This window comes from Amblyraja radiata, chromosome 27, assembly GCF_010909765.2.
Source record: "Amblyraja radiata isolate CabotCenter1 chromosome 27, sAmbRad1.1.pri, whole genome shotgun sequence".
Lineage (NCBI taxonomy): Eukaryota > Metazoa > Chordata > Chondrichthyes > Rajiformes > Rajidae > Amblyraja > Amblyraja radiata.
In genome coordinates, this window is record NC_045982.1 from 12,498,924 (window position 1) to 12,643,102 (window position 144,179).

Consider the following 144,179-nt stretch of genomic DNA (forward strand, 5'->3'; position numbering starts at 1 on the left):
ATCTTTTGATATAAGAATGGAGAACGGAAATTTGCAATAATAGCACAAATTTAAAAGGGATTCAGGAACTGAGAGATTTGTGGGTGGATGTAGTTCAAATATTTAAAAGTTGAAAGGACATGCCGAGAAGGCTGACAAAAAGGCGCACAGGTTTGCTGTCTATAAACAGAGCTGCAGGCTGCAAAAGCAAATGTTTATAAACAGCTGGAGTTTTGTGGCTGCTTTCAGTGCCACAGGAAGGATAGTGTGGTATTAGGACAGATGCAGAAGAGATTTACTAGCAAAGAAAGGGGACACCAAATAACCTTTCCAAGGTCAATTTGATTTAAACTAAGGGTTTCAAGCTTTCTCACCAGCAGTCCGTTTACCCTAACACAGCCAGGATATACATTATCTAACAAGTTCCTCTCACCACGCCCCAAGTTGGTTGATTTCGATCCCAGCCATTTCTAATTCAACTTTTCACATTCATTTTGTTTTTCCTGATCACACGTCAAGATCCTCTCCTGTTTCCATAACTCCTTCCAACTACCCCCTAACCCCACCCCTCCTGTAGAAACTGAAATCACTCTTCAAAGACCCCAGTTTTCCTCAACTTTCTTGATCTCTTGTTGCATTCCCAGGCTTGACCCGCTCGGATAAATGCACAGCTTCCCTGTGTCCGTGTGGGACATTTATTGCTACCCCATTATGAACACCTACCCCCCCCCCCCCCCACACACACACCTGCTGATGGGTCCCTATACAATTCTCACCCCATGTTGGTAACCATGAAAGCTCAGTTAATGGATCAGTTGTCTCCACACCTCTCCTTGCACTCGTGTACAACCAGTTCCTTCAATCTCACCTCAAGCAAGGGCAGAGAACTGAAATGAAAAGTAAAGAAAATTTGGGGAAATATCAGACACATTTTTTAAATGTTTCCAAAGAGCCAGCATGAGAACAATGGGCCAAATGGCCAGTTTGTTTTGCATGTTTTTATGATTCTGCAATTGAATGGTAAATGAAAATAGCAAAATACTCTGGAGACATCTACAGTATATTATCAAGGAATCCCATGTGCAGTACTATATATAACCTGCTACAAGTTTATTAATGCATTATTTTTTCAAGCTCGGGGAGGCTGAGTTTTACTTTCTTTGGTACATCATCTCTGGGAGGATTCTTTATGGCATCCTTCAAGTACCAGATGTTTTCTGGAAGGTCATCCAAGAAGCAGTATTAATAGTCGATGTTTACTAGCTTAGCTTTCTTGAGCAAGACAGCAGAAAATGTTGTAGAGAAATTATTACTGAAGTACTTCATTTACATTTGAAGTTTTAGTCCAGGGTTTCTCACGCAGTAGATGTTGGGAAGATGAGGCCAATTTGTCCGTTGTAGTAGTTGCGAGACTGCAGATGTTAATGTTGCCTCATACAACTTGCTGCCTCAAAGGACACCAGAACTACACCTGGGACCACTTGACCTTTGGATCACCAGTCTAACTGGGAATGGGAACAATTATAAATCACCCTTTTACCAAAGCAACTAAAAGACATTGTCAGTCTTAACTATTTGCCCGATCAATTATTTTGCAACTTCCTACCAGGAGTCGTGGGGAGGGTGAAGTGGAGAATTCTACCATTGGCTCCCACAAGTGATTTTCACCTCGCTGGAAGCCACATTGCCAGAAATGCTCATGTGTTCAATGCCCATGGCCAAACACTAACTGCTCCCATGTGACCTTTCCTTCGTCTTTCTTATAGCTTAAGTGAAAGCCTTTCGCTGAATCACTTATAGCATTTCTTGAAGCACAGCAGTCCTTCTGGTGAAGCAACTCCCACAATGCTGTCAGATAGGGAGTTGCAGAATTCAGACCTACAAAGAATACTTTACCAAATTATTTTCAATTTTCCCAACTCAGATATTTGCTTGCCTTTTTTTCCCCCCCACTGATTACCTTTGCCAGGGAGAATGGCTTCCAAACTTTTCACTTGAGTTTTGTGCTCACATTTCTACAATCACATCTGAGCTGAGGCGATGTTTACAGAGTCAGAGTTATACAACACAGAAACTGGCCCTTCAGCCCAATGCATCCATGCCGACCAAGGTGATTGATCTGTTTGTTTAAGAAGGAACTGCAGATGCTGGAAAATCGAAGGTAGAGAAAAGTGCTGGAGAAACTCAGCGGGTGCAGCAGCATCTATGGAGCGAAGGAGATTAATCAGTTTGCCTGCATCCCTTTAAACCATCCTTTCCAAGTATTTGTCCAAACGTCTTTTAAATCATGTTATATATCTTTTCAGCACTTTAAATATTTAGATCAACTAAAAAAAACTTCTTATTTCCTGCTATATCTTCTCTCCAAGGTGAATTATTCTGTTTAGATTTCCAGCTTCATGATTTAACATCGAGTCCCTGGCCCATTTCTACATCTGGATTTATTATTAGCAATAACTTAACTAAACAAAGTGTAAACATTGATGATTCTAGGGTAGTAGAGGAAGCTTTGTTACATAAGCAACATACAACTCCGGCACAAAATAGCGAAATTGAAATCAAATTGCAGAAAAATATAGAGATGACAGGACATTATGCATGTTAATAAAGGCTTTAAAAGGCAAAGCAAGCATTAGACTTTATTTTGGAATGGATAGCTTGGAAAACGTATCAAAGTTATACTTCAGACATTCACAGACAGCACAATGGCAAAGCATCAGAGTTGCTGCCTTACAACACCAGAGACCTGGGTTTAATCCTGACAATGGGTGCTGTTTGTACGGAGTTTCAATGTATACAGGGTGATCGCTGGTTGTGGTGGACTAGGTGGCCTGAAGAGCCTGTTTCCGCCCACTGTATCTCTAAAACTAAATTTAAACTATAACTATAACACCAGTAGCCCCCCATCCCCTGCTTTAAATTTGAAGAAGGGCTCTGACCCGAAACGTCACCCATCCTTTTTCTCCAGAGATGATGCCTGACCCGCTAAGTTATTCCAGCAATTTTTGTCAATCTTTGGTATAAACCAGCATCTGCAGTAATTTGTTTCTACCATGTGCTTTCCTCCTTGGACGTGGACACATCTATACACATGCAACAGTGTAATTTTCCATGCAGCGATCATTAAAGGGGTCATTGGGTGAATTGAACACATATGGTTATGAAGATCATCTGTTGCTGAGTAATCTCAGCTAATTTGTGTTTCATTGCCCTGCTTTCTCTGAATCCAGTCCAGAGCTAAATATCAAGGGGTAAAGCTTATCTTTTACATAGTTGCTAACCCATATGGAACCAAACAGTGCCAAGATGTTCTAGCAACCTCTGCCATCTTCACACCGCCTGCCGCAATCAATAACCTCTAAATGCCCAAGACTCCCACCTCATGCCCACACATGATGGGTTACACAGCCCTGGCTCCCATCACCCACCCGATTCCTGGGCACAGACATGAGGTCCACTAAACATGTCAACATCTACCCACCATGCCAACTTTCTTCATCCGATTCCCCAGTCTCCAATCAATACACGTTCCCTCTCACCAATTACTCTCTGGTACACTGATGTGTGACTGGGCGATCCGCACTGCCCTCGGGGGATCAGCCCCTCGACTCGCAATCCTCACCCTCTCTCTACCAGCAACGATTGCCAGCCAACCCTCATCACCATCATTCAGCCTCTCTCTAACATGAGCTACTGAACCCAGGATGGGACCCAGCTGTCTACTTTACATAGCTGATGTCAGACTAGGGGTGTCAGACTAGGTTTGGAGCAGGGGTTGTTCCACGCAGCCAAAGAGGCAGATGTAGATGTAGGCTTCAGTTTAGTTGAATCGGACTTGAATCTGAAGAAGAATCTCGACCCGAAATGTCACCCATCCCTTCTCTCCAGAGCTGCTGTCTGTCCCACTGAGATACTCCAGCACTTTCTGTCTATCTTCGGTTTAAACCAGCATCTGCAGTTACTTCCAGATTTAAAGTGGATATGGTTGAATTTTCTTTCCGTACTGTGGGTGGTTGGAATCTGGTATGCACAACACGACTCTCACAATATTTAAATATCTTGTTGAGCACTTGAATTACCACGACATAGAAGGCTATGGACTGGAAACTGGCATTAGTCTAGAAGGGTACTTGCTGATCAGCACGGACATGGTGGGCTAAAGGGGAGGCTTCTATTCTGTATGATCTATGACTCTAATTGCAGGAAGATTGGAGTACGTAGGGATGTTAAACATGCTGGTCAATCTGGAGCAAGAGTTGTACCAGGATATGATACAATAGGTCACGTACGAGTCTGCAGCAGATGCAAGCTTGGAATTAGCCCAGATTCACAGCTTTCACTGTTGCACAACATATTTTACACAAGGCTTGAATGGCAATAATACTCAGTTCAACCATTGGAAAACAAGTGAATGCGTCTCACTGAATGGAAAGCTTAACAAGGGACAGGAAACATACATCTCAATTGAATTAAATGTCCTGAAATGTGGAGGTGAAACACAGTATCTTGAAACCTTCCCAACATGTCCGTTCTGCAAAGCACCTTCCTGTCAGGCAGGTGCACCGCTCACATTAGAACATTAGTCATTCTTAAAATAGTTGGGTAGTTATCTGGCCTTGATTTCCTTCCTCTCAGTTTATTAACAGAAGCTGGTGATGGCTCATATATAACAGTTCCACAGAAACCGAAGATACGGCACCAAACGAAGGCTGTGCAATCATAGGAACAAATCAATCGATACATTTACTTACCAACCCATAAAAGTTTAACACAAGGAACTCAGTGATATTCATACTTTGAGAATGAAAGAGTTTAGTGAACCAATATCTGATGAAGGGTCTTGATCCAAAACCTGACCCATCCTTTTTCTTCAGAGATGCTGCCTGAACCGCTGAGTTACTCCAGCACTGTCCATCTTTAAGCACTTCAATGAGTATGTGATTCATCAAGGCATAGGTTTTGTGTGCCTTTTTGTGTTGGCGATTCCACCCTTTGCTCAAATCTCATATCAAAAATAACAGTGCTGCTGAGCTTATATATTGATAGATTGAATCAATATCACAATTGATGCCTTCGATTAACCTATTGAATGGAAAAGGCTCTTCACTTTGTTATTATATCAATATTGGAGGATGACATATTTGAAGGTGGTGAAATGTTTGTTTAGAGTAAGCATTAAGACTTGCTTGCACAATATTAACTGCCATCATGGTACTTTAGTGCAAATGTTCAAATCTCTCCAGCTGTGAATGATGGCACGCTGAATACCACTGCATTGTCAATACAAGTAATGAATTGCTTGCCCTGTCAGCACAGGTAATTTGTCGCACTTGGTTAATGAGTTTACCCTCAAGGAATGCTGATGACACTGCTGGAGATGTCAGAGAGCTTACTTACAACAAGGTTGTAGACAGATCCAAAGTTGGCGTTGGACCAACTAGCAGCTCAAAAACCTGAGGAGATGATGGAGAATTATTGACTGGTTGAGCAATGGCTTGCGTTACTAACACCAATAGTTCCACACTTAAAAGGTAAGCTTTTTCCACAGCATACCCAGCTCCCCACTTCACTCCTGGAGAACTAATGTTAGTGCCCTTGACACATAGAATGTAGCCACTTCACAGTAAAATACTGAGGTACAAAAATGTTGCGCAATCAGAATTACAGTGTGGTGATAGAATCTGTACTTCTTGTCCAGTCCATTTAAAGTGGTGACACCAGCAGCTCACATTGTGGGGGGGGGTCTGATGGGCGAGGGGGTAGAGGTCATAAGGAGGAAGGATTGGGTGGGGAGTGGGACCAGATGGGGAAATAGGGGGGGTCGGAAGTTTGGAAAGGGGTAGGTAGTGATCAGTGCAGTAAGAGGCTGAAGTCTTGTGAAATCTACAGGCCTAATGGAGTAGTCAACTGTGAGTTCACTATTCCAAGCCTAGATTTCCTAATATACTGTAGGAATGTACACAGCTTCAGTACAGAACACACACAAACTTGGCTTCAGAAAAGATCTTGCCTACTGGCAAAATGACAAAGAAACATCTAGAACGCTACCAACCTATCTGCACAGCCACTTATTCTGGGATTTGGTCATTTTGAAGGAGGCAAATATAATAACCTGGCAACTTTCTTATGTTTACCAAGTAGAAGAGGATAACAGATTAGGAATCTTAGAAATGATTACAGCTGGATAATAATCACTCAGAATATTAAAGTTTTGTAAAATCAATGATGCAAAAACTAAAACATATTTTGATTCCATATTTAGAATTCCCACACTTTACTTTGACTTGAGAATGTGCAAACCACATGCTGCACTGAATAAATATAGTACGTCTAATACTCATCAACATCCAGGCTGCGGCTCCAGGTTCACCATGAACACTTGCACTACTGTAGTTGCTGCCCAACATTCTACAATTGATGGCAACAGTTACAGCAAAAAGGAGCAAGTTGCTGCTGAGATGTGGTGGAGTGCCCCCTCTCGATTCATGCTCATAGGGTCCAACTTGCATTCCCACAAGTGCATTAGGCCGCACTTGGTTGTGCCACACGACAGGAAGGATGTGATTGTGGAGCCGGAGCAGCAGAGCAGATTCCAGAGGATGCTGCCTGATTGGAGTCCTTCAGTTATGGGAAGAGTTTAAATAGACCAGGTGGCACCAGCAATGGCCGCCTCGCCAACAGTCTGTCTGTCCCTTCCTTTTTTGTGTTTTGATAGTATGTGTTAAGTGTATGTTTTTGTGTCCTTCAGCTTGTTTTTACGTGGGAGGGTTGGGGGAAACTTTTTCTGATCTCTCACCTCGACGGATACGATTTTTTCCTGTATTGTATTTCCGTCCGCATTGTGGCCTAACATCGAGGAGTTGGCGGCCTCTGCTGGAGACCGATTTTGAGAGCTCCACCGTGGTCCCCTGCGGACTAAACATCACGGAGCCCACGCTCCCTTTGCCAGAGATCGACCTCGGAGCTACAACCGTGGGTTCTTGCAGAGCTCGCCGTCTCTGGTTAGAGACCGACTTCGGGAACCAAGCCGCAGGAGCTCCAACTGCCCCAACACGGGGGCTTCAATTGCCCTGAAGCAGGAGCTTCGACTGCCCCCAACGGATGGTTCGACTGCCCCAACAGCGGGAGAATAAAGAGGAAGACGTTTTGGAATTTTTTGCCTTCCTTCACAGCGAGGAATGTGGGGAATCCACTGTGGTGGATGTTTATGTTAACTTTTATGTAGTTGTATGTCTTGTTGCTTTCCTTTTTGTATGGATATATGGTAATTCGCATATCACTGTACCTTAATTAGTACATGCGACAATAAAAGACCTTTGAAACCTTTGTTTTTCGAAGTTTGAGTAGGCAATTCTTATAGTCTCTAGAATTTACATAAAATAACTGATTTTTTAAAAACATATTTTTAACAAGGAAGATGCTGGGTAGATATTATTCCTGGCTGGGAAGTTAAGATGGAGGGTTCAAAGTCTCAGAATAATAGATCAGCCATTCAGGACTGAACTGAGCAAAGGTTTTTAAAGTGTTTCAAGTCTTAAAATTCTCTATCTCTGAGAAATGTGGCTACTCAGTACTTATTTCAGGATAGATATCAAATCTGGATAATGACAGAACCAGCGGGCATAGCTACAGTGCCAGAAGCAGAGTGGAGATAGCTGAACAACCATGATTTTACTTATTGTCAGAATTGGTATGAAAGGCTCAAAGACCTATTCCCTATTTCTTATGAATCATGTTGTATTAATCTCAAGTATCTTATATGCAAGACTGCTCATTCAGAAAAACTGTGTTCAGTGTGTAGTTTTAGTTTTAAGTCTGAGGTGCAGCGCAGAAACACGCCCTTCAGCCCACAAGTCTGTGCCATCCAACAATCCCCGTGCACTAGTACTATCCTACACACTCGAGACAATTTACAATTTTTACCCAAGCCAATTAACCAACAACCCTGTACGTCTTTGGAGTGTGGGAGGAAACTTAAGCACCAGGAGAAAACCCATGTGATCACAGGGAGAATATACAAACCAAAGATCTTATAGCGGATCCGCTATAAGATCTTTGATACAAACTCCATACAGACAGCACCCATAGTGGGGATCGAACCAGTCTCTGATGCTGTAAGGCAGCAACACTATCACTGTGCCACCACGCTGCCCTCTAGAGGTCTATAGCCATACTTTTCACCAAGGAATGTGCTTGAAATTGTTGGAGTCCAATTATTCCAGCCTCTGCTCTGCTGAATGAGTTTCTCAGGGCAAAGTCTTGAACCTGATTACCTTCAGCTGCTATATCTTCAAACTTCCTTCCACAAAGCCACCTGTTGCACAATTTTCAATTAGTTTAGTTTTAGTTTCTAGAGATACAGCATGGAACAGACCCTTGTTGGGCCCACCGAGTCCATGACGACCAACCCGTGCACTACTTCTCACCTATACACAAGGGTCAAGAAGGCACAGCAACAACTGTTCTTCCTGAGGACATTAAAAAAGACTGGTCTGCCCCAACAACTGCTGACAACCTTCTACCACTGCACCACAGAGAGCATATTAACGTATGGCATCTCTGTGTGGTATCTCAGCTGCACGGAGGCGGAGAGGAGAGCTCTTCAGCGCGTCGTCCACAGAGCGCAGAGGATTATTGGGACACAGCTACCAGCCTTGGAGGGCATCTACCACACACGGTGCCTCAGGAAGGCCGTCAGCATCCATAAAGACTCCTCGCACCCTTGTAACGGACTGTTTGAACTACTTCCCTCCGGCAGACGTTACAAGGCCTTCTACGCCCGAACCTCCAGACTCAGAAACAGCTTCATTCCCAGAGCTATAGCGGGTCTGAACTGGCCCTGCTGAGTGCCCCCCACCCCCCCATCCCCCCTGGACTGTCTCCCTCAGATGGTCACGTCGCACAGTTTATTTATTTATATATTTATTTTTTACATCGGTTGGAAGCTGCATACCAAATCTCGTTGCACTGATGTGCAATGACAATAAAAGATATTATTATTATTACGTTTACAGCCTTCCAGAAAATGCAGCCACGGATGGCTTCAAGTCCCAGATAATCTTTGGGCACAAACTCGTAAATGGCAGTGAAATTGATGCCCTGCACGTGATGGCCACTGATTTTCTCCAACAAGAGTCTAAAAACTATCTTTAACATACAATAGCATCACCATTACTGAGACACTACCCCGACACGTTGAACTTCAATTAACTGGACTCGCCAAATCAATTCTGTGACCGCAGGAGAAGATCAGAGGCTGAGCATCCTGGCGCTAGTGACTGAACTCCCGATTCCCCAAAATGTTTCCTTCACTTTTGAGGCACAAATCAAGAATATAATAGAACACTTTCCACTTGCTGTAAGTCCAACAGCACGAGTTTAAGTCCAAAACCTCCTGCTTCACACGTCATCAGCCTAGATATTCACTTCCTCCATCATGGCCATGCACTTACCGTATGTTTTATCATCTACAAAGGCATTCTAATTACTTGCCAAGGTGATTTTGACAACATGTCTGAAATCCCCACTCTCTATCAGGAGAGGACATGCATAGGGATCACATCCACTTGCATATTCCCTCCCAGATATGTATCATCCTGGCAACAATCCCCTGAATATAGACACAAAAAGATGGAGTAACTCAGCGGGACAGGCAGCATCTCTGAAGTGAAAGAATGGGCGATGTCTCGGGTCGAGACCCTTCTTCAGATTAGTTTAGGAGCAAAACTATCCCCATAGGTCCAGTCTCTTGGAACTGCCTACCCAACATCATGGCAATAATTTCACCAGAAAGTCAGCTGTAGTTCAAGGTAGTGGCTCGTCACTAGTATCAAGGAAATGATGAGCAATAAAGACTCAAGTGCCCTCTTAATTTAATATGAATTGATTTAATTTAACTCCCAGTTATTTTCCAAACTTGCCAATGCAAACCTATTGCAGTTCCAGCCATGATTGTTTAGTTTAGTTTAGGGATACAGCATGGAAACAGGCCCTGTGGCCCAGCAAGTCCGCACCGACCAGCGATCACCCGTACACTAGTTCTATCTTGCAAATTACAGAATTTACAGAAGCCAATTAACCTACAGACTTGCGTGCCTTTGGAATGTGGGAGGAAACCAGAGCACCCGGAGAAAACGCTGCATGCAGTCACCGTTCCGTACAGACAGCACCCGTAGTCAGGATCAAACCCAGGTCTCTGGTGCAGTAAGGCAGCAACTCTCTGCTGTGCAGCCCATGATAAGTAATTGTTCTGACATTACCCAAAGAGCATTTTAAGCTACAGTTAATTGTGCAAAATTTATCAAAAATAAACTTGCTACTTCCATTTCAGCGAATTTTCTTTTTGTGTCTTTTATGTTTAATAACTAATTTCAAGTCGACCGCCAAACTGTATAAAAACATTTCAGTTATGCATGAACTAGATTCATGATAGCTGAAATTTCATAAAAACTTAATTACTTGCATTTGTGACATTTGTAACTGGTTAATGTTGATTAAGGTTTTCAAACAACCTTGTTCTTTGCAATATAAACACCCTGCAATATTTTATTACAAACGTGCTTCTGAACATACAACTTCCTCTCTTTTCATGTCTTTAGTCTTTTTAAAGCATTGAGATGATGCCTATTGCCCAATTTACTCTTTTCATTTGATTCCGAAGGGAAAGTGACAGGTAGAATACGTTGCAACTTGTACAGTATACACTGCTGAGGAATACTATATGTCCCTTTGCTTTGTAACACACCAAAAATGATGTATGTGCTACTGAATGCTGACTCACTATGCTTGCAATACATCGTGATATTAATGGCCACTGCAGGGTGAAAAAAAAAACCATGATCAAACCCCACCTCCACATAGGCATCCAACTTAAGCACTAATACTTTATCACTGACCTTACATTAGAATAAATTTAAAAAGCACCCTATTTATAGTCTAAGAAGGAACTGCAGATGCTGGTTTACACCGAAGATAGACACACAATGCTGGATTAACTCAGCGGGTCAGGCAGCATCTCTGGAGAAAAGGAATAGGTGACTTTTCGGGTCGAGACCTGGATGAAGGGTCTCAACCTGAAACATCACCTGTTCCTTTTCTCCAGAGATGCTACCTGACCCACTGAGTTACTCCAGCATTTTGTGTCCACCTATCCACCTATCCTATAGCTAATCCTCCCAGTTGTCCTACTGCTTTAGAGACATCCTGCTTCCCCCACCCTCCCTGTAATTTAGAACGCCTCAGTTGTCTCCTTCCAAGTTCTGAGGAAGTGTTTTCAATCTGAAATATTAACTCTGTTTCTCTTCCCTCTGATGCGGCTTGATGCACTGAGTATTTCCAGCATTTTCTGTTTCTATCTCACACAAGAGAACTCTGGCTTCAACCATGGGAGCCAAAGGACAGTATTCAGCAGGGACCAGAAAAGCACAGGTATTGCAGTCGCCTGCTCCACAAGTGGAATAGGCTAAATGTCCCCACGGCCCTCACCAGGGGAAACATCATCACTCTGCCCATTAAGATCAGTTGCTGAAGACACTTCATTTTACCACAAGGCATCTGAAGAAATTATTGGTTCCATTCACACAAATATCCAAATGCAAGACTTGTCGCACCATCTAAAAGAGAACAAGCCATTCAACTTAAGGGGCATGATCGTCATACCAACTCAGTTGCAAATGTGCTCCGATACACGCACACAGTACATGCAATTTTCCAAACTAAAACAGAAATTAAAATCATGTATCATTACCTCCCAGCAACGGCCAATGTAAAATGCTTTTAGTAAAGTATTGCACTGGTATGTATTTTACCTAGTTCCAATAACTTTATAGAAAGAAATGATAGGATTTACAAATATTGATTTTTGTTGAAGATTAATAAGATAAGTTTCAGCAAAAAAATTAATCCCACCATGCAGTATCATGTTTCAAATAATTAAACCAAGATAAAAGATGGTCAAACCACCCAATACCTGACTGGAATGTTCCCTTGCATTACATAAGCAGCATCACTAGATGGCAACCTTCGCTCTTACAACTACAAGTCAACCATCCATACATAATTGCTGGGGTTCCCAATCCATATTCTCTTGCATAAAAGTTAGCAATTTGATAGTTGTAATTTTGTAAAACGTAACGATTTTGAACACTGTTACTTTATCACACTAGAAGTGGACATTCATACTCAAGCGAAAGTATTAAGACATTCCATATGTAACAAATGGAAATAAAACACTAAGAACTGGACATAAAATTATAGATCACCCTATAATCCCACAAAGCAAGAACTTCCATGCACACCGAGATCTCAAATTTCACTTCAACTAATACTTAGCAATTCAGCAGAGACACAGTGAGAATGTCCTAAACTCAGCAAAGCTTTGAGTAAAAGGTGGTCTCACTGAAAGATGGAAAAGGCTGAATGAGTTGATGATGGAGCAAATAAAAATGCAAGGGCGCAAACAAGGTAGCTTGGAAGGTTGAAATTCCATTCTTAGCAAACGAGGCTCATTCAGGAATATGATAACAGTGGAGCAAGAGCTGTTCTTGAATGTGGTGGTATGTGCTTTCAAACTTTTATATATTTTGCCTGACAGGAGAGGGGAACAGAAGATGACAAGTTCTTGCATGTGTTGCGTGCTTTCCCGAGGCAGTGAAAAGTATAAATGGGATCAATGAAGGGTGGGAGGCTGGTTTGTGTGATGAACTGGGATGTGTCCACAAATCTGGTTCTGTGTCCTTGCAGTCTTGGATAGAGCAGTTATCATACCAAGCCGTGATGCATCTGGATAGGATGCTTTCTGTGTTCTATTTATAGAAAGATATTGGAAACATGGTGAATTTTCTTAATCTTGTCAGGAAGTAGAGACATTAATGTGCACTAATGATGTGTTTGGACCACGTCAAATTATTGCCTTTATTTACACTGAGAAACTTGAAGCTCTCAATCACCTCCACTTATCAAGATTTATGCAGACTGGGGCATGTTCGCCACCCTGCTTCCTGAAGTCGATGACCATCTCCTTTGTTTCGCTGATACTGAGGGAAGAAAGGTGCCGACCCAAAATGTCAACTATCCAAGTTCTCCAGGGATGCTGCCTGGCCCGCCGAGATACTCCAAACACTTTCCGAGAAAAGGGGTTGTTGTCCTGACACTACACTACTAAACTCTCAATTACCTTCCTGTATCCTGCCTCATCATTGTTCAAGATATAGCCCACTGTAAGTGGTATCATCAGCAAATCTTTAAATGGGGTACTATAGTTGCACAGTGCGAATTAGAGGGAACATTGTAAGGGGGAGAGAACACAACCTTGTGGAGGTCATATCGAGCACAAATCATTCAATTTGAAGATCTTGCAATCATCTGTGGTTTCCCATTTAAGAACAGCTGACTTCTTTAGTACACAGGTTTTACACACTGAAGAAGTCTGTGAGTGGTGGCATAATAGTTTAAGTTGGTTAGTCCTTGAATATGGATTATTTCACTGACTTACAGCAGTCATGTCAGATCTCATCCGTTCCCTCAGTCCAGCACTGCAAGACTTTCTGTACTGAATCCTCAAACTTCAGTTTCTGCTTCCAAGCAGACAGCAGAAGCACAGCCAGGTTGCCATATTTCCAAAATGTGCATGGAGGATTGAGTGGTAGGCATCTTTGATGGTCGTGTAGGTGTTTAGGTAGTGAGGGAGTTTGGTCTTCTGGTGAGTTAGATGTATTGACAGTATTTGAGAAGCACACTCGAGGTTAGCTTGGTTGAAGTTCCCGCTCTGATGCATAAGACCTCAAAGTACTTTGTTTCAAGGCTATTGACTGCTGTGTTTAGTTCATTCAATGCAATTCATGTCCGCACGAGGCGGCATGTAAACTGCTGTCAGGATAACAAAATTAATTCCTGCAGCAGGTAGTAGGGATGGCACTTCACCATTAGATATTCCAGGTCCAGGAATTAGGAACGCGCCAGGACTGTCAGTTCCGACAAGAAGGTATTGATTAGACAGCAGACCCCTCCACATGCTATCTTGCTGGAGGATGCCATTCAGATCTGTGAACTGAAGCCCTCAGATTGCACGTCCCAGGTTACACAGCTGTGAGCTTTGTCTCTGTGAAACAGAGCACAGCAGATACCCAAGTCATCACTTTGAAGGAAGCAGAAATAGTAGAGAATGATCTGTTGAACGTGGAGATTGCCATTTTATCCTAGTTCAGTCTCTCTTCCCCTCCAGATTCCATCCCCAGACCAATCTTCCTCTCTCCTTCCCTTTCCGGATTGCATAAGGAACATCTCCTTCACGGGTAACTCTCTTCTTAAGCACTTTACCTTGCAATCTTAGGCAAATCCTTTCATCTCTTCCCTTCTCACCATCCAGGAAACCAGCCTTCTGAAGCAGCAATTCACTTGCACTTCTTACAACCTATTGCATTGCATTGCATTCGATGTTCCCAATATGATCTCCTCCACCTTGGAGAAACCAAATAGATTCCCTATCCCACTGCCACTGACATATCAGCTTGTGGTCTCCTGCATTGTTACAATAAGGCCCAATGCAAGATTGAGGAACAGCACTTCATCTGCAACCTTCTGGATTCAGTGTTGAATTCTTCATCTTCAAGTAACTTCAAGTAAAAAGATTGGACTTTATTGCCTTCCATCACAGTGAGGAATGTGGGGAATCTGCTGTGGTGGATGTTTATGTTAACTTTTATGCAGTTGCGTGTCTTGTTGCTTTTCTTTTTTAGTATGGCTGTATGGTAATTCAAGTTTCACTGTACCTTAATTGGTACAAGTGACAATAAACTAACTTTTGGACCTTTGAACTTCTCTCATTCATCAGCGATATTGCTTCAGGTTGTTTTTCCTCCCCTTGTTTCTTCCTTTGGAAGTCGAGTACTTCCACAGCCTGACCTGTCAGGCATATCGTCCTGTCCTCCAATTTGCCACACATACATTCCTTTGCCTATGTTCATAGGTCTGTATTCTCAGTCCCCATCTACACCCATCCAGACTACCTTGCTTTCATTTTATCTCCACCCTAATAAAGTCAAAGCCCACTCTCCCTGCAGTTCCACGCTTCTTGTCTCTTTCCCAGTTCTGATGAAGGTACTTTGAACCGAAATGTTAACTATCTCTTCCCACACTTGCAGCCTAACATGCTGAGTATTACAAACTTTTGTGGTTTTCATTTCAAATTTATGAAACTGGATATCTAACAGAATATGTAAAATATTTATATTCTGCTTCTTAAATTAGAATGATACAGTGGTTAAGATATACTGACCAAAAAAATGCTTTAAGATTAAAATTGTTATATTCCAAGTTTGAAATTCAAGATAAATGCTTCATATACTGACGCTATCTGAATATGGGTCTAATACCTGGCTTTTAAAGGACATCAAACAGCTTCAATCAAGAATTCAGGCTTCAGATTGCACAGTCCTTACCCAAGAGACAACCAATTACTTACACTCAGTTCAATGCAGAAGTTGTGTGTTAAAAGGAGAAGTTAAGTCACTGTTTTTAGTCAAATAGCATAGCATACTTGTGCAAATCTCTAGGTATGGACAGTATCTGGTCATCTAACCTAAATGTGTATGTCATTTATCTTGCACCAATTGCTGCGAATGTACTCAGATATGAATTTTGCAATTAATGAAACACAGCAGAATCCATCTGCAAGAAAAACATTTATTCCTTGTAAACCCCACAGAAAGAGAATGCAGCCAAGACCAGTTATATAAAGAAGTGCCAAAGTGGCAACAAGTGGAGATGGGGTTGTTGTTAACTTCAACACAAAAAAAAGTCAGTGACAATATTTCATGTTCTGCACAATGCTCAAAGAATCCATGAGACAATTTTCTGCAACATTGTTTATGGTGACAATTATACAAGGTTATTCAAAATTGAAAATGGCAGCCAAAGCCATTCTGATCTGGCTTAAGCTAGTATTCAGTCAAAGAAAAATAATTTAGCAATATTTGCTGGTTGCAACAGAGTCCTGTCCTTAGAAAAACCCTAATTTGTCATTTAAACAGGGTGTCCATTTTGAACCAAGGGGTATACATCAGTCAAGCACAAAAAAAATCTGGAAATTGATAACCCATTTGGAGTCTACTGCAAGCATACAAAGTGCTCTGTAATAGTTCAAAATGCAAAATAAGCATCCAAATTAAGAGAGGGATGTGGGTAGGGAAAGTGACATTTAGACATTAAGAATTACTGCATACATTTGTAGATTTCAAAATCTTAAAATGCAGCAGCAGTGCTACTAGTTTAGCTTACAAAACTATATACTCAGTTTTCCAAGGTTATAAAAGGTAACACATCCATATAGATGGACAAGAACAATGTTAAAAAGTTAGCTCCTGACCAGAACATTTTAATTGGATGCATTTTAAACAATTTTATTTAAACCATTTGTACGTCTTGTGAAGACATGACTGATATTGTTCATGGTTCCATTTGGATTAGGTTGGGACATTATCACAGTATAATCAATACTCAATATTGTAGAACACTGCTTAAAATCTTGAATGCTAATTTTTGGAAAAGTAATTTTTGACATTGTAACTTACCAAGACACTTTCATGGGAACTGCTGAATAGCTACTTCCCACCTATATGATTACGAGTTGGAATTTGAAAACAGCTTGATACATGAAGGTGCCTACCACAATGGAATAGCCTTTGCTGACACTATATGGTTGTACTTTAGAATTATGCAAAATAAATCCATACCATATGGACCATTGGACTACATGACTAGGTATTTCTTTGATAATCAAAAATTAAAAGTGCTTCAGAATTAAATATTATTAAAATCAACTTCTACAGGATTTGAACTGAATTCTAGTCTCACAATACCACATGGTAAGCATCTGCCAAATATTTGCTTGCTCTCAAAAGTGTATTTCATTAAATTGAATAAACATTGGATTGGGAAGGGAATTGCAAAAAGGCAATTGTTTGAGTCTATCATGTCTTTTAGACAAAGACATTTTATTGGACAGTAAAAATTGAAAATCAACTTCAATGCACAAGACCACATGGTCAAAGACTTTAATTTTGGGCTGGGGCAATTGGATGGATGCATGGTGCACTTTTCATCATTTCAGTCCTTTCTTACTTTCATCCATATACAAATATATTCATTTTAAGCACCTATGATGTGCTATTAAATGATAGCAATCATTTCAAAATAAAAACATTGTGAACTTCAGTAACAACTTAAGCAAAAGCCTTTTATGGCATTATTTAAAAACAAATTATGTCTTTGATGACTTGGATGAACTCAAATTAAATGAGATTATGTTCAAGCCTAACATAAAAAATAATTTTAAACAAGGTATTCACTGGTAATTCCATGCCTGTTTCAGAAATTATTTATCTTCCAATAGAAAATGTTTTGCCTTCCTCCATTCCACTCATAACAAATCATATTCTGGCATACTGTTCAGGTAATGACAATGCAGATGCCTCATGAGAAGAAAATTAAGCATTTAAGGTTTGAAGAATTAAAATATATCTCAGCATCAGGTCAGCATGTACATTGGAAATACTTCCTTCAAGATACAATTACATACTATTTGGTCTGTATTTTGCCTTCTGCACCAAGTTGTGTGTAGTACAGTAAATATCTAATAGAAAGTAGAGGCCCGTCTTTAATCCAGTTTTAATTAACACCTGTTCTTAACTGATGAATCATGATTATTTGTGCTATTTCATTCTGCAGATCTAGCACTGTCCAATTTGTAAATTCAACAATCTTCAAATACACACTAATGCTAAGTGGTAAATGAGAGACAATATTCAATAACTCCTCTGCTGACCTGTGCAAAAAAAAACAAAAGAAAATCTGTAATAATACTTAAAATTGAGGCAGTGATGTAAAGTATAAGATAGCTGTGTCAATAACTGAAGGTTTTATAAAGCACAACACATTAATTTCAAATGTGTCAAGTAGTCTTCACTGGAGATAATTGAAAATTTGAGTTAGACCTTTCAACATGACAAAGGAAAAGAATGAGAGCAATATTGAAAATGTGGTTCCTCTGGCTACAAATTTGAAGGCACTATGATTACTACTATTTTGAATCAAACATTAAAAAAAAACATTTCTCTGAATCATGAGGCTAATTGTTTCAAGTTGTTACCCATTAAAACCTAAAATTAATTACAGGTTTGGTCCAATTTGTCCTAGGATGGTTAGGTCCGAAATGGTAACATGTGAAATATTCTGGAATACTTTAAATAATTTCAATAAAACTGAGTTTTGTTATTATGACAATCACAGCAATGTTTGTGCGGTATAAAAGTAATAATCATACTTTTAAGAACAGCAACATAAAGGAAATTTGATAGTACTTTAGCTAATCAGTTACTCACAAATGTATACCTTAATAATCCTCTCATTGATGAAGGAATGGCAACTTTAGAGGGTTTCTTTCAATAAATTTTACAGTAAAACAAATCATGTGACCTTCCCCTCTAGTTTTGGTGGTAAACAACCACCAAGGTCCAATCCAAATTTTAAGACAATTAACTTGGCATTCTGTAGCTTTGTGACAAATAAATTTTGTTCAAATAAATTTATGCCTTTTTATACATATAGAATTATATGGGTAATTTTAGCTTAACCTGTTGTGTAAATAATCAATTAGCCTTTTAAACTGTCCAGTTACACAAGTGAAACAATAGGTTGCTACAAAATGGTAGTAATGCATTTATATCCCATTTACTGAAGCCCTTTTTGGACAAATACTCAGGTTTTCTGTGATGTCTCATACCAAAATGGTCAAATGTGGTATCAAACCTAATCCTGGCATCCAAACCACTCATTTTCCACCAGTCATTTTCAACGACATGGACATTTCTACAATGTCTTGAAAGGAACTAATTCATGAGAAATGGCACTCTAATGATTTTCCTACTGCAATAATACCAGCTTCATTAACATATTGTTAGGATATGAACTACAAGCTTAATCTCAGAAAACTATTATATTTTGTGGGTAAATGCTGGGGAAGGAGAGAAACCATAACTTGCAGATGTAAGTGTTGATGAGTCTCCTCATACAAATAACTTCAGATTTCAATAAATGGTTGAGCATCTTTCTCTGGGCATCTTTAGGCCTATTTTGGATAACTTCCAATTGAAAGCAGGATCTAGAAGTTGGATATAAACAAATTACAACACATCTTAATTAACACATTTGATTTTCTAATTCAATGTCTAATTGGCACTGCATATATCCCTAACACTTGCACTAAGTGCATCCCTTCCCTTTTTGAATTCTGCAGCCTTATTTCATGTGATTAATGTGGAATTAATACACATTTCCAGCATGTAATGAAACTGTTAAAATGCTTACTGTACTTAACGGCACCAGATAAGTTTAGAGCTAGAAGTGCAAGTTAATATTAAACGTGGAGGAGCTGTGGTGACCGATGCACATTATCTTGTAGGAAGTTTACTGAAAGCTCTAAACTTCTACACTCATGTTAGAATTGTTGTAGATTCAATAAATTAAATGGGCCAGTGAAAGAGCTAGTCAGCAACAATGATTCAAAATCAATCTAAAATTTATTGCCGAGTTTCCAACCCTGTCATTATGCATGTGTGGGTTTGCAGATCTGCTTTAATTATTTAAAAAAAAAAAAAAAAATTCTTCAAGAGGAAATCAAATTAAAATGAGAAAAAAAGAAAAAAAAAACTTAGAAGTCACAATGCACTGACCAGACTTTCAAAAACAAACTGCAAAGTTCTGGGAATTTTCTAAAAATTTACAGGAAAAGAAGCAGCCATTGGGCAGTTCTAGTCGACACCATGATGTCATGTTTTGTATTTTTTTTACTACAACTAGTACGTACAGTCACACATTACATTGTCATCTTGACTGCAGAACACTCTTGCATGATGTCACCACATCGATAAAGTTCAGGAAAGGAGGAAGGGAATAGGAAGGACAGGAGAAAGAGGCTCGCAGTCACTTCTTCATGGGCTGATAAACTGAGGCATTGGGATCAAGTCCTGAAGGGCTAGTCTCCACAAATTTGGAGGAATAATGTGGCGTCACAGGGCTCAGAGTGCTGGTTGCTGCTGTGTAGGCAATACTGGGCATTACTGCCATGACTTCTGCAATTTTCTGTTTCAATTCCTTGATCTCTTGATCCTTCTGAATGATTTGCCCTGGAAAAGACAATGTACACATAATTAGTCAGAAAATGAACTCTATGCGCATCTGAACATCTTATATTTTTTCCTGGTAAACAAGACAACGAAACATTGAGATAAAAGGTTCCCAAGAGAATCAAAAATTACAACACATCTTAATTAACAGATTTAATTTTCTAATTCAATGTCTAATTGACACTGCATATATATTGAGAATTCAAGTTAGTGCACTCAGAGGCAACCTTCCACACCTACATACCCTTCTCTAAATAAATTGCATATTTTTATATCAACGGAAAGTTAGGATATATTAAATATTTGAGAGGGACCTCAGGGGCAAACTATTCACGCAAAAGGTAGTCCATACTTGGAACGAGGTGCCCAAGGTGGCACAGCGGTAAAGCTGCTGTCTTACAGCGCCGACAAATCTAGGGAAAATCATTCAAAAGGATCAAAAGACCAACAATCCAATTAACCTACACATCTTTGAAATGTAGGAGGAAACCAGAGTACCCAGAGAAAACCCATGCAGTTACAGGGAGAATGTGACAAACTCAATGGAGACAGCACCCGTAGTAAGGATTGAACCCAGATCTCTGGCAATGTATCGCACAGGGCAGCTTATTCCAAATACGGATTATCTTCTGAGTGAAAAGGTTGCCTGAGTTTCCTCTCAAATTTCTTCCTATAAGCCTGTGCCCTCTGGTTTTAAAATGCACTATCCTGGGAAAAAGATTGAGCATTCACTTTATCCATGCACCTCATGATTTTGTATACTTCAATAAGGTCACCACTCAGCATCCCAGTCTAATGAAAAAAGGTCTAAGCCTATCTAGTCTTTCCCTTTTACTCAAGCTCGCAGCCCCTGTGATATCCTGGTGAATCTCTTCTGCATCTTTTCCAACTAAATGACATCCTTCCTGTAGGAACTACAAACAGTATTCCAAGTGTGGTCTCACCAATGACTTGTGCGATTTTATCGTGATACCTTAACTTTTGTTTTCAATACCCTTCCCACTGACGGCAAACATGCCAATTTCCTTCTTTTCCACCCCGTTCATCAGAATTGCCACTTTCAGGGAACCATGCACATGTACTCCTAGATCTCTGTTCTACAACACTCTTTACCATTTACTGTGCAAGTCCAGCCATGGTTTGACATACCAAGATACCACACCTCACACTTATCAATTCAATCCATTTACCATTCCTTGGCCCACCTTCCCAATTGATCTAGATCCTGTTGCAAACTTAGATACCTTTTTCATTTAATCATCAAACCTTGTCCTATTTCAATGTTATTTCAAGCCTTTGTGGCCAAATCCAATTTTAGGTCTAACTACTATGTTGATTCACAACCGCTCAGCTGAATCAGGCACGAGTATCATAATTATTTTGGATCACAGGATAATTGGTTTATATATAAAATAATTTGATGGTGAACAAAGCATTGGTGGCAAGCTTACATTTTAGCTGCCACCAGCAATCTTAACCATGGTCCAAGTGCCTTTGCTTCACTCAATCCATTCATTAAGCATGCATACTACTAGGATATTGGCTCAACTGCAGAAAGTGAAATAATTCCAGTTGTGCAAATAACAGAATTATTGCAGAGTATTTAGAATTAAACGACACAACCTGCTAACCAGATTCTTACCCTGTGCAATTTCCAGCTGTCGTTTGGCATCGCCTAGTGCAGAGAAGAGATCCAACTTAATCCGAGTTTCAGCACTCAGACTATTCTCTAAGTGCTGTGTTTTATCTTGCATGGCTGAAAGTGCCGACATCAATACTTCTGTGTCTTTTTCATTTTCTTTATATTTACGCAATTCCTTAATCAAAGAAAATGAGCATAAAATGCCATGAAGAATGTACAAATTATATTTTTAGCCTAGAATGTACTATAAATTATTTGGTTTCGTGCAAGTGTACATTTTTGGCTAAATGTGAACATTTGATTACATTTTAATTCCTTCTTTGAAATCAGCAAACAATGCTAATTTTATAAAGCTGCACAGGCAATGGCAGTTCTAATATCTTGACATAAAATCATACATTTAGATGATAACATGATTGTGTGTGTGTGGGGGGGGGGGGGGGAAGATACGGAGGAAGATGTGGAAAATAATTATTTTTACTTTGATTCGTCAAATCAATATAACATTTTATAACCACTGAATAAATTGAGACATAGGAAATTTCAATTTGGATATCTGCAAAAATATTAGTTATATTTCACTTTTCATCGTCCGTCATCAGATATACTTTAAACTGAAAGATTTACCTGTACTTTCATTTCCAGCTCACGGATTTGGTCTTCTTTGACTTTCATGTCCATTGTTAACTTCTTGCACTCTGCTTCCAGGTCTCGAATACGAGTTCTTAAAGTTTCTGTACATTCCCCCCTTAAAAATACAAAATGGCAAATTTATTCCCTGCATAAATATAAATCTTGTATAGGTTAATAAGATGTTGTAAAGGTTAATATTTTACATCTGTAAGATGAGGTTGTAGGTGTTTTCAGGTCCATATATTGTGTTAACAAAGCTTAGAATTTACCCATTATGTTTATGATGGCACAAAAAAAATCTTGTTCATTTTTCATAGTTCTGTACAAAGTTCAAACGATATGTTCAAAAATTAACGTACATTGTTAATGGTAGGTTATTAACAGTTTTCTGTCCCTTTTATGAATAAACAATACAATATTAAATTATTCAGGTTTCAGATACTGCAAGATAAAAGTATTTTCTCAACATGGTGATCCAGATCACATTTGGAGACAACCATTCTCAACTGCACTGGATGACCAATCATCTATATAGTATCTGGAGAGCAGGAGTGCGGAAAGCGGAAAGAAGGGAGTTGGGAAGATGTGGCTTGTGGTGGGATCCCTTTTGAGGTGGCAAAATTGTTGAGAGGATTATGTGCTGTACGCTACGGATATTATGTGCTGTAAGCATCTGGGCATTAGGGCATCACTTCACTTGCATTAATGTCTATTGTATCTATGTCTGTTCTTATATATGGTACTGGTATTATCCATTTGAAGGCTCAACATATTCAGTGATTGGACATTTTAAAGCCCGTCATTTTTTTCTGAATTTACCATTTGACTCTTGTAATATAGGATAGAATCCCAATTTTCAAATATGATAATGCATTTCGCTTTGCATAATGATATAATAACATTTAACCCAGTCTAAAAACTGAATATTGTCACATTGAGCAATAGGTGGCTAGAGTATAGGACTGCAAATTAAATGTGACATTTAAGTCCAAAGATCTGTGTGTTTATTTTCCAATAATTTATCTGCCTTGTGCGAACTGTGGTGTTATTACCTTGTGGCTGCAGCAAGTGCCACAGCTCGAGCTGCAGATGCCTCTTCCAGCTTCTTCCTTTTCTTCTCTTCCATCAGTAGTTTTTCAAGACAAGTCTTTGCCTCTTGTTCTGCTTTGAGTTTCTTCTCTAACTGGCTGATTGTTTGTTTGTCCTTCTGTTTGGCTTGCACTGCAGTATGTAATCTAATGTGCAAAAAAATATCGAGCTCAAACCAAACCAAGTACTAATGGGAGTCCAATCTAATAAATAAGACCATAAGACATAGTAACAGAATTAGGCCATTCAGCCCACAGTGTCAACCCCTCCATTCAATCATGGCTGATCTATTTTTCCCTCTCAACCCCATTCACCTTCTTTTGTCCCATCACCTTTAACGTCCTTTCCCCACATCCTATCTCAAGGATGTCCTAAGTTTGCAATATACAACCAAGTTCATGGTACCGCTGATCAGATTATTTGAAAAAATATAGGTAAAATAATTCGACAAATAAATCACAGAAATATCTTTCATTCCTTACTTGTTCTGTAGTAGCTCATTCTCCTGTCGGAGCTGCCCTACTTCTGAACGGATACCACGCTCCGTGCAAGTCAGGGAGTTGATCTGACTGCGCAATTCTTGTTCACACTGTCTGCTTGCCTGCAAGTCTGCTTTCAGCTTCTTAATGTCCTGTTCCAACCTATCGAAAGTAAATTCATTAGTATAAAACTTCTGCAGTTCTGCTTATGAAGAAAGAATGTGAGATTAATGCTGAACAGGCATCTATCCATGAATGCTGATTCTGCTCATTTGAGTAAGAGTTAAAATAAAATCTAACAGAATCGGTATACATGAAATTGGTTACTTCAGTCCCTGCCTTCCCATATCCAAACCATGCACAGACACTGCCTCTGCTCTGCAGCAGGTTACTCAATTGCACACATTTGAAAACCCAACGGGTCCTTAGCTAAACTCAAGTATTAAGTTCACGTAATGTCTGTCAAAAATTAAGGTAAAAATAGCCTTGATTTTGAAATCAGCAATAAAGAAACAGCATCCGGTTCGGTCCCGTGAGGAAAAATAAAGAGTCACTCAAGAAGAAATGGTCTGGATTGTTGATTTCCTAATTTCCAAAGTCTCTTTAAATGCGGTTTCACCAAGTAACTAGCGAGGCTGATCAGCTATTTCAGAGAGGCCATTAAAAAGCTAAGAAGAATATTTAAATCACTCTGTAGAAAATGAAATAGAGTCGGGAATAAGAAAGATTAAAGGAGAGGTGAGGCTTACATATCATGTAATGATCTTTACAATTATTCTGAAGTATGACATTTTTAAGATGTTCTTTTGTTCTTCTACCTTCAAAAATGTACTTTACAGATCAAAGTATTTGTTCAGTCACAATTAAGACTTTGCAAACCTAGTTACATCCAAGGCTTTAACTTTTTAGGACTTTTTTTTTAAACATTCAGATGAGTGCAGAAATATTTGAAGTTAATATCAGTAATGGTTGCGGTCATCTGCGTAAGTTTTAACAGTGCACCATATAGACCACAGATAGACGGGGTTATGAAAGCAGCTATACTTGCCTTGAAGATCAGGGCATAGAAAATAAAGTTCAGGATGTTATTTTGCAACTTTACAAAACACTGGTTAGATGGCACTTGGAGTTTTGGGTGTTATTTAAGTTGTTTCATCATCGGAAAGATGTGTTGGAGAGAATGCAGAGGAAATTCAATTGGATGAAATCTGGATTAAATGGCTCTACATATGGAGAGAAATTGGATACAAGTAGTTTACAAGTGTGGGAGTTGAGGGGTAATTTGATAGAGAAATATCAAATTATAAGAAGCATAGATACAAGGGTAAATAGTGAAGATCTCTTTTTCCATTGAAGTGATATCAGCATTAAGGGCATGGGTTTAAAGTGAGAGAAAGGGGATTTCAGGGGAAAAATGTTTTAAACAAAGTGAGTGATTAATATCTCAAACGGTGACAGAGAAGATGGTGGAATCAGATATTATCACTATGTTTAATAGACAGTGGGCAGGCACGTGAATAGGCAAGATATAGAAAGACATGGACATAATGCAGGCAAATGGGATAAGTGTGGATGGCCACAAAGGTCAGCATGAATGGTGGCGGGCCAAAGGATTCCATTTCTATACTGAGCAACTCTAGGATTCTACTACATAAGAGAACGGGCATCGCAGGTAGCAATGTCTTGATTTCGATGTATAAATGCACAAGTGGATGCCAAGAGTTGCTGTCAGTTTTGCACAGCACATAGAGCATAGGGAGTTGGCTGCTTAAGGCTCACAAATAATCTTTTCCTCCTTGAAGGTTGCAAATCTTTGAAAATCTCCACTCCCACACCCAAGAATGAAAGAAGCTGCAGAAAGTGGTCAACATTGCTTAGTCTATCGGATGTTGACTTCCCTATCATTGAAGGAATTTACTAGAAGAGCTGCCTCAACAAAGCAGTCAACATTAAAGACCCACACTACGCTCTCATCTCCCTACTACCATTGAGGATGTGGTACAGGAGCCTGAGAACCAGTACCTCCAAGTTCAAGAACAGCATTTTCCTATCAGCTTCTGTACCACACTGCACATCCCTGCCTCAGCAATGAGCTACCAGGAAATTTGTACAAGGTCACACAACATACTTTGGTTTGCACTATTATGTTCTGGTTTACCTAGTATAAGTGATAATTTATCATACCTTTATCGGTTGATTTGGTGCATTTAATGTGCTCATAAAGCTTAAAAATAAAAAATAAATCACTGTTCCATTCCAGGTGCAAATAAAATATTCTTGATGCTAGAGGGCAGTGGATGCTCCAACACTAAATATATTTAAAGTTGAGACAGGCAGACATTTTGCTATAAACAAGACGTATGGGGATCAAACAACAAAGCTTTGAGATTAAAGATCACATCAGCCTGGATCAGGCTTGAGTAGTACGGCCTTTTCCTGCAAGTGTTCATAATCTTCTTAGTGATACTGAGAGGTTCCCATATTATTATAACCATAAATTCAAGGCCAAAATGATGATCCTTGAAAGTTATTTCACTTGTGTTAATGCAACTAATATTATAAGATTAACAAGGACCAGAAATAGACAGGCCTTTGCTTATTTTCCATATAAAAGTTCAGTCTCATTTTTATAGGCTTTGTGCATGTTCTCAAAACAAAGAAACTCAAAGTAATGCACCTACAAGAATGTTGCTGCAACTACACAATACAACTATTAGATCTTCTTTACTACGTTAAAAGGCACCATGTATTTGAGTCGAGCACATCCTCCATCACGTTTTGTGGCAGTGGCAATGTGCTAAATGAGATAAACCGAGAAAAATCTGGATGTTCAAAACTGGACTGTTGCAAGATCACTGTACCTGGCCATAATCTGTAACCTGATGATTTACATTCATGCCAAAAGAAACCTGAATAAATGAGCACTGATAGGAGTGCCAAGGGACCATGGATTGCCAATCGTTCAACACAGGATTACATGAACAGCAAAAATGCATGTAATTATGCTGCATGAATGATGTAGATCCAACACGAAGGAGATCAGATTAAACCTCTGAAAGTCTTGTCAATGGTGAATGATAACTAATAATTAGTTAACAGGGGCGAGGGTGGGTTGAGGTCCCAAGAGCATCCCCATTCTCAATTATGGCAAGAGTAAACATTGGAATCATTAGAAATCTTGCTCTTCAAACTGAAGTACGGTGGATGATCAATTTTCCTGAAATCTGTACCATCACGACGGCAAGTCAGCCAATTCAATTCATTCTACAACAACAAATAAGCAAGTACCCTCGCCTCTCCACTGCCCACCAGCGAGCTGGAGCCATCGCCTCACCTCAGTTCCAGGCTCAGTACCAGACCCACAGCCTCCACGATGCAGACTCCAACATCACGTGGCCTGACTCTGCTGGGTACTACTGCTCCTCTCCCTCGTACAGGGAACCTCAGTCGTGATGGGTCTTCCCCTTCCACCTCTTTGAACCAGGTTACCCCACCTATACAATAGTCCTCACGCCCCCCCTCCTATCTGAACACCCACCATCCACCCCACCAGATCTCGTCTCAGCCTTTGTCCACTCCCCGGCCCTCCGCTGACACCACCCCCACCCTTGTCGTGTCTTCACCATCCCCCCTGACCTCCCCCTTTGATACGGAACCGTCTGTCCTCAGCAGAGGCCTCACCTTTGTTCCCCTCCGCCCCCACCTCAACGAGTTCCGGGTCCGCCACGATGTAGAGCTTTTCTATGGGAAGGAGTCTTCACCACCCAGTGATGACCCTTTCTCCAGCCTCCACCAGTCCCCCTCCTCTTGGTCTCCCCAGAACAGCCTTCTACCCTCTCTAGACCTATTTATTTCTAACTGCCGGCGTGACATCAACCGTCTCAACTTTTCCACTCCCCTAACCTACTCTAAACTCACCCCCTCTGAACGTACAGCCCTCCGCTCACTCTGCAGCAACCCTGACATTATAATCAAACACGACGACAAGTGAAGTGCCGTGGTAGTCTAGCACGCTGACCTCTACCGGGCTGAGGCCAGGCGACAACTCTCAGACACCTCCGCCTACTTATCGTTGAACCATGATCCCACAGATGAGCACCAGGCCTTAATCTCAAACACCATTACTGATTTCATCACTTCTGGCTGTCTTCCTTCTACAGCCTCCAACCTTATCGTTTTCCAGCCCCGCACAGCCCGTTTTTACCTTCTCCCCAAAATCCACAAACACAACTTCCCTGGCAGACCCATTGTTTTTGCCTGCTCCTGGGTGATCTAGGAGCAGGCAGGTCCTCACCCTTAACTGCTCCTTTAACTCCTCCCACTTCCTCCGAGTCCAAGGCATAGCTATGGGCACCCGCAGACTCCAACAACTATCTCGGCTACACTTCTTCCCACCCTGCTTCCTGCAAAGACTTTATTCCCTACTTCCAATTCCTCCGTCTACGCCGCATCTACACCCAAGATGGTGTTCCACACTAGAACATCCAAGATGTCCTCATTCTTTAGGGAACGAGGGTTCCCCTCTCCCATCATAGACTAGCCCCACACTCTTGTCACCTCAGTACCCTGCAGCTCTGCCCTTGTCCCCCCTCCCCCAAGTCACAACAGAGACAGAGTCCCCCTAGTCCTTACCTTCCACACCATCAGCCATCGCATACAACATATAATCCTCCGAAATGTCTACCACCATCAATGGGAACCCACCACTAGCGGCATTTTCTCATCTCCACCCCTTTCCGCCTTCCGCAGAGACTTTCCTCCGCAACTCCCTGGTTATCTCATCCCTACCGATCCAAACCACCCCCTCCCCAGGTACCTTCCCCTGCAACCGCAGAAGATGCAACACCTGTCACTATATCTCCTTCCTCGACTCTGTCCAGTGACCCAGACAGTCCTTTCAAGTTAGGCAGAGGTTTACTTGCACTGCCTCCAACCTCATCTATTGTATCCATTGTTCAAGATGTGGACTCTTATACATCGGCGAGACCAAACGCAGACTGGGCGATTGTTTCACGGGAACACCTTCGCTCAGCAAATGTGAACCAACCTTATCTCCCGGTTGCTGGATACTTTAATTCTACTTTCCATTCCTACACAGACCTTTCTGTCCTCGGTCTCCTCCATTGTCAGAGTGAGGCTAAACGCAAATTGGAGGGACAGCATCTCATATTTTGCTTGGGCATCTTACAGCCCAGTGGTATGAATATTGATTTCTGACTTTAGGTAGCCCCGGAATTCTCTCTATCCCTCCCCCACCCAAGTTGCATTAGCTTCTCATTTTCACCCTACATACAGCTTACAGCCCGTTTCCTTTATCATCGTTACGCAAGATGGCAGCCTCGTCAACAGTTTTTGTCGTTTTTTGTTATTTTTAGTGAGTTTTAAAAGTTTGTGTTAATGCTCCCTGGTTTGTTTTACATGGGGGGGGTGGGAGAGGGATTCTGGGGAAACTTTTTTTTTTCAATCTCTTACCTTGCCGGAGATGCGATTGTTTTCCGGATCGTACCTCTGGTCCCTCTGCGAACTAACATCATGGAGCTGGAGGCCTTGCTCGGGACTGACTTTGAGTCCCACTGCGGGCCCGTGGACTTACCATCGGAGCCGATCCCTTGCCTGCGGATTTTAACATTGCGGAGTTCGCAGTCTCGGGTAGAGACTGTCGGGAACGTCCAACGACGCAGAAGTTTCTACTAGCCCCGACCCGGGGTCCAATCGTCCGGCGCGGGGAGCTGACAATCTCCCCCCCCCCCCCCCGATTCAGATAGCCCTTGTTTTCTCTCTCCTTCCCCTTCCTAGTTATCCCACTAGTCTTACTATCTCCGCCTACATTATCTTTGTCCCGCCCCCTCCCCTGACATCAGTCTGAAGAAGGGTCTCAACCCGAAACGTCGCCCATTCCTTCTGTCCATAGATGCTGCCTCACCTGCTGAGTTACTCCAGCATTTTGCGTCTACCCCCCACCCCCCCCACCCGATGCAGGAGCTTGATCACCCCAATGCAGAGGGGCCGACCGTCAGTTACGGGAGCCAAGATCACCCCGTCAACGGGAAGCTCGAGGCCCCTGACCGCGGGAGAACAAAGGGAAGAGATTGAACTTTTTTTATCACCTTCCATCACAATGTGGAGAAGTCACTGTGGTGGATGTTTATGTCAAAATGTATTGTGTGTCTTGTAGCTTTTTATTGGTATGACTATGGCAAATCAAATTCATCGTATGTTGCAAAACATACTTGGCTAATAAAGTATGATTATGATGATCTCTCATTTATTGTTCTTGATCTCTCCACATCACCGTCTATATCTCTCCTTTCCCTTATCCCTAACCAGTCTGAAGAAGGGCCTCTACCTGAAACGTCACCCATTCCTTCTCTCCAATGATGCTGCCTGTTCTGCTGAGTTACTCCAGCTTTTGGTGTCTATCTTCGGTTTAAACCAGCATCTGCAATTCCTTCTTACACAAATAGATAAATACATTGGATACAGCAGACCAACATTAGCGTTCGAGAATGTACCACGTCTATGACCAGGTTGTATTAGTACAGTAAGATTACCATCAAGACAACAAGAGAAAAATGCTTGGGTTTGTTCAGTTCATAACAAGTAGGATCAATCCAAATTCAATACTAATTGTCCAAATCTAATCACCCAATTAGATGTTCTCAATCATCAGCAAGGTGCCATCAGAACATTGGGAGTCACTACTTTCAATTTGTTCAACTTGTTCAATTTAGATTTTGCCAGGTCCAATTCACTCCAGACCTTATTACAACCATGGTCCAAATGTGAATTCTCTTGAATTCTAGAGAATGGGAACAACTAGGTGACCATCTTTGATGGCAGGTAACATTTGACAAAGTGTGGCATTGCAGAGCCCGAGCAAAACAAATGTCAATCAACATTATCAGGAAAACAGTTCAATGGTTGGAATCATGTCTTTAAAAAGAAAAAAAGATTGCTGGAAATTAATCATCCCTGCCCCAGGACATTGCTGCAGATGTTTCTCAGAGCAACGCCCTGGCCCAAACCATATTCAGCTACTTTACCAATAACTTTCTATCATATGATCAGAGGTGGGGATGTTTGCTGATGATTGCGCAACCCCTCAAAGACTAGTCCATGCATGCATCCAGCACACCAGACCAAGAACGCAATCTGGCAAAGGCTTATCAATGGAAAGTAATATTTGCTCCATGAAAGTGCCAGCAAGAGTATCTCAAGAAGAGAGTCAAACTACCTCCTCTTCACACACAATGCCACTATCATTGTTGACATCAGGGTTTGTTTCAAGTCGTTCCATCATCTTGACTTGGAAATAAATGATCATCTCTTCATTTCATGATCTAAATGCTTGACCTCTCTATTATTTGTGGGGGTATTTCCATCAGTGGGACTATTGCAGCCAAGAAGGTGGTTCTCCATCACCACCTCAATGTTGGCATTACTAATATACTGGTATCCTGAAAAATGAAGAACACTGAACAGAAGAACATTTTCAGAAATGACAATGTGGTCATTTCCTAGTTATCAGCCATATTCTTCATTGTATTATACATTGTAAATGAAAACCAGAGGGTTTTAAAAAAAATTATCCTGAGAAATGCATCAAGAACAGAAAATTCTTAGCCAAGAATTATTCCCAAGGATTATTTTCATTTACTAAGATCCTAAATGAGGCCTTTTATAGAGTGTTGTACATACACGTGGGTGCGCACATACACGAGGAATATTGAAGCTAAACCTTGCCTTTTACATAAAGGTGATCCTTCTTTCTCATTGGCAGGATTGCACTAGGGTAAAAGCAACTCTCAAGCATACACATTGTAATAAAATGCTCAAATCCATCATAAGCAACCTGTAACTGGCAGGCAAGATTTCAAGTCCAATTATATTGACACCCAAATCTTGAATGATACGTCAGTATGGTGACTCACTCACATCCAATTTCATCAGGAAAACTAATGTCTGGGTTGCCTCAAAGAAACGTTGAAGTGCGAGATCCCTGTTGCTATTAAAACCATCAGGTTGCAGCTCACCTACACCAGACACTATTTAAGCTGATTTTTGGGAATCCGATCTGGAGCTCTAATTGAACAGAGTAAAAAAAAATTTAAATACTGATTTTTCACATTAAATAATGTAATCGCCTTTGCTCCTTAGCATACACAGCTAGATTAAAATCAGTAGGAAAGAACTGCAGATGTTGGTTTAAATCGAAGGTAGACAAAATGCTGGAGTGACTCAGTGGGACAGGCTGCATCTCTGGAGACAAGGAATGGGTGACGTTTCGGGTCGAGACCCTTCTTCTTCAAACTGATGTCAGGGAAGTGGGCGGGAGAGAGAGATAGAATATGGTCGGAGACAGTAAGACTGGTGGGAGAACTGGGATGGGGAGGGAATGGAGAGGGGGAAAGCAAGGGCTACTTGAAAGGCTGCCCGCTGAGATGCAAGCTACCCAAGCGAAATATGAGGTGCGGTTCCTCCAATTTGCTCTGGGCCTCACTCTGACAATGGAGGAGGCCCAGGCCAGAACGGTCAGATATAGAATGGGAGGGGGAGTTAAAGTGCTGAGCAACCGGGAGATCAGGTAGGTTAAGGCGGACTGAGCAGAGGTGTTCAACGAAATGATCGCTGAGCCTGCGCTTTGTCTTCCCGATATGCAGGAGTTGATACCTGGAACAGCGGATATAGTAGATGAGGTTGGAGGAGCTGCAGGTGAACCTCTGCCTCGTGAAAAGACTGGCGGGGGTCCTTGGATGGAGTAGCGGGGGGAGGTAAAGAGGCAGGTGTTGCATTTCCTGCGGTTGCTGGGGAAAGTACCTCGGGAGGGGGTGGTTTGGGTGGGAAGGGACGAGTTGACCAGGGAGTTGCGGAGGGAACGGTCTCTGCGGAAAGCAGAGACGGGTGGAGATGGGAAGATGTCGCCAGTAGTGGGGATCCTGTTGTAGGTGGCGTAAATGTTGGGAGGATTATATGCTGTATACGATGGCTGATGGGGTGGAAGGTGAGAACAAAGGGGACTCTGCCCTTGTTACGAATGGGGGAGGGGGAGCAAGAGTGGAGCTGCGTGATATCAAGGAAGCCCTAGTGAGAGCCTCATCTATAATGGAAGAGGGGAACACCTGTTCTCAAAAGAATGAGGACATCTCCGATGACCTGGTATGGAAAACCTCATCCTGGGCGCAGATGGAAGAATTGGGAGTAAGGGGATAGAGTCTTTAGAGGAAGCAGGGTGGGAAGAAATGTAGTCTAGATAGCTAAGATTAAAATCAGATTGTTCTGACAAAAATTAGCCAAAGTACCTCAACAAAATGCAGACTAGATAGTTTGCAACACTATTCTACGATAAAGTACTGCAGCCATGTCATTAATAAGAGAATGGAAAGCTTTTTTCTTATTATAACAAATTGAAGCAAAACTGTTGAGTATGGTGAGGAACATGCAGAGCTAAAGTTTGAGGCTGACAGTATCCATGTAAATATAGCAGTTCTACAACAGGAGCATGAAAAGATAATTGCAGAGAAGCACTTTGCAAATTGTGCCTACTACAATGAATGCATGTGCAACAGATTGTTCAGCCAAGGTATTCACTGTTTTATTAAACACTGTTTGTTGGAAATGTCTAATATTAACAGTCAATAGGAATCAACGAATACCTCTTCTGCTTATTGGTGAAACCTTGTCCTTGTAGAATATGCCCTCAAGAAATTTCTCAAACACTATTTTGACCCAATACATTTTATCCTTGACACATGACGCTTCAGTAATGTATTGTTAGCAACAATAGAAGGTGGTACAAAAGACTTGAGATGAATGTTGTCAGAAAATTAGGAGCAAGAAGATAGGTTAAGGAAAATCTTGCCATAGGAAAAAACAGATGCACAGAAAGGTTTAGGAAGAGAATGTCAGGTTTAGGTGAAAGGAGCAAAGTTTAAAGATGTGTGGGGCAAGTTTTTTTTTTTACAGAGGGTGGCAAGTGTCTAAAAAGTGTTGCCAGGGACGACGGTGGAGGCAGGCATGATAGTGGCGTTTACAAGACTTTTAGAGAGGCAGATGGATACGCAGGGAAAGGAGGGATATGGATCATGTACAGGCAGATTCGTTTATCTAAGCATCATGTTTGGCACAGACATCGTGTGCCTTGGGCCTGTTCCTGTGCTGTACTTTTCCATGTTCTATCTTCTAGATAAGGAACAATTGAAGTTTGGGATGAAATCAATTTTAGGAGACTAGAACGCCATAAAAATACTCGTCTACATAAAGGGTAACAAAAGGTATTCGTGAGAGTTTCAAAACATTACTGCTGGATCCAAATCCTGGGATTCCTTACGAAAAGCACTGTGGTAGTAAATGAACAGAAGCAGTTGAAGACAGTGGTTCCCCAACATTTTATTTTGCTCTCCAGGGCAATTATCTACAATGAATATTTGTCTCGCCAGCAACACTCGTATCCCATATTTGCCTCAAAGAAATAAGTTGAAGCAGGGGTAGAATCGGGCAAATTTTAGGTGATGTAACAAGACTATCCTAGTGAAGTAAATATCTGAAGCTGATCTTGGCATGGTAGCAAAGCTGTTAACAGTCCGATTCATCCTTGAGCAGGCAGTGAAAGGAACGGAGTTGGATTCGTGAATAGAGTTTGTGCAAGCAACTGAAGACAAAGACTTTAGTCTCCCCAATACATTAATTTGTTCATAGATGTATTGGACAAATGGTCTGGCAATTTAGAGAGAATAGCTTAGGGAAGTGCTAATGTGACAGAGCTTTATGTGTAAACATGTATGGAAACTAATATCCAGTTTTCATATGGAAAACTAGCATGCAGATGGAACCAAAGATAGATTTCCTGGGATAGAAACGGTGATGGATCTGTTTCTGGAAGAGAAGTCATCGATAATACTCTTACTACTTGTTGGACTGACAAGAATGGAACGAGGCAAGCATGTCCTTTTGTTTTGGACAGCAGCAGAAGAGTGTTGGAAGAAAAGTGTGTGATGAACAATGCACATCACAAGACTGGACAGGTTTATGAAGTGAGCAAGAGAGTATTATCACAGTTACATCAAAACTATAAATGACATACAATAAGAGTTTATCAAAAGTGTACCAGGGACCAAATCACAATTTCAGACAGAATTTGGGACAGACAAGCACGAATTAAGGAGGCAACAGCACATTCAGATGGAAGATGGAAGAGGGATGGAGAAGTGAAAATATTCAGATTTCAAGGTGCAAATGTCTGAGAAATGGACGGGGAAAATAAATCCCAAACAGGATATTTATAAACTTTGGCTAACCTGGACATCAGAAAGGAAAAATTTGTGGTTAGTTCTGTGGTTATAGAACAAAATTTAGTCTCATGGACATGTTCACTATGAAAGAAGATCAGAATAGATTAAACACTTGAGAAAATTACAGATCCCAGGTAATGAGAATGTTTGGGCCAGTGCTCTACGGGGAAGAAATGATGCAAAAAACATCCAGGCTTCTTTGTCAATATGAATGCTGTAAGTTTCATATATATGTTGCTGAAGGTAAAATATGAGAAAAAGGGAGAGAAGTTCAAACAAATTGTTAATGATTACACATCACTTTTCACATCTCAAGTATACAACATTTGTCTGCACAGGCAGTGAGTGTTACACATGAACACATTCAACAAATATGTTCGACAGGATAAGGTTACACTAGTGTTCAAATATGTTAGTATTGCATTTCCAAAATCTCTCAACTTCCAAACCTTGCACTTCACTCCTGACATTGAACACAATAAAACAGAATGAAGAAATATTGGTTCTGAAAATCAATGGTAAAAGAAACTTGCTTTTCAAATTGGTGTTGAATTTTTACATTCCATATGTGTCTTTATACAATACTGGAGAGATTTTGAGGAACAAGATTATTCAGTTTTTTACACCAATACACTGTTCTTAACAAAAATCTACCCATCATGTGAAACCAAAGATAAAAACTTTTTTCATAGTAGACAAATTTTCATCGTTTTACCACCAATTTGGACACCAAAAATATATTAAAAACTTTGCCACATTTAGTCAGATTATTTAATTCATAAATAAACTTCATATGGCCCCTCATACATATACAGTTTGATAATGATCTAGGGAAATATGTTCATCAATACCAGGAGAAAAATACAGTAACATGTCTGGTATTCCGCCTCGCAAAGATCCCGGAACGGTCGTTGTGCTTGGTGTCCATTGTCACAAAGACCGTAAGATAAACCATGGAGGCTCCAAACCTCTAATGCTTTTCAAAAACCCAACAAGGTATCCTCTGGTAGTAGCGATTTTTGGGCGAGTTAATTTTTTTCTCTCTTATTTTTCAATTTAATATACCAAAAACATTGTGTAGTCGAAAACGCAACAAACGTTTATGATATACTTTCCGACTTTTTAAAATCAATTATAAAAAAATGTTGGACATAAATTGGTCATCAAAACTAAGAAACTGAGCCAATCTTCAATTTGGTAGCACACTGTCACTTGCTTACCCTTCGTAAGGACCAAGTCGCTAACTTCATTCCTTCGTGTCAACTTCCAGAAGCTCCATAACGACCGTTACAGAGACATTTTACTTACTAAAAAATCATCCCAAATCAAACCTTCTGACGAATCAACAGCCATCGATATAGCTCAATTCCATAAGGTAACGTACCGTTTAGATCACATTGGTGAAAATGTTTGGTTTTTGTTAATGTAACGTTCGTTTTCTGGGACACCAAACCTTTAAGTGTCCACCGCAACGTACGTTTGTGTGTATGCTGTGTAACACAAAATGTATTTGTATATTCTGATGCCATTTTCGGAAACTTGCCATCAATATGCTATCTTTTCTTATATTTTTTGTTGATTCTATGTTAGTCATGAACCCAATAAAGTGCTTATCAATTCTTTTGAAGGAATTTGAAATTTGACCCCCTTTGTCACATTATTGTGTGCAGTATTGTAAAAAGACACATGTGAAAAGATGTGACATTTGACTAAACTCTTTATACATTTTACCAATTTATATTAGAAATTTATATAATTTTGCAATTATGCGAAGTGAAGGCTCTTGCAATTGTAACTATTTGGCCTTCAACTTTCCAGGATTCCAGGATAACATTACCAAGAGCAAGTACTTCCCATAAAATGTACTGGCATTGGTTATAGTATTGGTTGATTATTGTCACGTGTACTGAAATACAGTACAAAACAGTTTCGCATGTTATCCAGTCAAAACAATACCATGCAGAAATGAAATTAAGCGATACACACATAGCGATAGTGCAAAGAGAAATATAACCAGAATACAGAGAAAAGACAGCTTAAAAAAGAGAAAAAGTGCATGGGCCACAATGAGGTAGGTCAGAAAAGCAAGACCCATAACTAAAGAGAGGTCTAGTCTGCATCTGATAACAGTGGGAAGAAGCTGTTTCCGAATCTGATGTCAACTTTTTGTATCAATGGGAGAGGAGAAAAGAGGGAATAACTACGAGGTGTAAGCAGTCCTTTGTTAATGTGGTTGGAACAGGACAATTTATTGCTGATATTTATGTCCAGGAACTTGAAGCTCTCAACCATCTCCACCTTAGCCTCATTGATGCAAACTGGGCCACGTACACCATCCCTTTTCCTGACGTTCATGACTAGCTTCTTCGGCCTGTTTCCACTGAAGGGTTCTTGCATTTCATGCGATGGTAAGGACTTTTAAATATAATTGACAATGCAGCAATTTTGAAATATAGAAACATCTGTAATGCAGGAAATACAGGTGCCAATTTGCTCAACATTTAGGAATCTGAAGGAGGAATAAAGATTGGCATTATACTGTGAATGATTCATTAAATCATTTTCAAAATAGAGAAATAGAATCTGTTGAGTCAACCCGAGAGTGTAGATGGGGAGCTGACACCTCCGCAAACATAACTTCCCCAGTAACACCCAAATTCAGCAGCTCAAATCTCACCAGAGGGCTTTGGGTCACCGTAGAGCCTCGGTCTCAGAACTACCATCAGAAATGTGGAAGCAGAGATAAGAAAGCACACACTCTCTGTGGTGCAATCCATTATTACACGGATCCGACTATTGTGCCATGCGAACGCCAGCTCCTGAACTAAAATAGTCTCAGCATGATTCAACAAAATGTACAACACTATCATAGTAAGTGCAATATCATTAAGGGGCTGAGCATTGGGAACCAGCTTTAGGGGATTAAACAGCTTAGTTTATTTTCATTAATCTGCAATTTTCTTGCAAGTTATCATCGTTAAAAGTCAATTCTTAAAAATAAAAGGTAACTGCAGGCCACAACAACCCTATTGTCAAGTACCAATGCATTAATCTGAGCAATGTGGAAGTATTGAAAGGAAAAAGAAATTCTGTTTTCATAAGTATGTGCAATGTAGTATTGTACACAGAAAGGCTAAATCCCACAGGCTGCAGATTGATAGCAACAAGCTTTGAAGAAATAAATGAGGAAATCCTGGCTCATATAGATAAAAGAAAAGCATTATATTTTGGCAACTAAAAAAATTGAAGCAGACTTCAACGACTGATGTTTCAATATGGTGGGACGAACAATTTCAGACTTTGTATCATTCCATAAATCTCGAAAATTAGAACTAAACTAGCTATCGACATTACTAAATTATGACGATATGATCAGATCAACAACATATTCTGAATATTGTTCCTTTAATACAGAAATATTGTAAAAAAACAAAGAAAACGTTTTATACTACACAAAAAGGCTAGGATGACCCAAAGGAGCTTTTTAAAGATAGTTTGTTTGATTAATTGATCAAGGTAAATTATCTAGTCTGTAGATGAATGGTAGATAAAATAAATGGTCAAGGAACGCTGAAGCCCTGTACAAGAAGGGACAGAGCCGGCTGTACTTTTTGAGAAGGCTCCGCTCCTTCAACGTCTGCAGAAAGGTGCTGCGGATGTTCTACCAATCGGTGGTAGCCAGTGCCATCTTCTTCACTGTCATGTGCTGGGGCAGCAGGTCGAAGGCTGCGGACGTCAATAGGATTAACAAACTCATCAGGAAGGTTGAGTTGGATTCATTGGGATGTGGTCTTGGAGGGGTGGATGCTCCTCAAACTGCAGAGCATCTTGGACAATACAGCTCACCCCCTCCATGATACACTGGTCAACCTGGGGAGTACCTTCAACAACAGACAGGTTCCACCAAGATGCCGTACAGAACGACACAGGAGACCCTTCTTCCCTATGGCTATTGAACTGTACAACTCCTCCCCCTTCTGTCATAGGGTAGTCAGGCTCACCCCCCCCCCCCCCCCATCCTACTTGATAGATAAATAAAATTCTATCGTATCGAATCTAAGGTGGGGAAGGGGATAATAAAAAAAGAATCTAGATTATCTCTATAACTAATACCACATATTCTACACTGTTTGCCTTCTGCGGTACCAGACGTACTCGTGTATGGTATGATTTGCCCAGATAAAAGAAAAGTTTTTCACTGCATCTCAGCATACATGGTAAACCAATACCAAATTGTTCCTCCAAAGAGCAAAATGTTGCACACATCTATTTTTCCAGTAGCCATGATTAAGCCTTGATTAACTTTGTCTACCATCTTTCATATCCATAAGTATCCCAAAATCTATCTCACTACGAAATACTTCTAAAGATCATGAACTGTAGAGCATGGTCAATAGTTAGTGTTTTGTGACAACCGAGGAAAGGCAGAAGGGCAAATTGCTCTTTTTTGTTTAGCATTATGAATTCATTTACATCCAATAAACAAGATGAACCATCATAATTTCTCATTCACAAAATTAAATATCAAATACATCTTTCTTTCAGTCACAGCTGTTATGATTCCATAAACAGATATCCCAATTATTTGTAAAACCCTACATTTTTGAAAGCAGGCAATCAGATTTAGCAGCAATACAAATAATGTAGAAACATCCAGCATGTGCTATTTTGGATGGTTTCTATCCAATTACTCACAATTATTATTATTATTTTAATTTTCTCTCTCTCTCTCTCTCTCTCTCTCTCTCTCTCTAAACAGCATCAGTTCCAATTCATAAAATGTCTATTCAGTTCTTTCCTTCCACCCGCACCAAGAACTTTTTAATTGTTCTGATTTTGGCAGATTTTATCTTCTTTAACCCCCCCACCAATCATGTCTACAGTCTCTTACATTTGCAATAAAATACCCTTCTGTTTGCCACTTTTATACTTAGAGTGCATTCTGTTCATTTTTAAAGGAATGTTACTTGATCAAAACATTTATAAAAGGCACTAAAAGTCTTAAATTTGCATGGATAAGCAAATGTCATCTAACGCTTAAGGATTTTAAATCCTTACATTTTGTTTATTTGCAGCAGCATACTCTTTGCAATTTCTAATAGACAATAGGTGCAGGAGTAGGCCACTTGTCTCTTCGACCCAGCACCGCCATTCAATGTGATCATGGCTGATCATCCCCTAATCTTCAAGTTTGAAACAATTGCATTTATCCAATCAGTGGCTGGAGACACAATGAAAACAGACCTTTAAGGTGGAAAAAAATAACGCACTATAACAAATTGGAGGGCTTTAAATTTTACACTTGGATTTTATAATTGATCTGAAATAGACAAAACACATCTTAAAAACCACCTGTAGAACCATCACAGCATCTAATTCAGCAACAAATAAACTAGAGCCAATTGCTCTCACATAAAATAGACCTATTTCTTCAAACTTTGGAATGCTACGAGTCTCCTAAAGTAGTAAATCTGATAAATTACTAATCATATAAATTCTAAATTCAAGATGGGTATTAATATTTAAAATAAAGTTGTTCACAGTGCAGAGCAACTTAAATACCTATGGATCAAAACAAATTTATAAGAATGTAGCCATTTCACTAACAGCTACTTTCATTTTTGAAGAAAACGCATCTATTTCACACAGAAGTATATATACACACGGAAGAATTTTTGTCTGTTTTCAGTCAGCATAGTAGGGGGAAACGGTACTGCTCATTTAATGTTACAATTTTAGAACAAAGCAATTGGCAAACAATTTTGTACCAGCAACACGATAAATTTCAACATCATTGAGAATATCAATTTCTTAATAACTAAATCGAAAATGATTATTAGCTCAAAACTTCCTTTTTCTAAAGGAAAGTAGATACGAAAGAAAAGGGAAGTTTGAGCTAATTATCATTTCCTGATTTAGTCAAGGAAAAATAGATATGAAACCCCTACGGATCGTTTTGCCAGAAAAACAGGCACAAAGTCTCCTGGCAGCATCCACGTTCCAAACACTGGCACCTCGTCGGCTACATCAACTTACGATCCCGTGACAAACAAGATGTACTGAAAACCGTTACTGGTGCTGACGAGTGCTGGATAGACCATCGTCTCATCTCGTCCGCCACGAGAATGAAGATTCCGCCCAAAAGGAAACATCAAAACCAGAACACCATCAAGAAATTCAATGTCGACGTCCTTCAAGACACCGACCATGTACAGACGTTTCAACAAAAACTTCAAGAACAACTGCCTCAACAAATCCCACCATCTGTCGAAAAACAGAAATCTATTGAAGAACGTTATCATCACCTACTGCAAGGAAACAATTGGGTTCAAGTAAAAAAACCCCATCAGGATTGGTTCGACGATAATGACAAACAACTCCAACAACTCATTGATGAAAAGAGAAAAGCTTTCATCACCTTACAAACTGGCCGACAGTCGGCTACCAAAACGAAGTGCTGTCAGGAATGCAAGGCTGCAGTCAAGAAGAGCACCCGAAACCTGAAAAACCAATGGTGGAGAAAGCTCAGGAAATCCAACAACTAGCAGACACCAATGACACTCAAGGCTTTTTCAATGCCACCAAAGTCATTTTTGGTCCATCCACTCACAGTCAAGCCCCTCTCAAAAGCAAAGATGGGTCAACCATCCTGAAGAGCAATGCTGACATGAATTCTAGATGGAGGGAGCACTTTGAAGAACTTCTAAATCAAACCGCCTCATTTGACAGGAATGTGATCAACAACATTCCAAAGCAGCCTGTTGACGACTCCCTAAGCAGAATACCACCACTTGAAGAAGTCAAGGAAGCCATCAAAACCTTGAAAAACAACAATGCAGCTGGACTCGACAAAATACCAGCTGAGGTCTACAAGATTGGAGGTAACCTGCTCCATTACCAACTGCATCAACTTCTCATCAAGATCTAGATAAATGAAGACTTACCAGGTGACTTTAGAGACTCAGCAATCGTTACCATCTACAAAATTAAAGGCGATCGATCTGACTGCGGAAACGATCGTGGAATTTCCCTGTGAGCAACAGCAGGCAAGGTCCTCGCCCACATCATGAACAACCGACTCAAGCCTTTAGCTGAGAAGATCCATCCGGAGACACAAACTGGTTTTAGACTATCACGTGGATCAGCCGACATGATCTTCACAATACTTGAACTACAAGAAAAATGTCGTGAACAACTTCAACCTTTGTACATGGCATTCATCGACCTCACTAAGGCCTTTGACTTGATGTCAAGGGAACTCTTATGAGACATCCTATCCACCTATGGATGTCCTGAATCCTGAGACTCTTCCACGATGACGTGCTTGCCACAGTCATGACCAGCAACAGCAACTATGAGCCGTTTAAAGTCAGATCAGGAGTGAAACGGGGATGACTGATCGCCCCAAAACTGTTCACCATCTTCATTGCGACAACCATCCACATCATCAAGGACAACCTACCCCCAGGAATTGAAATTGTTTACAGAACATATGGCAGACTTTTCAATCTTGCCCGTCTCAAGTCCAAAACTAAGACATCTATGAGCTCCCTCATTGAGTACCAATACGCAGATGACAACTGTGTTGCAGCTCTCTCAGAAAATCATCTGCAACAGACCCTACTGCCTTCAACAGTGCATACACGAAACTTGGGACTTACGATAAACTCCAAGACGACTCAGGTTATCTATCAATCGTTACCAACTGAGACAAATCGGAAAGAACCATCAATTCAACTTGGTGAAACAATCCTAGAAAATGTGAATCATTCTCCGAACATTGCAAGTCACCTCACCTCCAATGTCGACATTGATGACGAGATCCAACATAGTCTTAAATGTGTAGGAACAGCTTTTGGGCGTCTTCGAACAAGTCTTTCAAAATAGTGACATCCGAACAGACACCAAAATGTTAGTGCACAAAGCAGTGGTGATTCCAATGCTCCTGTATGCATCAGAAACCTGGACAACATACTGACGCCATCTGAAAACACTTGAAAGGTTCCATCAATTATGTCTTCGAGGCAGCTTAAATATCAGCTGGGAAGACAGGAGAACCGACGTCAGCGTGCTGAATGAAGCAAAAACATCTAGCATCGAAGCCCTCATCATCAAGAACCAACTAAGATGAGTCGGTCATGTTGTTCGGATGGAAGACGAGCGTCTACCAATGCAAACCTTCTACTCCCAGCTTAAAGAAAGCAAACGTAAAAGAGGTGGACAAAAGAAGAGATTCAAAGACGCCTTAAAAGCCAGGATGAAGAAATGTGAAATTGACATCGACAATTGGGAAACCAATGCCAAGGACAGGAAACTCTAGTGAACCATCATCCAAGAAGGAACAGTGACCTTCGAAGCCAACAGATGCGCAGAATTAGAAGAAAAGAGAAGAAAACGGAAAGAGAGGCAGCAATAACCAAAGCCCGATCTGCCATCTGGAATTACCCGTCCTGAATGCCAAAGAACTTTCAAAGCCAGGATTGGACTCATAAGCCATTAAATATTTCCTATAAATAAATGAACTATTTTAGTCTGAAGAAGGGTTTCGGCCCGAAACGTTGCCCATTTCCTTCGCTCCATAGATGCTGCTGCACCCGCTGAGTTTCTCCAGCATTTTTGTGTACCTTTGAACTATTTTAGTAGTGATAGTCAATCTGAAAATCACTCAAGTGCACACTCTTGCCTTAATTTGATTTTGCTTTTGTGCTTTTTTGCAACATTAATCTGACATTCATCTGTAAATTATATCAACTATTTTTTGAAGTAACAATTAAGCAGAGAATATAAATATGTGCTCAGACAGTATAAAAAAATATTACCTTAATAATGTGTCTGGCTTGCTGAGCTGATTATTGGGTATACAGTTTTCCATTATTTCCTTGTGTACACTCATGCTCTTTCCAGTGCATTTTTGCTTCTTTTCATTCTTCGCAGAAGAGGAAGAAGGAATGCTGCCATTAGACGTGCAGTGACTTCTGGGTGAAGAATTTACTCCCCCCGTGGCGTTCTTGTAATTTTTTGAAGAAGCCGTAAACGAGTCCTCTTTCAAGAGATTCTCTGTGCTTCCTACAAGCTCATTATTCAATCTTTTATTGATATGATTTTCCATGTACTCAATTTCTTGTATTTTTGAGTCTACAGGTTGTAAAATATTATTGTTAATCCCAAGATTGGGTTTTTTGGCTTCTTTGTCCTTATCTTTCCCTTTTTCTTTGTATTCTAGTTCTGGTAAAGCTGTCGTCAATTTTCGACCTGCTGGAATTCCTCCATTGTGTTGAGGGAGTTGTGTAGAATCCATATCCGAGATTCCTTTGGCTATAGCAGCTGAGAAAAGAAAAAAAAGTAAGTGCACCAAAGAAAGTAAAAGCTCACACGACCAGTCTCATTTCAAATAGGTGATATATTGTTTCTTCAACCCTTATTTAGAAAATGATTAAAGAATTACATAAATAAAATATAAAGAGAACCACAACAGCTTTATTCGTTAGATTTTATTGCCATTTCAGTGAGATTTAAAAAAAATGCAATCTAATCTATGTTCGAAAAGGGATTTTTGACACTTGAACAAAATCCCAATTCTACATTTTTAATCCCCCTTATCCTCAGTTCTTTCAAAAGATAATTTCTTTATAAGCAGTTCTTGAATACCCTTTTAACATTGCAAAGCTGCAATCAGATATCCCTCAGTATTCTGTAATAAGGCAAACAGAAGACAAGTTTATGTAATCCACCCTCGTAATTTAATGTGTGAAGTGCTAGTTCAATTCTGATGCACTTCTTGATCCGCTCCCTGGACAGTATACAAATGACGATTAATTATCTACCATGGCTTAGAAATGGGCTTAATATATAGCTTATGTGGGTAATTAACTGCAAATTACTTCAGTCTATTTTAAATTCATTTACAGGGGATGTGGACATTATTAGCAAAATCAATTATGTATCAGTCATTCCCAAACTCTATCCAGAAGTTGGTGGTGAGCAATTCCTTAAAACATATGCTCACCATCCTGCAGAATTGCCACAATCCTAACTGTAAAGGTACTTCAATGGTACTATCAGGTAGAGTGCTGCAGGAATTTGATCCAACAATGATGAGAGTTCAATACATGCCTCACTCAGGATTGATGTCCCTTCAAACAGGAATCTGAAGGTGGCGATACCCACTTGCATCTAATTCTTCTAGGTAATAATAATAATAATGGATGGGATTTATATAGCGCCTTTCTAATACTCAAGGCGCTTTACATCGCATTATTCATTCACTCCTCAGTCACACTCGGTAGTGGTAAGCTACTTCTGTAGCCACAGCTGCCCTGGGGCAGACTGACGGCAGCGTGGCTGCCAATCTGCGCCTCCGACCACCACCAATCACTCACACACATTCACACAGGCAAAGGTGGGTGAAGTGTCTTGCCCAAGGACACAACGACAGTATGCACTCCAAGCGGGATTCGAACCGGCTACCTTCCGGTTGCCAGCCGAACACTTAGCCCATTGTGCCATCTGTCGTATGTGTAGGAGGTGCTATTAAAGAATCATTGGCGCATCACCACAAAAACATCTTGTAGATGGTGCTGACTAATGCCTTTGAATAGTTATGATTAAGGCAGTGTGTGTTTGGAATAATGGTCGGACTAACCGTTAATTGACATGGCTTGACCAGTTTGGTATGAAGCTCGGAGTACAATTGGAGGAGCACTCATCCAGGATTTGAAATTAGTCTCCTGCCTTGTCCCATAAACATGGTGAATAAACATTGGGAAAAATCACTCAACACAGAAGAGTGATTTCCAAGTGTTCAAGAAGGAACTGCAGATGCTGGAAGATCGAAGGTACACAAAAATGCTGGAGAAACTCAGCGGGTGCAGCAGCATCTATGGAGCGAAGGAAATAGGCGACGTTTCGGGCCGAAACCCTTCTTCAGAGTGATTTCCAAAACAGGTTTGTAGCCACAGTATTTTTTAATTATTGGCTTAGTTTGATTATTACCCCAGCTGCCTCTCTTGTTGGAAGCAACATACATCATATAACTATATCAGCCAAGCTGGTACAATGTGTCCAATTTTGGAGAGTTGTGAATAGAACACAACATTGTGCAGCAATCAAAAAACTCCAATGTCTGGTTTTAAGATGGTGGAAAATTCAAGGAGCAAATAACTGAAAATAAATGGGGCCTAAGACGATGCCATAAAGAACTCTTGTGATTTTCTGGAATGTGGATGAATGACCTTCAACATCCATGGCTTTCATTTGAATAGAATAAGATACATTTAGGGATCCCAACTTGAGCAGGTTGGAGTACTGACTGAAAAGCCAGATTCGGTGGGTCAGTGTGACCGATTTTGCAATTAAAGCACAATGCCTGGATTTTCATTTTTGTGGCTTTCAGTCGTGACCAGCCATGTAGGGGGGAAAATCTTGAACGCTTTCCATATGATAAACCTGAAAGGATGATATCCTGGCACAATAAATGAAAATAATTAAAAACAAACCAACTAGCTAGCATATGTGCAAACCAAAAGAGAATCTAAATGTATCACACAATTCATTCATTCTTGTATCAAGATAACTGATAGTAAAATGATAGTTTTCATAATACTTTCATTTTAACTACAGGTTGGTCCAGAGTATATTGCAATTTAGTCAAAAATCACTGCATTATGCTCCTGACAAAGATTGCTCAGACAATACAGATGCAAAACAAGATGCATTTTTGGGACTATTCCTATTATTTTTACATATATAAAATAGGTGCAGGAGTAGGCCATTCAGCCCTTCAAGCCAGTATCACCATTCAATATGATCATGGCTGATAATCCAAAATCAGTACCCCATTCCTGCTTTCTCCCCATATCCCTTGATTCTGTTTGCCCAAAGAGCTATATTTAACTCTCTCTTGAAAACATCCAGTGAATTGGCCCTTGGTTCTGGACTCTCCCAACATCGGGAACATTTTTCCTGCTAATTTACTTCTGTTAATAAATAATATTACCACTAATAAACAACAAAAATCTATTATCTTCATTTTTAATTGAATAGAAAGTTTTGATAGACTAGTTATGCAGCATTCTGAACCACTTATTTCTAATATGCCAAATGACTGATTTAAATTGCTTGGGAGGATCTCTTTCACCGATTTCGATGATAAATAATTACGGAATTATTGTTATGGCCTCATCTCTCTTGTATTAGGTATTGCAGTTCTTTCACAATACTTTCCACTATTTCAGTAAACTGTCTTATTTTATTTGGCGTATCATTGGAAGTGGGATGACACATCTAAACTGCAAACAAAGCCATCAGACTATTTTCTCTTTATCCATTAGTTGTACTGCCCACATCCATTACCTTAATAAATGCTTACCTTCTTCAGCTTCTCGTTCTTGCCTCTGTAACATCTGTTGCTCTGGCGGCAAAGCTTGTTGCAGGAGCTGCATGTAGAATTCATTCTCCTTCTGGACCTCCTTCTGTTTTCTTAATCGCATTTTGTAGCTTACATAACTTTTGAAGCCAAATCCCAGTGTCACCACAGGATAGCCAATGCTTTAATTATGGGATGAGAAAAGAAGAAAAGTCAATCCTCTTAAAAAGGTAAATTCAGAAATCACAATTGCCAGATGGTGAAAAAAAAAATCCACTTATTTCTTTTCACTTATCCATAAAATTGTTCGAATGAATTTTAGATAAAGAAATTTGTGAAGAACATGTCAAATTACTTCTTTTAAAATCTTCCTTAAGGAACTACCTCGGCTATGCATAGAAGCTACTAACAGCAAGTTAGGCAATCTAGGAAATACAGAAGCAGAGTTGAATATTAAATAAATCTAATCTCATATTTTACTCTCTGCACATTGCCATCAACTCACCTCAGATTCCATCACTCGCCTATACACCAGGGCAATTTCCAGAAGCCACTTAACTTACCAACCCCCTCATGTCTAAGAGTTTGGGAGGAAACGTGGGGAAAATGCAAGCCAACCCAGGCTATCACAGCAAGAATGTGCAAACTCTACACAGACAGCACCCAAGGTCAGCACCAGGGATACTGGGCTTGCAAGGCAGGAGCTCTATTAGCTGTGCCACTATTTCAACCTGGCCATTAATTTTAATTCTTGGCAATCTGCTTTTCATGAAAGTAATGAAACATCTTTGAAAATACGAAAACACTACTTATAAATTAAATACTGAACTACTTAAATACTTCATGCCAAAGATAGTCGTAAAAACAAGCAATGTAAAAATCCCTCCAGGACCAAGAAGCTCAATAATTTTATGTTAGTTTTATAATGAATATTACAGATTCAGCCACATTTAGTTTTATGAAATAAAATTTGATTTAAATATTCCACATTTAAAAAAAACTAATACAGGCAATATTCCTATTGCATTAGGGTTCCATCCCAGAGGACTGTCCATTAGCTGATATTTCTGCAAGTCAGAAAGTAATTTTTTTATACAAACCTAGATCATATTGTTGCGCATATATTTGCTATAATTTTCTCATCTAATAATTATTCTATCGTTACCCATAATTAAACTAATGGGATTTTTTTTCCCTTATATCATTCATTAATGAATGAATATCATGAAACACTATCAGCTTGGAAATTGCTTAAAATATTTATGGGAAAATTTGAATAAAGTTGGATTTTCGTAAGTCAGGCCATTCGTAACCCCTATATAGAAAGTTCAATCCTATTTCCCACCAATTCTCCACAAACTAGAATAAAACCAAAAAAGCTGAAAAAGTCAAGAGGTCACACAACTTCTGGAAAAAAAAGTGTCAACACGTGAAGGAAAGAACTGCAGATGCTGCCCTAAATCGAACATAGACACAAAATGCTGGAGTAACTCAACACTTCAGGTTGAAAGCACCCCCCCCCCCTTGCCCTTACCATGCCCATTTGGAATTTTATCAGCCCAGTCTTTACATATTTTTGCCTCCAATTCCATTTTCACCTAGATGTTTACTAGTTGTGATTTGAATTAATTAGTTACATCTGCTAGTAGATTATTAATGCAATAGGAATATTATTTATTCCTAATATGCCAAATGTTAGACTTAAATTATTGCTCCTGTGGTCCAAATCAACACTAATTTACTTATTCGAAATGCCATCACTCAAATTAAAAATAATGTGGAAATGATATGTGAGTGCAAGAGTTCCCATTAGTATTTTTAAGACCTCCTTTGCCCAATGCCCACTTAAAGTGAATCTCCTGCCAAACTGGATGATATAAATAGAATATCATGTGGAAATGCTTAAACAAGAATATTGGTACAAAATACCTATATGTAAAAATCAGTTTCTAGAATGATCAAAATTGTAGAAACAAATATCTTAAATAGAGTAGCCCATCTAGACATTGTGATATTACAAATATCATGGCATTGCAAATGTCATAACCAGTGCCAATGTTGTGAAAAATTACAGAATCCTAGGTTTCTCAGAAAGTATTATTTTACTTAATATTTGTTTTGTGGTGCTTGCTTTTGTGGTATGTAATGGCAAGGGACATGGTGCTCGATGAAACAACAGTAAATTACAAGCTTTCATTCAGGGATATTGGGCTCATTATTGGATGATATCATTCAGGTATATTGGGTTCATATTATTGAATGATACACAGTTCCTGTAAAGGTCGCCATAATTAAATATAACGTTATCAATGTACGTTATGAAAAGTGTTAACTTACCAGTGTGCAGCAAAAGGACGACAAAGATCCACATGAAAATTTTTTAAATCTTTAAATCTGATTGCTGCTTCTATATAAACAAATAATATCCATAGTGATACAGTTGGTAAACAAACTCCCCTTTCTGAAAAAGAAAAAAGTATCATCTCATCAGCCAAAAGTTTCAACTATAAAATAATGGTCTATCGACATACAAATAAAAGCATAAAAAGGGATGATTGTAGCTTCCATTTAATCACATAACATATCAACCATGACAGTGCAAGTTGGAAATTCAGATTCCAATCTAGTAAAACATGAATTTGCAATAGGTCTCAAAAAGAAGTCCCTTGATGTGCACTGTGCTACAATGAGTTTAGATCAGATTATCAGCAACAGATAAAATCGGTGCTTAAAATTTCAGACACGGGAGGCATCAAATGACATGGATAGTTTTGAATTCTTTACACATCAGGACATTTATTTTCAATAAAGTTTTGTTTGTTCCAATTTTCTTATATGGTTTTGACTCCTAAATTGACATCTATCTTGGAATTCAAAAATAGGAACAAAATATTGTCAAAGGTACTATTGTTCTGCTGCATAGCAAATAAGTTAAGAGAAGTAAAGAAAATGAAGTAGCCGTTTTTAGGTCACCTGCCGAAGTGCATTGAAAATCAAATAAAAGATAATGGATGATATAAAGGAAGATCATATATCAATGCATCTCAAATGCGGCTGTTGAGATAAAATTGACGTTTTTTTGCACTGTTTGTTGTATTGGTTCTATTTTTATTAAATCAATCTCAACACGGGCATTAGTGAATTCATGTGCCAGTGATTCAGTACAAATTAACATACTCAAGAGTCTGAAATGGGGGAATGGAATATGATATGTGGTCAAAGTTAAAACCGATTATTACCTGAAATATCTGCAATTAGTAAGTTATAAGCAAATGTGAAAAATACTATTTAATTCATGTTGTAATTTTGGAAACGTACTCCTTTGTATTTTCTTCCCTTATACACACCACACAATCTATATATAACAGTTCATTCCCTAGCTATTGAAAAAGTGTACAGATTAAGAAAAATGACAGCCAGATTTATCCTTCTTGACCATTTTGGAAGCAACAGCTTGACTCAATGCAATGTTTTCCTATGTGATTCAGTTGAAATAAACAGCTTTATAAGCAGTTGCCTTCCGGCATTCTAACATTGCACAACATGGATAACTGCTAAAGTGGTGGGGTAAAGGCAACATTTAAAACAGAGCAATCACATGCTCAGGAAAGGAACTGTTCCATCATAAATTTCAAATCGACCTTACTTTTTTTTTGTCTTTTTCACTGGACCCAACTTATGAATTAAAGACTTTTTAAACAGGGACCATGGCCAAATGGAAAGCCGTCACTGGATAATACAGAAAAAGGGACCTTATATTCTGGCAATAAACGAAATAAAAGATAGACATCACAATATTAGATCCCTTTTACTTTGTGGCAAAAAAAGGTTATTCAAAATCAGTTTGGATTGCAAACTACTTATTCATTGGCAATACCTTTCACTGATGTCAACAAAAATGTTATCAATATTTTTAGCATTCCATATCCTAGGTAGATCTAAGCAGGTCAGCTGAAATAAAAATCTACCCATTATCCATAAAAACTCCAAAGGAATTCAGAGCAACGGATAGATTTTTCCACTAAAAGTTAGCATTTTATTATGCATTTGCCTGAAAAGTAACAATGGATTTTATAAATTAAGTGGTTGAGGACAAGTGGGCAGAAAGGACAACCACTTCATAGTTTACACAAGCCATTCAAGTTCATGGCTTGAAGCCAAGTTCACGTTAATCTTTTTCCTTCACATTCACAGTCAATGAGCCCATGCTTCATTATCAAACATCAACCTGGTGCGTTACTGTTTCAGTGATAGGGACAAGACTATTTCCCAAATCATCAGTGATAAACAATTTTTTAATTTCACAGATTAGTGGTCCAGATTATTCCATGTGGTTTTCATGGATTAATTTCATGGTTTTACACGTTCTGTTGTTAAATTATTCAACTTTAACAACAGAATACAGAAAACAAGGAATAAACTGGACAACTTAAGTTACCAGGTCAATGAAGCAATATTTACTCTGCACCATTATCCTCAGTGAATCCTTCAACTTGCGATTGGACATTATGACTGAAAGTCGCTGACAGTTTCTTCAATGAAGTGGATCTCAGGGTCAAAAGCAGCAAACAAGCATTTAAAATTCCATCTACATCGCTATGTTTATGAATGGGCAACCACTTCAGTTGGAAAAAGTGGCTGCTTTTTATTTTACAAAGGATTGTATTGAAATGCTAACAACAAATTAAAAAACTATTGGTGCCACTATGCAAAAGTAATTGGAAGATACACTAAGTGGAATAAATCCTTCGATAAGGACAAAGTTATTGAGGAGGTCCGAACTAAAAATCCAGTAATCCAAACAGAAAATATCATAAACACTCAGCAGGTCAGACAGCATCCATAAAGAAAGAAAAGCAACATTTCAGGTGGATGTGGAGAAGATGTTTCCACTAGTGGGAGGCTAGGACTAGAGGGGGTCTAGGACTAGAGGTCATAGCCTCAGAATTAAAGGACATTCCTTTAGGAAGATGAAAAGGAATTTCTTTGGTCAGAGGGTGGTAAATCTTTGCAATACTTTGCCACAAAAGGCTGCTGAGGCCACGTCAATGGATATTTTTAAGGCAGAGATTGATTTTTGATTAGTACGGGTGTCAGGGATTATGGGGAGAAGGCAAGAAAATGGGGTTAGGAGGGAGAGATAGATCAGCCATGATTGAATGGTGGAGTAGACTTAATGGGCTGAATGGCCTAATTCTGCTCCTATCACTTATGACCGTATGAACAGTCCATCATTTCCAATGAAAGATCTTTAACCTGAATTGTGAACATTTGTCTCTCCCGCAGATGCTGCCTGATCTATTCAATACTTGTGACATTTTGTGTCTTTGTTTCAGCAAGGACATACCCAAAACCACCTCACCCACTTCAGACTGAAGAAAATATCTGTCTGAGGTAATCCACAAAGGGATTACAATGAGTGGGACAGAAGTATGTGGATCTAAGGAATAAAAAAACAATTTTAGAAAACCTTTACACATTTCAAAATGTTTCATTGAATTTGGAATTCGCTAAATTGAAAAACACATCTTTACATTTTTCACAGCAATTAACAGCTTCAGATGTGGCTATGGCTTTACACTGATAAAACTAAACACTCAATTTATGTAAAAGGTTGTTTTACATGCTCCAATATGCAAATGCAAATGCAAATGCAAATGCAGCTTGTTTTTAAATTTTTACAAATTGGTCAAATACAATCTTAAGAAAAAATGTTCCTTTTAGTTCAAGGCAGTAAGTTTTATTTCCATTTTGCATGAAATGCTGTAGTTAATGGTCCAACACTTACATTGGCTTACATGGAACATTAGTGGTTATAAGCACATCTTAAATGACTAATGACAATACATTTGTATGTTCATTCAGTTCTGCAAAGAAATGCAATTGGGTCAGGGAAGGAAAAATTTGATAAGTTAGTTAGCATGTAAGTCAAAAGCTACCAAGATGCAACTTGTACCAAGCAGGATCATTGTTGCAAGAATGCCAATTTTCTGCTGCATAATCAATCCAACTTTTACAAGTTAATTTTTTGAGTAAGTGTAAATAGTTTTCTCTCGGGAAGAATCTTTCCACGGGACAGCGGCAGTATGCCACGGGTCACAGGCTGCATCTGTGAGGTTAACCAGAAACTTGCATCTCTCAGTCATTTAACCAAGATTTAAATAACGTATTAAGATTGATAACCCTATAGTTTATCTTTCTTTAAGTACAAAGACAACATCCGTTGGAAAAAAACTTGAACATACCTGTGTGCCAGACGTACTGAACCCATACATAAGTACTGGCAGCAAAGAAAAGCCACTGCACTGGTATGAAGAGTAGGCATATTATATCTGATGTGAACGCTACACAAACAAAAAATACTGAAAAAGCCTGCAAGAAAAACAGAGCAAAGGAATGCATTACAAGCTCAAATTAATACACCGAGCTTCTTGAAGATCAATTCTAATTTCCTAGGGACAAAACAAATTGTTAAACAGGATTTAGCATCAAAAGGGATCATTACTGTAGCAGATGGTGGAAAAAGTGCCTGCAATGTAGAGTTCTGTGGTTTTAAGAGTGTAGTATTCATTACCCCTTCCATTTTTCTATTCATTAATACATGCAACCATTAAATCACAACCAAAACAGATTTTCTTTAATAAATTGATATTCTATTGAACGTTATATACCATGTCGATAAAAGCCATGAATCTTCATAAATTGCTGTGTTAAGTTTGAGAACCTTTTAACATAGGACAAAAAGCCAAACATTTACATTTTCTTGGAATCCAGTGCACAGTTTATATAGTACAAATAAATGCCAACAGGTTACAGTGGTAGAATAATCAGAAACATGTTCTTGTTGAACAAAGCATGTTGGATTTAGTTAGGTCCCATCATTAATTTGGACAAATATCTTTATGGAAATGTCTAGTTTGGAAGAAACCAAAAAAGAGAAAAAAATTCCAATTAAAATTCTATAATTGTAGTTTGATTTACAATGAATTATTTTTATACACACTCACTCTCGAGTCAAATGAAAACAGGGTCATGAGCGAAAGTTTTCCAAGATAGTTCTGGTGAGTGTTCAATCAATTTGTTTCCAAATAGAATTCATAAAAAAATTTAGGAGGCAGGTATGTATTCTGAAGTAGACTGCACCACTTTGCCCAGCTTACATTAAAAATAGGGACAGAACAGATTGTTGCAATCTTGACATTAAAAATAAATAAATAAATAAAAATTAAAAAATAAATAAAAAATAAATAAAGAGGTAAAAAATCACACTGCTGTTCGATCTTAGCAGGTCAAGCAGTATCCGTGGAGAGAAATGGACAGATTACATTTTGGGTCCAAACCATCCAGTCTGAATATGAACCCCAAATTGAAACATCGTCTATCCATTTCCCTCCACAGATGCTGACTGAGCCACTAAGTTTCTCCGGTAGTTTATTTTTACAGTATAAATTATATTTTTTCAGGCAAATTAGAACATTTTCATTTAGTTATAGTATATCTTCTGTGCACCTTTATACTGAACATAGAAATGCTGTAATACAAGGCCATATTTAATTGCTACAAATGTTTTCCCACTTATAATTTCACTATATTTGTCATCAAACAAGGCCACTGTTTTGTCCTGATAACTGCCTCGAAATTTAAAAGTAAGTTTTCAAATGTTAGTGCGCTGAGAGGGGAAGACAAGTTGTCATATTCCCTTTATTCTAAATTGTGATTAGCAAATTTATTCCAGATCTTTGCATAAGATTAATATACTGCTAAAATAAATGTCGCTGAAGGTAAATTTGTACACGTATGCAGAATGAGTTCAGGCTCCAATAACACAAATTTACTTGAGAAGTAAAACTTATGGGATGCATAGGAATGAACTGCAGATGCTGGTTTAAATCGAAGACAGACACAAAAAGCTGGAGTAACTCGGCTGGTCAGACAGCATCTCTGAAGAAAAGAAATAGGTGACAAGACCCTTCTTCAGACTTACGGGACCCATGAAGTAAGATGAAAATAAGACATTAACATACCTAGCAACAAGGAATTTTTTTTGTTCCAGTCAATGAATGAGTCAAGAATCTGGTCTGTTTAAAATACCAATACGCGTCCTAATTTTAAAACGCGGAACCCTGTCAAATTTCCTACAGCTCATGTAAATTTTACAACACCCTGCATTCAGTAATATTGTTCCTGGAATGATTCCAGTACAACTATGTTACAGAGAAGTTATTCCCCAGGGCAGCTGACAAATACTACACTGCTCAGTGGAGATCAGTTCCAAAAGGCTATAATAGGCATTGATTTAGGAATCATTTGAATCACTAGGCAGATTTTACAGGTATGGTGTTAGAAAAACTATCATCCAGAGAAATTGCTCTCAGTGAGATCCACCTCTTCTAAAAGGTTGCCCAGCTGAAATCTTTTGAGGATGGGAATTTATTCAAAATGATAACTACCTCAATGCTTGATGCAATGTTTTCACTATGGTTAAATACTCCAAAGTTAAGCCTTATTCAATAAAAGGTAACTGAGATTTTAAGTGGCATGTCAAAATATAATTACTGAACAAACCCTCCGGCCCTGAAATAATATTTTATGTGCAGAGTCTAATCACTTTAATTACTTTAAAATATAATGTTTATTAATTTTTAAGGTTAATATCTCAGCTGCTATGTATATGTCTCAATAACCTTCTCAAGGGCAATTATGCATGTAACAAATGCTGGCCTTGATTGCCTTGCCAGGACCCTGATAAATGAACGATTTAAAAAAAATCCTTACTTTTGTTCTCTGTAAAATATGGAAAAAATTAGTTTTAAAAATTACAGCTTTTTGCTTCCAAGGTTGCCATGAATGTCTAAATACGACTTTCTGTTTAGCCTACTTGATGAAATCATGCTACTGGACACCACAGATCCTTTATTACTGATGTCAGAAGGTAATTTTAAGTTTGCAAATGAAATTGTTCTATTGTTGTGGGCAGCTTTCAAGGCAAGCAGATAGTGCAGTCAATTTGCCACTGACTGCAAAATGTCATGTTATTTTTGTCATTTGCGTTACGGTTGCAATAGATATGTAATGGAAAATACATATTTAAAGGCAGGTGTAGAATAAAACTGGTTAAACACTCCCACCAGTAAAATTTTCAGACAGATCTAATATTGTGAATTTTTAAAACTGAAAACCAAATTCCTAAATGTATTTGAAAGCAGAAAGATTGCAAATTTTAAAATACATTCCACCTTCCTATCTTACTTTCTAAGCATCAAGCCCCTGCAACAGCAAACTATTCTAACCAGAAAGTTAAGGCAAAGTAGTTCTGGATTAAATTGTAAAACCAACAGAAATATAACGTATATGCAGAATTATTATCATCTAGCTGATTCCATAGTAAACTGTATGCAGGTTTCATCTTTGTTTTTGTACATGCAGTCATGTGAATTGTACATCAGATTTTCTAGTACTAATAGTTAAGGTATCAATTTTCACTTTTGTAGAATAGAAAAATAGAAAGAAATTAGAACACGCCTGTATTTTGGTTAAACGAATAGAGCAAGTAGAAGTGTGAATGTTACCTTAAACAAGTCTGGCTGCAATTGTAAAGGCTTTAACAAAACAGCATTGGGAGTAATAAACAATTTTAGTCTTCATAGGGATGACTACTTGTATGCATTCAAGGCAGTGAAGTGCAGATTAACTGGCCATACAAGATTGACATACTGTATTAGATTTCCTCTGGCTGGAGGATTACAGTCTAGGTGATAGTTTCAGGGTAAGTGGTTGCCCATTTAGGATTGAGATGTGGAGTAACCTCTTCTGTAAAATTCTTGGAATATTAGATCCCTGAAGCTACTGTTGCATTACATTTATACAAGATAGCAATCAATAGACTTTTGGGTATCAACTGAAACAAGGGACCTAGGATTGCTGACGAACAAGGGAATTACCTATAATCTTACAATGCCAGATCAGGGTTGAAAGGCTGTACGGTTCAACTTTGTTTCTATTTCTTTTGCTGTTTGTAAAAAATGTCAGAATTTAAAAAGCATTGTGGAATGAGTGGCAAAAGCATGAGTGACAAAACCTAGAGGTGTAAAGGTGACAAAATGGTGTCAGATAAGAAAATGGGAATGAAATACAAAGCCAGAGAGAGGGATATGAGTGGAAGTGGATTGAGGGAAGAGGAAAGAGCAACTCCGGGATGGGAGGTGATTGAATGAAGGAAGGAGAAAGAACGTGGTTACAATGGGGGGGGGGGGGGGGGGGGGGGGGGGGAGAGTACATACCACTGGGTTGTAAGCTACCCATGCTAAAGATCATATCTTAGACAATATGGTACATTTCATGCGGGGGAATTAGGAAGAAATCATGATTTCAGAAGCCAAATCACATTCTAAAAGGACTAGATATAAATGGATAGAATATTCTAGACTTCTGGAGAGTCAGAATAAAGGGTCACAACTTCATACGCCCATGTAACAAAGTTGTCCATCGCATCCCTTTAAATCTTTTCCCTTGACCCTCTAATTTTAGACTCCCCTACCCTGTGAAAAATGCCAATTATTCACTTTATCTATGCCCCTTATAATGTTATAAACCTCTATAAGCTCATTCCGTTCCTCTAGAGAAAGCAAATCCAGAGATGGGGTATACCATTTAGATTTGAAATTAGGAGATATAATTTTCACTCAAAGAATTGTGAACCGTTGGCATTTATTAACTGAAGGCAGACATTATTAAATATATTTGAAATGGTAGATTAAAAATATCAAGAGATATGGAGAAAATTGAAGAATATGATATAGAAGGGAATACAGTCAGCCATACTGAATGATGGGGCAGGCCATAAAGGCCAAATGACCTACTCCTGCATCCGTAATAGAAATGTTGGGAAAACTAAGGTCAGGCAGCATCTGCATAAAGGAAAACGGTTAATGTGTCCAGTTAAAAGCCCTTTGTCAGAACTAAGAAAGTAAAAACAAGGTAGTCTATTCAGCAGATAAGATGAGGAGGGTACTGAGTGGAAAATAGGGAATGTCTGCAATCGGGTGAGATTATGTCATCATTAAATGGATAGTTTGAGTTTGTGTTTAGTTTATTATCACATGTACTGAGGTACAATGAAAAGCTTTTGTTGTGTGCTAACCAGTCAGCGGAAAGACAATACATGACTACAATCAAGCCATCCACAATGTACAGATACGTTATAAAGGGAATAAGGAGAATAACATTTAGTGCAAGATAAAGCCAGTAAAGTCCGATCAAAGATAGTCCGAGGGTCTCCAATGTTATGCTCCTTATACTGCATAAAGTGTTGCTAATGTTGTGAACGCTGGCCAACTGAGATGTTGCCCAGCAGACCAGAATAAATAAATAAAAATGGAAAGAGGAATGCCAAGAATAAATAACCAGTCTTGATACAGAGAGAAGGAAGTTATTATCCATTTCCCTCCACAGATATTGGTTGACCAACAGAGTCCGACCAGCAGTTTGTTTTTTGTTTAGTATTCCAGCATCTGCAGTCTCGGGTCTCCGTTATTGAAGTTGGAGAATTCCATGGAGACTTAAGCTCCAAAACATGCAGAAGTAAACTGAGAAGCTGAAACTTGAGCAAATGTCGGGCCTCATTGTAGCAGTGCAGAAGGTCACTGATAGAGAGGTCAGAGTGGGACAGTGAATTAAAGTAGCAAGCAACCCAAAGCTCTGGGTCACTCTTGCAGACTGAGTGCAACTGCTTCACAAATATATCACTCAAACTATGTTTGGTTACTCCAATGTAGAGTAACCTTGATGAACACCCAATACAGCACACTAGATTGGAAGGAGTGCCTTGTCTGGAAAGACTGCTTATGTTCTAGGATGGAGGGAAGGGAAGAGGTGAAAAAAAACAGGTATTACATCTCCTGTGCCATGGGGTTGGATGAGTGGAGCTGGGAGACAGAAAGGGAGCGATCCCTTTGAATTGCTGAAAAGGGAGAGGAAGAGAAAATACTTCTGGTAATGGAATCTTGTTGGAACTGGTGGGCATTACAAAAGATGATCCATTAAAACGTGGAGGCTGGTGGTTCTTGCACAGTCAAGGAGAAGGGACAAGAGTGGATTTTCAGGAAATAGTTGAGACATTGTTTGGTTTGCCTGTGACTCTATTTATATGTTCTCTGTTGTTTTTAAATTATTGTCTGTAACTGTGGAACTGTGCTGCTGCCTGTCTTGGCCAGGACTCTCTTGTAAAAGAGATTTTTAATCTCAATGAGACTTCTCTTGGTTAAATAAAAAATAAAAAATAAAATAAATAAATTTGCTGGGCAAGTCCAATTAAACCAGACTATGCAACATCACCCAGACTTCATATTAGCAACACATTGTGTAGACAAAGAAAGCTTAACTGTCCACCTATGGTAATGCTATTTTACACTATTACCGACATTCCTTTTGTTACACCCATTGCCCTCACCCACTTTCTCTGCTCCTTAAACAAAATCGTTCAGCTCTGAAGGATCTTTAATCGGAAACGTTAACTGATTTTCTTTCCACAGATACTGCCTGAACAGCTAGGTTTTTCCAACATTTTCTTTCTTAATTCCCGATTTCCAACACCTTTAACTTTTTTTTGATTTCCACCAATGTCTCCATAATCTTGATAGTGCTCCTTTGCTTTAAAGGCAAAGATTGCAAGATTATGAAGTACTGTCAAAATGAATCTGATTTGTTGCAGTGAATCCTGCAGCAGAAAATATTGCAAACAGCACCTGAACTGATCACCTTCAGAAGCCTTTGTAATAACTATGCAGGATCTGCAATTGAAAGTATTTATCATAAAAATCCTTTTTTTTTAAATTTAGTGGAATGCTGCCCTGATATAATGGATAGTTAGTCTCTCATACTTTGGCATTCAAAATTATTTGTAAGCTGGGATCAAGTTCAAGAGTTAGGTAATTCTGGTAAAACCTACACAATGTGCCAATGAACAGATTTGACCAAGACTGCTTAGTAAATAATCAGGAAGAGCATCACAAGGCAAAAGGTTGGTTGGATAAACCAAATTTATCTAGATTTTTTTTTTTTAAACTAGCAATTTTCCACATAGCTGGGAAGATATCATTGTCACTGAAATCTATTAGAAAAGCTCTAGATCTGGTAACTGATTACAGTAAGTAATTGATACTGACTGATAAGAGAGGAAATCACAGCATAGATCTGTGGAATCATCCATTTGGCACTTTGGATTAAAATGCTTAAAAATAAGATACTTTATCCTAATTCCTCCAAATGGATGTGATACATAGATCTTTGGTTGATTACTACGCAGTTTAGGTGTCCAGTTCATTCTCAACACACAAGCAGCACGGTGCTAGGATCTCATCCTTGCATCTGGTGCTACTGCTCACAGCGTCCAACTGAACAGTCTAAATGTTCAATTAGTGTTTCTACTTTTCATCATCATCATCATCAAGCTTTCTTTCAGGCAAGATGAGAGATTTTAAAGTCATGCAAACCAGTTTCAGACCCCCAGACCAGCTAATGTCCTAATCTGCTCATTTAACAACGACAATATGAATCTGCACAATGGAGGGTAGATCTATGATGAAAATATGCTTTCAAAATGGCTGTGAGACAGTCATTCCCACAAATACTTTAATTGGCTAAAAGGTCTGTGCACCAAGTTGATAAAGAAGGCATTGGATAGGACACCTCCACCATCTGGCACGTGTAAAATCTAACATCTATTTCCATTAGGCCTCAACCAATTCTGGCAGAACGTTTTGTGCCTTAGCTTCTATTGGTGCTTCTTCCAATCAACAAGTTCCCTGACCATTGTCTAATTTGAACTCTCTGGACTTCAAGACATCAGGACTCGTGCAACTGCAGATGCATTGGCCCAGATTTTGGCATTAGCAAATCCAAGCAAATAGATGGCATTTGCCACTGTTCTTGAAGGCATCTACCAAGATACAACAATCTCCGTGGCATGCATTTCATTTCTTTCTACAATAGTTGTATAACGAGTCATCGGTTTCAGGAATCTTTGGCTATATCAGCCATAAATATTGACTAAATTCTCAGACTGCAAATTGAAACAATTTTAAACTAATCTTTTTAAACATTTTTACAAGGACCAATGGTTAAAATAGGAGAAATATCATAAATCTGCACTTGGAATTTTGAAACATTTTTCAGAGGATGACAATTTAGGAAATTAGCGTATTTATGTGTGAACAGACATGAAGCAACTTGACTTACAATTACTGCCAATAGACATTACTTTGACCTCATAAAACCAAAGATTCGGGGTTTCTTTCTAGATATAATTGCATATAAATAGTAATTTGCCTACTTATTCCCAAAACATGCTTTAGAAGTTTGGAAAGCAGCAGAATCTGTAGAGGGTAATTAATTGCAGATGGCAATTTATGGCCTATTATAATGAATTTGTTTAACTTCAGAAGCTGCTACCAGATTTCCTCTGTTATAATGTCAAGTGTTAACAGCTTGATATTTCCCACTACAAAATCTCAACCATAAATTACAACTCTTAAATTCAACCCTTCATTATCCCGATAAGCCCTTAACTTAATTTTGGAGATCACGAGTATATGTTTATAACAAATTTCACGCATTTCCTCTTCTTTCCAATGCAATTTAAAATGTACTCTAGTTGTCCTTCAATAGAAACAACATTTATGTTGCCTGACTATATATGACCATGGTCCCCAATCTTTTTATTTCCATGCACCACTTAAAGTAGACTTTAGAATTTGATGAGTAAATAGATTTACACCTATTTTCCCTAGCCATGAACAGTTATAGATCCTGATCTTCATTATTAGGAACCAATGAAGCCAAATTTGCTCAGACCAGCTAGCTTATAAAGCTTGAAAATATAGCTTTATCAGACCAAGGTGCAGGGGAGAGGGAGGGAGCGTCCACAAGTGACAAGAATCTAACGAGCTGAGCAAAATTGAAATGTGCAAAAGCAAAGATCTGTCAAACATGGTGTATAGGAAGAAAAAGTTCATGGAAAGTGGGATTATGGAAATTCAATGAAAAATAATTAGTATGCATAAGTGCTCGGTATCATACTATAAAGGAGACAAGAATGAGGGAAAAGGTATGAAAAGATTTGCATGAATGTTAGGAATGATATAGTAGATCTCAAGTAAGTCTCAAAAACTTAAGACTTTTTAAACCAAAAAAGTAGATTAAATGAAACGGGGCCCAAATAAGCTTGCCAGAGTTTTATAAGGATAATTAATATAAAAACCTTCAAAATCTCTCAACAAATTTGGCTCAAGCATTAAGAAACAAATTCTAATTTGGAAAAAGTAAATGATACATCACAGAGGAAGATGCATGCACTGGCTCTTTTAAACCGGTATAGGCATCTGCCAATGTCCCACAAATCTTACTTTAACAATGCCTCTTTGAAAAATCATCAAATCTGCTTCCACCATCTGTTTGATGTGCTCACAATCATAACTTTGAGCAAAGTTTACTTCCTTATATCCCTTCCCTTGCCAATTGCCTAATTATCTCCTCATGATATAGATTCTGTCATAACTACACAGAATATAACATTTATTAAAGCCCCATCCAGGATTTTGATTTTTCTCAGATCGCTTCAAGGAGAATGACCCAACGTACCATTTCCCTCACCAAAACACCCAATCCCTCTACTCCAGTTGTCTAACCTGCACAAAAAAAATGAAAATACCATCAGTTAAACTGGTACCATTTTAATAAACATCTCCGGCATCCTCTCAAAAAACCTTGAATATTTCTGAGTGAATTCCAGAGCCATTCCGGGGCAAAATTAGTACTTTATACATATTTGGAACTACTGTACTTTTGTACTAACAGAACTCAAGGATATTAACAATAGAGTGAGTAAGCTATACAGCCTTTCAAGCCTGCTCTGCAATTCAATGAGATAATGGCTAACCATGTACCCAGTGATCACTTTCTGCCTTAATCCCCACATCTCTTCTGTGTCCAAAATATAAATTTCTCAGTATCTCGTCTCAGTGTCCTCCACCACAGTGCTGCGAACTCTAAAAATGTACAGTCCTCTACTTAAAGTACTTACCTCAGTCCTAAATGACTGAAATGCCTCTCATCAACTATTTTATTGATAGTTCTCAGGCTTGTATACATCTCAATGAACACTCAGTCTAAATCCCAGTGAGCACAATCCAATGTATATTTATAAAGCAAGGACGCTGCACATTTTTTGATAAAATCTCTCAATATGACTTGCTACCTTCAAACTCATGTGCCTACCCTTACTGGCCTCTGATGTTGATTAAAATTGTAGCATTTAAAAAATGGGCTTTAATCACAACTTCTTAATCAGAAGTGGGTATCAAACATATAACAGACCAAACTGGTATATTTTATAAACCATCAGAAGTCTCTAACCAACTTACCAGACCCTGGTATCTGAAGGAATCATAAACACTCCTGATGAAGAGCCAGAAAGGCCATAGATATTCAAAGCGGAACTCGAGGACAAAATCTGCCAGCAACACCAGTGCCCACACAACAAGGAACTTAAGGTACAAGAAAGTGCTGCAAAATGGGAAAAAGAAAACAATTTAGACATTGAACTACAATTTGCATAATTTGATTTTGTCATCAAGTATTCAGAACTTAGAAAGTCATCCATTTAAATCAGATCAGTTGATGGAATAATAAAATAAGAAATTAAGTGCACTCTGTCTACTGTGGCATTCACCATCGACACAAGTGCTCATCTTATGCCAGGTAGCCACCCTATTCCTATATTCCCTTGTCATCACCCACCTGATCTTTTCTTAAATTTTGGTCACTGTCTCTGCTTTAATAATTAGGAACTTGTAGTTACGATGAAGCTTTGCATATTATGTTTATTAAGTTTATTACAAATAATTTTATAATTTGGTATTGCTAATATCATGAAGATCGACATTGTTCTCCTGGGATAGATTGGATTTTAGTTGGCAAAGTGTTAAAAACTAATAAGCTAAACCCTCTACAATACGGGATAAATATCAAAAACTGGTCTTCAGTAAATCATTTCTCATTAGTTAGATAAATATAACTAATTACAAAGAAAGTTAATATTCACTTATTTTAGTATTTACTTTTACTTTCCTGTTCTTTTCTTCAATTTGGAAATATCACATATTGTTCATAATGCAGAATTCAACCAGCAAGGGTCACCCTTACAACCACTTTTCAAATAAACTATCAAGCTCAACAAGAAACACATCATGAGCTGCTGTAGCAAATGTAATTGTGGAAGATAAAAGCTTAGTGTAGGAGGTAACATTTTAGCATTGATAGAAGTTTACCTAACAAGAAACAATAGATATTAAAGGGTTTTCTCCCCGTGGCAAGTGGTAGACCACAGAGATTGGTGCCAGGGATCTCAATGTTTTACAATTTGGATAAATGACTGGGATGAAGATGCCGATAGGGTTTCTTTAACACGGGATATTAATGAAATTGAAACCGTTCAGAGAGAATTTATTCCACTGATTCCTAGAATGGACAGGTTTAGCTTTTACACGGCAGTGTCCACGGATAGCATTATTGCCTCACAGTGCAACAGTTCAATCCTGACCTCAGCTGCTGCCTGTGTGGAATTTCCATTTTCTTCTTGTGTCTGAGAGAAGTGAGAGGAAATAGGTACAAAGATGTGTTGTTATATTAATGGGCTATAGTAAAAGACCCCTTAGTGTAGGTAAATGACAAAACAACCAAGTAGGAGTTGTTGGGCATATAAAGTCAGACTTGTACACCTTGGAAACAAGCCCCTGGGCCCCAACTTGTCCACGCTGACCAAGATGCCTCATCTAAGCTAGTCCCATTTGCTTGTGCTTGGCCCATGTGCCTCTTAACATTTCCTATCCGAGTACCTGCCCAAATGTCTTTTAAATGTTATTGTACCTACCTCAGGTACTTCCTCTATGAGCTCGTTCCATATACTCATCATCCTCTGGTTTCTATCAATTTTTTCCCCTCTTATCTTGAACCTATCCCTCCAGTTATTGATTCCCCTCCTCTGGGGAAAGGATTCTGTGCATTCACCCTTTCTATTCCCCTAATGATTTTATACACCTCTATAAGTTCACCCCTCAGCCTCCTGCACTCCAAGGAATAAAGTCATAGCCTGTCTAGCCTCTCCTTACAGCTTAGGTCCTCGGGTCCTGGGAAAAGCCTTACAAATAATTTCTGCATTCTTACCTTAGTAGCATCTTTCATATAGCAGGGTGACCAAAACCGAACATGATACTCCAAGTGCAGCCTCACCAACACCTTGTGCAACTGTAACATGTCCATACTTGTATCCTCAAATTCCCTGACTGATGCAGGCCACCATACCAAAAGCCTCCACCACCCTTTCTACCTGTGACTCCAGTTTCAGGGAACTATATATTTCTACTCCAAGATCCCTCTCCTCTACATGCCCCAGGGCCCCACTGCTCACAGTAAAGGTACTGCCCTGGTACAACTTCCCAAAATATAATATCTCACACTTATCTAAATTAAATTCCATTAGCCATTCCTTAGCTCACTTGCCCAGCTGATCAAGATACTACTGCAATTGTTGATAACTTTATTCACTGTCTATAATACCACTTAGTTTAGCAAATTTACTCATCTTGCCTTATACATTTTCATCCAAATTGCTGGTGTTGATGACAAACAATGGGCCCAGCATCAACCCGAGGCACACCGCGGGTCACAGGCCTCCAGTCTAATAAACAACCTTCCACTACCACCCACTGTTTCCTACTGTGAAGCCGATTACGCAATCAGTTAGCTAGCTTTCCTGGATACCATGCGATCTAATCTTCCAGAGCAGCCTTCCATGCAGAACCTTACAGTCCTTGCAGAAATCCATATGGACTATGATTACAGCCCTGCCCTCGTCAACATTCTTGGTTAAATCTTAAAAGACTCAAATTCATGAGACACGATTCCCCACACACAAAATCGCATTGACCATCCCTAATCAATCGCTGTCTTTTCAAAAGCATGTGAGGCTTATCCTTCAGAATACCCTTCAGTAACTTGCCTATCACAGATGATAGGCTCACTGGTCTATAGTTTCCAGGCTTTTCCTTGCAGCCCTTAAATAGAGGCCTATTCAACATTAGTCACCCTCTTCTGCAACCTCACCCCTTTAATAATAATTCATACATCTCAGCCAGGACGTATGAAATTTCCCCTCTATCTTCCCACAGTATGTGGATAGTTCTGATCAAGCCCAGAAGATTTATCTACCTTCATAAGTCTTGGGACATACAGAACCTCCAACTGTAATAAGGGCTGTCCTCGTGACAACGCCATTAATTCCCCAAATTTCCTAATTTTCATGGATTTCTTCACAGTAAAAACAGAAATACTCATGGAGGAACTTGCCTAATATTATCAAAGTTAGCTTGCCCTAATTTAGAACTTTAACTCGTGAGCCACCCCTATCCTAATCCGTAACTATTTTAAAGCTGACAGAACAGTGCTTGTGGTCACAAAAGGCTCACCAATGACACTTCAGGCACTTGGCCTGCCCAATTCCCCATGAGTGAGTCAAACTTTGCTCTCTCACTTGTAGGACTCTCTACATAGAGTTTAGAGATACAGTGTAGAAACAGGCCCATCAGCCCACCGAGTCCACAAAGACAATCGATTACTCACACACTAATTCTATGTCATCCCACTTTCACATTCTACACACTCGGGGCAATTTAAGAAAGCAATTAACCTATAAACCTGCATGTCTTTGGAATGTGGGAAGAAACTGGAGCACCCAGAGAAAATACACGCGGTCACAGGGGGAACGTACAAACTCCACAAAAAGAGCACCCATAGTCAGGATCGAACTCGGGTCTCTAGCACTGTGTGGCAGTAGCTCTACTGCTGCACCACTGTGCCACCCTATTGCCCGAGGAAACTTCCCTGGCCACACTTGGCAAATTCTCCCTCATCCAAGCCCTCCGCACTATGGTAATCTCAGTCCATATTAGGAATGTTAAAATTTCCAACTATATCAGCCCTTTTACCATTGCAGTTATCTGCAATCAACCAGCATGTTTGTTTTTCTAATTCTAATCAACTATTTCGGAGCCCATCATAAAATCCTAGCATGATCATTGCCTTTTTATTTCTCAGCTTCACCCATTTGGCCTCACCCTACAATCCTTCAGTAATCGTCTCAGAACACTGCAATAACTCACTCACCTATAAGCTTACCCTTATTCCTAAATTATATGTTTCTGTAAATGATTCTTCTCTTCCTCAGGAAAATCTCTATATGTTCAAGTTTCTAGAAAGAATCAATAAGACAAAACTTGCAAATATGCACAAATCCAACGAGTTCTCTGTTCCTCAATTTCATAGTGCCAAGGACCAATACCTACTGCTCTGGATGAGATAGATCCTTTATTTGTCATTCAGACCTTACGGTCTGAACGAAATGTCATTACCTGCAGCCATACATACAATAACACAATAATAAACAACAGAACAGACAGTAAACACAAATTAACATCCACCACAGTGAGTCCACCAAGCACCTCCTCACTGTGATGGAGGCAAAAATCTTAGGGCTGCAGTCTCTTCCCTCCTCTTCTCCCTCTGCACTGAGGCACGTTAACTCAAAGATTACAATCAAAATCAAAATAAATCACTAACAGAACTGTACTAACATCTCACAAAAAAGACTTGAATGGCTAGAAATCTCTACCCTGGAAGATTGTAAATGATAGATCACTAAGTATTTAAAGATACATTTTTGAAAGATCAAGGAATTGAGGGCCATTGGGAACTGGCACATAAGAGATGATATCTCAGAGTTCAACCATGATGAATGGTGGGCGTGCTTATGGACAAGGAGACCTTCTCCTGCTACTATTTCCTGATGATCTTGTAATGTAAAGGAAGCAACAGATACAGTTGGCATAGTTAAATCCTTTTCTAACATACTGCAACCATTAACTCTATTTTCTTGTAAGGTCTTTTATTTATAATTTAAACAAGTGTCAAGAAAAAAGACAAAGTTATGCATGCACTTTGCAGATCAGGCATGTTAACATCTATGGAATGAGAAAAAGTTAACGCTTCACATCACCAATCTTTCATCAGAATGAGAGAAAGTGAGAAATCACACATATTCCAACGTACAAGGAAGGGAAATGTCCGTGACAGGGTAGAGGCCAGGAGGGGCTGATGACAAAAACTGATACCACCAGTCAAGTTAGACTTCAGACATTCATAGTGCTGAAGAAAGATTAAATTCAAAAGGGTAACTGTCTTCCCCCACTCTACCAATCCACTACCAATGCTCCCTGAGGTGCTGACCATTTCCAAGATCTTTGTTTTATTTCAGATCTCCAACAACGGTATTTTATTTTTAAACTTTTAAATTTTCTTTGATGTCATTAGGCTGTATTTTTTTTCCATCCGAAGTTTGGAATACCGCCCCTTTAGTTCGGAATCCTTAATCTCATTTTAGTAAATCAGGCAGATAGGGGAGAGACAGGCCTTTTGTGCTCAAAGTATCCAAGGCCTGATCTGTCAAGCCTTTGACCTTGTGCACAGAATTGCATCCGGGGCCACACTGAGAAAAGGCACAGGCCTTTAACAGTAACCCTTCAACAACCTATACAATTTCCAGTCCAATGTGAGTCCATTCAAACATGACTTTCACTCAACTAAATAAGGAATTACCAGCAAATCACCTGAAATGTTGACAATGCTGGAATAATAAGATTATGGAAAGATTCTCCCTCTGCCAGAATCAAAAATCCAAAACTGCTTCAGGAAGATTTGCACTGTGTCTTCCTGCAACAGATGGAGAGATTACTTCCAATGTTCCCTTGCCCTACATTTCACCTCATCAACGATGCAGGCTCAAAGGGCCAAATGGCCTCCTCCTCTATGATTTTGCATGCTTCAGCAAATTAAATCCACGAGGAATAAGAGCAAGATTAGGCCATTGCTCCATGTAAGTTCTGTTGAAAACTCTAAGTAATGAAAATCAGGTTTAAATATTTCAATTGGACAATTATATTAAATAACATTTGTTTATAACCTAATTCTTAATTTAAATTCAAGACATATTCAAAGCATACCACCTCACAAAATGTGACCTGCGTTCACCAGTTTCATCGCCAAAATAGCAGAAAAGATGTTATGGAGAAATTAAATCTCATTACTTTAACCTGATTAACCAAGATCTAATTACCAATAACCAATTCAGCTTTCTGTAAGAATGACTGCATTACAATAGAGAAAATATTTAACTCCACATTATTTGGAGGATAAAGGGGCCAGATCTTGTTACTATGGGCCAAACAGCTTGCAGTCAGCCATGCTCAAAATCACCTGGTCTATCACACTGGCCCTGTGATCCTGGACTTGTAGCAGCAAATCCTGAGTGGCAGCAAAGTCTCAAATAGGCCACTGGAGAATTTTGCTCACCGCTTCCCCAAATTCCCCTGAAAACTTTCAATAACTGGCACACTTACAAAATGAACCCCTGATAGCTCTAAAAGTACCGAAGCTCCCAAAAATAAAATAAAAAATAAAAAATAAAATCAGCTCAAACCACTTTAACTATTAGATGCAGAAAATGAAACAAATAATTCAAATAAAATCCTTGTCCTTCTCCCACAGTCCTATAATCACCATGAAATTGATATGGTTATGATGAATCATAGCCGGATGGAACCCGGCTGCTGGACTTAATGGATTGCCAAATCTTTCCTATTTGTTTGTGTTTGAAGAAGTATTCACACGTCCCGAATGACTACATTTAAATGGGTAAAGTCCAATGGTTTCATCTGGCAAGTACCAGCAAACTCTGGGCCAAAAAGGTGAGGCCGTATTTGGAGTATTGTGCAAGTATCATATCAGGTGAGGCCACATGTGGAGTATTGTGTTCAGTTTTGGTTACCCTGCTCTCAGAAGTATATTATTAAGCTGAAAAGATTCATGAGAATGTTGCCAGGAGACGAGGGCCCAAGCTATAGGGAGAGGCTGGCTGGGCTCTATAGTGAATACTATGCTGTCCACAGAACTGTACAGCGTAGGAACAGGCCCCTTTGCCCATTGGCAAATTTAATGATGGGCTTGGAGCCATACTTAGGGATGCAGTCATGGGTGAAGAGAGAGTAGAGGAGAGGGCTGAGCACACAGCCCTGTGGCACGCCAGTGTTAAGTGTTACAGTGGAGGAGGTGAAGTTGTTGACCCTAACAGACTGTGGTGTTGGTGAGGAAATCCAGTGTCCAGTTGCAGAGGGAGGTGGAGATGCCAAGTCCGCTGAGTTTGGTGATCAAGCTAGCGGGGATGACAGTGTTAAAGGCGGAGATGAATGCCATTGAGGGTGTATTTTAATTTCAACCCGTAAAATAAATTGTCTGGAAGAACTACAAACCTCATGGACTTGATTTCTGTCTGCACACAGAAATGCCATTGCATGCAGGCAAGCAGATTTTACCCAAGATAATGACATTTTTCATCATCCAGGCTCAGCATTCCACATTAAAATATTCTTTGACAATTACAATATGTCTACATTTAATGTTTTTCTTGCAACAGCAAATCTGAAAAAGACTAGTGTATCTGGAAAAGTGAATGCTACATTATATTCATGCCAAAATATGTATTCTGGAAAAATATAAAATAATATGTTACATATACATGAGGTTTAGTTTACATAACATTACAGCTTCTGTAAACATCAGCTTTAAAAAGCATTGCAAGTTTCAGATGTTTTTCACAATTTGTTTGCCAATTCTACATGCCAGTGTTTCGTATCTAGCTTTTGTGCAGAAACTAAATTTTAACCCAATATTACCACAACATGTGAGCTTCCCAGTATTTTCAGATACAGCATTTGCAAGAAAAATAAAGTGGTCTGACACACACATTAGCTTCATTAGTACCAGGGTTCCCAAAAGGTAGGTCTGATTCTGATTATGTAAATCCTTCAGATGTGGGCGAGTAGTATTTCCCTTATTAGAACCAACTTCACACTACAGTTCAAATGTCAACATGCATTCAAATACATTATACTTTAAAAAAAGACAGTGTCAAAACAGAGTATTCCCTTGTCAAGAATCAAGAGTGTTTAATAATATGACCTGGACAAGAACAATGAAATTCTTACTTGCTACAGCTTGACTGGCACTTTAAACAGAAGAGCAGAATGAATAAATATACAATAAATTATCAATTATTCTGGGTAACACTAGGTATCCAAGAACATGATCGTGCAAGTCCAATAATACAGTACAACCTCGGTATTGTAAAGTCCAAAGAAGTTTGGTGCCGAAGTACGATTGTGCTTAGAGTTGTGCAGGGTAGTTCAAGAACCTGATGGCTTGATAGGAAGAAACCTTTTGCAAATTTGGAAATAATCGTTCGTGGGCTCCTCTGTACATGCTTCCTAACGGTAACATCAAGGTAAAATGTGGCCAGAGTGGTGGGGGGGTTTTGATATACGCTTCCTTCTTGAGGCAGCGTTTCCAGTAGATCCCTTCGATGATAGAGCTCAGTACTCATGGACCAGCCAATGACCACCACTTTCTGCAGCTTCTTTCATACTAGAACTTTCAAATGACCGAACCAGGTTGTGATGCAACCAATCAGTTTGCTGTCCGCCATATACCAAGAGAGTATTTGGCGACATGCAACATCTGAGGAAGCAGCTGTATTTGTGAGCAAGGAGGTGGTGTCATTGCCAATTCATACTGATCGAGGTCTGCTGAAGAAATATGAGAATTCAGTTGCATAGGGAGGAGTAGAATTCCAGTTCCAGGTTTGAAAGGGATGGTGTTGACCACCACGCTGTAGGTGATGAGCAAAGCCTGATGTAGTGTTGTTGTTGTGGACCATTGCAAAGTGGAGAGCTAGTGAGATCACATCTACTGTCAATCTATTGTGGCGGTAGGTGAATTAAAGCAAATCCAGATGGTTAGTGAGGAAAGAGTAGATTTCATAAATAACTGTTCAAAGAAATTCATCTAACAGACACCAGTGCCACCATTTAATAGTCGTTGAGGCATGTTACCTTGTTCTTCTTGGGTGTTACCTTGTTATGATGGATGACCTTTTAAAGCAGATGGGGACCATTGGCTGTAGTAGGGAGGGGTTGAAGATGTTTATGTGGGTCCACACAGGTTGTAGACGTGACCAGTTACATCAGAGCCATACACGTTCCGAAGGTTCACCCACATGAAGGATTTTCTGATGTCAACCTTGGGGACTGAGATCAGTGTCATTGGGGATATGGGAGCTCATGAAGGTACATTGCTGCTCTCCCTTTCAAAGAGAGTATAAATGCATTGAGCTCATCCAATGGTGATGCATCGCTGTCATTTAAGCTACTCGATTTCATCTTGTAGAAAGTGATGGTGTTCAAACCCTGCCACAGATGCCACGTGTCTAAGCCTCCAGTTTAGACCAGAAGTGTCTCTTCGCATTCCGGTGGTGCTGGTGCCAGCTGCCTCCACCATCTTTTTGTTTTTTTGTTTTTTTTGTTATGTTGAAGTGTGTTTTTTATGTTTTTTTTAATGTTTTAATGTGGGGGAAGAGGGTACGGTAAGGGGGATACCGTCCTTCAGTCACTTCCTGGAGAGGACGTGACTATTATTCGAGTCGCGTCCTCGCCCCCCCCAGCGGCCTACCTACTGGATTGGCGCGGCCTTTCCTGCCTGGGCCGACCAGAGCTCCAGCAGCGGCGGGACAGCGCTGATACATCGCGGGGCTGGCGATGCCTTACCGGGGATCGCCGTCTGGAGCCCGGAGTGCTGGGCCTGCGGCACCGACATCCTGGAGCTGTGGTTCGCGGAGCTCCCAACGCGGGCAGCGCTGACAAACATCGTGGGGTCCTGCGACTCTGCCCGGCTCGGCCTGCGGACTCGGGAGCTGCGGACTCCGGTGGGAGGCGGCTGATCGGGAGGTCCGGGCCGCTGAGGAGGATTTTCACCGTCGGGGTTCGGCGTCGGCGTTCCATCAGCCCGGCGAGAGGGCCTGAGCATCGGGCCGCCCGGGGTGGCGACTGCGGGTGCTCGGAAGGCCCCGACCACGGGTGAACATCTGGGAAGATCGGAGGGAAGGCTGGCTGGACTATGGTGCCTTCCTCACCTTGGTGCCATTGTGTTATGTTGTGTCGTGGACTTTCTGTGTTTGTGCTTTTAAAATTCTATTTTATTTTTAATATGTTTTATTATTTATTATTTATTTATTTTTATGATACTGACTGTAAAGGGAAATTCATTTCGTTGTCTCTAATTGAGACAATGACAATAAATTTGAATACAATACAATATTGACTCAAATTCTGCAGATCGGGTCCTCAGTAGGTTGTGGACCTCCTAGTTCATCCAAGGTTTCTTGCTAGCGAACACTTGAACGCCTTTGGTAGTATCTTAGTACTTCACAGATTTCCTTATGAAGTCAGATATCGTACAGCCAATGCACAGCATGCTTTGGTTATAATCTCAAAAGACAACTCCATACTACACCTTGACAGAAGGAATATTTACTACTCCAATATCAAGACCAATTAGATTGATAGCCCAGATGACAAGAGTACAAATGTTTTGTCATTGACAATAGATGTCCTGTGCTCATGCACTTCAGAATCTGAACTGCACTGGTCAACCAAGTTTTATAATTTACATATTTGTATTCTCACTGAGGGCTCTGAGCAAGAAGCCCAAAATTATGCCGCACAGATGTTGATATATTATTTCAGTGAAATGTTGGATTACATTCAGCAGTTTCATAAGAAATTGATTTAAATTAACTGTGCCCCGCACATGTTGCAACTCCAGTAGACAATGATGTGCCATCTGCTTGACATTTTATTTTTGAAAATGTCAAATTTAGAATATCTGTTTTCAAAAATTCATTGGCAAATTATGGTCCTAACTTACCATATTCAGTCAACTGAAAAATATAAAAAACTGCTCACATTGGGACTTTCAGCTAATGCATCAAACAGCTAGCTAAAGGGCCTGTCCCACTTTCACGACCTAATTCACAACCTCTGCCGAGTTTGCCCTTGACTCATACTCACAGCATGGTCGTCACAAGGTCGTAGGTAGGTCATAGCAGGTCATGATGCTAGTCGTAGGTACTCGTGGCATCAAGTAGGTCGCGGCATTTTTTTTTTTAAGCCTGATGAAAAATGTCCACGAGTAAAAAAGGTTGTGAAAGTGCGACAGGCCCTTAACCATTCCAAGATTTGATCACCGGGATTAAATAGACCAAAGATGGGAAATAGGATATCTACTGAAAATGTTAAACTAATTGATGATTTGATCAAACAATGTTCTACATTTTCAGCTTCAGTTCATCCTCATCCCCAGATCAGTTAGATTATTAAAAATCTAAGATTTGTTTTAAGTGTTTCCATATATGCAGAGAAATATAACAGAACAATGGTTTAAGCAGAAGATTAATGGATCATTACAAAACAATGCTACACAAAAAACAACAAATAATTGTGGGGCACAGAACATACTCCACAATTAATTCACATATAAAAGATGGAAACAATTATTTTGCTTGTAATAATTATTACAGCAATTAACCTATACCAGTATAATGTTGACATGAATCTTAAACATATACACTGCCCAAAGGACCAACCACATTGATGCGACAGCCAAGGAGGCACACCAATGTTTCCATTTCCTATGTCTCCAATGACTTTTATACATTTCTGCAGATGCACACAGAAATCATACCATCCTGTTTCATCGCAGCTTGGTTGGAGAACAGCTCTGCCCACGACAGCAAGCAATTGCAGAAATTAGCAGATGTACCCCAGTCCTTCACACATCCATGGACTTCCCACCATTGACTCCATCTATACTTCACACTGCTTCAGAAAAACAACCAATATAACCAAAGACCACCCACCACTCCTCCAACACCCACAACCCCCCCCCCCCCCACACATCGCCCCATCCCCAGTCTACCCACCTGCCTTCCTCTGGCCCCAACTCCCACCCCTGCCGGGTGTTCACCATCCCCCCCGACCTCCCCCTCTCCCCCACCCAACGGTCTGTCCTCAGCAGAGGTCTTACCTTTGTCCCCCTCCGTCCCCATCTCAATGAGTTCCGCGCCCACCATGACTTGGAGCGCTTCTACCGTCGTCTCCGCCTCACAGCGCACTTCCATGGGAAGGAGTCCTCGCCCCCCAATGATGACCCCTTTTCCCGTCTCCAACGCACCCCCTCCTCGTGGAACCCCTCTCATAAAGTCCCGGCTCTGGAACTCTTTATTCAGAACTGCCGCCGCGACGTCAACCACCTCAACTTCTCCACTCCCCTGTCTCACTCTAATCTTTCCCCCTCTGAACGCACTGCCATTGAATCACTCCGCAAAAACCCAGATTGGGTCATCAAACCAGCCGACAAGGGAGGTGCCGTGGTAGTCTGGCGCGTCGATCGCTACAAAGCTGAGGCCACGCGCCAACTCTCGGACACCTCCTCCTACTTACCCTTGGACCATGACCCCACTGACGAGCACCAGGCCACCATTTATAGCACCATCACCGGAGTCTGAAGAAGGGTTTCGGCCCGAAACGTTGCCTATTTCCTTCGCTCCATAGATGCTGCTGCACCCGCTGAGTTTCCCCAGCAATTTTGTGTACCTTCGATATTCCAGCATCTGCAGTTCCCTTTTGAACAATATAACCAAAGATTTGTCCCACCCGTCATTCTTTCTTCTCCCTGTTCCATTCCAGCAGATGGTACAGAAGCTTGAAGGCACTTTCCACCAGACTGAGGAACAGCTTCTTTCCCTCGGTTATTAGAGTTCTGAACAGTCCTTCCATAAGCTAGAGTACTGTCAGACCACCTCTACCCAATTGTGGACATTGGACGTTGTCTATGGAAGTGGTACACTACAATGCTGAGAACTATATTCTGTACTCTTTCTTCCACATCTCTCTATCTGTTTTACTTGAGTTTGACGTGATCGTATTTATGTATTATCCAATCTGATTGGATGGCATGCAAAACAAATCTTTCACTGTGTCTGGGTAGATATGGCAACGTAAACCTAAATCCAATTCCAAATGCAGTAGATATTTCAATAACATAACAATGAAGTGCAGACCTGGGAATTAATGGTTATAAAAACAACTTTTCCACTTTTTTCTGATATTTAAATAATCAAACGGTTTTTTTCCATACGTTTCCCCTAATCTAATTCTGAATTGCCAAAAATTGTGATATAATTATTTATACAATGCCTTCGGTATGACATAAAACAATTCAAGCAATGGGAAGTCAATGGCCAAAGTAGTTAAAAGCTTTACCCAGCAAGGACAAGTTCTGTCGGCTGCTTATAATGCTTCACGTTAACCTGCATACCCTGTTCATAAACATAGAATTCTCACATACCAATATCAAACAAATCTCACCCAAACGTTTGTTCTCAAAGCTTGCCTATATTGAACATATATCCATGTTAATGCTTAAAGAGAAAGAGATGGCAAGTGAATGTGTAGGAAGGACATCAGATGCTGGTTTACTCCATCGAAAGACACAAAATGCTGGAGTAACAGCGGAAAAGGCAGCATCTCTGGAGAGAGGAAATGGGTGATGTTTCGGGTTGAGACCCTTCTTCAGAAGATAGATGGATACAGCGAGGGGTGTTCGGATTGGCAGATGGGTGGACAGCGGCACAGGCACCAGACACCTGGGCTCAATCCTGACTGCTGTCTGCACAGAATTTGTACGTTCTCGTTGTGATCGCATCGGTTTTCTCTGGGTGTTCCAATTTCCTCCCACATTCCAGAGACGTACATGACAAGGGCGAGAGAGCACGCGCGCGCAAGAGATGTAATGTTATGTTGAAAACTTAATGGCAAAGCTGCAAAACAAGGGCTTGCACTTCAACACCCTTAAAAAAACCCAACTCAAATTCAGTTGTTGAGAGATAGTCTCAACGTAGAACATTTGACTATAATTTGATACATCATGGGTTCAATCACTAAAGAAAATGTACGATGAAAATGAGCTCTGGAGTTAATAACTCCTGGATGTGAAATATCTTCCAAAAGGTGCAGAAAATAGTTTCGGTTTCATTTTCCCATGACTCAGATCTCCTTTCAACATAAAGGCGGACACATCGTGTAACAGAAGAAAAGTTTATCCCGGTAGGTCATCTCTTTCCAACAGTGTTGCATAAAAGGCCTGTCCCACTTAGGCGACTTCTTTGGCGAGTGCAGAAGACTGCGCTCGCCACAAGATCGCCACATGGTCTCCTTCATGGTCGGGAAGAGTTCCCGCTTTCTGGGAACTAGTCGCGGCCTCAGTATGGTCGGCACTGCATTTAAAAGGATTTTATTTTTATACATCTCGAACAAGCAATACACTGAATTTAAAGGAACATGTTTGAAAAATCGAATGGTATTTATTTAGGTGATCTTACGACTATAGAGCCTGTCGTAGCTTGCTTTGTGATCGTGGGTGCAGTCGTCTGTAAGTCGAAGGTGGTTGTCTTCAGTCCCCACTATTGGGTCGCCAATTGTCACGAGTGCATCGGTGATTAAGTCGTAGATAGTCGTAGCTTGTCCTACATAGTCGTAGGATGTCTTCTACATAGTCGTAGGATGCGTTTGATCATTCACTTTTTCGGCAATTCAACAAGACTGACAGTCGCCTGCACTCGCAAAAGAAGTCGCCTAAGTGGGACAGGCCCTTAAATCCAGTCTGTGGGATGTACATGTCCAAGGTCTGCCGTCCTACTTCTTCCCCACTCTTACACTGTATATACCCTGTCTGAAATGATAGGACAGCTAACTTTCCAGCTTCCAAAATATTCAGCTGTAATGGTTCATATGTTATTTTATAACAGTATTTAAGAACATGACTGTTAAAAAGATAACTTTATTATATCCCCAAGAGAATAGTATCACAATGCCTCACATTGATAGGCAAAGATGGCAGAATGAGTAAAGTTTCTGCAGTGCAAAGATACCCAGAAGTAACCACAAGTTCTTTTAAAGGCAGGAGACAAAATAAATTGAGAATAAATAATTTGATTGACATCCCAAAAAAAATTATATCCATTTTCACAGTAGAAGATGCAAGGAATATACCAGAAATTAGCGGTGATCAAAATAAACAGTAGGAGAGGAAATTAGAAGCTGATAAATGCCCTAAACAGACACAAAATGCTGGAGTAACTCAGCACTCCTCAACAATCCTCTTCAATTGCCTACAAAACTGTTCCTAGAATCAGAATGGATTCTGTACCAGAGGCACAATGGACATAATCGGCTACATATCCGCCACTGGACTCCCCCCTTCCCCCCCACACGACACCAGCGGCCCCAGGCCCACAGCCAGCACGGAGAAGAAGCGCCAACTCTAATCCAACCTCGCTCCAACTCCCGTGGCCAACCCCCCCCCACCCCGGCGCCGGCTGGCTGCAAGCCCGGCCTGACACCTCCGCCCGCCCTCAGACAGGGACGGAACACCCGGCCCAGCAGCAACTCAACAGCGCCCGCAGCGCCGGAGACCCGGGCCCGGCACCGACGAGCACAATCTCGCTCACTCACCAAAGCATAAAGCAATAAAAATGACAAAATAATCTTTGCTGTAGATTGGTTATTGCATGTGAACCAATCATAGTAGAGCAGCATCATTAACCCCACCTTACGGTATACTTTATATTAACACCCACTTCCTACATTAGGTAGTCTTAAAAGCGGTAGTGATGAACTAACAACCTGCTGTACCGCTATACTATGTGTTACAATTAAAGATTGCAATAACCAATCTACATCCTTCCCCGTAAAGAGTAAAGATGGTCAGGCAAAGGTAAAACACGCGAATTTAAACATACTCGCCGTATCTGTCAGGCGGTCTACTAATATAACCCGAACGCGTACGGACAAACCCCTCTCCCTCCGTACCAGAAATGTTAGTGGGTGAGGGAGGCAGTGAACCCAGAAGGGAGAAAGCATTTGGGGACACTTTAGGCGACCGGTAGGGTGAGCATGCGGGAGAGGTAATGTTGTTTTTAGACCGGGTTGCCGACCGTGGCGGAGATCGGGACACGCTGGGACTAGTGATAGCAGCAGCAGCAGAGGGTTTAAACAGCAGGGGTGGAGCAAACGGATCGGCCAGAGGTGGACAAGGTTCTTTTACAAGCAGCAAGTGTTGGCGGCTCCGTCTGTACAGGACACCATCGGCGTAGACAAGGTAGGAGCGGGGTTCCTTAGACGGGCCGACAACGAAACCCAGACAGGAATGTCCCACAACAGTCTGCAAACGGACGACTTGACCCTGCAGTAGCGGCTTCAGTGGTTTACTGGACTTGCAATTGGTATCGGAGGTCATGTTGTCCGAGACATCAGGCGTTGAGCTGAGGACCCCGTCTCTGGAGATGTTTCTTAGGTTTAAACAGTCGAGATAAACATCTGACTTGGCCAGGTGGGAGCATTCCATTAGTTGTTTTGCGCTCCTGACGGCATGTTCAGCGAGCCCGTTGCTTTGAGGGTATTCAGGGCTGCTTGTGACATGGTGGAAGTTCCATCGGTTGGCAAAGTGTTTGAATGCGTGACTGGTAAATTGTCTTCCATTGTCAGTTTGCAGGCGAACTGGTGCGAAAAGTGTCTCTGTAGCTTTTGAATAACCGTGTCGGATGTGATGGTGGGCAGTAAATCGAGTTCGAACCAGTTGGAGTGGGAGTCAACTAGGACAAGGTAGTGTTTACCATGCCATTCGAAAATGTCTGCTGCCAGCGATGTCCAAGGCAGTGCTGGTGGGGGTTGTTGTAGCAGAGGCTGTTTCTGTTGGTGTGGTGCCAAACTGTTGCAAAATAATCTTAGCTTTTAACAAAGGAACAATAAATACAATTACCGTATTTCCCGGCGTCAAAGACGCACCCCCATTTTGAGTTGCTAAATTTTGAAATAAGGCTGGCGGGACACGATCAAGGGTTTGGTTTAGTCAGTAGGAAGGAAGACTCCTTCAAGGAGACAATGAGAACCATCTTCGCCTGTCCCACAATGCGCTTTCCGATTCAGGTCTGAGGGACGGGGACTTCCTGGCTCAGGGAGATCACATAACGGGGAGGCAGAGAGAGAGCCCGGGACGGACCCACCAACCACCACCTCCACCGGTTGCGCCTATGCTGAAGGACACGGTGGCTGGCTGGCGGGTGGGCCGGCAGAAGGAGCTGAGGTGGCGGCCGGTTCTGCTGCCCGGTCCCGGCAGCCGCTCGCAGCCACCCGAGCTACTTCCCTCCCGTCACAATGCTGTGGCTCCGCGCCCAGAGCGCCGCGGCAATGGTGAGTGAGTTGCTGGCATGATCCCTGACCTCTCCTTCTCAACGCTCCTGCCCTCTCCGCAACTTTACCCCTGGTGGCCCAGCCAAGTTTGCTACTTTATGCAGCCCAGGCCATGCCGTGGAAGGTAACTCTTCCCCCCCCCCCTCCCTCCCCTTCCCCCCCGCCCTCCTCCCCCCCCCCTCCCCCCTCTTCCCCCCCCCCCTTCCTCCTCTTCCCCCCCCCTTCCTCCTCTTCCCCCCCTTCCTCCTCTTCCCCCCCTCCTCCTCTCCCCCCCCCCTCCCCCTCCCCCCCCCCCCCTCCTCCTCCTCCCCCCCCCCCCCCCTCTCCCCCCCCCCCCCCCCCCCCCTCCCCTTTCCCCCCCCCCCTCCCCCTCCCCCCCCCCCCCTCCTCTTCCCCCCCCCCTCCTCCTCTTCCCCCCCTCCTCCTCTCCCCCCCCTCCTCCTCTTCCCCCCCCTCCTCCTCTTCCCCCCCCTCCTCCTCTTCCCCCCCTCCTCCTCTTCCCCCCCCCCTCCTCCTCTTCCTCCTCCTCTTCCCCCCCCTCCTCCTCTTCCCCCTCCTCCTCTTCCCCCCCCCACCTCCTCTCCCCCCCCTCCTCCTCTTCCCCCCCCCTCCTCCTCTTCCCCCCCCCTCCTCCTCTTCCCCCCCCCTCCTCCTCTTCCCCCCCCCTCCTCCTCTCCCCCCCCCCCTCCTCCTCCTCCCCCCCCTCCTCCTCTCCCCCCCTCCTCCTCTTCCCCCCCCTCCTCCTCTTCCCCCCCTGCCGCCTCTTGCCCCCTCCTCCCTCTTGCCCCCCCTGCTCCTCTCCGCCCCCTACTCCTCTTTCCCCTCCTCCCCTCCTCCTCTTTCCCCCCCTCCCTCCTCTTTTCCCCCCCCCTCCTCTTCCCCCCTCCCCTCTCCTCTTCCCACCCCTCCCGTCCTCTTCCCCCCCTCCCTCCTCTTTTCCCCCCCCTTCCCTTCCTCTTGCCCCCCCCCTCCTCCTCTTCCCCCGCCGTTCCCTCCTCCTCTTCCCCCCCTCCCTCCGTCTTCTTTCCCCCTCCTCATCCTCTTCTTTCCCCCCTCTTCCTCCTCTTCCCCCCCTCCTCCTCTTGTCGCCCCCCCCTCCGTCTTTTCCCGCCCTCCTCGTCCGTCCCCGTCCTCTTCTCCCTCCTCCTCCTCTGCTCCCCCCTCCTCCGCTCCCCCCATCCTCCTCCTCCCTCCTCCTCCTCTCCCTCTCCCGGCCCCCGCTCCTCCTCTCCTCCCCCCTCCTCCTCTCTCCCCCCCCTCCTCCTCTCTCTCCCCCCTCCTCCTCTCTCTCTCCCCCCCCCTCCTCCTCTCTCTCTCCCCCCCCCCTCCTCCTCTCTCTCCCCTCCTCCTCCTCCTCCTCCCCTCAAGAGGTGCTGTCCTTTTACAGCCGCTTCCCACTTCACACAGTTCGAAGGCGTGGCAGGTTCAACGGAGCAGTCACTACGAGAGTGGCATTGCTCGGCCTAACCTTCGGCATCCAAGACGCAGGTAAATTTTCGGAACTTATTTCAGAGTAAAAAATAGCATCTTGGACGCCGGGAAATACAGCAATTCATAGTTTGAAAGCAATATTTTTTTACCTGGAAGAATTAAAGCTGGAAAAAACAGCTTTGACCAGGGCATGCGCAGTCGGAATATCGAGCTTGCTTGTTCAAGATGTTTTTTCAACATCACCAAACCCTTTGTCCGAGTCTCAGATGAACTGTCCAGCATTCCTCTCAAATTTGGCTGCCCAATTCAATTTGTCTATGTTACATCTGCTACATTATAGCATGCAAACTGTAATGCGAATCAGTTGAGATCTAATCTGAGTGCAAACAATGCTGTGTCAACCCTAAAAGTTCATCTTAAAAAGGTTCCTTTTTCAGAGATAAGAATCTGTAAGCTAGGTGGGAAACCATTCAACTGAATGTATTCCATTCCACAACAGAGGTCACCCCACCTTTAAATAGTCACTTAGCTTTAGCACACTGATGATGGATGCATATGTTCACATTCAAAAGCTGAACTCCAAGTCGTCCTTGATTTAATCATTGAGTTCTATACTTTACCAAACAAAGGGTCCTCTCCCAATCTAACCCCACTGTATAACAAACCTGCCAACAATAAGGTCATGTGATAGGAGCAGAATTAGGCCATTCGACAGATTCAATCATGGCTGATCTATCTCTCCCTCCGAACCCCATTCTCCTGCCTTCCCCGCATAACCACTGACACCTGTACTAATAAAAAATCTGTCTCTGCATTAAAAATATCCACTGACTTGCCCTTTACAACCTTCTGTGGCAAAGAATTCCACAGATTCACCACCTTCTTACTAAAGAAATTTATCCTCATCTTCTGAAAAAAAGGTCCTTTAATTCTGAGGCTATGACCTCTAGTCTTGGACTCTCTCCCACTAGTGGAAACATCCTCTCCACATCCACTCTATCCATGCCTTTCACTATTCTGTATGTTTCAATGAGGTCCCCAAATATGTTCTAAACTCCAGCGAGTACATGTCCAGAGCCGACAAACACTCATCATAGGTTAACCTATTCATTCTTGGGTTCATTCTTGTAAACCTCCTCTGGACCATCTCCAGAGCCAGCACACCCTACCTCAGAAATGGTGCCCAAAATTGCTCACAATATTCTATATGCAGCCTTACCTGCGCTAAGTTATAGATCCCCAGCATTACATACAGGTTTTTGTATACAAGCCCTCTTGAAATATATGCTAGCATTGAGTTTGCATTCTTTACTACCGATTTGACTTGCAGATTAACTTTTGGGGAATCCTGCACCAGCATCCCAAGTCCCTTTACACCTCTGATTTCTGGATTCTCTCCCCATTTAAAAAATAGTCTACACTGTTATATTCCTACTACCAAAATGCATGACTGCACACTTTATTGCATTATATTCCATCTGCCACTTCTCTGCCCACTCTCCCACCCAGTCCAAATCCTTTTGCAGAGTCCCTGTTTTGTCTACAATACCCTCCCTGCCTCCTATTTTCGTATATGCAAACTTGGCCACGCAGCCTTCAATCCCCTCGTCCAAATCATTAAATACAAAGTGAAGAGTAGCGGCCCCAGCTCCGATCCCTGGGGAACTCTGCTAGTCACTGTCAGCCAACCAGAAATAGGTCCCTTTATTGCCACATAAGGTCTGTGGAATACATACATTATTTCCCATATTTTGTGAATTACATCCTCATTGCAGGCAAATACTGATGAAATTCAACATCACTTTGTATGCATAAATGAGGAAAAAGATCTTCTGACGATGAAGATCTCAATCACAATGTAAAACTTGGTCTAGTGATCCCTGCCTTCCAGTATGCTTCCAAGGCATGGTTTACCTTACTGAAGACAGCTTAAAACACTAAAGTTCTAACTACAACCTTGCTGGGTTATGCAGGGTTCCGTTCCAGAGAACTGTTCATAACCTGAACCACTCAGAAGTCAAAATTATTGAATATATTGAAGGCAACAATCATTGGAAGATCAGGCAAGTTAAGCTGTGTAGGAAGGAACTACAGATGCTGGTTTAAATCGAAGATAGGCACAAAATGCTGGAGGAACTCAGCAGGACAGGAAGCATCTCTGGAGAGAAGGAATTTGTGACGTTTCAGGTCGAGACCCTTCAAAGTTAAGCTATCAGGCAACTGAACCATCCTATCAACAACTAGGGAGCAGACCTGAGGTACTATCCTCATTGGAGACCATTGAACTATCTTTGATCGGACTTTATCATGCACTAACCGTTATTCCTTTAATCGTGTATCTGTACATTGTGGATGGCTCGATTATAATCATGCATTGTCTTACAGCTGACTGGTTAGCACGCACAAAAAGCTTTTTTCTGTACTTTGGTACACGTGACAATAAACTAAACACACGGTTACAATGAAGGATACATGGTAGTCCATTAGTACACAGCAAGCTTCCACAAACAGATATGTGATAATTACCGTAGTAATGCAGAGTGAGAGATAACTATCTGGCAGAGCATGGGACCAACTCCTTTGTTCTTCTTGTAATCATGTATTGTCTTTCCGCTGACTGGTTAGCACATAGCAAAAAGCATTTCACTGTTCATTAGTACACGTGACAATAAACTAAACTAGCTAAGGAAACAGGAATTAGGCAGGAAAACAAATTTGCCAGCATGGCAGAGCATGATTAGTGACTTCCACCTACTTCAATATTCTTTTTTATTATCTCCAGCAGCTAGTCTAAATTATAAAACATCATAACCACAGTTTAGTCAGTGATACTTTGATTACATTCATCTGAACAACACCAGCATTGGATCTATCCACTAGTTCCGCAGCAAGTATAGTACATAAAGGTTAGCCTGACTGATACGCCCCCAAAAAGTATTATTTAAACCAACTAAATAACTAAACACCAATGCACCAAGATCCAAACATCAAAAATGAGGTGCAACATTAATTGCTGTAATAAACTACATAATGAAGCCAGCCAAAAAGGAACTGATGAAGTGAAGTGGATCATATAATACACTTTGATATCTGCAGAAGATTGTGCTTTAAATCAGAGGGTGTGAGGAATGGCTGATAATGATGCTGTAGGGAATTTATCGTCTTGAAAAGCAAGGGATTACACACATATATCTTCATAAATCATATCTGAAGGTTTAAATTATGTCACAATAACATAAGATGGTTCAGACCAACTACCGTACTCAGTCTGTATGGAGCGCTAAGTTCTAAGTGAAAGACTACAACCCAATCTCTGTACAAGAAAACATAACCAATAGATTGCCGAGAACAGTCATCGTATAAGGTAGCATCCATAAGGAGAAACAGTTAACATTTTTTGGTCAATTACCTTACATCAGGACTGAGTTTCCCATGAATGTCACCTGATCCATTGGGAATCCCAGAACTTTATTTTTATTTCTGATTTCCAACACATATTGGCTGCCTAAGCTACCTGTCGGGTTCAGGACAGGTAGATATTCTGATAAAAAGCATTCAGATTCATGTCAGATTGTGCTCTGCAGCCTGGCACATTACTTATCTAAACCAGGATGAGTTACTTATTATGCAAACTGTATGATTGAGATTGGGTATTATTTACAGCAATAGTCGGATCAGGAAGGGAAAAATAAAAAAACTCAGCTTTTAGGGCATTTTGTTTTAATTTAAAGCAAACGTTTGCATCAGATTTTCCAAAGTAAAAATGCCATTTAAGGAAGCTATCCAACTCGTTGCGTAAGCTTGTCACTGATATCACACTTGAAGCCATGAGAAAATGTAAGAATCAATAGGGATGGATTGGCCACAGCAGTGGATAATTACTGGTTTAGACTTAATTCTTAGCAGACCGAGTGAAATGTCAGGTAGCAGACCATAAAGTGATATTAAAAAACTGGGGGCGCTGTCCTGTGTATGGCTGCCCAGCCAGCAGCTGTCCGTCTTTTCATCTCTTTTTTTTATTTTTAGTTAGTTAAAGTGTTTTTGTTTCTGGAGTTCTAGACTTTTTTATGTAGGGGGTGGGGGGGGGAAGGGGGAAACTACCTTTCAGGGTCCCTACCTGGTCGGAGAGGCAGCTTTTCTCCGGGCTGCAGTTTCGACCCGTCCTCGCGGCCTACCAGCGGGCCTGGAGCGGCTTTTCCTGTCGGGGACCGCCGAGAACCACGGCTTCGGCAGCGGCACAGCGCTGGAGCGCTAACGCGGAGCGGGCGATGCCTTGCCCGGGTCGCTGCGCTGGAACTCCGGTGAGCTGAAGACCGCCGAGAAAAACATCGCGAAGCTGCGGGACTGTGGATCGGCCGGCCGCGGGCGGCGACGCTGAACTTTACACCGGGAGCCTGGGATCTCTAGATGAGATCGCCAGTAGTGGAGCTCCAACCGGCGCGGCCCTGTTGGCTTCGGAAACCGCGGCCTCCAGTACGGAAGCGGCCGTTCCAGGTGTCCCAAGCCGCTGTGAGGATTCTCCCGACGCCGGAGCACCATCACCCGGCGAGAACGGCCTGGAACATCGGGTCTCCGTGGAGGCAACTGTGGAGGCCTCAATAGGCCCGACTATGGGTGAACTGGGGTTGGGGACTGGACATTGTGCCTTCCCTCATAATGGGAACCATTGTGGGGGGATGTTCTTTATGTTTAAATCTCTTATTAATGTTATGTCTGTATTCCTTCTTTATGTGCTGCATTAGCAAGAAGCATTTCACTACACCTAGGTGTATGTGACCATCAAATAACCTTTGAACCTTAAACGTGTCAAGATTGTCTTCATAATGGTGAAACTGGTCTCGCAATTTCATGCCAAATCAAAAAGCTCGACAATTGTCCACTGCGCTATACTACACACGTGACAAGCTCAACCAACTACAAAATGTAGACAAACAGCAAAAACTATGAGAAGAGCACAACTTGACGTATGGACAGGATACGACTTGACAGATGGCAACACCTCCGATTCAAGTTCTGTACAAGTTGCAAGAACAAGTCATGCACAGAAAATGCTTCAAAATGCCATATAGTCACAAACGACATACATACTTGCAGAAAAGCAACATATTTAACACTCACCAATATAGAATAGTGCACGATGAATAGAATGAAAGTAAACTGCTGACACGATCAAATTCTCAACTCAAATGTTTGGCTAATGATTGATGGTTTTGACAACAAGCATGAGTCAATCATTTTAAAATAAACAACTTGCTAACTTCTCTTCATAATCTAAGAGGATTACAAAGTTAAGTTATTTAAGAATATCAAAAGGAAACAGTAAAAAAATTGCGAGAAGATCTTGCGCACATTTGATCTAGGGCAGTAGAAAACAAACAAAAATATGCAACAAAATTATTTATTGGCAGCTAATTTGAAGGAGCTTTTAAAGTGTATTTTGGAAATAAACTGCTTTATTTTGTTGCTCATAGGTAATTAGGTAATGGTTTTATGGAAAATAATTCTTCAGATCTTTGAAGATCCATACAGCTTGAATTTAAAAACGATCAAGAAATAAGGCATTTAACTAGAAACAAAATCAAGGATAGCTTTGTACTTTTGAGAGCAACAAAGTCAGCTAATAATGTTTTGTTACAATTAGCCTCTCAAATTACAACCATGATGAAATATTAATAGGTCCACCTTGTAGCTGTAAAATGTTGAAGTTACTCGAGTAATCCCTTTGAGCAGGTTTTTAAATACACTGCAAATATTCTTAGTCTGGGTCAACTATAACTTCCACTGATTTTGGGTATTATGAGGTGGTTAATGAAGATAATGTGAGAACTGAGGCTCTTCCACAGATGTGGTTGACAGGGCAGGCAGGTGGGTATTTAGAAAGTAGTCCACTCAATCAGCTATTAACTAAATAGTAAGAGAACTCACCCTCCCTGTTCACATTACCACAGCTTTGACTTCAGGTCAAGAATCATGAGTGTTTAATTGTCATGTGTACTGGCAACAGAGTTTGCAGCAGCACGTTTGTAAACACAATGTACACAGATACAAACAAAAAAAAAAATCAACAATCACTACAAACGAATGCAAAAAAAGTCCTCCATACAACCAGACAACCCATGGAAGTTCATAGTTGAGGTTAGTGCTGTGTAGTGTTCAAGAGCCTGATTGCTTTTGGGAAGACGCCATTTCTGAACCTGGTCGTTATGCTTGTCAAACTCCTCTACCTTCTTCCCGATGGTCGCAGCTAAATGAGCATGTGGCTCGGGTAATGTAGGCTTTTGGTGACATTGGCCTCCTTTTGGGAGGTTATCACAACTTATAGATCCCTTAGATAGTGGAGAGGTCAGTACCTGTGATGGATAGGCAGTGTCAACCGCTCTCTTTAATCTCCTTCGTACCTGACCATATGAGTTGCAGAAAGAGGCAGCGATGCAACCAGTCTACCATGCACCTATGAAAGATTAATAAACCATTTGTCGACATTCTGAATCTCTTCAATCTTCTAAAGTAGAAGCATTGATGGGCTTTCTTTGTGATTACATCGATATGCTGGGCCCAGTACAGATCTTTGGAGATGTGCATGCCCAGAAACTTGAACCTGTTGACTCCCTCCACTACTAGTTTTGTGAATACTCAGCTTTTCCCTTCTAAAGTTCATTAGCACCTTGGTCTTGCTGACATTGAGCAAGATAATCATTCTGGCACCATTCCATCAGATTTTCTATCTTTTTCCCATTCCCTAAATTAAGTGAATTTAACGTCAACGTGGAATTGTGCTCCAGTCATGGGTATAGAGGAGGAGACTAAGCACAGCCTCGAGGTGCTCCTGTGCTGACACTTGTCAAGGGAGAAGTGTTTCCAATTCATACGGATTGTGGTCTGCCAATGAGAAAGTTGATCCAGTTGCATAAGGATGAGCAGAGACCCAGTTCCATGGATCTGATAACAAATTTGGAGGTGTTTATGGTGTTGAATGCTAAGCTGTAATCAATAAACAATGAGCTGACATATATGTTCTTATTGCCTAAGTGGTCCAGTGCAGACAGACGAGGCAGCGAGATCGCATGCCCTTTTATCTATTGTGGCTGTAAAATTGTAGCGAGTCGAGGTCCTTGCTATGGTAGGAGTTGATACACATCATAACCAACTCCTCAAACCACTTTGTCACCATGGACATTAGTAATCAAGTAATTAGTAGTAAGTCATTGAGGCGTAAAGTTCAGCACGTGAACAATAGGAAAATGCACCTGACACAACCAATCAGGCCACTGGACAGCGAAACGTTTCAGATGTGGATGCCACCACATCTATTGCACCATGGAAAAGCTGGATTCCAAAAAAAGCTATCTTGAATATTCACAACGCAGAAAATCCATATAATGCATCCAAGAAACTTCAGGGGAAATTCTTCCTCCTTAATTTTTTGCCAATTTTATATAACCGTGCCTCTAAACTTTTATTTTAAGGAAAATAGATAAATAAACATTTTAAAGATAAAATATGAGCACATTGATGAAACTAATGGTTTTGCTTGCCATTGTGCTGAGAAGCCATTCAGTATATAAATCAATTTGAAATAATAGGATCTTACAACAAGATAGTGTTGGCGTTAAAACTTCATCTAAATGCAGAATAGGAGGGGAGAATCATTTCGCCTTCCGAGTCCACTCTGCCGTTCAATAAGATAATGGCCAATCTTCAATCTAAACACCGTCCCCCCCCCTCCCCTCCCCTCCCCATCCTCATACCCTGACTCCTCTAATACATAAAAGTCCATAATCTCTTCTGGAGGCATATACTGATAAGTGCAAGGCAAGAGCATCAGGGTATTTGGAACTTTAGTTAAAGGATGACCATGGAGTTAGAGTTTTAAAGTTAAACAGGTCCACCAACTCTTCCATGCTGACCTAGTTGTTTAACTGGGGTATTCCCTCTTGAGCCTGGCACCTATACTTTCAAACATTTCCAATCAATGTATTTTAAAATGTCATAATTTACAGGCTTCTACCACTTCCTCAGGCAGTTTGTTCCTTGCGTGCACCACCCATGTGTGAAAGTTGCCCCTCAGCTTCTCTCTCACTTTAAATCTATGTCCTCTAGCTTTAGACTCACCTATCCGGGTGAAAGAACTGTTTTTTCACTTTAACTATGCCCCTCGTAATTCTATAAACCTCTATATATAGTCATCCTTCAGCATTCTACTTTCTACAGAAGAGATTCAACCTATTCAGCCTCTCATTAAAACTTAAATCTTTAAGAACAGGAGCAAACTAATATACTTTTTTAAACACATCTTTTTCAGTTTAATGACATTGTTCCTGCAGCAGGACTAACAGAACTGTACTCAATATCCTGACTACTGAAGGCAAACAGGCCAAATTCCTTCCTCACCATCTTGATTACCTGTGTTCCCACTGTCACGGAATTAGTTTAGTTTATTGTCACATGTACTGAGGCACAGAAAAAAGCTTTTTGTTGCGTGCTAACCAGTCAGCGGAAAGACTAGACATGATTACAATCGAGCCATCCACAGTATACAGATACAGGATAAAGGGAATAACGTTTAACGCGAGATAAAGTCCAGTAAAGTCTGATTATAGATAGTCCAAGAGTCTCCATTGAGGTAGAAAGTGTCTCAGGACTGCCCTCTGGTTCAGTTGCCTGATAACAGATCGGAAGAAACTTCCTGAATCTGGAGGTATGCACACTTCTGTACCTTTTGCCTGATGGAAGAGGGGAGGAGAGGGATTAACCAGGGTGAAACTCATCTTTGCCGAGGTAGCATGCAGTGTAGATGGAGACAATGGAAGGAAGGTTGGTTGGTGTGATGGTCTGGGCTGTGTCTACAATTCTCTGCAATTTCTTGCGGTCTTGGATGGAGCTGTTCTGAAATCATGGTGTGATGCATCCCGATAAAATGCTTTCTACAGTGCATCTATAGATCTCTTTGTTCTACACACTCCTGACCCCTAACTGTCCAAATCCTGCTCTGGTCTGTCTTACAAAAATGCAACATCTTACACTTTTCTGCATTAAACCTCATACACCAATCTTGTGCACATTGGCCCAGTCGATCTAGATAGCATTGCACTTTAAAGCTGCTTTAGCAGTTCATGTCTATCGTCTTGAACTTCAAATAACCTGCACTGTCCACTATATCACTAATTTTAGTCTCAGCCACAAACTTGCTAACCATGCTAACTACATTCTCATCTAAATTGCTAATATAGGTAACAGTGGATCCAGCACTGATCCTTGTGCATGCTGCTCATTACAGGGTTCCAATATGAAAAATACCCTGTCTCCTACATTCAGGAAATCTTTTGGTACCTATGGTGTATCTAATCAACTAACAAGATTTAAAGACCAAATGATGATGGGCAAAAGCATTTAAGGAGTTTAAAAAAGGCTTTGAGGCAATGTATAAATCACCATATTGTCATAAAAAGGTGGCAAATTTTTAAACTGACTTTTGTGGGACATTTACTGTTAAATTAATACATGAATCACGTCAAAAGAAATGTCATTTACTTGCTCTAACCTATTGTGCCATGCCACCAGGTTGGGATCACAGCATGCATGATCAACTCCATCTTTTTTCCAAGAGTCGACAGTGTTTAATTGTCACATGTACCGAAACAGAACGATGAAATTCTTACTTGCAGCAGCATAGCAGATCTGTAAACACAGTACTCAATAGATGACATAATAAAAACAAAAAAAGTTAAATTAAAACTTAGTGCAAAACAAAACAAAAGCCTGAAGCCCCCAGTGGAACTAAGACATCTCATAGTTCAAGGTTTAGTTAGTGCTTGTAGACTTTAACATCCTGAGTCGTTGGGAAAAGGCTGTTCCTGAAGCTGGAGATCATGGATTTCAGACTCCTATAGCATCTTCTTGTGGGAGTGAAGCGAGAGAGTGACCAGCGCGATGTGGGTCCTTGATAATGCTGGCTGCCTTTTTTGAGGCAGCACCTCCTATAGATCCCTTCGATAATGGGGAGGGTCAGTACCCACACCCATGATGGACCGAGCAACGTCCATCACTTTTTGTAATATCCTTTATTCCTCCTATCTCTTAACACCTACGGTTTACAATTGATCTCAGATTACAGGCGATTTACCATCAGTCATCCTTTGCAGCCAAATTAAACATTTCTACCACCCTCAAAGGATAATTATGTTTGCTAACTTTACTTTTGAGATCTGGCTATGAATTTTAGACAGTTTTCCAAATCAGCACTTTTCCTTCTAAACCTAGCACATTTCTAAAATTAATAAGGGTCCATATGAGTGCAGAAATTCACAGCATTTGCCACCATATAATCCACTGAATTTGTTAATGGTTTTGCTTGTTAATAAAAGCATGCATCATTGACATGATTATTTTGCCATCCTAATGTACAAATCTAATTTTCCTGATAACCTGTCCTCTTCAGAACATGTTCTGATTGGTTTGTATTGACTAAATAAGCAGGAATTAATTATTTGAATTTACATCGTGAACGAAGCAAAATTCTGCCAGTATTCCAAATTTCTGTCATACTTACTTACCTAAAATTCACATTCTAATTATTATAGAATGCAAAAGCATGACAGTCATGAAGCTCACTGAGTGAAGTTCTTTTCAGCGTGAGGTTACAAAGTTAAAAGTTTCAACATACGTTTACATGGAAGTTGAGAAAGGCTAAATAATTCAATGGAGTAACAATATGGAATCTGTGTAATGGCTTGAAGAAAATGAAAACCATCTATGCTCATGCTAAATGACAGAAAGCACCATGGAAAAAAATTTCTAGCTCTGCTTACACCCTTTCACAAATAGATGAAACGGGTATGTATTGTAATGCCATGCCCTCCAATTGCAACTTAAACAGCTTAAATAAGAACGTAGAGTTGTTGCAATAAAAATAGTGAAATCACCTTCATGTTTAAAAATAGTATGAACACAGTTGGAAGGTGTATTTGCAATTCAATGCATAAGACTGTTTCAATTTTAAGTAACCAAATCTGTGATTCATTGGCATGGACAATAACATTACAGACCAGATTCAAGTAGTTGACCATTTGTCATCAGTATAGAATCAGAAAGCTTTCAGAAACTGTTTTTTCCCCCAAACAAAATCAAAATAAAGTTTCCTTTTTGCTATCCTCAACTTTATGCTTTAAAAAATCTATTTTACTACAAATTTCTCAGGAACTAGTACATCAATCTTATACATATTGTTCAATCCCAGCACTTGGAAGAATCTAAACAATCGTATCTTACATGTTATGCCATCACATAAGCATTTTGGTCAAACTTGAAGCCAGTCATTCAGTGCAGTACAATCCACTACTACTGCTTAGTCATAGAAGTCAAATATTACAGTTTGGACTGGCTGGGGTTCTTTCTGGAACCCCAGCCTTGAACTGAACTGCCCACATCAGAGTTCAATCCAGCCACTTCTGAAAATTGGGGCACTAGGCAGTTGATTTCTTGACACATGAACCACAGATCGCAAAGTAAAAATAATCTACTATAGTTTACACACGGGATGCGAAAGAACTTTAACGTAGGGATAAATTTTACGATAATAGTTTGAGATGACATTTGTGTTCCAATCTGTAGAATGCTAGTAGACCACTATTGGTGAGGTAAAGATATGCAAACTTTCAACTTCTAACATGAACCACTTTGAGACTTGCTGCACTGCAGGTCAAAATTTCACTGCTTTTTCAAGCACTGAAATGGACCACCAACAAATTAACAATAATTTTCCATTTTCTACAGCAATACTTTGCTGCATTTTCTCCAGATTGCAAATAAAACTTGCTTGCCATTAACACAATTTTTTCACTTCAAGTTATTAGCCCACATTTACAACTGTTTGCTATTACCAAATACATTTCCAGGCCCAACTATGAATAGAGATATACTACAAATATTCAACTACTGAAAACACTGTTAAAAAGTTCTCAACTGAAGCTTCTTTCTTCTGTGACAATAGCCCCTCAAGCCTTACTCAACGTACAAATCAGTTTCAAAGAAAACAAGTTCCACTCGCAGCTTCTTAGGAGCAATCTCTCCAAGGACAGAAAGATTCCAGCTCAAACCTCAGCCCAGAGCTTTGTTCTGGGCTGACATTTCAATATAATACTGTGACACTGTTACATGATCAGAGCTACCACCTTTCCAATGAAATATTTACCAAGCAGTGTCAGCCCTCTTAACCCTACATAAATGAGCCAGTGGTAATAACTTAAGTACAGGGAGTTCTCTTAGTCAGGCCAGCATTTCTCTTTCAGATAATGTCACAATATAAACACAGATATTATTGGGTTATTTACTTAATGCTGTTTGGTGGTGGTGGTAGGGTTGAGGGGGCACTTGGTGTGCACTTGGTGTGAACAACCTGGTTTCCAAGATTTTGTACATTTTACCTATGATAGTGTTTAAAAATTAGCTGATTGGCATTTGAATTATTTCAGTTCAATAATGCAGCTTTGGAGCCATATAGAAATGTGCTTAATTACAAATATTCTGTTTTCTATGCCAAAAGATCATGAATCTGGATGTCTCAATCCATGCACTGTTGCATTAACTTCATTTTTAAACAAGCCACTAATATAATAACATTAGTTTTGGACAACATAATACAGTTGTTGGAAAGATTTAACTTTTATAAGATTATTAATTTGTGTCTACATTGATAGACCGAATTTCATGGCACAATTTCAATTTCAAATCTCCGCTACAGGAAAACAAGAACAAATTAACTAACAAATATTCTTTTGCACAAGCACAAAATTAAAATTCCATAAAGTTATAGTATTTAAAAAAGACTGACAATTATAAACAATTATACAGATTTTACCTGTATAAAACATCAATTATATGTAAACTTATGTGAAAGATAATCAAACTTGGTGCTGGAGGAAGTGACAACATACCAAAAACTGAGGAAAAAGAACAAGAAGAAAGGAAGAAAATTGGTTCCAACAATGACAAACATAATCCTTGGCTATCTTTCCTGCTAAATCCTTTCAGTTAGGCCCTAACTGGATATTGCTTCTTAAAAAAACTGGATTAATATACAATACTCCCCCAAAGCAACTTCCAACACCAAAGTTATCCGAATATAAATAACATTGTTTGAAAATATTCTAACATTCAGCGCAGCAGTGTGTGACAGTAACTTTACCTGAAGCCCTGGCATTCAGAGAGCACGTTATGACAGCTCTCTCTCCCCCTGAAGTGTCCCACTCTCCTTTCACTACAATGTCATTAGAAACAGTGACACACTATTCACCCCGCTCAATTCTGTCTATGTGTAAGAAATATCCCACTTCTGTTAATATTCTCCTCGCAGGAAACTCGCAAAAATGCTGTTTTCTCACACCACCGCCACCCAATGACTACCCCACACGCTGCCCCCTTTACGCGAGCCCCAGGCTTCTCTGCGGCCTAGGCCAAGTGGAAACACACCCAGCCAGATCCTCACACACTTCCCTCGCCCAAAACCGGGCCAAATGCTTCATTTAAATTGTAAAAACAATGCTCGGGGGATGTGTTGCATTTGTCTTTTCTCCTAATTACCTGCCGTATATCCCCTCGGTGATCCTGTTCCGTTTTAACGGCCTCCTGATCTTGCTGCAATCAGCATTGCGCCTCTTCATTGTCCTTCGCTGCCTTTCCCTTCTTCAAAACTGTTTCCTCCCTTTTTTTTTTTCAAATATAAAATTTCACACAAAAAAAATGAGAAAAAAAAATTAATTCGAGGCAATTTGAAATCATGGAAATATTATTTTTCTCCGCTTCCCCCTTCCTCCGTTTTTGTTTCTTCTTCTTTCAAACAAAGAATTAAATGAGATGAGACCGACCCCTCTGGGTTGACGCCAGTGTTTCCGCGCTGCCTTTGGGGCTCCAGGCTGGCCGAGGGGGGGCGGGACCTGCAGCTGAGCCCGCCCACCCGCTGTGATTAGCAGCTCCGCCAACCAATCGCAGCGCCAGCACCGTGATTGCTACCTCTCCACGCCTATCAACGCCCGCGGCCGCCGGCGCCCTTCATCCCGGATGACCCAATAGACGGAGGAGGAGGGCGGGCAATTTGGGACGTCAAGTTGGGCCGAGATATCACGCAGGCGTGTTGGTTGGAGTGGAGTGGGGGGGGGGGGGTGCAGGTGGAGGGGGAGTGCAGGGGGAGGGGGGAGTGCAGGGGGAGGGGGGTGAGTGGAGGGGAGGTGGGTGGAGTGCAGGTGGAGTGCAGGTGGAGTGCAGGTGGAGGGGGAGGTGGAGGGGGTGTGCAGGTGGAATGCAGGGGTAGGGGGAGGGGGGAGGTGAAGGTGGGGGTGGGGTGGGTGGAGTGGAGTGGAGGGGGTGGTGTGGTGGAGGGGAGGTGGGTGGAGTGCAGGTGGAGGTGGAGGGGGAGGTAATTCTGGGAGCAGAATTTGGCCACTGCCCAACCAGTCCACACCACCATCCTACCATGGCTGATCATAAGTTAAAGGAGCAAAATTAGGCCATTCGGCCCATTGAGTCTACTCCGCCAATTAATCATGGCTGATGTGTAAGAAGGAACTGCAGATGCTGGTTTAAACCGAAGATAGACACAAAAATCTGGAGTGACTCAGCGGAACAGGCAGTATCAATGGAGAGAAGGAATGGGTGACGTTTCGGGTCGAGACCATTCGAAGGGTCTCGACCCGAAACGTCACCCATTCCTTCTCTCCAGAGATGCTGCCTGTTCCGCTGAGTTACACCAGATTTTTGTGCCTATAATCATGGCTGATCATAAGTGATAGGAGCAGAATTAGACCATTCGGCCTATCAAGACTACTCCATAATTCAATCATGGCTGATCTATCTTTCATTCTCAATTGCATTCTCCTGCTTTCACCCCATAACCCCTGACACCCGTGCTAATCAAGAATCTGTCCATCGCCGCCATAAAAATATCCATCGACTTGACCTCCATATCTGTCTGTGGTAGGGAGGGCCGCACAAGCTTAATAGCCATGAGTTGCCTTGGCAGTGGGCAATGGTCGCCTCGAGTTTAATCCTGCTTGCTGTCAATCACCAGCGTGGAATGAATAATCAACAGGTAGAGATAGGTAGGGAGAATTTGAGGGAGCAAGGTTTGGTTGAGTCTTATTAGGGAGGTGCAATAACTTGGCCACATACATGGGTTTCCACGTACCCAGGTTGTGTGTTAAATCCTAGTCCAGGGCTTTGAGATTTTCTTTTGGAAATACAGGTGCCATTTTGAGCACCACTAACTTCTGTTCTCTCACAGAGTAGGAATATCTTTACTGTGATAAAATTATAAATAAGTTACTACTGACATATTACAATGCCATCAGATCCAAAAGTGGTTTCATGGCGTTGAACAAATATGCATGCAAGCCCCTTTGCTTAAAGAGCATTCAGCAATCTATTTCATTAAACAAACTGTTGTTACATAACTTAAGATATCGGGTAGGTTGGTTTGTCTTACATGACATCATTGCAGAGCTTGCAACATGCCCTTATTTCAAGGTGACGCCCATATTCCCAAAATTACACCTCTGATTTTCAATGTGGAAATGTTGTTAGGTAGTTTTGAAGTGAGCATTTGATCTACAACAATTATGAAACAAATGAGGAATTAGCCTAATACTTCCATATTCAGGTCTGGTGAAGGACCTCAGACCTGAAATATCAATGATTTTAGTTTTCACTATTTGAACTACTGAGTTTCTCCAGCATTTGCTGTTATTATTTCAAATTTTTAATGTATGCAGTTATTTTAATTTCATTTACTCAAAATCTTTATCAGATTAATTCCACATTTATTTTACAATTTTTGTTAATTTTACCTATTGTGGATGGATAGAAAATGGAAGTACTCTTCTACTGGTTGCTTCTGGGCATCAGTCACTGCTAAATTGATTTGCACTTTCTGAATATTAATTGGACAATGGATGACATTGTTTTGCGACTTACAGTTCTTTGTCTATAATTTAGATCTACCTAACATATTTATGACAAAGCTTATGAACCCAGCAGCATATTTTTTTTGCTGCCTTCCACATCCTTCTCCATTCAATTCTGCTCCACGCAACACATTGGGAACATGAGGCATTATCCTTTTTTTTGTTTTGGATAAAGTTAGAAAATAGAATTAATTATAATTCATTCTTGACCAGGATAACAGAATGGTTCAAATAGCCCCCTTCTAAGCAATAGATTTCAATCACTGTATGAAATATATAGTACAGTTTCCTTGCCCACAGTCATAATGAGGTTTGGGCTAATACCTGTTGCCAGCTCATTTTTCCATTAGGCAGTAAAATAGCAAAAACATACCAAATAGGTGCAGAGATAGACCATACTTGCAGTTCTGCTCTGTTGAACATTAACTCAATAGCTTATTATCTTCCTCATCCACATTCCTGCCTGATTGCTAAATTCCTCGATTCTTTTGGTAGCCAAAAAAATCTATTGATCCTACCATTGAATACATTCAATAATTGGGCAATCAGCTCTGGGTAGAAAATCAAAGGATCAAAGAAACTTATCTTCTCTATCCTAAATGGCTGACACCTTATCCTGTGACATGTTCCCTTCTTTGAGATTTTTCATCTAGTAACTACTTTGGTTCTATCTTTTAGAATCTTATAGGTTTTGACTCTCATTCCTCTGGGATGCATTTAGTACACAAACCCACTCCAATCTCTCCTTATAGTACAACCTCCTCATGACAGAAAACAATGTAGAGAATGTCAACACCACTACATCAAAAGCATTGATTTACAAGGTATGAAGGCACAGTACTCTTGAAGAGATGAGTTGGACACTCACAGCATTCACCTTCCAATTTCTTATATAGGTTGTGATTTTTCAGGCCTGGTTTTCCAGCGATGGACTGAGAGGGAATAAGTACAGAAAAAATGGCCTTAAATCTGTGCCTCCAAGGAATGGTAGTCAGTAGCCCACCAGCGAAGTTCTGTATTGTACAGATTCTCAGTCAAGCATTTATCATTTTCTTATTAAAGCACATCAATCACAAAGCCTCTTCACTCCCTAAGATTTCTACACCAGGGCTTCTGTTGCAGTGGGGACATTTTCTATTTCATGCCCAGTTAACAGTCCATGGAGTGGGTCTGTGTCTAGCTTGTATCTTGGTAGTGGGAAGGTAGTGGAAACATGAGGTGTACTTGAGAGTTTTTTTTAATTCAATCACAGGAAGTGATCTTACTGACTCGGCAGCATCGAATGCCTGTTCCCAGTTCCTTTCAACATGGTGGCAAGCCAACATTCTGAACTGCATTCCTTGTCATAAAGTCTCGTAGCAATACTTTAGGAAAGGACTTTCAGGATTTTGACCTAACAATGGTGAAGGAGCAGTGACAAATTTTTGAATATGCTATGACCAAAGGAAATGCAAATATATAAAATCATGAGCATAGATAGGGTAGACAGAACCATTTACCCAGGTTGGAAATATTAAAGACTAGAGGGCTTTAAGGGATGAGGGACAAAGCTTAAAAGAGATGTGCGGGGCAATGTATTTAAAACAGTGGTGGGCTCCTGGAATGAGCTGCCAAGGGTGGCGGTGGAGGCAGATACGATTGCAATGCTTAAAAGGGTTTTAGATAGACACGTGGATATGAAAGGAAAGGAGGGAAATGGATCATGTATAGGCAGATAAGATTAATTTATCCTGGCATCATGTTCGGCACAGACATTGTGGGCCCAAGAGGCTTTCCTGTTCTGTACTGTTCTATGAAAATTCAACTCCTGATTTACGCAAAAGTGGAATTAAAGAGAAATTTTACTGCGTATATTGTGTGGCATTTTTGTTTGTTTTAATTTAAGGATTGTATCTTTTGTCTACATGTTTGTGTATGGAAATTGGATATGGAAATCAAATAAGATTTTTAAAATATTTGCACAGCATAATTTCAATGTTATTACTCAACAATTTGACGTATTCCCAACATTTTAAAACTATCCTTAGTTCCGATCACACGGTCAAGTATTTTCTTTAACCGAATGTTTTTACATGGAGCATTACTCTTCTCCTTGATACACTATTCCCGATTATGAATTAAAAAACATGGAACATATAAACGTATATAATATTCAATAACAGAAAGATAGCATGATAGGAGGAGCTGCGTTGTAATGCAACGCAAAGGGATCTAGGGGTATTAGTACATGAATCACTGAAAGTTAGTATGCAGGTGCAGCAAGCAATCAGGAAGGCCAATGGAGTTTTGGCCTTTATTGCTAGGGGGATTGAGTATAAAAACACGGAGGTCTTGCTGCAGCTGTACACAGTATTAGTGAGACCACATTTGGAATACTGTGTACAGTTCTGGGGTCCATACTTAAGAAAGGATGTACTAGCCCTGGAGGCAGTGCAGCGAAGGTTTACAAGATTAATTCCTGCAATGAGGGGATTGACATATGAGGAAAGGTTAAGTAGGCTGGAACTCTACTCTTTGGAGTTTAGAAGAATGAGAGGCGATCTCATTGAAACATATAAGATCGTGAGGGGCCTTGATCGGGTGGATGCACCGAGGATGTTCCCAATGATCGGGGAAACTAGAACTAGGGGACATAGTTGCAGAATAAGGGGGGGCTCTTTTAAAACTGAGATGAGGAAGAACTTCTTCACCCAGAGGGTGGTTAATTTATGGAATTCACTGCCCCAGGGAGCAGTGGAAGCAGAAACTTTAAATATATTTAAGACTAAAATAGATGGTTTTTTAGCTGCCAAGGGGATAAGGGGCTACGGGGAGAGGGCAGGGATATGGACCTAGGTATGGTTAGTATAGTAAGACCTGAGTGATCTCCTGGACAAGTGTCGATCGCCTGGATTGGGGTCGGAGAGGAATTTCCCGGATTTTTTTCCCGAATTGGACCTGGGTTTTTATCCGGTTTTTTGCCTCCCCCAGGAGATCACGAGGTTCTTGGGGTGGAGAGGGGTGATAGCGGTATAAAGGGGAGGGTAGTGTCTTGTGTTCTGTGTCTTGTGTCTACTGTTTGTGGGTAAGTGTGTCTGTTTAGTGTTCAGCCATGAGCGAATGGCGGTGCGGGCTCGACGGACCTGGTGGTCTACTCTCGCACCTACTTTCTATGTTTCTATGTTTCTATCAAGTTTATACTATAATCATGTTGCTCCATTGAAATACTTGCTTTATAAATGATTAGTCTCTCCATTTTCCATTGAGTTTCACTATGAATGTGCCAGCCAGCCGGGCCACTAGGTGAAGACCTGGCAATTTAAGGGCCTGTCCCACTGTACGAGGTAATTCAAGTGTTCTCCCGAGTTTTCCCCTGATTTGAACTCGGAGAATGTCCATAGCGGGTCCGTAGGAGTTTGTGGATGTCTCGTAGCGGCTCGTACGAGTAAAAAATAACAATTTTTTTCATCATTTATACTCGTGGACATTTTTCACAATGTTGAAAAAACGTTACGAGTTTACCGGATTTCCCAAGTACCTACTGTTACTCGTACGAGCCGCTACAAGACATCCACGGACTCCTACGGACCTGCTACGGACATTCTCCGAGTTTGAATCAGGGGAAAACTCGGGAGAACTCTTGATTTACCTCATACAGCGGGACAGGCCCTTTAAGGAGCATTTGCATTAACACTTTCTTCTTTTATTACAAATCTTCCAAGCCAGTTTTAAAGAATGTACTGCCATCCATATTGTTCCAACTTTCCTGACATGACTTAGGGGCCATCATCCTCTCAACTATGAATTTGTATTCAGTAAACATTTGCTGATCTCTCATCAGACGCCTTGGAATTTATGAGCTTACCACAATTAATAGATTCTATTTGATTGTGCTTATCCTGGAGCCAGCATTGTAGAAGTTTACTGTTTAGAATGATTTAGTATTGATTGCTGTCCCTTTAAACTCTACAAATCATGTTATGTTTCAGCTGCATATAGATAAAATATCCCTTAAAACTAAACCAGTTTCAATAAATACAGCTATTTATTTTTATTAATATTTATTCAGTTTGATGACAGAATTCTCCAGATGAACAAGACATAACCTCCCAAATCCAAAAGTGATTTTATAGTTGATAGAAATATCTACAAGCAAAATATTACACAACTAATATTGCTTCAAATTCTCAACTGTCATGTGCAAATAAAAAATATTTTTCCCCTGGTACAGCCTCATAATGATAGGAATCCATCAACATGTGATTTCTTATGAGTTTGCTTGGGCTCTATGGATCTGATTGATGAAACTAACTGGTATTCTTATGGCTAAAGGCCACAAACATTCATTGTTTTATTTCCCAATAAAAAGAAAAGGTCATTCACATGTATAACCCAGAAAGTAGAATAAAAAGATTTGGTCTCAGTAGGAACAAAAAACAAACAAATTATCCGCATATTGATCTCAACTAACATTACAAAGACAGCAACATAGAATACAAAAAATAAGTATTCTTTCCCACCATCAAGGTAGTGAGAATATCTGAAGCACTGCATTGTATTTACTCAGACTGAATATTTTGATTCAACCAAGGAGGAAGCAGAATGTCCAGAAAGAGGTTGCCCTGTGGAGTCACAAGATAGAATAATCTGGTTGTCTATTTCATCTGCTTGTAAGGAGTGATGATGGACTCAACATTGGGTAACATTGGAAAATCAGAAGGATCATCACACCTAGAAGTTGATCAAAGTAGAAAAGAACAAACTTGCATTTAAACAACTCTATCATCAGAATCCCAGGTCATCTTAAAATGGTTTTCAGTGGATTGCACATCAGCTATAATGGTTGTTATTAAGATAAATGCATGCAATTTTTTTCCACAAATATCCAATGAATCTGGATTTGATGGCATTGATAAAAACACACTTTGGATACACTGTTGGGGAATCTCTTATATTCACCTGAACTATAGGTTTTGAATGTCCAGCATGACCATTGTGAAATAGGGCATTTTTGTGCAGGAGGTTAACCAAGTTTACACATCTTCTGTTGTAGTCATATTTTTAAGCCTGTTAACATGCAGCACATACTTTCATTTTGTGTTTAGGGTAAAATAATTATAGTAGCTTACACCCATTTCTTTATTTAGCATCTACACTCGGCTTTGTTTAAAGATGTGGTCGGGATCAGCAATACATTCGGGCCTTGCCAGTAAACTGAATCCACATGTTTGAAAAACGAGTCCTACATGACAATATGAAAAAAAGTATTTTTCTAAACACAGCATTTAATATATAATAATTTCCCTTGGTGTATTCACTAATAACATGCCGTCAGTGGTTGAGGAAAGGCTGAGTGCTTTTTAAATAGTCACAAAGGGGCCTGAACCATTTATTTAAAGTGATGCATGTGTACATTCAGTCTTAAATTGTCACGTGTGTCGTGTGTAACAGTTCCGTCAGTTATATTCTGACCATCAATTTCCATCATGACCTCCAACAAGAGTCCGAGTGACGCCAGCAATGGTTGCCTCGCCAACAGTCTGTCTGTCCCTTCCTTCTTGTTGTTTAAATAGTATGTGTTAAATGTATGTTTTTAGAGTTCTTTAGCTTGTTTTATGTGGGGGGGGGGGACGGGGGGAGTTGGGGGAAACTTTTTCTAATCTCTTACCTCGACGGAGATGCGATTTCCTTCCATATCGTATCTCCGACCGCATTGGGGCCTAACATCGAGGAGTTGCCGGCCTTTGCTGGAGACCGGTTTCGAGAGCTCCATCGTGGGTGCCTGCAGGACTTACCATCGTGGAGCCCGCGATCCCTTTGCCAGAGATCGACCTCGGAGCTCCAACTGTGGGTGCCTGCGGACTTAACATCACGGAGCTTGCGGTCTCTGGTCAGAGACCAACTTTCGGGATCTCCATTTCGACCGCCCCGACGCAGGTGCTTCGACCATTGGTTGTGGGAGCATCGATCGCCCCGACGGATGTTGCATCTGCCCCGACCGCAGGAGAATAAAGAGGAAGAAGATCGGACTTTTTGCCTTCCATCAAAGTCAGGAATGTGGGGAATCCACTGTGGTGGATGTTTATGTTAACTTTTAAGTAGTTGTGTGTCTTGTTGCTTTTTTTCGTAATGACTGTATGGATAATTTGCATATCACTGTACCTTAATTGGTACACGTGACAATAAAAGACCTTTGAAACCTTTGAAGAAAGCTTGTGTTGTGCTTCCATCTGTTCTTCTTATTGGATCGTGTTATGATTCAATGATCCACATGTTGTATCTTTTAGAAACATAGAAACATAGAAAATAGGTGCAGGAGTAGGCCATTCGGCCCTTCGAGCCTGCACCGCCATTCAATATGATCATGGCTGATCATCCAACTCAGTATCCTGTACCTGCCTTCTCTCCATACCCCCTGATCCCTTTAGCCACAAGGGCCACATCTAACTCCCACTTAAATATAGCCAATGAACTGGCCTCAACTACCTTCTGCGGGAGAGAATTCCACAGATTCACCACTCTCTGTGTGAAAAAAGTTTTCCTCATCTCGGTCCTAAAAGATTTCCCCTTTATCCTTAAACTGTGACCCCTTGTTCTGGACTTCCCCAACATCGGGAACAATCTTCCTGCATCTAGCCTGTCCAACCCCTTAAGAATTTTGTACGTTTCTATAAGATCCCCCCTCAATCTTCTAAATTCTAGCGAGTACAAACCGAGTCTATCCAGTCTTTCTTCATATGAAAGTCCTGACATCCCAGGAGCAATTAAACATCAGACATGTGTCCCAGTGATGACTGCCCTCTCCTGGCTTTCACATCTCATGGCTCTTGTGTCCCGCACAACAAGATATGCTTGGTATTTCCCGCAGCTGACATTGCGGGTCCACTGTGAATTGATCCTTTCTCCGGACTGCCAGACTCGATTCCAAGCCTCCAGTTACCAAAGTCCCACGAACAATCCCAAGAACCAACATTCTTAAATGTCTTTTTAGAAAAATAAAAGGACCACAAATAAACTGAAAGCTGCCCTGCCAGCAACTGGTAAGACTGCTTTAGAAATATGTTGTGAAAGGTATGAGTGCCTTGAGGGTTCAGGCTCAGAGTAACAAGTTGGGATTTGGTTAGTCATGTAAAGGACATGAGAAATTGAGAAATGCCATTGGTCATTGGATTGCAGGTCAGGTCGTAGTGGGAGTGGAGACATCAGCAATATTTATCTGAAAGCAAAGGTTCCCCAGAGTTATTGCTAGCCAAACCCTTACAAGAATGCAATCAATCCTCCATTACTATTAACAAATGCCACCCCACCCTTCTGCTGCAACCGGCTTTCAGTCACACTTCAATCAGCTTGTCATCTGGTGTTTCTCCAATTCCCTTACACACAATATTCTTGCTTTTATTCCAGAGGTAACCTTTTACCCGAGGGAACGTTTATTGACAATTTGTTCTGTCAATTGCATCATCCGTCAAAATCTAGACCCTCCTCTCTCCAATGCTTCTCCTTTTCAACTCTGTAACACATCACACTGTCTTTCCAGTGTTGTCAAGATTGGAGTAGGTGGGGCGAAGGGGGGGGGGGGGGGAGATAGCTGGCAGAAAGAGGCAAAGATGAGACAAGAACTGGCAAGTGATAGGTGGATCCAGACAAGGAAGAGAAAAAGGTGTAGATAGTGACAAAGACTGTGAGGTGAGAAGTGGAGAAGACTAAGAGCAGCAGATGGTAGAATTAATAAGAAAAGAAAATCAGGAGTGGAATGTAGATCCAGAAGGTGGGATGGGGTGAGGGGGGGTTGATAGCGAATCCAGAGGGGGTAGGAGTCATGAGCAACAGGAGGAGAGGAGATTGGTGACGGGGAGGAGGGAGTGGGACATAGGGCCAGTGGAAAGGTAGGTATGTATGGATGGTCTTGGATAGGGCAGAAGGAGAGGAGGCGGAGTGTATGGTTGTTCACCTGAAGTTGGATAATTCAGTATTAAGCCTTTTGGTTGCAGGCTAACCAAACAGAATAGGAGGTCAGGTTTTTCCAGTTTGCATGTGGCCTCACTCTGGCAATGGAGGAAGACAAGAGCAGACAGGCTAGAATGCTAATGGAAAGAGGAGATTGCAGTGGCTAGCAACCAGGAATTCTGGCTAGCTCAGGAAAATAGAGTGCAAGTGTTCTGCTTTTCAAAGAAGCAGAGATAAAATTATTGATATTGATGAATAAACCTTGTTTTTGGTAACGAAGAGCTTCTTTAACAGTTTCTGATAAATACGCATCTTTTTCCAGTGCTAATTTAGCCCATCATGCCTAATGTTGTGAGTCAATCCCAAGGATTAAGCACAATAATCTAGTATGAGCACTCTAGTACTGCACCGTTGGAGGTGGTGCTTCTTCTTCTTCTTCTTCTTTCGTGTGGCATGCACAGCCTAGAGTTGTTGGACAACTTGTTCCATTTGATCTTCCGTATGTGCACGTCGAGTTGATTGCATTAGTCAAAACAGGGCGGACCACGTGAAGGTTGCAATCTTCCACCCCGAGGTGGTGCTTTGCAGGTGGGACATTAAAATATCCCACTGCACTATTTCAACAAACAACAAAATAATTATCCCAAGTATCCTGACTTCAGTAATAATTATTCCTCACTCCACATTATTAAAATGTTGTCTGGTCACTTTTAAACAGATGCTGGCAAAATGGCTGCAGCAGTTCCTGTGCTAATCATTAGTTCTTCATTGACAGTAAAGCACAAAAAGCTTCTCACTGTACCTTGGTACACGTGACAATAAACTAAACTGAACTGAAACTGAAATAAAGTGAACACTTTAAAACATCTTGAAAAAATACTCGATTCTAACTGAATCTACAACAATAGAATCGAACAAGAATCCAATTATACTCTTTATAAAAATCCATTCAGAATGAAGATGTTGATAATTTAGTAAACTTGACAAAGCAAAGAAAATTACCTAGGCCTCCTTAATACATGCCACACATCTATGTACAAACAATTAAGAATATGATATGAATTAAAGAAGTTAGTCTGAGAAGAAAAAAGTCTGAGGCCACCTTCCCCTTTGTTAAAAGTCTAAAGCGATCTCAGTGTGATAGAGCAGAAATATTCATATCAAAAATCACCTTTTAATTATGTTGCGTATGCTGTTATTGATATTTTGTTAACCAGAAATTTGATCCTAACTGTAACTAAGATACATGTCACTGGAGTCAGTTCTCACATCCCTGGCACACTCCAGCCACCTTTTTTAAATCTATCCATATTACAAATAAAGCATTTCATTGTCAGTATGTCAGTAAAATATTTTTCATTTACATTTATATTTTTTCTGCATTCTGATTTCACATATTTGAATGCTATTGATATAGAAACATAGAAAATAGGTGCAGGAGTGGGCCATTCGACCCTTCAAGCCAGCACCGCCATTCAATATGATCATGGCTGATCATCCAAAATCAGTACCCCGTTCCTGCTTTTTCCCCATATCCCTTGATTCCGTTAGCCCTAAGAGCTATAACTAACTCTCTCTTGAAAACGTCCAGTGAATTGGCTTCCACTTCCTTCTGTTGCAGACAATTCCACAGATTCACAACTCTCTGGGTGAAAAAGTTTTTCCTCATCTCAGTCCTAAATGATTGACTATTTAATATTATTTGCTAAAAAAAAAGGTGAAATGGGGCCCTTGACCTATGCAAATCTCGATGTATTTAAGTGATAATAATTAGGATAACATCATGGGAAATACCAACTGAAAACTCCAGTTCTGGACTGTTTCTGTGGAGATGCATTCAGTTTGGCACAGGCTTTGTTCATTGTATTTGTCTATATGCAAATTCCTCTGACATGATAATTTATTTTAAAAATCCATTCTTCACAATGAATACAACAACTTTACTATCAATGAAACATTCAAAGGATTCAGAATCTCTTTAGATTGCAATCATGTTGAAACAAAATACAGAAAGTCAGGTACTAACGGCCCAAAATGCTGGAGTAACTCAGCGGGACAGGCAGCATCTGAGTTACTGAGCGTCCTGCTATGTTTCTCCAGCATTTTGTGCCTATCTTTGATGTAAACCAGCATCTGCAGTTCCTTCCTGCACAAGTCAGGTACATTCTTTACTACTGTTACTACTGTAACCATGGCCTAAATATACAAATCCTTCCCTCAAAAATAGAAAAAGTTTAACTTATTGATCACTTAATGCTATGAATGTAACAGAATCTTGAAATGGGGGAAACGTCAACGATTGACTGAGCACATAAAATGTATAAGTACATATATTGAATAAAATCTGATAAACGCTAGCATACCAAAATAAACACAATCCATGATTCATATTAACACTGATAATGTAAAAAATATAGAAGAATGTTACTTCTGCTTTAAAATTAATTTCTTTACACTAAGAATAATTGCTTCAGAATAAGGTGACACTTAAAATTGTATTATTTCAACTTAAAAAATATAAATCATACAACTTTGGCGCTCGTGATGCATATTTCTCTTCTATTTTGTAATAGTTATACATTTTTGACAAATAGCTATTAAGATATTATTACAATGTATTGATTATAGCTTTTGTGTGCATTAATATAGATAAGTGTTCGGCACGGACATGAAATGGCCTGTTTCTGTGCTGTAATTGTTATATGGTTATATGGTTATAATATGGCTTCCCTTCGGCGTATACTCCTTTAGTACATCATCGGCTAACATTACTAATCTATAAGCTGAGGAAAACCAGTCACCTCACATGCATTACAGTTGATTGAGATGGAAGACAAGCTGTAACATGAAGGACATTTATTGGAAAATTTGACATGGTTGGGCTGTGAAAAGAGAGACCTTGTTGTTGATCTACATGTCAAATAACTTCTACAGATGGTGGAACACAAAAAAAAAGATTTATGATCTGTGTATGTAACAAAGATTTGGAATGTTGTACCATCAAGATTGAAGACAGTAGCACAAGTTTGGGTAAAGATTCTATTAAAGATGTTTGAGAAAAAGGATGGATGAAAAAATCATTGGGCATGACATAAACAACGTTGAAGATATCAATAGATTCCATCTGCAGAGTACGATTTTGGATCAAGATGTTTGCTGTATATTACAACACATTGTACGCTAGAATATGTCCATTTTTATTATTATACGTACATGCAATTATTATTTGTCACTTAAAGAAAATGGTAATTTTTGTGAAAATGTTAACCTTTGTGAAAACCATAATGAATAACATTAGGCATTTTGGTAAGCCTTTAGTTCCTAATGAAGATAGAACATATTAAAAATTATTGTTCCGCATGTCATACTATTTCAAGATATTTTTTCTTCCTGATTAGAGTATTGTTAAGGGTTGAGTGCATGGTTGCATTGTATCTGGATGAGGCAATTGAATTTGTATGTAAAAATGCTTTGCTTTGAATATGATATTAAGCTGCCTATTAATGAGTCTGTCTGCTTCAGCGATTTAAGATGTCAGAAATACCATGGCAACATTCAGGTATTATTCTGCTGCCCTATTAAACATTCCTCCCTCAATCAACATTAAGCATTTAAACTTTTAAGCATTAAGCAATGAAGGCAGAGATAGATAGATTCTTGATTAGTACGAGTGTCAGGGGTTACGGGGAGAAGCACGAGAATGGGGGTTGGAGGGAAAGATAGATCAGCCTTGATTGAATGGCAGAGCAGACTTGATGAATCAAATGGCCTAATTCTTCTCCTATCACTTCTGACCATATGAACATGAGTGAAACTAAATTAAGAGGGCTAATTTATTTTATTTTTTTAAAAAGTTAGGTTTATTTGTGCTGCATGAACATTTAGAGAGAAATTATAAGCCTCTATTTAAATCATTTTTCTACTTTTTTATTTGCATTATGACACAGTCAATGGGTTTTTCTTACTGGCAGCTGATCTGACTATAATAGGAACTGTCATGCATCAGAATACAAAGGCAATAACCAGAAAAAGTTAATTATACAAATATTAACTCACTTTAAAAGGCTAAAAGCTTGAATTGTAGACATTAACCACACTAATTTGAAAAGCAATTTCTCTATTATATGATAGATACTGGGGGAATGTGATCTTTAATTATTATGGGTGAAATGATCTATCGATCTCCATGACAAAAAAAATGACATGACCATGTGCAATCACTGAATTTAACCCCTCTTTATGAATATCACAATTTCTGTGGGTGCTATATTAAAATCCCTCTGCTTCTCAGTCATATTCTGAATTGCCAACCATTTTCCAACCTGGCAAAACAACTCTGACTGACCTGTGGCTCTGAAATGACTTCAGCGATTGAATATTCAAAGAGTAATATGTACCATCTCTTATTTTTTTTAATCAGCAAAACAGCTGACTATCTTTGAGCAACTCCACAGAACTGCCCTACAGTTGATTATTTGCTTCTTTCCATTGAAAGCTGGAACAAATTGTTGGTGAGCGTGTATTCTTTCGATATTTCTGAGCATTGCAGACTAAACCCAGCGAGAATTATTTTTAAAGTCACCTTAGAAGTAATTGAAGGCCATATTTTCTATATGGCATCAACCCAATCAAACGAAGAGTTTCCTACTCTTTTAAATTAGAATTTAAGTGATTAAATGTGTTTAATAGAGCACGTCCTATATGTTTGAAATTCAATGCTTTTACTTATCAAATGTGTAACATTTTGCTGTTTCAGATTTTGCTTTTAATTCCAATTAACAAAGTAATCAAAATTGACGGCTGGATTTTCATTTTAATAATTAACCCAAGGATCAAATTTGAACAAATTTTGTCATCGTTCACCTGAATCTTAATGTGCTCATGCAAGTGGAACAATTGCACATTAGATTAGATTTTCTCCAACACTCATTCTGAGCTCCATTCACATTTATTGTTACTACTAGAAGTAGGTGGGAGCAAAATTTTAATGTTGAAATGAAGTTTTTTATTGTACCATTTAGATAATTTTCCTGGGTTCTTACAAACAAGAACCCATTCTTGGCAAATTCATGTTCATTCAATTATAAGAAAGCATTAAGGGTAATGTGACTACAGAAATCCTGAGGATTTCAGACTATATTTTACAATATTTATTAATTTGCTATTTTGATTTACAGTGACAAGGAGATGTGTTGAACAAGTAATGGATCATGTTGCTGCACCCGCTGAGTTTCCCCAGCAATTTTGTGTACCTTCGATATTCCAGCATCTGCAGTTCCTTTTTGAACAAGTAATGCATCATGGTCACTTTCTTGTCAATGGTGATAATAATTGCATAAATTAGTTCTTACCAACAACCTCCTCCACATTCACCCAACCCTCAAAAACACTCGCATATTTGTTCTCTTGGGATGAGGAAGATGAAACCTAACATTAGCATTTTGTATGGAGTCACTGCACCTAAATATAATCATCTCAATGAACACAAAAGGGATCAGGCCCAAGGCTGATCCATCATTTACTTCTGCTTTGTAATTCTACATCAGCTTTCTACTCATTTCGATTTTTACCATCACTTCCTTCCCAGACTATTTCATACCCACATAATCTTTCCATCTCACATCATAGCATAAGTTTCAATTTGGCACAGACACTGTCTGACTTATTGTATCAAAGGAGCATTTGAATTTTCACTTGCACTGGTTTTAAACAATGAAAAATAATTTTGAAGAATAATTGGAACGGCAATCCTTTCTGTGGCAATCCCACGTTGAAGCAACATGCAAGAAGGCACAACAATGCCCCTATATCCTTGGGAAACTATAGAACTATATCTACTACAGAAAGATTACAGTTGGGTTGCATCACAGCTCAGTTTGGGAAGAGCTCTACACAAGACCGCAAGAATTTCAGAGATTTGCAGATGTAGCACAGACCAGCACACAGACCAGACTCCCCACCATTGATTCCATCTACACTTCAATGATGTACCACTCCAGTCATTCCTCATTCTTCCCACTCCCATCGGGCAGAAGATACAGCAGCTTGAAAACATGCATGACCAGACTCAGGACCAGTTACTTCCCATCTTTTATTAGACTTCTGAACGGCCCTTCCATAAGCTAGGGTACAGTCCCTATTTTTCAACCAACCTCGTTGTGCTTATATGACTTTGTCTATGGAACTGATGTGCTAAAATGCTGAGAGCAGTGTTCTGCACTTTGTATCTTCCCCTTTGCTGTACCTATTGTACTTGAGATTGACGATTGCATTTACGTATAATATATTATCAGATTGGATAGCATGCAAAACAAAGCTTTTCATTACACCTCGATATACATGACAATTATAAACGTAAACTTGCATCAATTTAGCAGCTACTGGCAAAAAGAAATCTGGCGACCAAGCCTTAAAGCGATGCAATAGAGGAAAGTGAATGGTTCTTGAGGTTAAAGAAGTTGAATCAACTGGAAGAATCCATTGCGAACTTATGTCTTATCTCCCAAAAGATGAGGAAGGGATGTCATGTTAAATTTGTACAAGGCATTGGTGAGGCCAATTCTGGAGTATGGGGTACAATTTTGGTCGCCTAATTATAGGAAGGATATCAACAAAATAGAGAGAGTACAGAGGAGATTTACTAGAATGTTGCCTGGGTTTCAGCAACTAAGTTACAGAGAAAGGTTGAACAAGTTAGGGCTTTATTCTTTGGAGCGCAGAAGGTTAAGGGGGGACTTGATAGAGGTTTTTAAATGATGAGAGGGATAGACAGAGTTGACGTGGAAAAGCTTTTCCCACTGAGAGTAGGGAAGATTCAAACAAGGGGACATGACTTGAGAATTAAGGGACTGAAGTTTAGGGGTAACATGAGGGGGAACTTCTTTACTCAGAGAATGGTAGCTGTGTGGAATGAGCTTCCAGTGAAGGTGGTGGAGGCAGGTTCGTTTTTATCATTTAAAAATAAATTGGATAGTTATATGGATGGGAAAGGAATGGAGGGTTATGGTCTGAGCGCAGGTATATGGGACTAGGGGAGATTATGTGTTCGGCACGGACTAGAAGGGTCGAGATGGCCTGTTTCCGTGCTGTAATTGTTATATGGTTATATGGTTATATGGAAGGGGAAACAGTGAGGAACTGAAACCTGCCTGCAACAACATAATGATCATTGCTTTTCAAATAATGACAACGTCCAGATTCCCTCTTTGCATAAATCATTTAAATATTATGCTTTCAAAACAGTGTTCACTGTTCTCAGGAACTTGTGAAAGTTTGTTTGATAATACATCTCAAACCCGCAACCTCGACTACTCAAAAAGGAGAAGGGCAGCAAGTGCATGGGCACAGCATCATGTACAAGTTCCTATTTAATTAATATACCATTAGAAATTGGACATAAAATCACTGATGGCACTAGATGGCTGTGAAGGCCAAGTCAATGGTTATCTTTCAAGCGGAGATTGTCAGATTCTTGATAAGCATGAGTGTCAGGGATTACGGGGAGAAGGAAGGAGAGAGGGGTTGAGGGGGAAAGATAGATCAACCATGGTTGAATGGTGGAGTAGACTTTATGGGCCGAATGGCCTGATTCTGCTCCTATAACTTATGAAGAACATTGTTGGACATTGTTGATATTTCATTGTTGGACACAAAATGCTGGAGTAACACAGTGGGTGGAGCAGTATCCCTGGAGATACTTCAGGTCAAGACCCTTCTTATAGGGGGAGTATAGTGCAATTCTTGACCCAAGAAGATCGTGGGAGGAACAAAATGAATGCTCAGCTTCACTTCCACAAAGGCAACCAGGAATAGAGAACATGTCTGAAGAAAGGTCCCAACCTGGAACATTACCTCCACGCTCTCATGTTCTCCAGACATGCTGCCTGGCTGACTGACCGACTCCAACTCCTTGTGTCCAACAGAGAATGAAAGATGGCCAACGACACTCACATCCCAAGGAGGCTTATAAATGATCAATACCAATCGACACAAATCATTTAATATTTTTGAACATTTTTACACTAATTGCTGCTTTCCAATTTTATTTATATTTGCTTATTTCAAATTATTAGTTTTTTTTAGCTGCTAAAAGTACATTGTATAAGTCAGGAGTAATGAGTAGGACAATGGGAGAAGATTCAAGAGAATGTATTCCTCAAGCATAGAGACTATTGCTGACTGGGAATGGGAGGGGGAAAGGTGATCTTGGAGATTGCAACTTGTAGGAAGAAGATCATGGTGATAGGAAGGGGGAGGCAGTGGGCAGAAGCCAAATCCCAGCACGAGGATATGCAGCGGGTACTCCCGCTTCACCCAGCAAGACCTACTGCACAAAGAGAAAGCTGATAGCTCCTATCACGTCTTATCCACATCTCCCTCCAACCTACCATAAACTGGAACCCTTCCATTGCTCTACCTAATTTTCTCAGTTGTAATTCTTAAATCAAGTTCATCTTGGGTCACAGCTTAAGGATAAGGGGGAAATCCTTTAAAACCGAGATGAGAAGAACTTTTTTCACACAGAGAGTGGTGAATCTCTGGAACTCCCTGCCACAGAGGGTAGTCGAGGCCAGTTCATTGGCTATATTTAAGAGGGAGTTAGATGTGGCCCTTGTGGCTAAGGGGATCAGAGGGTATGGAGAGAAGGCAGGTACGGGATACTGAGTTGGATGATCAGCCATGATCATATTGAATGGCGGTGCAGGCTCGAAGGGCCGAATGGCCTACTCCTGCACCTAATTTCTATGTTTCTATGTTTCTATGTTTACCTTGCAAGAACCAATTTAAACTTGGCGATAATGCCTCATGCCTCTTCATAACAAAAGGCGGAAATGTTGCTATGTCTATTGCCAAAAAACGCTATGGGCTCATATAAGAGGATTTTTTTAAATGTTTACAACAATGAACTTCTCTGAAACCCCAACTCACACCCACCCCTCCTCTGTCCCCCCACCCCCCCCCCACCCTAAACATCAGCCTGCCTCCCACCTAAAGTGTACTGCCCATTAATAAGAGTGATGGTTTCACTCACCTTCATCTGTGATCTAAACTTCTGTGGGTCAATGGAATGGCTGGCATGCAGCAGCAGAGGAAAGCATGAGATACTCAGAGCAATATAATGATGTTGGGAGTATCCTGATTGTGTGGGAGCAGATTGAAGGCAACTTAAACTAATAAAGCATTTTAAAAATCTGGCACGTGGCACGATAAAGGTCACTCAAGAATATGAAGATATGATGAAAGAACCAATCCTATTTGTCTCAAAATGTTGGGGATAGGAGCAGAAAGAATTTAATGCCTCTGGCAGGCAGATTTTTAGCATTTCAGAGTAAGTTCCCAGTCCACAATTGTTTAAAAGAATTCAACATTAGCAAAAATGGAAACCTTTCATTTATTAAATTGTTTACTTTTATCTTTTAAGATTAATCTAAATCTAGTCGTTGCTTCTAAGTGAACAAAACAGTATTATTACAATTCATATAGACTAGTGAGTCCAATAAACTTTCTCCATTCACCCTTTACTGTTGGTATTTTTCTTTATTTCGACTATCATCCTAACATATCTCATAGTCCCAAGTATAACTCCATGAAATACCTGTACACTTCCTGGAGTTCCAGTCTCCTCTTGCAGGCTGTTTCACGCTTTAGAATTGTTGGAAGCAGACATCTTGTGTGGAGCTCTCCTTCCTATGACATCATGAATGGCGGGTTCTACCCACAATGCATTTTCCATTCATGATGTCGATGGGTTGGAACATTATTGAAGGCCAGAGAAGGATACATTTTGCACAAAAAGGCAGGTGCCAGGTTGTCTGTACCATTAGCCTTAAAACCTATTGTAGGCAACAACAGGTAATTATAAGAAACAAGGGTGAATTTGTTTTGTGTGGTGGTTGCATCACTGGAGGATGGTCAGATGGGATTTGTGGCCGGGGTGATAGCTTGGAGTCGATTAGCTATGCAGGTTGAGCTTCACGTGGCATCTCCACTCACCACTATCTAAAAAGGGTTCAGAACCATTAATAAGACGCCCAACGATCTAAGAAGGTAGACAAAAATGCTGGAGAAACTCAGCGGTTGCAGCAGCATCTATGGAGCAAAGGAAATAGTCAACGTTTTGGGCCGAAACCCTTCTTCAGACGACCTTCTTCAACGATCTAAGCCTCATTTAAAGGGAGCAGCAGAACTCTTAGATATCAAGCACCTCAGTAAACGGAAGAGGAACCCATGATAAAGATCTTCTAAAATGTAGGTGAGTAAGTTTGCCCCACATTCACCACTATCCCTTAATAATCCTCCCTGGTATGAAATTGAAGACAGGGCAATGGGTTACTGGGTCCATCGTCATAGCTAATTGCAGAACCAATCCATTTCTCTAATACACAATATCATGGAAACATCCATCCTTGTTATGAGTCCCTGTTCCTGTTGATTCGACACCATGGTGAAATATCTGCTTCTCCAATGGTCTCCCAAGCATTTCTTCCCTCTCCTCATGAGTCCTTATTGTGAATCTGCCCTTTCAAAATATTTTTCCAATAAAATTTTATTAAGCTGAATACAAAGAGTTTTTATTTTGAAGTCACTTGTTTTTAGAACAGATCAAATGTGATTTTTCTGGGATTTAATTTATATTGTATTGCTCTGATAGAATGCACTCTTGGGTAAAATGAGGAGGAATTTTAAATCTCAAGAAGTAGATGGATATGGGTTGGTGGGGAGGTTAAAAAGCAAAACATCTGAAAAAGACACCAAGTTTGCACTGGATTCACCCACCTCTGTCTTTAGGTGACCCAGGAAATGGATGGGCGATGAATCCATTTGCAAAAGATGGCTAGTTATTGAGTTTTTTATTGGCACTGTTGAACCTTATTTGCAGCAATCCTATTTTTAGATTTTGTTGGCCTCGTTAAGAAGGGCTAAGTTCTTCTGGCAAATGCCTACCCTGCAGTGCATGAGGATCAACAGAGAATGTGAATCCTCTCGGCCAAGCAGATGATACAGAAAACCCCAGTAGGGTCCAAATCCAGGTCATTTTGGAATCCTTTAACTGCAGATTACTCAACTTCAAAAGAGCCCCTTACTCTCTTCTCTCTACCGTGGAGCTAAAGTCCAACCCTTTGGAAAATGGACCACGCCATTCAGACCCTCAAGCCATTCTCCACAACTCCATTTGGTTACAGATATTAGTCCATCAACTCCATTTATCTTTCCTAACTTAGCGTAATCATTTAACCGACATCTTGAAAGCCCAATTGTACCAACATCCACAACCTTTCAGATTAAGGTGTAGAAATTTCTACTATTGGTTGTGTGGAGAAAGTACATCCCAATTTCCTTTCAAAGGGCTTGCTAATAACTAACATTACATCCCCGCATTCTTGAATCTGTTTATATTTTAAATTTCAACCTTTTCCATTCAAGAGAAAGCAAACTATTATGTCCCATAATTTAACATTCTAAATGCCCGTATCACCCATTAATCCATGTCAACAAGATCTCTCTGAGGTGTAGATCCCACAGCTGCAACTAGTAGCCTGAGTTGGGTTTTACAAAGCTCAAGTAAACTAACTCATAAATTCCAGGTCTTTCCGTCCAGTGCCCATGAGACTAAGGTTACATTTAAGTAAATATTTTGTTTAATTTTTATATTCACAAATCTTTTTGATCCACTCAAAGGAGGTGGCATAGTGGCGCAGCGGTAGAGTTGTTGCCTTACAGTGGCAAAGACACGAGTCTGATCCTGACCACTTGTGTGCTGTCTGTATGGAGTTTGTATGTTCTCCCATGTGAAAACTTTGGTTTTCTCCGGGTGCTCCGGTTTCCTCCCACATTCCAAAGATGTACAGGTTTGTAGGTTAAAATTGGTAAAATTGTAAATTATCCCTGGTGTGTTGGCTAGTGTTAGTGTACGGGGTGATCGCTGGTTGGCACAGACCTAGTGAGCTGAAGGGCCTGTTTCGGCACTGAATCTCTAAAGTCTGAAGTAAAGTCTAAAGTCACTCTCTCATTATTTACCAACTCTTCACACTAATCTGCCATCACTGAGGGTATGAATGGCTTCCAAGGGATGGCCACACACTCTCCCACCTTCAATTCCATCTCCAATTATACTCTCATCTCCTTAGTCGGTATCCATTTGCCATTTCCTGTTCCCATCTGCCATTAATCTGCTAAATTCCACACAAATAAAACATTATTGGCAGATGGGTGACTTGGACTTAAAATTGTTTGAAAAAGATTTTGCCTTCGGAAGCTGTACAACTGTTTACAAATCCCATCTATTAATTAGACGTACTGTAAGCTTTCTATTGCTATGGTAGCCATTTGCATTAATTGTAGGGTATGGAGTTACAGTCATTCGCATTGTTGTTGATTAGATTAGGACTTGAACATTACTATGATGTTAGCAGTTGAAATCTCTTAGCTCAGTAGTTATTCCTTTGTTTTCTATTGATGAAACTCTCATTCATGCACTCATTACCCCTGTACTCAATTGCAATAATATTTTACTTACTGCCCTCCCATATTCCACCCTCTGTTAGTATGAACTCATCCAAAACTCTGATGCCCACATATTAATTGGCACCAAATTCTGTTGACCATGCTTGGTTGAGGTGCATTAAGATAATTTCTTCTTATGTCCAAATCCCTGTATTCCCTCATTTCTCACTATTTCTTCAAGGGCCATAAACCCCTAGATCCTCTATTCTGAATTTTGATTGTTGAGATACAGCGTTAACACAGGCCCTTCGGCCCACAGAGTCCGTGCCAAACAGCGATCACCCAAACACTAGCACAATCCTACACACGAGGGACGATTTACAATTTACCGAAGCAAATTAACCTACAAACATTGGAGTGTGGGAGGAAACCGGAGAACCCAGAAAAAACCCTTGCAGTCGCACGGAGAATGTACAAATTCCATACAGACAGCACCCAAAGTCAGGATCAAACCCAGTCTCTGGTGCTGTAGGGCAGCAACTCAACTGCTGCGCCACTGGGCCACTCGGTATCTCTGACGTCCACCCTCCACAGGTTCGTTCCTCACTGGATAAACATCTTGCACCTTGATGGAGTTATTGCTTCTTGGAAAAGAAGAATTTCAATAAGAAATTGGGAACCTGACAGCATGGAGTAAAATGGTAGAAATGTTGGCTGGAGATCACTGATTTATTGGTATGTTGACACCCATGGGTATTTCCAAGGATGAAAAGCAGCCTTTAGGTCTGAAATTTAATGTAATAATGTCTGAATGTTTGCAAGTATTTCCAAAATAGTTGTAAACGTTATACCTGTCTTTTACATTAGCTCGACTAAAGATCTTATAGAGGTGTATAAAATCAGGAGAGGACTAGATTGGGTAGACGCACAGTCTCTTGCCCAGAGCTGATGAATTGAGGACCAGAGGATATATGTTTAAGGTGAAGGGGAAAAGATTTAATAGGAGTCTGAGGGGTAACTTTTTCACACCAAGGATGTTGGGTGTATGGAGCAAACTGCCATAGGAGGTAGTTGAGGCAGGGATTATCCCGATGTTTAAGAAACAGTTAGACATGTACATGGATAGGACAGGTACACAAAATTGCTGGAGGAACTCAGCGGGTGCAGCAGCATCTATGGAGCGAAGGAAATAGGCGACGTTTCGGGCCGAAACCCTTCTTCAGACTGATAGGGGGTGGGGAAAGAAAGAAGGACAAAGGGAGGAGGAGGAGGAGCCCGAGGGCGGGCGGATGGGAGGAGACAGCTAGAGGGTGAAGGAAGGGGAGGGGGGGAGGGGGGACAGCACGGGCTAGCCAAATTGGGAGAATTCAATGTTGATGCCAAGGGGACGCAAGGACCCCAGACGGAATATGAGGTGCTGTTCCTCCAATTTCCGCTGTTGCTCACTCTGGCAATGGAGGAGACCCAGGACAGAGAGGTCGGATTGGGAATGGGAGGGGGAGTTGAAGTGCTGAGCCACCGGGAGGTCAGGTAGTTTATTGCGGACTGAGCGGAGGTGTTCGGCGAAACGGTCGCCCAACCTACGCTTGGTCTCACCGATGTAAATTAGCTGACATCTAGAGCAGCGGATGCAGTAGATGAGGTTGGAGGAGATACAGGTGAACCTTTGTCGCACCTTGAACGACTGCTTGGGACCTTGAATGGAGTGGAGGGGGGAGGTGAAGGGACAGGTGTTGCATTTCTTGCGGTTGCAACGGAAAGTGCCCGGGGAGGGGGTGGTGCGGGAGGGAAGTGAAGAATTGACGAGGGAGTTGCAGAGGGAGCGGTCTTTGCGGAAGGCAGACATGGGGGGAGATGGGAAGATGTGGCGAGTGGTGGGGTCACGTTGGAGGTGGCGGAAATGGCGGAGGATTATGTGTTGGATAGGACAGGACAGGTTTGGATAGGACAGGTTTGGAGGGATATGGGCCAAATGCGGGCAGGTGGAACTAGTGTAGCTGGGACATGTTGGCCAGTGTGGGCAAGTTGGGCTGAGGGGCCTGCTTCAATGCTGTATCACTCTATGATTCATTGACTCTAAAAACTATTCGTGTGGAGGTAGATTGCAGGGAATTTCATCAAGTGTATAGCCAGCGGTCAGTCTGATAGTAACCGTCACGATTTTGTCCTATAATTCTGAACCTGACAAAGTGAATTGGAGGATAATTGTTGAATAAATCGGGTTGTGAATCTGTGCCAGGTACATGTGAAAAAAAAAATCAGCTCCCATTTGACATTTAATAAATACTATTTGATCCACTTCTCAGTCCAGCTAAGAAATATGATGGTGCACACACTACCACATGGAGATCAATTATAAATGAAGCATTCTGAGTCTTGAATGTTTGGGCCAGGCAAGGTCAAGGCACATTGTGGAGCTGAGGACAGCTGCAACTGTTTTCAGTTGTATCCTGCGCAACACGGCAACACTGCATGGTATTACCACTGATGCGTCAGAGGTTACAAATGTGGATTGCTTTTGCTTGTGACTGAGTAATGGCAAGCTGACAAATATTCATGAGAACTTTATACTTAGTCATTCTACTGACGCATTTAATCTGTGGAAAAAAGTACTTAAAGTTATTGTCTCAGAAGTTGGCTCCCAGTATCAGAAATCATTGCCTCTGATTATTCAATTTACAGCAGAAATAAGATTAAAATTATTGACTTATTGCAGAAAATTTACCGCTGGGCAAATATGAGTAAAATGATTGATTTAAAAAAATTCATTCACTGAATGTAGACGGCACTGGTAATGCAGTGTAGAACACAAAGTGCTGGAGTAACTCAGCAGGTCAGGCAGCATTTCTGGAGGTAGACACAAAATGCTGGAGTAATTCAGTGGAACGGGCATCATCTCTGGGGAGAAGGAATGGGTGACGTTTCGGGTCGAGACCCTTCTTCGGATTTCAGCATTTCTGGAGGACATGGATAGGAAAATGTTTCATGTCATGGCCCATCTTCAGATTATCTGACCCGAAATCCTGCCTATCCATGTTCTTCAGAAATGCTGCCTGACCCGCCGAGTTTGTCCAGCACTTTGTGTTCAATGCAAAATTCCAGCATCTATAGTTCATTGTGTCTTCAGATCAGGTTTAGGTTTGCTATTGTCATGTACATCGAGGTACATTGAAAGAGTTTGTTTTCCATGCTGTCCAAACATATCAGATACACTATACATAAATACAATCGTCACATTCGGGAACAATAGATAGAGCGTAGGCTGTAGGGGAAGTGTCTGCCAGTTATTTAATAAAAATCAAAATAAACTTTATTCAAGTACAAAATATGTACTATACAGGAACTGTGCAAAAAATGTGTCTGACATTCTTGGAGGCTATACATACATTCAATACTGTTTATACAAATCACACAATTTCACCCCACACCGTTGCCACTCATGTGGCCCCCTGGCATGAAATCCCTTCCCTTATTTTGAGGGGCATCTCCACCACACCCTGCCCCCTCAATGTACAGCAGCAGAAGGACCTTAGACTGTGGCCCTCCCCCACAGAGCCTTGGCCTTGGCTGCTCCAAGCTTCAGTACGTTCCTCAGCACGTAATCCTGCAGACTGCAGCGGGGCCAGTCGACAACACTCCCTGACGGACATCACTACCGGTTATGTGGCTTCACCCTTGACTGAGCCTGTACTGAGGGTTGTTGGCGGGCTTGAACTCACGTATGGGCCTAACTCTGGAAGAGTCCCTGCACCCAAGGACATCAGTGATCAGATGTGTTTTTGTTGATTCACGGTTACAGTTACTGAAGCTAATTTCTTTAAATATTCCAGATTTATTTAATGTGTGTTAAATATGTTCATGCAAATTTATGGAAATGAATTGGAACTAATAAGATTTACTTCAAACAGGAATGTTTTGAAAATCTTCAACAATCCGATCCAGGTTAATTTTGTGTTTTGGAACATCAGTCTTCTAATACTCTGGCTTATTTACTTCTTTAAAAATACGGATGATATAATGCTGAATTGATCTGATGGATAGACCTTGTATTTTCCAAGTAGTGAGCCTACAGTAGGTATTGTTTTGCCAAACACTAACAATGATTATCTCTGCATGACGGGATCACACAGGGAGTGCGACAAGAATGTTGGCTGATCTATTTGCTCTCCAATTGTTTAGTCTTCTGGCATCACGTAACTGCCAAGAAGCATTCTGTGCTCGCAAGTTATTTTATTGACTTCAGTTTGCTCTGGAACTGTAGATTCACACAGATCATACCAGAAAGATGATCTTTACAGCATGAACTGCATGGGGGTACAATCATCTACAGATAAGACATGGGACAGATACTTGCTAAGTCAGCTTGGATCAGAAGAAACTGTTTTGATAGAATATCACACATGTACATGATGGATCTGCTCTTCAAAGTAGAGTTTGCAGAGAGCATCTGCATTTGAATATGTGTAGGAAGGAACTGTAGGTGCAGGTTTACACCAAATATAGACACAAAATGCTGGGGTAACTCAGCGGGACAGGCGGCATCACTGGAGAGAAAGAATGGGTGGCGTTACGGTATGAAACTGAGAAGGGTCTTGACCCGAAATGTCACCCATTCCTTCTCTCCAGTGATGCTGCCTGTCCAACTGAGTTACTCCAGCATTTTGTATCTATATTCGGTGTAAACCTGCATCTATAGTTTGAATATGATTGTTCTAAGACATCAGTGGGACAGTTCATATTAATGGTACAAAATAAAACCTTCCCAATCAAATATGGAGTTAGCAAAGCTGCCCTCTCTTTTAAATCATGTTTTTTTGTGGTAGTTACCGAATGTGCCAAGTCCATCAAGGAAGATGCAGACATAAGAGGGGTGATGATTCCTGGCCCAAGCCACTTTCCACGGGCAACACCTACTGCTTAGACCCACTGTCGGTCTGTAGATTGTTAAGCATCTATGACTAATCCAAAGTGGTCTCAGGAGCCAGAATGAATTGCAGTGAAAGCAAAACTATGGTTTCTGGCAACTTGTCCAACCTAGTCTATGTGTCCACCACCACCAGGTTCGATTAACTTAGGGAGCTGGAGTACATTTTAAATAAGAATGAATAAAAAATAGACCCTCGGACTATCATCAATCGGATTTTACTGGACTTTATCTTGCACTAAATGTTATTCCCTTTATTCGGTATCTGTACACTATGGACGGCTTGATTGTAATCAGGTAAAGTCTTTCCGCTGATTAGATAGCACGCAACAACAAAAAGCTTTTCACTGTACCTCAATACATGTGACAATAAACAATACTAATCTAGAATCACTAGTAAACTATTCAATCCCTTGCATCTGCTCAGCAGTTCAATAGCACCATGGCTGATCTTTTACTTCAGTTCCACTTTCCTGCACTAACCCCATATCTCTTGACTGAGCATGGACACAAAACTGGCTGGGATAAATAGATAAGGTGAACCACAAAGTAGGATTCTGGCAATTCCCTCTGGGTTGTCTGTGGCAAGGTTATCTTACAGTCGCTGCATGTGGCACAGATGGGGCCTGTACCTCAAGACCACACAGCAGTATTCACACGAGCCATTTTCAAGTTAATCTGGAAATTGAAAATGGATCATCCACCCGTCATGATGTGCAAATTTCTGGAAGAGGTGGGGAAATGTGTACCAAATGTAGCCTACATCCTGAAAGCTATGTTTGTCAAATGGTGCATGGGCCCTGAGTATACTACCACTCGGTGTCTCTGCATCCTAATATACTACTGTCCCTGATGGAGCAAGGCATAGGTTTTGCCATAGAGTGAAGCAACATTCCTTTCATATGGGCTGTCCTGTTCCGCCTGTCCATGACGGGAGGTTTTATCTGGAAGAACACTTATGACTCAAGTTGATCAATGGGAAAAAAAATATGTGAGGGATCAAGTCAAACGATGTCCTACTTAATTTGTCAAAGACATTTGGCAGTATGCTTCATCACATGAACTTTCCAACATGCAGCAGGATCTTGCTTTGCTGGTGGTGGGAAAGGCTTTTCCAATCATATCCTTCACAAAGCGCCCGAGTGCCTTTACCACAATGTTGTTAAGGTTCATCCCAAACAAAGACTTCACTTCGGGCTTTGTGCTCCACAAGCTGCACCAAGGTGAACATACGGAGAGAGACACCAACTGCAGTTGGAAGATCATCAACTCAGTGAAAGATGCCCTCGAGTCCACCCAAATCCTACTGTTTTGTTTATTTGGAAGAGCCTCTGTGTAGAAGGACCAGCGCTGAAACCTCTCCAGCCACTTGAGGCGCCAGAAGCTGCAAAAACTCTCAGACTCTCAAGGAATGTATGCGTCAAGTACCAAGATACAGGACAGAACGCCAAAGGAAACCAAGATGCAGGACAGAACGTTACAGGAGATCCTTCTTCTCTGTGGCTATTAAACTTTACAACTCGTCCCCCTTCTCTCGTGGGGTAGACTGAGACTGACTCCCCCCCCCCAGCCCCAATCTTTGCACATCCTCCAATCTTTTCCACTGGTCACTTTAATTTAATGTTTTATGTATTCTATGTTTTTATGACTTGGCAGATCATTTTCCCTCCTGGGATAAATAAAGTTCTATCGCATCATATCATATCGTATTGTAAAGGAAAAATTGGCGTCACACTGAGATAAATGGAATGACATGGCTTGTACTGACAATGATGGCATATGATTATTCAATGTTATACACACGCAAGTTCTATGAATAAAATAATATTATTAAAACACGTTTATTGATGCTTCAATAATAAAAGGACAATAGCAACACTGTTTTCTGCACCTGCCAGGATAATTATTGCAAAGCAAATAAGAGTGAATAGAATTGCAAATATCTTCTAAGGCAAGACCTGGATGTTTACATCAAAAATAAGGAGACAGTGAGTGAATCAGTGAATACAGCTGAGGCTAATAAGTATTATCAATGCAGTTTGGTGTTCCCTCCCACCATCACAAGTTCATTGTAAGAAGTAGATGACAACACACTATGGTTCAGACATCAGATTTGTTTGTGAGATGACACTCTTTATGCATTAATGGCCCAAGTTTATTTTCATTAATCTTATGCAAAATGTCATTTTCTTTGTAGTGTTATTTCCATGTTTCCTTTCCTTTCATTATTCAATGATCATCCCACTCCTGTTAGTTTTCCCACCCACTCTCTAACTTATATTTTTGATAAGAGATGCATGCATCAAAAGGGCATGAATATTTCACCCATCAATCGCTCCATAGTCACTATGAAGAATAAGCAGATATCAGACTTGCCCAAATGCATTTTTCCCCAGTGCCGTATTGCAAGCAAGAACTTTGTTTTTTTGTTTCATTGAATGGGTGCAAGCAACTGCAGAAATACTTGCTGTATCACAGGCCGCCCCCAGGTTACAACAGGGTTCCATTCCTGAGAACTGTTCGTAAATCAGAAAGGAACAAAAACAGTGTGTGGGAGAGTTTCAGCTGTGAGAGGAGAGAGGGCAGGCCCAGGCAGAGCAGCCGCCAACCTGCCTCAATGACTCAGTCTGTGAGTCTGCTCAGAGCTCCCAGCTCTGCTTAGCATTGACCCAGCCGTTGATCGTTGAGGCTCAGTGGAGAGAGATGGCACATGGAAATGGTCTGTTCCCATCCAGCATTGGATGTCTGCAGCTCTGCAGGAGCTGGCAAATAAATTCCTATTCAGCCCAGACGCTCATTCATATGTACAAGACATCCTTAAGATGAGCATTCATAACCTGGGGAGACTTGAGGGACCAGATGACCTACTCCTGCTCTTATATCCTTGTGTGTGACATTTTGGACTAAGCCTTTATCACAAGACAGCTACGAATCTTTGAAAGCCATTTAAACTATACCCCTGTCCTAACCAATGTTAACAATTATAAATGTTTCTGAATGCCTCTGCTCTTTGGAATATCTCTAATATTTAAAAAGTATTTGCAAAATATTAAAAATAATTAAATGCAAAACAAACAAAAACTAAAACATTTACAATCACCTGAGGACACTTAAAAATAACTCACTGAACCAAATTCATTTCTCCATAGCCAATCCATTCCATTTCATGTGTTCAAGAGAGAGTTAGATAGAGCTCTTAGGGCTAGCAGAATCAAGGGATAGCGGGGGAAAAGCAGGAACGGGGTACTGGTTTTGGATGATCATATTGAATGGCAGTGCAGGCTTCATGGAGCCAAATGGCCAACTCTTGCACCTATTTTCTATGAATACGAATATGAATTCTTCTTCATATGAATGGATGAGCTGTTCCTGGTTTAGGTTTAACTTAGGTTTTCTGGTTAAATTCTTCAGTGTAATTGCAGCAACTTCAGTCTCTGGTGTTGGGTTCCATGAGGATAGTAGCTCATCATGTTTGGCATAGGATAACGAGTAGGTTCACTTCCAAATGGGAATCCCAAAATTGATGGTGCTTATGTGAGGGAATGCCAGCAATTCTATTTACAACTATTGTGATTTCCTTGCAAGTTCTGGAGCAATAAAATATCGATTCTATATCTACTGGTAAAGGATATAGGTAAGCCGTTTCCTTCACCATCACCAGTTTTGTAGAGAATTGTGGACATAGAACAACATCAGCAAATAAAGACAAAACTGCTGAAGTAACTCAGTGGCCAGGCAGCACCTCTGGAGGACATAGATAGGTGACATTTTGGGTCGAGACTTTTCTTCAGTCCGAAGAAGAGTCCCAACTTCTAATGTTGCCAATCAATGTCCTTCGGAGATGCTGCCTGATCAGCTGAGTTACTCTGGCACTTTGTGTCTTTTTTGATTAACACACACCTGAAAGAATGTCACCTTACACCTCATAGTTCATTTTATGTCCACTGTCAAAGCATTTTACAACCTAGTGTTTAGATGCCCAATTACTGTTGTAATGTTGAAAACCCATGGCAAACAAGCTCTGAAACAAAATCATAATCAATTAAAGTTGTTTCAATGATGAAATGTAATAACTTTAGCGGACGTAACAACACACTCCTTGACGCACCTGATAAAGTCATAAATCGATTAGATTATGATTTAATTCTCCAATACTAAAGTTTCAGTTTGACTACACTTCTATCTTTCGTATTCACCATTTAAAAATGGTAATATTTTGACGGCCAGTTTCCTTGCAGTGTTGCTGAATAGATGCGGGTACACTGGTATTTTTTTCACTCTGGTCCTTCATTTTGTACCAATGAGCAAAAATCCTGGAAAGTTTACTTATTGCATTTGAATGATCAAAGTTCACAAGTTATAGGAGTAGAATTATGCCATGCGGCCCATTGAGTCCACTCCGCCATTCAATTGTGGCTGATCACTGCCTCCTAATCCCATTTTCCTACTTTCTCCCCATAACCTTTGACACCGTCCTAAAGAAGAATTTGTCTAACTCTGCCTTAAAAATATTCACTGACTTGGCCTCCCCAGCCCTCTGTGGCAATGAGTTCCACAGATTAACTACCCTCTGACTAAAGAAGTTCCTCCTCACCTCCTTTCTAAAAAGAGCACCCTTTAATTCTGAGGAAATGACCTCTGGTCCGAGACTCTCCCACCAGTGGAAACATCCTTTCCACATCCACTCTATCTATGCCTTTCATTATTCTGTGTAAGGTATGAGTAAGCACCGTTAGCAAAACTACCCTTATATCTCATTATTAGAGGGTTGTAAGGAATATGAGTCCCTTCACGATTCGATTTATGTGCCTATCTTTAGTTTTAGCTGTGGCAGAATAATGAAAATTGTATGTGTTCCTTCACATCACATTCCTGACCTGCCTTATAGATGGTGGAAATGGCTTTGGGTAACAGGAGGTGAGGTGTGTCACTTGCTGCAGGATACCCAGCCTCTGACCTGCTCTTGCAGCCATGATCATATGTATTTATTTTGCTGGTCATATTGAGGTTCTTATCAGTGATAAGCCTCGGGATGTTTATGCTAGGGGACTTGCTGACAGTCATATCATCTAACGTTAGGGGGGAATGTTTAGACTCTCTCATAATGAATATTGCCATTGCCAGGACTATGGGTTATGTATGTGACTTACAGTGTTATTTAAGAAGGAACTGCAGATGCTGGAAAATTGAAGGTAGACAAAAATGCTGGAGAAACTCAGCGCGTGAGACAGCATCTATGGAGCGAAGGAAATAGGCGATGTTTCGGGTCGAAGCCATTCTTCAGACTGATGTGGGGGTGGGGGGGGGGGGCGGGAAGAAGAAAGGAAGAGGCGGACAGTGGGCTGTGGGAGAGCTGGGAAGGGGAGGGGAAAGAAGGAGATAAGAAAAACACTTTTTATACAGAGAGTGGTGAATCTCTGGAATTCTCTGCCACAGAAGGTGGTTGAGGCCAGTACATTGGCTATATTTAAGACGGAGTTAGATGTGGCCCTTGTGGCTAAGGGGATCAGGGGGTATGGAGAGAAGGCAGGTACGGGATACTGAGTTGGATGATCAGCCATGATCATATTGAATGGCGGTGCAGGCTCGAAGGGCCGAATGGCCTACACCTGCACCTATTTTCTATGTTTCTATGTAGAAAGCAGGACTACCTAAAATTGGAGAAGTCAATGTTCTTACCACTGGGGTGTAAACTACCCAAGCGAAATATGAGGTGCTGCTCCTCCAATTTACGGTGGGCCTCACTCTGGTCATGGAGGAGGCCCAGGACAGAAAGGTCGGCTTCGGAATGGGAGGGGGAGTTGAATTGCTGAGCCACTGGGAGATCAGGTTGGTTATTGCGATCCAAGCGGAGGTGTTGGGTGAAGTGATCGCCAAGCCTACGCTTGGTCTCACCGATGTAGAGCATCTGACACCTAGAGCAGCGGATGCAATAGATGAGGTTGGAGGAGGTGCAGGTGAACCTCTGCCTCACCTGGAAAGACTGCTTGGGTCCTTGAATGGAGTCAAGGGAGGAGGTAAAGTGACAAGTGTAGCATTTCTTGCGGTTGCAAAGGAAAGTAGCAGGGGAGGGGGTGGTTTGGGTGGGAAGGGACAAATTGACCAGGGAGTTTGGAGGGAGTGGTCTCTGCGGAAAGCTGAAAGGGGAGGAGATGGGAAGATGTGGCCAGTGGTGGGATCCCGTTGGAGGTGGCCAAAATGTCGGAGGATTATTTGTTGTATGTGACGGCTGGTAGGGTGGAAGGTGAGGACAAGGGGGACTCTGCTCTTGTTATGAGTGGGGGGATGGGGAGTGAGAGTAGAGTCATGGAGTATAGAAGAGACCCTGGTGAGAGCCTCATCTATAGTAATAAAGGGGAACCCCCGTTCCCTGAAGAATGAGGATATCTCCGATGCCCTGGTTTGGAACACCTCATCCTGGGTGCAGATGCGGCGTAGACAGAGAAATTGGGAGTAGGGGATGGAGTCCTTGCAGGAAGCAGGGTGGGAAGAAGTGTAGTCCAGATAGCCATGAGAGTCAGTGGGTTTATAGTAGATGTCGGTCTGTAGTCTGTCACCTGCCATGGAGATGGTGAGGTCCAGAAACGGTAGGGAGATGTTGGAAATGGTCCAGGTGTATTTGAAATCCGGATGGAAGTTATTGGTGAAATGGATGAAGTCAGTGAGTTCTGTATGGGCTCAGGAGGTAGCACCAATGCAGTCATCAATGTAGCGGACGTAGTGTTCGGGGATAGGGCCATGGTACGCCTCGAACAAGGATGATGTTTGACGTACCCTACAAAGCGGCAGGCATATTTTGGGCCCATGCGCTTGCCCATAGCTACGACTTGGTTTTGGAGGAAATTCCAATTTTAGGTAGTCCCAGCTCTCCCACAGCCCACTGTCTCCGCCTCTTCCTTTCTTCTTCCTGCCCCCCCCACCCCCCCACACTCATCAGTCTGAAGAAGGGTCTCGACCCGAAATGTCGCCTATTTCCTTCGCTCCATAGATGCTGCCTCACCCGCTGAGTTTCTCCAGCATTTTTGTCTACCTACAGTGCTATTTATTTGCCCAGACCTGAACTTTGTCTCAGTGTTGCTGGCATGGGCTACTTCTTTTGCTGGTGTGTTACAAGTGCAATTGAACATTGTACAATCTTCACCCAGAATCCCCAGGCAACAATGAAGCTCTTCCATTCCTATGTATTTCAAAGATTCCTAAGCACTGCTCCAGCTTTTTGATATGATCTTCCGCAGCTCCCTGCTGTGTTGTTCCAGGACAACTCCATTTTCACCGACCCTCGGGAATCCATCTTATTGCTCTTCCAGTAATGGAATTAACTTCAAAGATTAGGCTGAACGTACAACTTTCCGCGTTCCATGAGGCGTGAAGACTAAGAACAAAACTGCACTGGCAACAGAAAGAGAACAACCCCGCAAATATAGTTCCACATCTCTGTGTGATGGTTCGAAGAATCACTTGCAAAACCGCATTACCGTTGTGAACTTGCGGGGCTTTTCCAGAAGAACAGTTCTTTAGTAAACTAAATTTCCAATAACTCTGTAGGTGGGCAATCCAAGAGAGGTAGTTAGGAGCTGTGTGCTGCTCTGATGTCTGTGTGGAGTCTATGCACACTTTGAAGTTCTGGTTTCCTCCCACATCTCAAATACATGCTGGTTGGTAGGTTAATTGGCTTCTATAAATGATCCTCCATTGTAAGTGGGGGATGGGAAAGTTGATGTGCTTCTGAAAAATAATAATTTACATGGTGATATTTCAGGAATATGTTTGATGGGACTAAACTGGGAGCCAGCATAGAATTGATGGGCCAAATGGTCTCCTATTTTGAAAGAAAATACTTTAAATGAAAGATAATATAATGCAGGACACTGTACTACAGTTGCCATATTTGGTGCTGGAATTGCCGTTAATAAACACAATCTTTTTCCTTTCTGCAAGGTATGACGTACCACAGGAGTGCTTTCCCTCTGAATTTTGATGTCACACTTTGGCAAAGCTATTTTGACATTGGCTCCCAAACTGGCAATCTCTTCTACCAAGAACAACAACAGACACATGGTATTACAACCGCCTTGACTATCCCCCTCCAAACCGCACATCATCGTGTCGTGGAAGTATACCGCAGTTCTTTGATTGTCACTGGAACTCCCTCCACAACTGCACTGTGGGTGTAGCTTCACGGAAATGATTACTCACATTCGTGGATCCAACCTACTGAATGGCAATCAGGGATGCACAATAAATACTGGCCTTGGCATTGTATCCCATATACAAATAACAATAGCTGCTTATCTTTTATATTTTGCAAACAAAATAATACCCGTGGATTATATCTGGGACACAGAGTCACAGAGTCATACAGCACGGAAACAAGCTCTTTAGCCAAACTTGCCCATGCCGACCAAAGTACCTCATCTACGTGTCCCACCTGACTATGTTTGACCCATATTCCTCTAAACCTTTCCTATCACATCTTAATGAGAAATGATTTTGAAGAACAATTTTATTTCTATATACGTGAACATATCAACCTTTTTCCATCCAAGATATCATCAAAAGCATTACGCCAACTGTTGGAGTAATAATAATAATAATAATGGATGGGATTTATATAGCGCCTTTCTAATACTCAAGGCGCTTTACATCGCATTATTCATTCACTCCTCAGTCACACTCGGTGGTGGTAAGCTACTTCTGTAGCCACAGCTGCCCTGGGGCAGACTGACGGAAGCGTGGCTGCCAATCTGCGCCTACGGCCCCTCCGACCACCACCAATCACTCACACACATTCACACACAGGCAAAGGTGGGTGAAGTGTCTTGCCCAAGGACACAACGACAGTATGCACTCCAAGCGGGATTCGAACCGGCTACCTTCCGGTTGCCAGCCGAACACTTAGCCCATTGTGCCATCTGTCGCCCCAAAGTACTGTCCCAAAGAACTCTTCAACCTTTAAATTAGTGATAAAGATGCTTAACATTTCCTTTGAACCACTAGAGCCTGCAGATGGAACCCCAGTAGTATTTCATTTGAAGGTTATTTGCATCTACTTGGCTGATAGTTTGGTCTCTGCAGTAATAAGATTTTAGAAATCCTGCCTCTCCCATCAAAAAAACGCAACCAGGTTCTCGTTTTGTTCAAATTAATGTCCTTGTTCAGAACAAGCAAAAGGGAAAGTTGTATGAATTTTCTTTAAAAGAATATCAGCAGTATTATTTAAATCAGAAAATAAATAAATAATGATTCAAAAACTTTCCAGGAAATTCTAAAAGGAAGCATATGGTGTTCTATTTACGTTAATACTTTACGGAAATTCTTGGATGTAGGTAACATTCCAGTATTGTTGACATGTGTTATTTTGGCGTGATAGGAAGCTGCTTGTTAGGCATGCTCCAGTTCCTACCTTAGTGTCTAAAACTGCTCCTCTTGTTCACAACCATTATCTTTCTCCACAATACGGTTAGAAAGCAGGAACGGTGTACTGATTTTGGCCATGATCATATTGAATGGCGGTGCTGGCTCAAAGGGCTGAATGGCCTACTCCTGCACATATTTTTTTCTATGTTTCTATGTTTCTGTTGATGCAGCAGCCAACTTCAAATTCAGCAATCCTTGATGTGCTTCATGGAAAGCAGTTTTCATATCCTTTAATCCCGGGCTGCTTAAACTGTTGTAACCTTTGCAATTGCCAATCATATCTATAATAAAAGGGGAAATTAGTCATGGTAAGAAAATACATCCGTCTACTTTGATTAAGTATGCTTATCAAAATCCCAGCAGTGACAGTAACCCGCCTTGCTCCCTGTAATTACTGTACTACTGTAGCCAGGTTATTATTCTGAGTCGTAAACAATGATCTTGAGCTGAATCACATTGCTTAATTATTCGCTCAAAATGAAAACTATAGAACATTAAAGCACAGAACTTAAATAATAGCTTTATTAAAAAATCTTGAAAGATAAGTATGCAATTCATTATTGCAGCAAACAAATTAAAGACAAAAATGAACAGTAAGTGCAATGCGTATAAAGGAACTGCAGATGCCGGTTTACACCGAAGATAAACACAAAATGCTGGAGTAACTCAGCAGGACAGGCAGCATCTCTGGAGAGAAGGAATGGGTGACGTTTCGGGTCGAGACCCTTCTGGAAGGGACTCAACCCGAAACATCACTCATTCCATCTCCCCAGAGATGCTGCCTGGCCCGCTGAGTTACTCCAGCATTTTGTGTCTATAAAAAGTGTAATGCACTTGCTGAAATGAAATATATTATCACTGATGTTACATTTTTCTATTGTTATTTGTTCAACCTGTGCTTACATATGACCAAAGTGGAATAATCTTGTCACAGAGAGGGAAACTAGAAACCGGTGTAAAGATTTATCTAAAGGACACTGCTACAATGATGCACCAGATTTTTTCACATAATTTGATGTATATAATTTATTAAATGGCTATCTTAAACAATCCTAATGGAAATTGCTTTCCTACACAATCCCATTTAGCAAACACAATACAGGAATAAAGTGAATCTAAACTCCTAAAAGAGAAAGATAGATCATCACCTGGGTACTCCATTCTGATGACGTTTTAGTCCACCTTTTAGATTATATAATAATGAACAGCTTACCAAACAAAGACACAAAATACTGGAGAAACTCAGTGGGTCAGGTGGCATCCCTGGAGAACATGTTTCGGTTCAGGACCCTTCTTCAGTCAATGCTTAGATTATTTTTTTAGATTATGTATTTGTTTCAAATATACAATGATGGCTATTATTCTTCTTGCATTCATAATTTTTCACAAACTTTATTCAAAGCCTAACCAAGAAATGTTCAAGAAACCATTGCAAGTCCAAACAAGAAACTAACTTTAATGCATAAACACAAAAACTTTTATTACAGAGAGTGGTGAATCTCTGGAATTCTCTGCCACAGAAGGTAGTTGAGGCCAGTTCATTGGCCATATTTAAGAGGGAGTTAGATGTGGCCCTTGTGGTTAAAGGGATCAGGGGGTATGGAGAGAAGGCAGGTACGGGATACTGAGTTTGATGATCAGCCATGATCATATTGAATGGCGGTGCAGGCTCGAAGGGCCGAATGGCCTACTCCTGCACCTATTTTCTATGTTTCTATGTTTTATGTACCTCAGTCTTATTTGTGATGTGGTATTTTCCCTTTATATATATAATTCCGCAAATGGCAGAGCAGATTTGGATAATGATTAGATGACATGGCCAGAGTTAATCAGTGTAGAATTATTTGAAACACCAGAGATCCTCGAAATGGTTCTGGCCATTTCGCTTTGGGGCCACCTGCCTACCTGGTCACCATCTGGTAACTCCTAATGGTGTATGAAGGAACTGCAGACGCTGGTTTAAACTGAAGATAGACACGAGAAGCTGGAGTAACTCAGCGGGTCAGGCAGCATCTCTGGATAAAAGGAATAGGTGATTAGAGTGGTAGAGTCCGAAGAAGGGTCTCAAACAGAAACATCACCCATTCCTTTTCTCCAGAGATGCTGCCTGAGCTACTGAGTTACTCCAGCTTTTTACGTCTGACTCCTAATGATGGTCCAGGATACAATGTGAAGGTGAAATAGTCACCTTCCATATTTCCAGTGTTTAAGCAGGTTGTTAACACACATTGTGGAGATTCTTCCCATAAAATAGATACCAATATCAGAAGTCAAGTGGTGTTTGTGGAGTTACATACGAAGAAGAAGCTAATGAAGACATTGTTGAGGGAAAATTAAATCACAGAGTATTAGAACTCCCATTCCTATTTCAAGTGGAATGTAAAAGATTCAGGTACAGAAGTCTATATTGTGTGCGGTAAAGGTATCAAAGGTAAAGGTAAAGAAGGTATAGAAGTGTGAAAAGGCACACCTCCAGATTCAGGGATAGTTTCGTCCAAGGTGTTATCAGGCAACTGAACCATCATCCTACCAACAACTAGAGAGCAGTCTTGAACTACTATCTGCCTCATTGACCTTTGATTGGACTTTATCGGCTTTATATTGCACTAAACGTTATTCACATTCTCCCCTTTATCCTGTATCTATACACTGTGAATGGCTCAAATGTAATCATGCATTGACTTTCCGCTGACTGGTTAGCACGCAACAAAAGCTTTTCACTGTACCTCGGTACACCAGACAATAAACTAAACTCAACGAAACTGTCTTCCAAATGATCATCGAGGGAAGATGTTGGAGGGCAGTGGAGAAGCAGCCAGTGGATGCCCAGTGTGGTGATGACAGAGGCTGCTGTTGGACTTCCCTTTCTTCTGACATCAAACAGCAGCATTATGATGATAGCGGGCTTGCTCTCCACCCTGGGGATAGTATCTGAAGATAATACAAAAACATTAAAATAAAATAAAATGTGGGCGTCATGGTGGCACAGCAGTAGAGTTGCTGCCTTACAGTGTCAGCGACCTGAGTTCGATCCTGACCATGGGTGTTTTCTGTATGGAGTTTTATACATTCTCCTTGTGACAGCATGGGTTTTCTCCGGGTGCTCCAGTTTCCTCCCACACTCCACAGATGTACAGGTTTGCAGGTTAATTGCCCCTAGTGTGTAGGATAGTGCAACTGTACAGGGAGATCGCTGGTCAGCGCAGACTCAGTGAGCCGAACGGCCTGTTTTCATGCTGTATGTCTAATGTCTAAATATCTATTTTCTTACTGTCAGTTCCTCGAGCATAAGGGAATTGTACACACCTTACAACATTTTCTTTTTTCAAGTAATGTGATGTATATAATTTATTAAATAAGATGTCTTAAACAACCCTAATGGAAATTGCTTTCCCACACAAAACTATTTAGCAAACACAATGCAGGAATCAGTAAACTCCTGAAAGGCAAAGATAGATCTTCTTCTTGCATATGGCGTGCACAGCCTAAAGTTGTAGGACAACTTGTTCTGTTTGATCTTATTTGATTGTGCACGCCGGGTTGATTGCATTCGTCGAAAAAAGGGCGGACCACGTGAAGGTTGCAATCTCCCACCCCGCAAAGATAGATCATACCTGGGTACTCCATTCTGGTGAAGTTTTAGTCCACCGTTTAGATTATGTAATAACAAGTAACAGCAGATGCTGGTTTACCAAAGAAAGACACAAAATACTGGAGAAGCACAGCAGGTCAAGCAGCATTTCAGGGCTTAAATCAGGGATAGCGAATTATTGGGCGGGAAGACCAATAGTTTGCAGAAATCACTGACCAGTGCTGGAAGGCTCTGTAAATCCAATCCATGTGAGGAAAGAAGTCGTATTAATTGGTTGCTCGATAGATTTGGAAATGCATCCTTAAGACCAAGCAACCAATTTGCTGCATTTTGTGCCACTTCACTGCTTATGCACAGATGGCTATCTGAAGCAGATTGTGGAAGGTCTGCTGAGAAGCTCTCCAGCTAAGCAAGCCAAATGTAGCAAGCATATGCTAATATATAGAACATGCAGACTGCAAGGTCCCAGGCTTGATCTCTGGTTTGTGCCGATTCGTTTTGTCGCCCTTAAATGCCTGGTTTTAACAGGATTGAAAATAAAATCCCAGCTAGATTTTGCCGCCCAGTGACATGTCTATCGAGCGTGTAAGAGTGAAGTGCAGAAGGCTGCCTGGCTTTGCTGATCATCCACAGCTCGGTTACCTGCTGCTGCATACTGCCAAAACCCACACGTGAAGAAAGGGCAGTTGGCTGATGTGACAGAGAGCTGACTGCAGACATGTGTGAAACTGTAAACCAATGTGAATCAACACATTTAAGAGAGAACATTTTTTTTAGCATTTAAATTATACTTGGGCATGCATAATGCTGGTGGAGGTTTCTAAACTCAAAGCTTAACTGGAGTAATTCGAGACTTGCATTGCTTTCAGTAACTTCCACAAGTAACAGCTGTAAAAATTTAATTTGGCAAGAATAGCCAAAGCAGACAGAGCTCTTTTGCTCAGCAATAATATTATTTAAACCTTTAATATATTGGTACAAGTTTAACTTATTCAACTAATCATTTGTTGATTAGTATGGGTGTCAGGGGTTATGGGGAGAAGGCAGGAGAATGGGGTTGAGAGGGACAGATGGGTCGGCCATGATTGAATGGTGGAGTAGACTTGATGGGCTAAATGGCCTAATTCTGCCCCTATAACTTATGAACAAATCCAAATATTTGATTGAATTGATGATAGAAAGACACAACATGGAGTCTGGCTCTTTGGCCCACTGACCATCAATCATCCATTCACATTAGCTCTAAGTTATCCCACTTTCACATCCACTCCCAATTAGGGGCAACTTACAGAGGCCAGTTAACATACAAACCCGCACGTCTTTGCAATGTGGGAGGAAACCAAAGTACCCTGAGAAAACCCATGGCTTAAAGGGAGAACGTGAAAACTCCACACAGACAGCACCTGAGGTCAGGGTTGAACCTGGGTCTCTGGCGCTCTGAAACAGCAACTCTACCAGCTGTGCCACTCTAATAATTGCAATTATTAATAATAAGCATCTAATATGCCCTTTGTGTCTAGGATAGTATTTTGTGCAGCCTTATGTGAAATATTACTTTATTTTATTAAAAAGTTCTATTCATTCCTTTCCTCTTTTTGAAACAATTCTCACATTTTCATAAGCAGTACGTTTTTTTTTTCAAATCTTTGTCAATTTATATTGGGAAATCATGTATTTGTTAGAAGAAAACATTTTCACAGCAGACAATTGCTGCCTCTAATCTAATGCGGTAAAGCGGCCTCTAATCGGAACCGAGCAAGTATGCCAGGCTATTGACAGGGATCACAAAACCTTTCAGGAGCTTTTCTCAATTATAGGTTTCACTGTGTTCCCCATAAACAAGGACAAAGCGGGATTAATTGTGATCCGAAGATCCTTGGATTTCTGCTCCAAGAGTATTTGTAGCTTTTCTGAAAAATAAATAACTTACCTCACTCCGGACAAGTCGTGTTCTGCAAGTTAATAAGTACAAAGGCAATTGACTGCATTTTCAAGTGTAAAGCTGCTTTAACTGCAGGAATTGCAGGTTTGCTAATCGTCAACTTTAAATGTGCGTTTGGATTTAAGGTGTGGTTGGATTCCTTTATAGATTTTGATTTTTTTCTCTGCTGTTGGGAAAAAGAACAAGAGCTGGACAAGTACATGGATAGGACAGGTTTGAAGGGATATGGGCCAAGTACAGGTAGGTGGGACTAGTGTAGCTGGGACACGTTGACCGGTGTGGGCAAGTTGGGCTGAAGGGCCTGTTTCCACACTGTATCACTCTATGACTCTATATGGCAATAGAAAGTTGTACAGAGCCTCCTGAATACCCCAATCCCCCCCCCCCCCCCCCCCTTACCATCATCCCAATGTTTCCATTGGTTTCAAGGTGGCCAGTTGAACACCAATTGATGGATTATCTATAACCTAGCTGGTTGGCTACAGCAAATAACTGACCATCAATTAAACTGAAGGCTAGCTTTACAAGTTTTGTTTCTGTGCTTGCACCATTCCATAAAGTTATTCCTCCTCCTTGGAGATAATAACATAAAGTTAAATCTAAAATGAGTCCTGCTGTTGCACATTGCTCAGGATGCAAGGTTATGCAGCTCACTTGGTACTTTGCTGAAGAGTTTGCAAAGCCTCGACGGACGGAAGAGCTTGTTTGAAGACCCATTATGAACACTTGGACCAAATGGCCTCCTGATTTGCAACATTTGAATTTGAACGTTTAAATTCTCTGGAGATGTTTGCTCTGAGATGTTGCAGAATTCCAGATCCAGATTTACATATACATTGAGACCAAAACTAAAAAGGCACCTTGATCATGGGCAGTTGCATTTCCACTGATATTTTAAATATATAAATTAAGAAAAATCTTTGTGGTCATTATCCTTCCTATGGTTTCGAACTTCCAACTGAGGGTGTGCATTTTTCAAGTCCACTCAGATTGTAAAGTTAAGCATACACCACTAAATATTCCTTCAAGAATTGTTTTTAATATGTGTTATTCGGTGGCACAATTTCTGCCCATAGTTGGTAAGACTGCCAACTGCCAACCCAAGCGTAGAAAGTAAACACGCTTTGCTATTCGGCATCATTTTAAGCCGCGGGGATTATTTTCCTTTTGGAAGATTGCGCTGGATATACTGGCAAACAGCATTTTTCATTACCATAACAATGAGGATTGTGACAGGATTGATCACAGCCAAGAGTGTGAAGTATCGTCTGCCGTTAGAATATCAGAAATGCAGCTGTCATTTATAGAGTGAAGGTGCAATATATATGCATAGGAAAATGTATTTATTATTTCTGAATTATGCCTGGAACTTAAAAAAAAAGATGCTATCTCCCACCTTGTGAAATTCTTATGCTCCTTCATCACTTGCCAGTTCCAATTTTCAAAAAATTTACTGCCGACATTGTTAGAATCTGGGTAAGAAAATACAGTTCACTATTGTGAGGGATGTTGCCATAAGGAATCTCCTTACATGCATATAACAATACAGCACAGGAATAAACGCTTTGGCCCATAATGTCTGTGCTGGTTGTTGCCTTATTAAAACAAATCTCATCTGCCTTCACGTAGTCTACATCCTTCTATCCTCTGCGTTCACTTTTACATTCTGCAGCACGAGACTAAGGAGAACAGGAACAATTTTCTTACAAACGGTGGTGACATCCTTTAAGACGTGCTAAGATCCAGAAGGTCAGTAAAGGTCACTCACAGAAGAGCCTAGTTTCACATTTTCCATTTATTTTTGTGAAAGTAAACTTTTCCTTTGCTTAGGGATAATGGAGAGAAGTTGGATGGTGACAGTGATCACAGGAGAACACAATTACAGGTGCACAACCTTTTATCTGGAGTTCCGGAAACCGAAAAGCTCCGAAAACCGGACATTTTTTCCAGGATGTCGTCTGCACACCAAAGCTCGCGTTTGGCGCCAAACTTGACCCGAAACGACCCACGGTCAACCCAGGTCTGCACTACTGTAGCGGCTGCCTCCTTAACACTTAAACATCTGTAAATCATTGCTTAAATGTTAGTCAGTTAGTTTGGAGGGCTTTTATGTGAAGGGGGGGGGGGGGGTGAAGGGGGAAACTTTAATTCTTAGTCCCCTACCTGGTCGGAGAGGCGGGGAGCGGGCAATGCCTTACCGGGTCGCCGTGCAGTAAGCTCCGGAGCGCTGTGGCCGCCGACTCCCAACATCACGGAGCTGGGGCTGCGGGCGTCCGGCCGCGGGCGGCGCTGGATTTGGAGCGCCGCGCAGCCAGGGGTAGAGTTTCCGGGGTCGGAGCTCCAACCGGCGCCGCCAGCGGCCGGACGCCCGCAGCCCCAGCTCCGCGATGTTGGGAGTCGGCGGCCACAGCACTCTGGAGCTTACTGCACGGCGACCCGGTAAGGCATTGCCTGCTCCCCGCCTCTCCGACCAGGTAGGGGACTAAGAATTAAAGTTTCCCCATTCACCCCCCCCCCCCCCCACCACATAAAATCCCTCCAAACAAACTGACTAACATTTAAGCAATGATTTACAATGATTCCCCGGTCTCCGGGGAGGAGGCAGCCGCTCCAGACTTTTCAAGCCGCCCGCGCTACCTACCTAATCTACGCTAAAAATCTTCCATTCCGAAATCCGAAAATTTCCGAAATACGAGATGTGTCTGGTCCCAAGGCTTTCGGATAAAAGGTTGTGCACCTGTACCATGTAAAAAAATAGTCCACAAGTTCACCCATTTCCTCTCTCCAGAGATGCTGCCTGTCCCGCTGAGTTACTCCAGCATTTTGTGTCTACCATATGTTCTTGGATTGTGTTGATGTCAAACGGAATGGAGTGCTACAAAACTAAAACTTAAATGCATTCCAGATTGAAGCTCTCAATCCAAATTTAAATTACTTTTTATAATTGTTATGAATACATAATAATTATTAAGACTAAATTTAAAAAAAAGTTATTTCTTGGAGCTCTGTGAGTGCTTTCCACATTTGTAGATTGACAGAGGATTTTCCCGATCAGGTACCATCTCCTGCAGCACATCGAGCTACTGACCCACATAACTTGTGCAACTTCATTAATAGGATAAAATGGTTCAATTTACAGGTCTTCTGCCAGCACTTTGCCCCATTATTACTTTAATTAGTCATAGAGTGATAGTGTGGAAATAGGCCCTTCGGCCCAACTTGCCCGCACCGGCCAATATATCCCAGCTACACTAGTCCCACCTGCCAGCATTTGGTACATATCCCTCCTAACCTGTCCTATGTACCTGTCTTACTGCTTCTTGATGGGATTTGCCAATATCAATGAATAGGCAAAATATGTTAATATCCTATTAAGCAGTTTCCATTGTGGTCCTCGGGGTGTTGATTCTGGGGATTAATCGATAAGCTCATTGAATTTTCAATGGTTCAATGGTTCTTATTTGCCACGTATGCACTGCACAGTGGAATTATTTTTGCATAGCTTACACATGAACTAGTCGCCTTATTTTGGTGCAATTTACAAACGTCCAAAGTGCTCAATGTACTGGAGCAGCACCCAATCCAGGTAAGCCCCATGCCTCTGCAGGGCTTCCTCCGTCGCCCTCGACCGGCTCAGCCCGCGAACCGATGTTCCTCTCCTCATCCGACTGCCTCTCTGTCCCGGGGGCATCTCCAGCAACCGACCTTGAAGGCGCTGGAGGCAATACTCCGGTTCCTCTCCTGCCTATCCACTCCTCGCGTCCGTCGTTCCCAGAGCTCCCTCCTCCTCGACTCTCTGGTCTTCAGGACCAAGCTCAGCAACTTCCGAGCTTCCCCCTAGTCCCCCGGCGTAGTGTTGGTAGTGTTCACAATGCTTTAACAATGGAGCACCAAAGGAAATGTTGCTCTTTCATAGTTCAGAGCATTGGCTAACTCTTGATTAAAGGCACTTCACTGTAGCCCTGAAGCTTTTAGCTGCATTTTCCAGTTCAAGTGGGGGAAAAAACTTTGGGAGGTGCCCCCTCCTCCCACCCGCATTGAAATTTATAATTAAAAAACCCCATTACTGTCAGATACAGCTGTCACCCGAAATCAGATGATTCAGCAGTGTGTGTGAAGTGAAACTCCTACAGTGTAGAATGGGTGTTAGTGAGTAAGGGGCTTCAGCGAGGTGGGATGGATAGAGCAAATCAACATTGGCATCTGATCAAATGTATGATATTGGTGTAAGATAAGTAGCCAATTAGTAAGCAGCTGATGAATATTTACTGAGAGGTTTCAATTTTATGAGCCATCAGTAAAGATGAGTAGTTTTCAACAGAATGCTGGGAGTTGGAGGTAGATTCTAGTTTTGTATCTAGTAGGTGGCAATATCTATTTTTAGTTTTGAGATACAGGATGGAAACAGGCCCTTCGGCTCATCAAGTCTGCGCTGATTAGCGATCTCCGTACATTAGCACTATCCTACACACTAGAGACAAATTACAATTTTACCAAGCCAATTAACCTACAAAACCTGCACATCTTTGGAGTGTGGGATTAAACCGGAGGTCACGGGGAGAATGTATAAACTCGGTAGAGACAAGTGCCCGTAGTCAGGATCGAACCCAGGTCTCTGGCGCTGTAAGGCAGCGACTCTACCACTGTGCCACCTTGCTGCCCTACATCCAAGATTTTAAATATTACTAAATTGCTGGCAGGATAACAAAAATACATTAAAAATAAATATTTGTTTAATTCCTTTTTCAGAATGTGTATGTCTCTAATAAGGCATTTATTGCTTGCTCATCTTGCATGCTGATGAGAAGTTGGTGGAGAGACATCTTCTGAGGTCACTGCAGTCCTTCTGGTGAAGGTATTCCCAGTCTGCTGTTAGCCATGAGTTCCAGGATTTACTCACTGACAATGAAGGAATGACACTAAATTTCCAAGTCAGGATGGAGTAAAGATGGAAGGTAATCTGCAGGTCCTAAAACTCCTGGCCAACAGCACAGTGGGAAAAACAGTCACCAGAAGGACTGCAGTAGCAGCCCAAGAAGACGACTCGCCAACAAATCCATACACCTAGTGCACTCAAGCTTGTTGTAAAGAGATATGGATTTGGGAAGTGCCTAGGTTAATAACTTCAGTGCATTTTACAGATGGTGCATAAATGATCCAAGACACTGTGGTGGCACAGAATGAATGTTTGGATCGGTTGAAATCAGTGTCATTTTTGTTCAGGACAGCACTGAATTCCTTGAGGATTGTTGGAGTTGCACTCAACCAGACTTGTAAAGACTATATCATTACTTTGCTGACTTGTAGTGGAATGGGTTTGGGGTATCAGGAGGTGAGTATACCTGGCCTCTGACCAATTCTTGTGGCCATTAACTATTAATGGGGCTGGTTCAGTCACATAAATTCTGAAATTCTAGTGGTTCCTCGAGGAAGTTGATGGTAATGCCATTGAATGTGAAGAGAGACAGACACAAAATGCAGGAGTAACTCAGCGGGACAGGCTACATCTCAGGATAGAAGGACCCTTCTGCAGAAGGTGAAGGATAGTTGTTTCAATTGCCTCATATACAGATAGTCTGCCTAATGCCTAT

The 144,179-nt window shown here is 40.9% G+C and overlaps 1 protein-coding gene across 2 annotated transcripts; it reads right to left on the reverse strand.

The window, feature by feature from the left end:
* Nucleotides 1–15,646: 15,646 nt before the first annotated feature.
* maco1 (macoilin 1) lies at nt 15,647–96,411 on the reverse strand. 2 transcript variants are annotated; one of them, XM_033045156.1, is made up of 12 exons: nt 95,969–96,301; nt 95,247–95,328; nt 64,073–64,214; nt 53,900–54,026; nt 49,992–50,115; nt 47,658–47,836; nt 44,110–44,614; nt 24,006–24,164; nt 23,487–23,669; nt 22,429–22,549; nt 21,802–21,976; nt 15,647–20,159 (listed from the first exon to the last, which is right to left on the reverse strand). In XM_033045156.1, the coding sequence occupies exons 2-12, from the start codon at nt 95,318–95,320 to the stop codon at nt 19,957–19,959; spliced, it is 1,992 nt and encodes a 663-aa protein (XP_032901047.1). In that variant the 5' UTR covers nt 95,321–95,328; nt 95,969–96,301; the 3' UTR covers nt 15,647–19,956. The 2 variants fall into 2 exon arrangements, with proteins under 2 accessions (XP_032901047.1, XP_032901046.1); XM_033045155.1 differs by lacking the exon at nt 95,247–95,328 and having other exon boundaries at nt 95,969–96,411.
* Between the last annotated feature and the right edge of the window lie 47,768 nt (nt 96,412–144,179).

Coding starts and splice junctions, on each gene's coding strand:
- maco1 (XM_033045155.1), bottom strand. CDS start 96,048: ATGAAGAGGCGCAATGCTGATTGCAGCAAGATCAGGAGGCCGTTAAAA. Junction 47,837..49,991: donor CGTCCTTTTGCTGCACACTG/GTAAGTTAACAC, acceptor CCATAATTAAAG/CATTGGCTATCCTGTGGTGA. Junction 22,550..23,486: donor GCACTTGCTGCAGCCACAAG/GTAATAACACCA, acceptor TGTATTTTTAAG/GGGGGAATGTACAGAAACTT.